This window comes from Trachinotus anak, unplaced genomic scaffold, assembly GCF_046630095.1.
Source record: "Trachinotus anak isolate AG129_WGS33_773 ecotype Australia unplaced genomic scaffold, CSIRO_AGI_Tana_v1 ptg000008l, whole genome shotgun sequence".
Lineage (NCBI taxonomy): Eukaryota > Metazoa > Chordata > Actinopteri > Carangiformes > Carangidae > Trachinotus > Trachinotus anak.
The window spans coordinates 632,818-754,713 of record NW_027273859.1 but is presented as its reverse complement, the minus strand read 5'-3'; the positions used below and the strand labels follow the sequence as shown (position 1 = coordinate 754,713).

General features: G+C 43.6%; 3 protein-coding genes across 6 annotated transcripts; 1 reads left to right on the top strand and 2 right to left on the bottom strand.

The window, feature by feature from the left end:
* Window positions 1-222: 222 nt before the first annotated feature.
* fam189a2 (family with sequence similarity 189 member A2) lies at window positions 223-15,757 on the top strand. 2 transcript variants are annotated; one of them, XM_071481744.1, is made up of 11 exons: window positions 224-677; window positions 5,048-5,104; window positions 5,917-6,027; window positions 8,011-8,130; window positions 10,488-10,595; window positions 10,847-10,980; window positions 11,421-11,556; window positions 13,016-13,088; window positions 13,581-13,736; window positions 14,200-14,540; window positions 14,806-15,757. In XM_071481744.1, exons 1-11 carry the CDS (start codon window positions 399-401, stop codon window positions 15,121-15,123), a joined length of 1,833 nt encoding a protein of 610 aa, XP_071337845.1. In that variant the 5' UTR covers window positions 224-398; the 3' UTR covers window positions 15,124-15,757. The 2 variants fall into 2 exon arrangements, with proteins under 2 accessions (XP_071337846.1, XP_071337845.1); XM_071481745.1 differs by lacking the exon at window positions 8,011-8,130 and having other exon boundaries at window positions 223-677.
* Window positions 15,758-16,302: 545 nt separating this feature from the next.
* On the bottom strand, window positions 16,303-57,837 carry apba1a (amyloid beta (A4) precursor protein-binding, family A, member 1a). Of its 3 annotated transcripts, none has more exons than XM_071481739.1 (14): window positions 55,799-57,837; window positions 40,757-40,835; window positions 32,459-34,082; window positions 27,604-27,702; window positions 27,484-27,523; window positions 26,024-26,169; window positions 24,669-24,704; window positions 22,750-22,836; window positions 22,249-22,434; window positions 21,986-22,165; window positions 21,530-21,742; window positions 20,927-21,046; window positions 20,703-20,843; window positions 16,303-19,425 (listed from the first exon to the last, which is right to left on the bottom strand). In XM_071481739.1, the coding sequence occupies exons 3-14, from the start codon at window positions 33,977-33,979 to the stop codon at window positions 19,354-19,356; spliced, it is 2,841 nt and encodes a 946-aa protein (XP_071337840.1). In that variant the 5' UTR covers window positions 33,980-34,082; window positions 40,757-40,835; window positions 55,799-57,837; the 3' UTR covers window positions 16,303-19,353. The 3 variants fall into 3 exon arrangements, with proteins under 3 accessions (XP_071337840.1, XP_071337843.1, XP_071337841.1); XM_071481742.1 differs by having other exon boundaries at window positions 24,669-24,701; XM_071481740.1 differs by lacking the exon at window positions 55,799-57,837 and having other exon boundaries at window positions 40,757-42,325.
* Window positions 57,838-57,980: 143 nt separating this feature from the next.
* On the bottom strand, window positions 57,981-70,190 carry ptar1 (protein prenyltransferase alpha subunit repeat containing 1). Its single transcript, XM_071481743.1, has 7 exons — window positions 69,964-70,190; window positions 68,578-68,747; window positions 67,274-67,340; window positions 64,121-64,225; window positions 62,297-62,543; window positions 60,349-60,701; window positions 57,981-60,076 (listed from the first exon to the last, which is right to left on the bottom strand). The coding sequence occupies exons 1-7, from the start codon at window positions 70,047-70,049 to the stop codon at window positions 59,698-59,700; spliced, it is 1,407 nt and encodes a 468-aa protein (XP_071337844.1). The 5' UTR covers window positions 70,050-70,190; the 3' UTR covers window positions 57,981-59,697.
* Window positions 70,191-121,896: the final 51,706 nt, after the last annotated feature.

Sequence of the window (121,896 nt, the reverse complement as noted above, 5' to 3'; positions counted from 1 at the left end):
CTAGGATATGGTGTGTTTGTGCGTGTGTGTATGTGCTCGTGTGTGTGGCACAAGGACTCATTATGAAACATGGCAGCAGATGTATTCAGTATATGTGCATGAAAGTGGTCTGAATAAGGTTTCATGTCTACATGTGAATCCAGGGTCTGAAGAAGACCCCCCCCCCCCCCGTTTACATGTCACACATGGCCGTTCTGCCCCTCCCCCGCCCTCACTTTTCTCAACCCTGTGCCAAACTATGTGAAAGTCAACCCCAGCAGCCCCGTGTTATTTTAGACCGAACACCATGACGGTACCGAGAAGCCCCGCTGAACTCGGCGAGGATCCACCCGTCAGTCCGCCGCTGTAGTTCCGTTAAACGGCCTCCGTTTTCCGCGCTGCCTGTCGATCCACCACAGATGTCGCTCCCGGTGGTGTTGCCGGGGTCTTGCTGTCCGGTTACTGGGGGTTCGCAGCTCACAGAGCCGTCGTACAGAAACCGACCCCGTGGCTTGTCTGCTTCTTCACGGCTCGCCAGCGGCGGCTCTCGGCTGCTGCTGCCCGGGCGGCCGCTGCTTTCGCTGGGCTTGTTGCAACTGCTGCTCGGCGGCTCCATGGTGGCGCTGTCCTTTGGAGCTCTGTCCCTCAGTAGTTCACCTGCCATCCGGAACTCGTGTCCCTTCTGGGCGGGCTCCTCGGTAAGTATACCGTCACGTCACCGTTCAGTCCTGGTGGGAGCGGGAAACAGACCATACAGTGGGTTAAACACATCAATGTTTACCATTTAAACGGAAATGACGTTAGACATCAGATGAGCGGCTGTATTGTTTTTAACATTGTCTCTGCAGAGACACGAGATAATCCCAGTCCAGTGAACTGGACTGATACAGGTCCCAAGAAACCCCGTCAAACCAGGTTTTGGTCTTGATGATCTGTGCAGGTCTAATACAGTCCTGCTGGGTTTTGACATGTGCAGACTCAGACCTGAATCAGATGTGAAGGAAAATTGCAGGTTTTATTTGCTGGTTCTGTCCCCCAGGACAGCAGCATAGGGACAGTCAGACTGTAGGAAGCAAACTGAGGAGGAGACTGGTGATCACTGTGAATCACAGTGATGGAATGGACCTGGAGTCCATCTCCCACCCAGTATCAGCTGGAGCCCCACACCTTCTGTGACCCTCAGTTAAGACTCCCAGTTTGATCTGGAAGTTACTCATGAAGACCTGAGACTGGATCTGAGACTAGACCAGACTGACCCTGTGCTCAACATACCTGTCATGTACCAACCCCCCATGTGAGGATTCACAGCTGTACTGGACTTTTCCAAAACTATGACCAGTATAACTTGAGTATTATAAATCAATTTTTATGGATTAACACATGATAAACTTCCTCCAGATGTGTTTTAAACTTTGTAAAATCATCTGCTATAGTTCATATTTAGTTGAACATTTTTTCATAAAAACTGGTCTGCAGCTCATCTACTCTGACATCCTGATGAGAAACCTGCATCAGGCCTGTGTAGTTCTCATCTACACTTCAGTTAGTGTAATTAGCATTTTTTATTTGTTTGTGTTGTTTGTTAGCTTGTAACTGGCAGTGGCTGACACATTGTTAGTGGTTGTGCTAATGCTAACTCTGGCTCTCTGTACTGACGAGGTTTCAGGTGTTTTAAGCCCCCCTCATCCCCACAAGTTGACAGATTGGTTCCTTAGGTTCTATGACGTGTGAATCCCTGCTGTCTGAATCTATTTTTATGAGACTGTCATTGGTTCACTGCAGTTCAAGGTGGAAACACTCAGTCATGGTATTGACTGATTATTTCACTCATCATATGTCTTTATTATATTAAAAAATCATGTGGACGTTAACAATGTGAAACACCTGATCTTCATCAGAGGCTTTGTCATGAAAGTTCAGGTGGGGCTAGGCTAACTTCCTCCTAGTACCTCCAGTCTTTGTGCAAAGCTAAGCTACTCAAACAGAGGTGAAACAGCAAACAAAGCTCATCTCCCTAAATGTTGGACTGTTCCTTTAACTGGCTGGATGTTGTAATGTCATCCCTCACAGACATATTGATCACCAGTCCACTACTGAGTGGTTCTGGTTGTCCCCTGGTCCTCAAGCCTGAGGGGACTCCCTCTGTCTGTCCTCTGCAGCTCTGGAGCAGTCTGCCTGTCAGAGTGATGTGTGCTGGGCATGAGCTGAACACAGCAGTAGGTGGACTCTATACCAGACCAACCACACTGAGAGCCAGCAGCAGAGGGGGGGGTGGACATCTTTAGGGGTGGAGGCCAAAGAGATTTAATGGTGTAGTAACAGTAGAAGAAGAAGGTACTAGATCAAGAAATTGAGTTTCTGAGACATGAAATTCTATAAAAACAAATGAATTAATTAATGTTAGTGTAATTAACAATCAGATAAGTGTAAAATATGACAGGTGTCATTGAGACTGTCCTGTAAAAACGAGCCCATAGGTCGTCTGTCAGCAGGTTATCATGACATATAGTTAGGTTTTGTTGCTAGGCAACATCTAGTGGCCGTTGTAATGATGACAGGAGCAAAGGGAAAAGTGCGGTGACGTAGTTTATAGAGCAACAAAGTCCACATCAGGAGGAGGTTGGGGTGGATGGATGGGTCAGCATAACACAGGAATATGAAACAGGAGAGCGGTGTTCAATTCTAATGTGAAAGTACCAGTTTATGTTGTTTCTATTATCCATGACCGTTCGTTGTTATTATTGTAACCATGACAACAAAGATCGTCTAATGTTGAGGAAGTACTTATTTTAACCCAAACCACCATCTTTTCCTGAACCTATCTTTGTAACCATGGCGACGAAGATATTGTAGCTACGCAGCGTACCTACCTTCATCACCATGGTTACTATACTTGGTACCGTTGCTGTATTTATTGTTGTAACCATGACAACCAAGGTCCAGAACACCGCTGGATGCTTTGTGTAAGAGGGTTGTTGGTTGTTCGGGTTGGAGGACTGGTTGGAGTACTTGTTGTATTAGCAGAGTCGACTGTTACCACCTGTGCAGCTCCACTGAACACTGCCCTCTTTGTTAGCTCCTTGTAGCTAGAGAATCTGCTGTTCAGAGAAACATCTGTATGAGCCTCAGTCCTCCACCTGCTGATCATCACACTGAGTCAGTCAGAGCAGCTGGTGGAGACCAAACAGAGCTAAACAGAGAGGAACACTGGACTGAGACAGATAAGGGGACACAGACACCTCAACACATGACTCATCATGATGACCTGTAGCTGCTGTATGTGTGATTTTAATTTGATTTATTCATCTTTTGGTTATTTTTTCAGTGATCATCTATATGGTGTCAGATATTAGTGATGTCTTCTCACTGCAGCCTCGACCCTGTAGTTGTTCGTCTTTAATATAATTTACAAAGAAGCAGAAAATATCTGGAAACACTATTATTAATAACTCTAATTTATTATAAAGTGATAGATGATTAATCTATCAGCTCCTCAGTCAGCTGATTGTCAGGGTCAGCTCCAGTATTAACAGAGGTCATTGTCGGTTCACAGCTGGTGTCTGGAGGTTTTCCTTCACTTAGCTCAGTGTGTGGAGACACAGAGGCGATCCAAATCTGTTCAATCAGCCTCTGTCAGCTCTTCCTAAAACAGTTTCAACAGGAATTAAATGATCGAAAACTGTATTTTTACATTTGTCAGATCAACATTCACATAAAGCTTTGATTCTACAGTTTTCATTCTCCTACCTACACAGACTCAGGAGAGAAAAATAGAAAATTAGAAACTGGAAGTGATTTATTTCTGTTCAGTCCTAGAGGGCGGGATCTGAGCACCTGGGTTACCTTGCATCTGATTGGCCAGTGTGGTGGCCTGTCTTTAGGGTCCATTCTCTGATTAACAAGAATATTATCCTCCATGAATTAAAACCTGGTGGATCAGCTGTAAAATGAAGAAGTGACTTAGTGCATTAGTTAGGGTTAGATTTGTATCCTGAAGTCGTTTAACCCTCAGTTGCAAAGGTGTGTTTTAAACACATACCTACACACCTTAAATAAAGCAGAGTAAACCAGATTTTCTGTATTAAAATTATTATTAACAATAACAACCACAATATATTTATGTTTATTTCTTACTATTTAACACACAACTGTAACCTCCATGCTGTTCTGGTCTAGTGCATGTGCTGACTGCTAGCTGGGAGTTGACCTGGGCCAGGTAACCACTGATGGGGAAGGAAGCAGTTTACTAAAAAAACAAACAAATAGAGAAAAATAAATGAAAACTAGTCTGCCCCAAGGGCAATACCCACTTCTGTTTGCCCTACCAGCTCACTTGCCAGTGGGGACTAGACAAAAAACCCTAAACCAAACAAAACAGTTTCACAGCCAGAGCAGCTAATGGACCTCTGATGCTCTGCAGGGAAAAAAGATTTAAAAAATCTTAAAAACATTTTATTTCACAAAATATCAAAACACATGCCAATTAATATGAAACCTCCATATCTAAACTTGAAAATCCCTTGTATGTCAATCTGAGGTGTGCATTTGCCTCAATCCACCAGCCTGACACAACCTCACAACCCTGGTGCCCCTCCACTCCCTCTACTGCCAACATGCTACACTTTAAAACAAATAAACTATCAGCCTGAATGTACACAGACCATCTGTTTGTATAGTTCTGTGTAGTTATGTGTTTTTACACAGCGTTGCTCCATCCATCTACCCATCCACCCATTATCTATACCCCCATGTCCCAGCTGACACAGGGTGAGGGTGGGGTACATCCTGGACAGGTCTCCAGTTTATCACAGGGCTGATATTTAGAGACAAACAACCACACATAGTCAAATTCACACCTACAGGCAGTTTAGAGTCTCAGTTAACCTGACGTGCATGTCTTTGGACTATGGGAAGAAGCCGGAGAACCTGGAGGGAACCCACACAGACACAGGGAGAACATGCAAGCTCCACACAGAACTCAGAACCTTCCTGCTGTGAGGCGCCGGTGCTAATGGCTGGACCACCATGTTGCACCTGATGAACATTACTTTTCTCATTGTGTTTGCAGGTCATCCTGTCAGGCATCGTCGGCCTCACAACATGGAGAAGACCCATGCTGCTTCTGGTAAGGAACATGGTCCTGGTTCTTCCCCTAGACCAGTGACCACAATATTGCACTCCTTCAGGTGGAGGTCCTTCAGGTAGAGGTCTTTAGAGGTAGAGGTAGATGTATTTCGGGTGAAAGGGTCGTTCAGGTAGAAGTCCACCAGGTAGAGGCCTTCAGGTAGAGGTCTTCAGGTAGATGTGCTGAGGTCATTAGGTGAAATGAATTGTTGTCTCTCAGACTGTTGTCTCTCAGACCCAGACAGAAAGACAGATATGGTCTAGACCATACATGTCTCTATAAAACTGGTCTGTTTCTGTCCATCTGATGTTTAGTTGTTGGACAACAGGAAATGTCCTTTGTGGTTCATAAAGACCTCGTGTCAGTGAGATCCACACTGACTAATACTAATGAAAGCCTCTCTCTGCTCAGGTTGACATTTTGTTCACTCTGAAGCTTTTCTGCTCAGCTCAGTTGTAAAGAGTGGTTATCTGAGTGACTGGAGCAGCAAACGAGTCTGTCCATCTTCCTCTGACCTCTGACCTCTGATATCAACACAGTGCTGCTGCTCACTGATGCTTCTGTTGTTGATCAGCAGCTTCACAAACAATCAGACCACCAGTCATGAAACTCCTCACCTGGATCATTGGATACCTGCAGTGTGTGTCAGTGTTTGGACCACGGGGGGGGGGGGGGGGGGGGGGTCTCTGTCTCTGTTTGATGACACCATGTTTATTAAACCTGTTTACACAGAGTTTCACAGACAGTAATAATCCATCTCCCCTTCCTTCTCTCACCCCCACTCCTCCAACCCCACCCCCCTCCCCCTCCAGGTCAATGTGTTTGTTCTGCTGTCTGTGGTGTGTGTGCTCCTCAATCTGGCTGGATTCATCCTATGCTGTCAGGGAGCCCAGCTGGTTTCCGGTGTGACCAGCTGCCAACTGGTGAGGCTGCTTCCTGTCTGTTTGTGATCCTCTGTCATGGTGTCTCTGCTTCCTCTGTGGACAGCATCACGCTCACTTATGTCATGTAGTCCATGATGAACCAGCTTACTGTGATGACATCACAAATACACCAGAGGAGAACAGGAAGTGATGAAGAAGATCTTAAGAAGAACTTAAATCATGAGAAACATGTCAGCATCGTCACAATAATACATCACTGTGTGTGTGTGTGTGTGTGTGTGTGTGTGTGTGTGTGTGTGCGTGTGTCAAATGAAGTCAACTAAAAATGAATCAATAATCATTAAGAAGGAGGTCACTGCAGGTCAGATCTGAGGACAGAGACCTGCTTTAATACAGACTGTATGTAATGAATCAGCAGTTATTAGTGGTTGATTTTATTATTATATTGTAACATATACAGACAGGTTTAAAAACAACACACACACAGAATGAAGGTTTAACTTTACTTCAGTGTGAAAACCAAAGACTGTAAATAAAGATGGCCATAGCCTCTGTGTGAAAGTGAGCTGCTCCACCGTCACCATATTTGCAGTGCCTGACGGTGCCCCATGAGGTGTTTCATTGTCGACTCATCCTATCAACGTCTAGTGTCACCAGCAGCTTACTGTTTCTGTGTCCAGCTGTTGTGTCTCCAGTTTGTGTCACTGTGTCGTGCCCTGTTGACAGAGACTGCAGCTTCAGACAGAGAGAGGAGCAGTGTTTGATCACTGATGATAATCATGGATCTCTGATCAGTGATCAGCTATAATCAAAGTGAGAGACAGTTGACTCAGTTTCTACTGTTCTCAGTTGTTACTGCAGCTCTATAATACACATGCTCAGGTGTTCCTCCTCAGTGAGGCAGCAGGTGATCACCTGATCACCTCAGTCATCATGTAATGATGATGAGTCAGATTGTGATGAAGGAGAGCTGTCAGACATCTTTACTCACTTTGTATGTTTACACTTCATCATCTTACTCATATTAGTCTCTTCCTCTGTCTCCTCTTCCTCTGTTGTAAAGAAATCCTCTTCAGTCAGAGGAGCAGGACATTCTGTCTGATGACAGTCACTGGAGACCGTTAAATAAAAACAGGATTCAGAAGAGAGAAGTGTAGTTATTTATGTGATCACTCATTTCACATTAACACAACTTAGTCTGTGTGTGTGTGCGTGTGTGTGTGTCTGTGTCTGTGTGTCTTCACTCTGGGCCTTGACCAGGAAAATGATCTCCTGTGTGACCTTTGACCTTTGTCTCTGTCCTGTGTGTGAACCTGTGAAGAGGTTTCACCAACAACAAGAGATGAGGTTACCAAGTCATATTAATAGAGCTAGCTGTGTGGTGGTGGTTGGGGGGTGGGGGTTCACTGTGGGGTCCACTGATGTCTGAGGGTTAGGACTGGGTTTTAGGTTCAGGTTAGAATCAAGTTTAGATTTAGATTAGGGTGGGGGTCTGGAGAAACCACCACTGTTCACACAGTTAATGAAACACAAATATAATTAATATCAGAGTATCTGAAGGCTCTGATCCTGGACCCAGTATGGGAGCTGGTTACACAGGAGAGGAGCATGATAGCTGAAGGCTCTGCCCCTCATAGGAACCACAAGTAGACCTGTGAGAGCAGCGTGTTCTGTTAGGATGAAAGGGAACTATCAGCTATTTAAGATTCAATGGTGTTTGACCATTAATCTCTCTGTAGGTGAGGAGGAGGATTTTATAGGAGGTGATGAAGCTGACACAGGAGAGATGTGATCTCTTCTCCTAGTTCAGGACTGAAGCTGCAGTGTTTTGGATCAGTTGGAGCCTTTTCACTGAGTTACTGGGAAACCCTGATAATAAAGAGTTACAGTAGTCCAGTCTTGAGGTGTCACATGCATGACCAGGTTTTTCAAAAATGACCCCCAATGACTTTGACACTGGAGGCTAGGGTGATGTCATCAAGAGTCAGTATTTTATCAGATCATGTGGTCTCCCCTCCTCAGAGTGAGGATGGAGATGTGTGTCACTGCTGCTCCCTCTCCCCCACCTCCACCTGTCCTGAGGAAAAGCTGCTGGAGCTCCACCCCGCCCACTCCTGCAGCACCATGAGGATCCTGCTGAAGGTGAAGTTACACAAGTACAGAAATAACAATGCATTGTGTTGTGAAGAGGAGAAGAACCGTGTGTGTGTGTGTGTGTGTGTGTGGGATGGGGGGGCAGCCTGGTGTAAACACAGATGCTCACTCAGATTCATGTATCATCAAAGATCCTCGATACAGAAAATGACTCATCACAGACAGCTTCAATAGTATGATTTTGCCACTCATTTTTTTATCTGCGTCAGTCTAATAACACTCTCTGTTTTCCCTTCAAAAACAGTCACAGAATAATAGCGGTTATGGTGTTATTAAGTAAAGAAATATAACATTTATTTCAGTTAAAATGTTTAATTCATGATTTCATATAAGTCCCTTTAAACTTCTGTTGTAGGAAAGCATCGTCTGCAGCAGTGAAACCAGATCAGAACCACAGAGAGAACAGATCTGTGTTGAGATTTCTCAGTGTGTGTGTCTGAGACAGAGACAGGTCTGAATAAAGTTAATTTTCTCCTGATCTGTCATCTGAAAAATGACATTTTAGAGTAAGAATGTTCTGAAGATCTGTGGCTTTGAAAAATGGATCCAGTATTTATTTCAATTACTGTAGGGAGAATAAATCATAGTCTGTGAGCAGATTCACTTCTCCATTGAAATGAACAGACTCAGACCTGGCACAGTTACAGGAAATAATTGAAAGTGAACCATCTCCATTCTCCACTGTCTCTGGTTTCAGTCACATTTACCTTTGTCGTTCTTCACCTCGTTAAATGTAGTTGATCCAGACTCAGATGTGTGTCACTGCTACTCAGTGACATGTTGTTTTGTTGTCGTGTTGTTATGTTGTGTGCTCTGAGTGTTTGTGAACTGTTCTTCTCATACACACACACACACACACACACACACACACACACACACACGTCTCTTCTCAGCACTAAGTCTAACACACTTTTCCACCAACACACCAACAACTCTGTTTGTCCTACACTGTCATTACACTCACTGTTCACTACACTGTCATTACACTGTTGTTACACTGTTCCTACACCGTCATTGCTCTGTTCACTACACTATCACCACACTACACTGTCACTACACTGTTCACTACACTGTTGTTACACTGTCCCTACACTGTCACTACACTGTTCACTACACTGTTGTTACCATGTCAGTGTTCACTTCCTGTCACCAAGACCGGAAACCTGAGGCTGCGGTGGACACAGATACACTGGACAGGTGAAGACCAGGGCCAGATGCATAAATCTGTAGATTCATGACTAAAATGATTTGAATGCACTAAACCAGAAACATTCACACACAGTCTCTGGTCAGGATTATTAAATTGCGCTGCGTTCATATGATTGTATTTTATTAATCTCACTCATTGAGAAGTTGGACTCACGTGCACAAGCCTCATTTCCACTCCCATATTTCACCATAAATGGATGAAGACTCTCCCTTAATCCATCAGTCTGCAGATAACAACACTGACTGAGCCACAAGTTGTCAAACACAGAAAAGAGCAACAGCAAAGACACACAACTGGACTGTTGGTGGATCACAAACAGGAGCTGATCAGTGAACTTTAGATCAATAACTGTAAAGTCCTGTTTGATTAAGTGAATATTAAAATAGAAACAGTTAATACAATGACTCATAGTAAATAATGAAGATATGATGTTACACAATGAGAACACAAACTCAATTATTTTGTTCATCAAAGTTTAAATCTGATAATGATGATAATGACTGAAGCTCAGTGAAGTTGTTCAGTTTGATGTTAAATTCTATACCATCAGATCAGAGGAATGATCGGGTGATCACATAATCAGAAGAGTGATGAGGCGTGACAGTCTCACCATGTTTGTAAATACCCATCCATGTGTAGGAAATAATGTATGTATGTTTTTTGTGTGTTCATTCTGTTTGTGTGTTTTTGTGTACCAGATGGTAGGGTCAGAGTCTGGATCCATGGACCAACCTGTCCAGGCTGGTGGAGGTGGTGTGATGGTGTGGGGATGTTTTCTGGACTCACTTTGGGCCTTAAAACCAGTCAGTCCTGGGCTGAATGTCTCTGTCTGTCTGAGTCTTGTTCTGACTATGTTCATCCCTTCATGGCCACAGTTCACCATCTTCTAACGGCTACTTCCTGCAGGATATCACAGAATGTCTTAAATATCACAGGATGTCACAAACTGGTTTCTTTAACATGACAGTGAGTCCAGTTCAATCTCAGACCTGGATCCAGAGTCTCAGAGGAAAGTTTCAACATCTGTATCCAGGACCCGAAGACCTGAGGAACTACCCGGTGTCAGAGTGGTTTTCCTAATAAAGTTAGGTTAGCTCACTCCTGACTGATATGATGTTTGTCTTCTTCTCTGCAGAAAGTGCTGTTTGCTCTGTGTGCTCTGAACGCTCTGACCACAGCTGTATGTCTGATGGCAGCTGCTCTGAGGTACCTGCAGATCTTCTCCACCAGAGCTCCCTGCATGGTATGAACCTCATGTGACACCAGGAGCTTTCTGAGGTCACTCACAACAACAGGCCAATAAGATCACTAGAATAAGACAGTAGGAAACAACAAAGCAGAGGAGCTAGCTTAGAATAAGTCTGGAACACTTAAGATATGAGCAACTGTTAAAACCAGAGTCATTTTGTAGCTTAGTGACATCAGTTCCTGTGTGTTCATCCATTCACCATACTAGGATGGTGTGTGATGTCATGTGTCCCCGCTGTCTGACAGGACGAGCCCAGGGCCACAGTGGAGGAAAGGGAGGAGCCTGCTCAGGTCCCAGATCCAGATGAGTTTGTGGCCCCAGCCCCTCCCCCCTCCTACTTCTCCACTTTCTACTCATGTACACCACGTCTGGCATGCCGGTAACACACACAGACACACACACACACACACACACACACACACACACACACACACACATACATACATACACACACAGTGTCAATGCTTCTCACTCGTTTTCTGTCCACCACAACAGTCCAGAGCCCTGATTTATTCTACTACGCAAAACAGTGTGTGTGTGTGTGTGTGTGTCAGGCACTCATGTATCATCAATGTATCACTCAGATATCAGCTGACTTCATGATGCTGCTCTGAGGGACCAGAGCATTGCAGTACCTGGTCTGGTTTCTCCTGGCTCCAGAGCTGTGTCTGTGTCCAGGTCAACGTGTGTGAAGTGATGGGGGGACAGAATTTTATTATGTGGCCCCTGGACTGTTGACCCTCACAGACAGTTGTGTTGCTATGTGTGTCTGTCTCAGTGCTCCATGATGACTCAGTGTGTGTTTCACCTGTGTATCAGGACGCTCGGGGACAGTGTGATCCCTCTTCCTCATATCTATGGGGCTCGGATCAAAGGGGTGGAGGTCTTCTGTCCACTGGATCCCCCTCCTCCATATGAGGCTGTTGCTGGAAGCTCCACCCACACAGTCACACAGGTAAACTCATGTCATTGCCTGCAACACTGCAGGAAGCTCCGCCCACGCAGTCACACAGGTAAACTCACATCATCACCTGTAGTTAAATTTTTCTGAACAGATGGGTGGAGTGTGATCAAAGTGTTGATTTGAACAGATGCAGGCTGATGATGAGTCAGTACCATGCAGATGTGTTGTTACACCATGTGTCAGGTATGAGGTAGTTTCTGTTCCTCCATGTCAAAGCTTCACCTGTTCAGGTGCGTCTCATTCTTAAAACAGTGATGTCTCAGCAGCACCTCAAGGGAATCTGTTTAGATCTGAAACAAATATTCGTCTAGACTCAAGGGTCAGCTGATTAGGTCAAAGGTCAAGGTCACTGTGACCTCACAAAACAGGTTTCAGGCCATAACTCACAATTTAACTTGTTTGTGATGACATGTTATGTCCAAAAGGTCAAAGGTCAACTTAACTGTGACATCCTCATGTTCTGCAGAAACACCTGTGGTCATTATTCAACACTGTGGCTGTATCTGAAATCACTCACTGCTATAGAAGTATAGTCCACTATACAGTGAGTTCACAATTCTGTAGTGCTGCCCGAATGTAAAGTGAGGATTATTATACCCTATATAGTGACTCAGAGTATCCCACAATGCATCATGAAAAGTAGTGTAAAACCAATGGTCACCAACCAAGCAATATATACCATCATGCATTGCGCTCACGGTGAAAGACTGAAAAAGGATGAAAATTACCGAGGTAGAGTCTGAAAGTGTTTTTCAGTTTTACTGATGAGCTCAGTGTATTGTTCTCTACAGAGAACTGTTTGGAAGGGAGGAGGGAATGAGTGACTTCAGACGCAACCTGAGACTCAGGAAGCAGACGGTGACCATGTTTCCTGTTTTAGGAGGAAACAACAGGAGGAAGTTACTGAGGAAATGATGGGCAACAACAGAACATAATAATACAGAACAACACAAAATGATAATATACAACAACACCAAATAATAATACAAAGCAACCCAACATAATAATACAGAACAACACCACATAATAACAAACAACAACACAACATAATAATACACGACAACACAACATAATAACAAACAACAACACAACATAATAATACACAACATAATAACAAACAACAACACAACATAATACAAAACAACACAACATGACAAACAACAACACCACATAATACACAAATGAATAATATAAAACAACACGACATAATAATAAACAAAACAACATAGTAACACAAACAACACAACATAATAACAAACAACAACACAACATAGTAATACACAATAGCACAACATAATAATAGGTGACTTTAGGTGACATATTTACAGCAGCTCACTGTAGATATTCTACAGGTCCAGCTGCTGAATGTGAAGAGATGATTAATGTTGTCACCACAGTGATGTGTGTGAGTGTGTGTGTGTGTGTGTGTGTGTGTGTGTGTTTATTTCAGGAGACAGATACTCCTCTGACTGAGCTGAATGTGAACGCCACCACCACTCCACCTCCACCCACCTGTGGTCCAGGTGGGTCACACACAACTGACTGATCAGGAAGCATGAATCTCAGAGCCTCTGTGCTGCCAGTCAAGTGATTGGCCATCACCTCATCAACAGCCAATCACAGAACAGTAAACAGTGTAGAGAGAGGCAGGTGTGTCTGTGACTCTTCATATCATGATGTTTTGTATTTGATGGGTCACTTCAGGTCAGTGACCTCACAGGTCTTTGACATCATGACAGAACAGCTGTGTTGTCTTTGATTGGACGTTTGCCTCAGTCTGTGTTTTGTGTGTCACAGTGTGATGATGTGTCAGTAAGTCTGGTCCACTAGGACTCTGTCCTCGTCACGTACAGGACACTGATTCCAGCTGTCACGTGACCCCGCCCCCTTTATGTGTGTGTCTGAGACACACTGGGAGTGTGTATGTGTATTTATGTGTGTATCTGTAGTGAAGACAAACCTTCAAACCTCTGTATCTAACTGGCAAACCTGTCCTGCTGTATGTGTCTCATCAGACCTGAGTCCACAAACAGTGTTGCAGTCACCAAGTGTGGTTCAGCAGGTGAAGTCCCACCTCCATCCTCCTCTTCCTCCAGGACTGCCCACTTGGAGAAAAGCAAGAATCCGTCACTCCAGCAGTGACCCGGTGCTGATGGACCTTGGTGCTAAAGGTTAGCTCCTGATGAGCCATGTAAAATTCAGGACCTGGTACTTCAGTTTGAAATCAGAACAGTTCAGACCAGTTCAGACCACAGTTAACGTGATCCAGTGAGTGTTGACTGACAGACGTCATCAGCTCATCTCAGGTGTGTAGCGTGTAGCCAGTTCAGGTGTGTAGCGTGTGTGTGTGTGTGTGTGTGTGTGTGTGTGTGTGTGTGTGTGTGTGTGTGTGCGCGTGTGTGTGTGTCTGTCTCCTCTACAACCACTGACACAAACAGAGGCTGAAATGTGTCCAGGTGTGTGTGTGGTTTATTAAGCAGCCTGGTGTCATGTGATTACAGTTATCACCATGATGAACTTCACATCTTCACTCTTCACTCTTCACTTCCCATCAAATGTCTTCATGGTAATGTATATGACCCCCAACCCCCACCCCTTTCACCCCCCACCCCCCCACCCCTGTGTATCCTGCAGGGTGGAGCAGCAGCGATGCCCCCCGTGCTCCTCCTCCTCAGACAACAGACTCCTCCACACAAACCTCCCAGCCCACATTGGCTGCCCACGCCCAGGGTCAGGTCACGCTACGATGGTGCAACAATGATAGTAGACCCCCCCGCCGGCACCGACCCTCCTCCATGGTGGACTACCAGAGCTACAGACACACACAGCAGCTGGTCAGGAAGATTCTTGAACAGCCGGCCACGCAGGGCCTGGCCCCTGAGGTCCAGGAGCTGATGGACAGCATTAGAAATGTCCTGCAGTCAGATGAGGAGCACATGGAGGAGGCTGTACGCTGTGCCAGTTACATCGAACAGGTAGGAGAACCCTGACAGGTAAATCAACACCTGACAGAGGAGGATCAGGACTCGTAGATCAGACTGTTTTAGGTTTACATTAGAACCTGATGAAAGAGGATCAGGACTGATGGATCAGACTGTTCTGGGTTTACATTAGAACCTAATGGAGGAGGATCAGGATTGATGGACCAGACTGTTCTAGGTTTACGTTAGAACCTGATGAAGGAGGATCAGGACCGAACATAACTCTATCCTGAACAATTAAGTTTCTGTCTCCGTCCAGGTGTTCACTGACTCAGAGATGGGTCCCAGTCAACCTCAACCACCCCAGCAGCAGCGGCCAGCTGCCAGTTCCTCCCAGACTTTCCCCCGCCCCCCCAGGAGAAGGTGTGGGGTGCTGCACCTGCAGAGCTGCGGAGACCTCAGCTCATTCACCTCTGAAGCACATGAGTCTCTGGAGCATCCAAGAAATAACAGAGAGGTGGTGTCAAGGGCGGTGTCGAGGGCAGGTTCAAGGGCGGGGTCGAGGACAGGGTCCCGTCTGGACCGTCCTGATCGTCCTCACAGTCTGATTGGAGTATTCAGAGAGACAGTGCTCTGACGGAGAACAGCTGGATGCTGCCTCACCTGTCACCAAATGAACTGATCTGGGACACTGAATGCATTATCCAGGTCTAATACTCAGAGATTTCTACTCTGCTCAGACATCAGGTGACCACCTGCAGGTGTCTCTGCTATTTAATACTTAGATCCACTGAACTTTCACATTTACACTTTATGTTATGAGTCTATCATTTCTTAATTATTTACAAGTTATTGGGGAAGAAATAAAATCATTGATTGATTTATTGATTATTGGAAACTTTCATAAACTGACCATCTGTCAGGTAATGAGAATGAAAATGTGTCAGATGAACAAAGTCTGAATTTTACCCATAATTAATTTTTAAAATGTTTCCAGGAGGTAACTCACTGGAATGATTTGAAAATAGTGTTCCCAGGTTTGTCTGTTGTCAATAAAGTTGGGTTGATAACTGGATAGAAGTAAAACAGATCACAGATCTGATTAACCAGAGTGAGTGAGGAGCAGAGCTGATGCTGATGTTAAAGAGGTGGAGCCGGTGGAGTGTTGCCACTCTCTGATCATGTGCAGTGATTCTAATGAGCTGTCATGTCTGGAGCTGCATGTTCAATCAACATGGTTTAATTATCATTAATAAATAATCATCACTTGATCTGATCGGAGTGCTCAGTCAGTCGTGTGTGTGTGAGTATGTGTGGTGATGGTTGTTTCTGTTTGTGACATCATGAATATTAATTACCACAGTAGTATATAATAGTTATAACGACACTCACCGCTGCAGCCATAGTAACCAAACACCATCAATGCCTGAACCACGGCTGCTGTTCATTTCCTGCAGACGGGAGGAGACTGAAGGTGAGGTCACGTTTACAGCTCAGAAAATGTTTTGGAGGCAACATGAATTTCTGTTTCATTAATAGTTTGAATCTGTTTCATTTCTGTGTCAGTGATGTGTGTTTTCTGTGATTGTGTGAATCATGAGACAGCTGGTTCATTAAAGAGTCAGCTGTGAGGGCTGGTGACTCACCTGAGTGAGGTTAGTTGGACTGACTCAGTGTTTAACAGGTGAGGGATGAAAAGCAGGAGACATCACTTAGCTGTCACACACACGTTACATTTGATAATCAGACTCAGATTAATGTCAGGAAACAGACACAGACTCCCATCAGCCCTCTGGGTGCAGTGACGACATGTTGCTGTAGGTTGAAGTCTTTTATTGTTGTAAATACTGTTACAAACATTGTGTGCTACAGGAAGAAGAAGCTCCATCAGCAAGAACATCACACAAAAGCAAATGAACACAACATCGGTGCTGCTGCAGCGTTTCTATGTTACACTTACATTCACAATGAGTCACCTCAGACTCCAGCCTCAGCTGCTCGGTGCCATGGTTACCCTCACTGTGTCTGTCTCTGCCTCCACTCCCTTACACACCTGGAGTAACCTTGTGCTCTAGCTGTTACCACTCACCTGAAATTACCTGTGTTGCATTGCTCTCTACTGACTGAGGAACCCAACACACAACCATCATTAGAAGTATAGACCTTTACATAGTTTCTATATAGTTCATCTATCTGTGTAGTTATATAACCAGCTGGTTTCAGATTCAACATGGAGTACATTGCTTGTAATCTCTCTCTCTCTCACTCACACACACACACACACACACACCAGAGGAAAGAACAGAAAAGCATCATGTTAATGTCCAGTCTCTCTGTTCCTCCTCTGAGTCCAGTAGTAAGGCAAGATGAGCTTCATGATGACAAGAGACGTTTGGACTCAGCTTGAGGCGGGGGGGAGGGGATGTGTGACAGCTGATGTGATGGGTGCTGAGTGACCTGGGGGTGGGGGGTGGGGGTGATGGGATAAATGCTTAAATGCTTCCAAAGTTCTTCAGAGAGTTTCTATCATAAGTTTCACTTTAACCACAGCCTGCTGACTTGACTTTAACAGATGTGCACAGCTCGAAATGTACACAGCTCCAGATGTGCACAGCTCTAGATGTGTTCTGTAGCAGAAGTTCACCCCTGTTCAGACTGGTTAGGTTTCACTGGGAGGACGTTGACCTACAGTCTGTACCGACTGTTAGTGTAAACTCTGAAATCATCTGTCACCATGGTAACAGAGTCAAGCTGTAGCTGATGGCCCAGAGGACATGAAGACAGTTGATATGCTACATTTAGATCCAGCTCCAGGACACAGCAGAGTCAGTTGCAGTAAAAACATTTTAATCTCTTTTAAATTTGATTTATCATCTTCAGCTTAGTCGTGAACTTTGACCCTAAATGTTCTCAATTGTGATTATAACTGAGTCACATGTGCACTGCTTTCTGCCAATGCCAATGAAAATCAAGCTTTTAATCAAGTATCATGCAAGGCATTGTGGGTGAGCAGGGAGACCTGGACCACAGACTGAGACTGATAAACTGGTTAAACTGGTTGAATAGCTGCTTCCTTTTGTTTCAAACTATTTCACCAAGTTTCAGCTGTAAAGGCGGGAAAATCCTCCTCACTGTGATCTCAGCACAGAGAACCTGTAGAGGAACCTCCACTCTTAGGAGGGCAGTGTTCTCCAGGAGAGCCCCAGATGTTCCTGATGGATGAGAACCAGCCTGTAGAACTGAACCCAGTTCAGAGGCTGAGGACACATTTCATTTATAAACAGCAGGAAAAACTACAGCAACAGAGAAGGGTCAAACTTCATTACACCACTAAAACCGGTTCAAATGAACCTGTTTGGATCAGGTACAGTCCCCTACTGATCGAGTCTGAATCAGGTACAGTCCTCTGCTGACCAAGTCCGGATTAGGTACAGTGGTCTACTGAGCAAGTCTGGATCAGGTACAGTCCCCTACAGGTACAGTCCTCTACTGACTGAGTCTGGACCAGGTACTCTGCCGATCGAGTCTGGATCAGGTACAGTCTTTTACGATGAAGGTCTTTGGTGACCTTCACTTTATTAATGTGAAATTAATTTTGTTCATGACTTCAAAGGTTTGATAAAGGGTCAAAGGTCTGATTGAAATCAGCTGATCTTAAACTTTGTTTGATGTAAATCCTCAGACAGGGTCCAGGTTCATGTCTGGTACTCTGGTTTTCTGATCAGCTGTTTCTTCTCTGCTACTTCTCCCAATGACTCCAGTTTTACATTAAAAGCCTCCTCTCTTCTCTGGACTTTTAATGTGAAACATGTTACTGACAATACCTGATAAAACCACAGAAGAAGAAACCAGAGATGTATCTGTGTTAGAAAGATGATGAGCAGCACACTGGAGACTGTGACCTGACTGTGCTGATGGATTACAGCTGGTCTGGAATGTATCAGTCCCAGGTGTCTCCTGACAGTCCACAGTAGCTTGGTGTTGTATTTACTAAGAGCAGTGCTCTTAGTAAATACAAAGTGCTCTTACACACGCCTACATTACACACACTGATGAATACGATACAGATAAATCTTCTGTATAGAAAACAGATTCCAAAGTCTTGGGTTCACACACAGACTGAAGTATTGATCAGTATTGACTCTTGTGTGGGTCATCAGGTTAACAGGGTCCCATGTCAGTTTGGTCTGTGTGTGGACACTAGGGCTGGGTGTTACCACTGATTTACTGAATCAATTACATTTCGATTCACAAGGTCCTCATGTGATCTGATATCGATTCAGTCAGAGATATTTTCAGTTACACCTGTTTCATCCTCAGATCCTCAGAGAACATGTTCCTAAAACCTGCGGCATATTAAGATTATTAATGTTTACAAATGGACCCAAAGCATCCACAGGATAAAAGATACACAATAGGAAAGATCTCTGGATTTTATGAATCGATATCAGATTATTCAAATAAAGATTGATCTGAATCAGAGAATCATTTTTTTTCAACCCAGCCTTGGTGAACACTGATGAACGAGGGTCTGTGGGGGTGACTGTGCAGGTGTAGACTGAAGAGCCTCCGGGTGTAGACTGAAGATCCTCCAGGTGTAGACTTCCCTCACTAACTGTAACTTCAGCCAAACTAAAAAGCTCTGAAGTTTGAAGTTGTCACTTGAAGACGAGTCTGAGCAACAGGTCAGTCCCACCAACAGTTCACTGTGGCTTGTCAGCTGTGTGTAAGAGGTCTGATGGGGTCTGATGAGGTCTGATGGGGTCTGAAAGGGTTAGATGGGTCTGATGGGGTCTGATAGGTGTGATGGGTCTGATGGGGTGTAACAGCAGGAAGTCTAAGGAAGTGGGGTCAAGGCTTGGTCTTGTTAGATGTAGACAGGCTGTTCCTGGGCGGTCAGCAGGCGATACATGGCAGCAGGCATTGTTTTCATGTGGATCTGACGTGACGAACAGAACAAACCATTTTATTCGTATTCACAGTGATTCAAATGTTATTAACACAGATATCTCAGTAACTGGGACCAGTATCAGCACAGGTCTGATACTGTGATACTGACCACACCTCTAAAGGTCTACTAGCAGCATCAGGACTTTCATGCTAATCTGGTCATCACATTTTAAAGAATAAAGGCTGGTGAGGTTTTAGATTTGATTATAGTCAACAAAACAACAGTTACTAAGGCTCTCATTACTTCCCTTACCTGTCTGCAGATCTCCAATCGGAGCCCACTGGCCCCTACTGAAGATCTTTTAAAACACCTAACATATATATTTTGTAGTTTCATTTATTACAAAGGTTCAGGTTCTTAACGGTCTGACATTCTACTCTTTTCCTGTGTTTCTTTTGAAGTTTTGATACATCAGAAGATAAATTTGTAGTTTTAAGAACTAAAAACCATCTGAATCTAGTTTCATATCTCTGATGGTCAGCAACAACAGGTCACTGAGCCAATCAGAAGAGAGGCTCAGAGGCTCAGAGCTGATTATCAATCAATGTGTGACTCATGAAACAACAGGAACAATCAGTAGAAGATTAAAAACGGAAAAGGTCGAGAGATTGGGCACAGCAAAAAGTGACCTTGGGGTGGATGGCTAAAGAAATTGTTTGTTAATATTTGTTTAAGTGTATGCTCACTGTGTTTTATAATCATCAATATTTCCAAATAAAAAAACTGAGAAACCAAATCTTGCAAGGTTGGACGGGGTCCAGGTGGGCGTGGCTTGGGGCATGGCTGAAGGCAGTGACTGCTTTGTTGTGACATCACAAAGTTCCAGAAGTCCTGACAGCTGGCTTTAAGGCTCAATTTCTGAATACAGGCTGTGTACAGGCTCTGTGGACTGAGGCTTTGATACTTTCACAGTATTAATACAGAACCTAGACCTGCTTTATAATCAAAAATACATGGACATGTATAAATGTTTGTGTTTACAGGTCTATATAAAGATCCCTCAGTTTCCTCCCTCTGTAACTGAGGTGTCTGGTGACTGGATTTGTGGACATGGGTCTCAGTACTGACCTGGGTCTCTGCTATGGGTCTGAGGCTATTTTCAAGGCTGCAGTGTGGAGCTGCTCTCTGGGTACGGAGGCAGCTTCAGGTGTCATGTAGCTGCTGTTTATAACCAGCAGCAGTGCAGAGGGAGGGGTCAGCAGCTGAACTGAGTCAGTCTCTGCTAATAGCTGCAGTGACTGCATGTGACGACTGTGATCACTCACCTCTCCCACTGCATTGGACAGGATGTGAACTATTTTCTCATGGGGCGTGGCCACCACGCTCTGGCTGTTGATCTCAATGATGCGGTGACCCACTCTGATCCCCCCTCGCTCAGCGATGCCCCCACGCATAAGGCTACAGATCTGTTGAGGAGCAGACCAGTTCTTTTACATGACAAACACTTGAACTGTCATTTAACATAGGACAAAACCAGGTTGATACCCACAATGCCATTCTGGACACTGAAGCCCAGCTGGTAGCGGAGGTCCGGCCGTCTGATGAGAACAGTGGTGACTGGGGGACATCTGACAATGTTCAGCTTGATCCTGGACTGGTTCTTCAGACCCTGTGTAAAGGACAGCACATGGTAAGATCCTGGATCATGACTGGTTTCCCTCACAGCTGGACACAGATGTTTGTGTCTATTGTCTGAAGTTGTTGTGTCTTATTCATCTGGCTACACACTGTTCAAAACTCTGCTTCCACCCTTCAACCACGACCAAGCGATGAGGTCACATTACACCTATTTTAACTTCCTGTGTGGGTGCCAGTCAGCACCCCCCAGAGGAGATCCAGACCATACCAGTCCTCCTTTTTTCTCAGGAAGCTGTCTGAGCTGCAGCCATGATAAGAGCTGAGGGAAGGAGCTTCAATCTATTTTATTTCCTTCAGCAGACGAAACACAAGACCATCCTTTACAAAGGAAAGGGGAAAATGCCATCCCAGAATTTCTTGCTGCAGCAACCATTGTAGTTTAACTTAACAGACTTCCACAATATTAATGTAGAACCTAGACCTGCTTCATAACCAGAAACACATGGACATGTACCTTGATGATGCTCTGGCAGGTGGACAGCGGCAGGCCCACCAAACTGGTCCCATTGATTGACATGATCTGGTCTCCGATGTTCAGTCTGCCAGACCTCTCAGCCGGCCCGGCATGCATCATATTGGCGATGATGACGGTGGGCAGGATGGAGCCCCACCCACTCTCCACAATGACCACGCCCAGAATCTCACCTTTACCTTTTTCAATGAACACCTGAGATCACAGCAGCAGAGTGACATCACTGTGTGTATAACAACATCAGTGTCTGTTACAACGTCACTTTGTGTTACAACATCACTGTGTGTGTTACAACATCACAGTGTGTTACAACAACACTGTGTGTGTTACATCACTCTTACAACATCACTGTGTGTTACAACAACACTGTGTATTACAACAACACTGTGTTACAACATCACTGTGTGTGTTACATCACTGTGTGAGAGTGAGACTCACGTCCTTGCAGTTCTCAGACTTGGAGAAGTGGATCAGGTCGTCGTTGTACATGTCCTGGGTGTTGAGCAGGTCACTGTACTCCTTCTGGCTCAGGTCCTCAGGGTTGATGCCGTTGGCCCGTAAGAACTCCTGGTATGCCACACTGAAGGCCTGACCGATGGATTGAGCGATCAGCTGGGCCTGGAGGACAAAGTCCTTTTGAGACTCTACCTTGTGTGCTTTTAAACTGATGATCAAAGTGAGATCACGTCATTGAGACTCACGTCCTCGGACTCAAACACGTGGCAGATCATCTTGTACTGTCGTTTGCTGTCTTGAGTCGGGTCTGAGGCCTCCACACTCTCCTGGGAGTCGGGTCGAGGCATCCTGCGCCGCGCCATCAGAACCACAATGTTACCGATGTCAGCGATATAGGAGATGGTCCTCAGAGGGTGGTCCATCATAGTGTCCTGCTCAGAGAACCAGAATCAGAACCATGACATCATCTAAATCTGAGGAGAGAAGCTGAACGACTAAACATAAACTTTATTTAACACAGACAATATGAACAGCTCAAACAGGTTAATCCTGGAAGTGTCACTATCCCTGAACTGAGGAGTCCAGACTCCCTGGGTCTTTGTCCCTGAGAAAACCTGCATCTGTCTCAGAGACCGGACAAGAACAAGCTGGGGATCATCTGAAGCTCTAACACGATCACACTCATGTTCATTTGTGATGTGTTTTTTCTGCTAAACTGCTGTCTTTGTGTGTGTGTGTCACAGTACCTGGGAGTCAGCATTGAGCACTTTGATTCTCTGGGTGGAGATGAAGAGATCCACCTCTGTCATGGGCTGAGGTTCACCCTCAGGGGCCTACACACACACACACACACACACACACACACACACACACGCACACACACACACACACACACACACACACACACACACACACACAGTCACATGACTGATGACATCATCAGTAATATATCAGTAATATATTGTTAAATATTAATATGGTTCATGTGGGGGGGGGGGTACATACAGGGATGAGTCTCAACGATTAACACAGTCTTTGGATGTTCAATCATCCAGAATACATCATATTTTATGAGATAACTACCAAAGCTAATTATAAATAACATCTGTTTCATGTGATGTTAGTGGAGTGTTGTAGGAAGACATCCCACCACAGTCATCAGAGTTTTCATTTACATCTGCTTGTTATTGTTATTGTCTTGGTGGTTTTTTGTTTTTTGTTTTATTATTTTTTGGGGCTTTTTATGCCTTTATTATAGCTTAGTGGAGACTGACAGGAAAGGGGGTAGAGAGAGGGGAATAACATGCAGGAAGTTGGACCGGTTGGGAGTCGAACCGGTGACTGCCCTGCTAAGAGTATCTTGCGCTCAACATGGTACGCGCCCTAACCACTCGACTACCGGGCCGCCCCGTCTTGGTGGTTTTTAATTGATATGAATCATCTTGAGATCAGGGACAAAAACAGGCTTAGATTTTTTTAAAATTGATTGATTATGTTCAAAACCTCTTTGTTAAATGAGGGTTTTGCCTTTTTAACCAACTGCTGGATCAACACTGTCAGACACAGAAATGTATCTAAAATTATTTTGAAAACCAATCACAGATATTTTGACTCTTGTCAGTTTCTTTATTCTCTTCATTTTACACATTTTCAAATGAATCACATCACTTTTTAACAGTTAGATGAGTCAGTGTTTAATGTCTGCAGTTCAGGTTATTTAGATTAACTAACTTTGTATTTAACCTTCTCAATGAACAGCATTAAAATTACACATTAATGCAGCTGGTTCATATAAATGATCTTCAAAGAAACAAACCATATATTCTATTAAAAAAACAACATACAGCCTGTCTGACGATGCCAGGAAATTATTTCAATCAGATGACGACTGAACTCTCACAGATACTGTAATGTTGACAGATATGATGATTTTAAGATATGAAGAAATTATTGTGTAATACAGGCATTTACATCAAGGGAGCAGAAACACTTTAAACATCAGGCAGTAGACAACACATGGTTGTAAAGTCAAGGTAAACATTCTGCTTATCAGTGAAAATCCTTCTAATGCCAGGTGTAACATTTGGGAGGATCTAAACTGTGACTCTGTGATGCACCTGAGGTCTTTGTCCCTGGTTTTCACTGGAATTCAACATCTGGCCCATGAAGGTGAAAAAAATTCAGCTCTCAACATCTGGATGTTGTGGGTCAATAGTTCAGGCTTTAATGACCTGATGTGTGTTTGCTCCCATCACTAGCTGTTCAGAACTACCAGTTCGACCAAACCAGTTTTAATCATGGAGGAACAACAACAACAAACATCAGCTGCAACACAACAGAGCGGCTCACACACACACACACACACACACACACACACACACACACACACACACACACACACACACACAAAGAGCCAACAATGTGGAAAAACACCACAGAATCCAAAGATAAAGTTGTTTGGATTTTTCAAACTAGGACCCAGATATGATGAAATCTGGGCTGGACATGCTCTGATCACAGTGGCAGGATGTCAAAAAATCTCCAGATATGATCCGGATTCTTGCAAGAACCTAAAAAGGATTCTCCAGATTCTTGGGGTTTTGGTGCAGTGGAAGCAGAGTGAAGACAGTGAGGATGAGGAGAAGAAGAATAAGTGGTACTGCACCTTTTTCCTGTTCTGGGCTAATTTCTGGGCCGTCTGCTGACAAGGAACAAAGCAGACAGGAGAGTGATGGGTTAGAGACTGGATCACGTGGATACACTGACTGTTTGTGTGGTTGTGTGTCTGTTTATGTGTCATGAACATCTCTACACGTCGTGAACATCTCTACACACTGAACCTGGATCTTCCCTGGTCTGGCACTGAAAGTTGTTCTAGGACTAAAACCAATCTGACAGTGACTAATGAAGCTTCCAACACTGTATTTCTCATAACGACTGTTCCCAGGACGACTGTTCCCAGGACGACTGTTCCCATGACAATTGCTCACTTTGCCAAGCAGAGTCTCTGATGATGCTGTAGCTCAGACACTGACCCACAGGTCAAAGTCACAGTGCAGAACACAAACACACTTTTGGGTCTAAGCTTCATGTGTCCAACAACATAAACTACACACTGAGTTATCCAGGTTATAAATGCTAAATAATTTACGCTAAATACTAATTAATAAATAGTTTAAATCTCAAGTTCACCAGAAGAAACTGGTCTAAATAAAGACAGGTGGTCTGATCATGTCCTCCTCTTTGACCCTGGTCTGATAGTCCAGCTGCTCGCCAGATGTGTAACACTAACAGAACATCTGCATCATCCCTCCTCCACCAGCAGGTGTCTCTGTTATTTCAAGCTCCAGAACAAACTGACTCTCAGCAGGTTCTGTAGAGAACCATGACACAGTCCAGCTCCTCTGTACCCTCGGTGTGAACACAGGCAGACACACACAGTCAATATGGCTGACATTGTCACATAATCAGATGTTGGTCACATGATCAGACGTTGTCACATGTTCACTTTGTTCCAGGTAAATTAACACTGTTCTGCTCAGAATTTCTTCGACCAGGTTATTTTACTGTTTAATGATCAACGTTAAAAATAATTTGAAAGTATTTTGGTTTGTCTATAAAACTAAATCTGGATCTTAATCAAACAGGAAATGATGAAGACATGTTGTAATTTTCTGACTGTCACAGTTTGACATGTTAGACAGAGATAAAATTCAAAATGAAAAGAAACATTTTTAACATTTCAGATTCTGATCCAGATTTAGATTTAGATTTCTGGTGTCAGATTCAGATTCAGATTCAAATCCAGATTTCCATGAGCAGACAGGTTGTAGCAGAAGCTGAGGTTGACTATACCAGTTACTCTCCTCCAGTAACCAGTCAAAGTCTCTGTTCACCAGCAGTGAGCCTCCTGGTACCAGTTCAGAACCAGACTGTGTTTGTAGAAATACATGTGTGGTCTGCTAACAAAACACCAGTGTCTGAGTCTGTGTGTGTCTGTGTTTGTCTGTGTGTAGTCACCTTGATGCGGCTCACAGCCTCCTGAGCCTGCATCATGCGGATGTTCTTGGACGGGGTTTTGTCCGACAGCAGCTGGGTGGAGCCCAGGTAGTTGGCTGCGAAGATGATGCCGTCGATCAGGTCCTCGGGGTCACAGGGACCTGGGACTGGAGGAGGACAGAACGTCAGTCTCAGTCCTCCTCCTGTGGGATAAATATTTCATCTCCATGTTGTTGTGATCAGTCTGATCACCTGTGCTCCTAATCACAGGTGAGGCAAGTGTAAACCTCAGTTACTGCTGATGTCTCATAGACACTACACAGTAACACAAGCACTGACTGTCTCACAACGTTGTGCTGTTAACAGTGGTCATGATGCATTTGTTGGTCCAATCATGAACATTGTTGTGTCTCTAGTTTAACAGTCCTCAGTTTGATTATCTTATATAAAATCTGGCCCGAATGGCCTCCTCAGGCCCTTCATGCACCTCAGGCCCCTCAGGTCTCCTAAGGTTTCTCAGGTCCCCTAAGGTCTCCTTATGAGAGTGGTAAATCCCTGGTCATGGACCTGCTGTTCTCCTTCTGTCCACCAGATGACTTTTTCCCTATTCCACTTCCTCACCTGTTATCTGCTTGTAATCAGCTGTGTTTCCCCGCCCACCTACATACCTGTGTCAGCCTGACATACAGAGCCTCAGTCTCTGCCTCAGTGGACACAGAGCTGCTGTTGGTCGATTAAGATATTTACATAAGCCTTGATGTTATTTTTCCTTTTTACCTTCAGCGAGATATTCATCCTGATTTTCTCTCATCATCATCATCATCATCATCATCTTCATTTTTTTTCTTCATCTTTAGAAGTTCTTCTTACATCATTCAGCTTCTTGTCGTGCAGTGATGTTTTTTATTCTAATGGTTTACCACTTGAATATATAAATAAATAAATAATGTTCTACATATTCCACCTTAAGGACACATCCACTGTTTAAAACTCAGTGTGCAGCAAAATATATTTGTCCTTTTATTTGTGTATATTTGTCTATTGTGGTATAACCTTTCCTGTTATGCGTTACTTGTTCAGGGACTACAGATGTAAATCAGCATTTTTGTGATAACCCAGCGTGTTTACATCATGTGTTTTGTTCTGACGTTCATTAACATGCATTGTTCCTGTCAAATAAACAGATAATTCAGTAGATAGAATTTGAAAGATTCCCCTCCTGCAGAGCCTCAGCTCAGTCTCTGTCAGCAGCTGATCTCTGCTTCCTCTCAGATCACTTACCTGCTCTTCTTATTTTAACCTGGAGTTCAGCTGAATTCCTTCACCTCAGTTTGACGTCCAAGTTTTTCCAGATGATGACTGACCCTGTCTGTGTCACAGCCGCCATGTTGGTGAGCACAGTACCAGCATGCATCGTTGCTTCAGCCCCCCCCCCCCCCCACCGGTCTGAGGATGTCTGTACTTGAGGATGAAGAACTCACCTTCTACATACGTGGGGAAGGAGGCGAGGCTTCTCCTGGACTGAGAACAGAGACAGAGAGAGGACATCAAACATCAGCAAGTCGTACCAACACTGAGAATCCACTGAACAGTGAACACACCTCTTTACAGGAGGGAGAGGACTCGAAGCTGTCGTCCTGCAGCAGGTGTCTGTTGGAGGACTCTGCTCCTGGAGGAGAGGGTGAACCTGAACCAGGAGACTACAGGGACAGAACAAGATCAGTAAAATCCTCAACTCAGAACCAAGAACACTTTTAAACCATGTTACCAGATGAGAGAAGCAACTTTATCCTGCAGCATCCAGTTAAAGCAAAATCCTATTGATTGTATTTTAATTTACAGACATCTAGAACCAACTGGCAACAGATTTGAAAGATTTATCATCTATAATAATGTTGGACCAGGTCCTCATGCTCTGAGATTTTAATACTCATGTTGACAACCCCACAGGTAATGCTGCCTCTGCATTTCTTAACCTCACTGACTCATGACATGTATCAGGCTCTACACACAGGCAGACACACACACACCTTGTTTTTACTCATGGTATTGATATTGTTCTTACAGAGCTGTATGTCAGTGACCACAAATGTATTATCAGGGTTTGGCCCAAAGTATTCTAAACATGATACTGTTTTACCTGTGTTAAACACATTGAACCTGGACTCCTCCTTACCAGAAAACAGGCCTATTTCTAAACTACCTTTCTTCTCCAAAATTTTAGAGAAGACTGTTGAAAGCAACATGTCCAGAGACTGAGTGTTTGATCATTTCCAGTGTGTACTTCACTCAAACAGCTCTTCTGCAGTCTCACATGACATTTTAATGGCTGCAGATGCAGCTGATTTCAGGTTTGGTTTTACTGGATCTTAGGGCAGCTCTGACTCTGTCGACCACCATGTTTGAATCCACAGGTTGAGCCATCAGGTGGTTGTTTCAGGAACTGCACTGACAGGTCCTGCCCCCTTGACCCATGGTGTCCCTCAGGGATCGGTCTTAGGACCCATTTTATTTTCCACATACATGCTGCCACGAGGACAAATCATCAGAGCTTTTACTCTCATCTCCTACATTTATATGCTGATGACATTCAGTTGTATTTTTCATTCAAACCTTTTGAGCTGCACAAACTCTCCACTGTTTAAATCAAGAACTGCAGATTAACCTGAAGTCTTCATTATTGCTTCTGATAATGTCCAATCAGAAACCAACCTCAGTGACCTCCTCCCAGTCTGTGAAGTCTTGGTATTATCTTTGACCACTCCATGAGTTTAGATCTACACATTAGGACTAAGTCTCAGAAATATAACCAACCTTAGATTTGTGGTGTCTAAGATTTAAATGATGTTAATCCAGGTTTTTATCTTATCACCACTGGATCACTGTAACGCTTTCACTTGTCTGAACTCATCTTCTCTACAAACTGTCCAAAATGCTGCTGCCAGACTTTAACACACTCAAACAGAGGGTTACATTTACCACCTGTTTTAACTTCTTGTTGATTTCAGTACATAATACATACAATACAACACATAATACAGCACAGAGCTCCTCCACCCCCACACAACGAGTCCAGCTCTTAGGTCCTCCACCCTGGTTATTCTAAACAAACCATGAACCTGCTGAAAGCTCCCAGGTCTGGGATTAACATTGACATTATAATCTGTAAATCAGTTATTAAATGTTAATACAGATCATCAATGTTTTATGGATGAATCAAAATAAAGTGATCTGATATTTGTACAATCTGAAAACACTGATACAGATAAACCAACTGTGGACACAAGAGCATGAGACCATGGACTCATTAAAACCTATTAATTAATCTGTTAATAATCCATCCAGCTCATACATCATGCCTGTCTAATAACAGGCATGTTATTGCATGCTATTGTTTTTCATTCATCCAATAAAGTGAAGACAGCTTCATCAGCTGCTTGTTTCTGCTTCTTTTTATTTATGTGATTAAACCTCAATGATTTTTTAACTGTAAAGTTAAAATAGCTCCACCAGCTACAGTATTAAAATACTTCTTACAAGTTAATACATCTATAAAAATAATGCAGTAGTATACTATACATCGTACTAAGAACCATTGTATTATAAAAATACTTACTAATACAACTAAAACTTAATTTTGATATTTTATGTAACCTGTGCAGATTTGTATTTAAATATATATTATACAGATAATTAAATTTAATAGATAATTAAATCTGTATAAATCTAAAACACAGAAATGAAACACAAGACACCACCTCTCTGTTTCTGATGTGAACCACATCACATCATTTAAACATTCACATATCATACACCTGTAAAACACCTGTCCACACCTCATCTGGCTCCTGCTGCTCAGTCTGCTGCGTCCGCCTGGCTTCTTCCCCCTCAAGCTTCTCCACCTGATACATCCAAAAGTTTTCCATCGTGAACCTCAACCAGAGCCAAGATGGTCTCAGAGCCCAAGTGAACTGGTCTCAGAGCCCAAGTGAACTGGTCTCAGAGCCCACTTGTATACTCAAATACACCAGAAGACCAAGAGTCCACTGCTCAGATGACACTGAAGTATCAGGATTCACCATGGAAACAACAGTCTGTCTGTCTCTCTGTCTGTCTCTCTGTCCATTGTCGACAGATCGATGTAAACAGGAAGTCTGAAGTTCAGCAGGTGATATTAAATGCTCTCAGGTATGTTCTGATGTCGACAGGAAACCAGAGCCTGTCTTTCTGTTATTGGATCCTCACTGAATTATTTAACCTGTCTTACCTTCACCTTTCTCTGTCTAACCCTTACTGAATAAATCATTGGGAGGGGGGAGGGGGGAGGGGGAGTGACAAGAGGAGGGGGGGGGGGGGGGGGGGGGGGGATGTTTGCAGGAGTAGACAGGACAGTTCAGTTTAACATATTCAGAGAGGAGTGATCTCATCACTCACACCGTGTTTGACAGACTTAGAACAGCAAACCTGGTTCAGACACACACACACACACGTCTCTGATAAACAGAAATGTAAAAACAACAGTTTGTGGTTTTAGCAGTTTTGTTCTATAGCTGTGTATCACTGCTTCTCTTTATGCTAAGCTAAGCTAGGCTAAACTAAGCTAAGCTAAGGTAAGCTAAGTACATCCTGACTCCTGCTCTGAACACACACATTTCATCTCACTCCTTTCAGAGAAGAGGGTAGCAACATCTCCACAAGTGACAAACACTGGTGTGTGTGTGTGTGTGTGGTTTCCTGTTACAGCCTCCTCCTCTCTGTGAGTTTACAGATGCTGAGCTCCACACCGTATGTGTATTTTACCTTTGTGAATACAGTGTTAGCACTAGCATGGTTAATGGCCAAGAGGAGAAGAAGAGAAAAATGAAGCCAATTTTACAGCAAAAATAAACATGTTTACAGCCTGGTACAATAACGGTTTTGGTCTCTATAGCTGATTTCCTCCTTTTATAGAACTCACCTGTTTACATTTTATTAAGGACTAAAGTTATGGAGAATTGAGGGTGTGGCCTCTTTGAGTGATAGTTAGCTAGCCACTCAGTGTATAGCTGCTTGCTGTCTGCTGTTGTGAGCTCAGCTGATGCAGTCAGTTGACCTTTGTGTGTTTGTGGTGTTGGTTCTTCAGATAATTTGATTTGTTGTTGACTGACTAACAGAACATGAGGACATCTTAGCATTTTAGTGCTAAGTGAAATTCTAGAATTATTTTTTGTTAGCACTAATTGACAGATATCAGTATCTGTGCTCACCATACCTGCCTTTTTAGCTCAGCTAGCTAGCTAATTAACCAGCAAGTGAATTACCCTTAGGTTAGCCTTCGAACAAGATGTCCAGATGCTCAGCTATGCAAACAATGCTAACGATAGCATAGTTATTAAACCATCATGCACATAAATCTCAGCTCATTTTTGGATTAGCTTGGAGTTAGGGGCGGAGTCAGGCACTACCAAGATGGCAATGGTGGAGCAGCTCACTCTGAGCTTCAGACACCTGGAATGTCACAGCGGCTCCACCCATCTTTATTTACAGTCTATGATTACGGCACACTGTGTGTGCACTCTATATGAAGTGCTGTATACCCAAAACATGTACTGCACTAAATAACAAACTACATTCATTAATGTCACAATATTCTTTAAGTTTCTCAGTTTTGGAAAACAGCAGCTTTAAAGTGGTGAAGTCCTGATGAACACACTGGACTCTCTGTCATCACTCATGTTGTAGCCAACTAGATAATACAGGTGTGTAGTATTTTTATATTCTGTCAATCGACTTTTTGATCATGCACTGCATGAACAAACTCAGATAGCAAAATAAATCCGGCCCATGCTTGGGCCACATGTTTGTGTTTTCTTCTGGCCCAGTATGTGCACAGTTCCATGGCCTGAGTCTGGCTCATATGCAGCATGATTGTCAGATGCCACCCCCACATCTGGACCAATTCTGGCACACACACAGAAAATCCAGCTGTCAGCCAATACCACAGGATAACAACCAGAAGCTGCCCAGATGTGGAAGTAAATGGGCCAGACCTGGGCCGAGGAGCCAGGCATATGTTGGGCCAGAAATTACATTTTGCTATTTGGGAAGGCACATACCACTACTACACCAGGTCAGACCCTGAGGTCTGGCTCACAGTCCAGTTTATCCTAAAGGTGTTGGATGGGGTTGAGGTCAGGACTCTGTGCAGTGCCCAATGTTGGAAGCACAGAAAATTGTCTAAAATATGACTGATTTCCCTCCACTGGAACTACAGTAAGGGGTCTAGTCTAAACCAGGGCAGCAGAGAGCAAACACTCTCAAAGGTGTCAAACCACTGTGAGTCCACGAGAGGTCAGGCAGAGAAGAAAGACCTGACCCTCAGCAAAGAAAACCAGGATATTCATACGCAACAGCAGCTGTTAACATATTAGTTCTTTTGGCAGGTTGATCAATTATGTTCAGAGTTGCTGTACTTACGTCGCCCCCCAGTGATGGCTGGAGGTCACATTCGGCAGTGGGGCTCAGATCCTGCCTCATTACCCAAATGGGCTCCTTGGGCTCATCAGGTGTGTAGGGAGATCTCACTGTCCTGGTCTTCACCTCCTCTATGGCCTCCTTGATGTCCTTGATGGCCAGAGATATGGCGTCCCTCTTCTCCTGGCTGTTCCTCACTGCTACAGGCTCCTCTGGACTTGCAGCCTGTTTTCTGGCTGGTTTCCCTTGCTTGGCACCTTTGTGGTGTTTAACGGAGTCGGTCTGGGACTTTTCTTCTTCCTGTGGTAGCTCATTTTCTTCATCTATGGTGTCTTCTGCAGTATGATGAAGACTTTGAGAGCTCAGGCTTTCTTTGACCTCAGCCACAATGCTGTCGATGTCCTCCTCCTGCTCACAGCTGTCGGCGCGAGGGTATGGGGCAAACTCAGCCTCCTTCTCTGGGCTGTCTGACTCGCCGTCTGACCGTTCGTCATAGTGGCGCAGGCGGGAGCCCACCGCCTCCTGCTGATGGTAGTTCCCACCTCCCACTTGGCCCTCCAACAGCCGAAACCCGTCCCTCTTCTCCTGGAGAGACTCCGGGTCCTCAGCCCCGTCTGTGGCGGATGAGACTGTCATGGGAGCATCACAGATTTCTTCGTAAACATGCTCAGGCAGTGAGTAAATGTCATATGGCTCAGAATAGGCTTCATCCGCAAGTCCAGGATCTAAACTCTCCGAGCTCTGACCAACCAAGACATTGGCCCCTCCCCCGCAGTGACTGAAGGGCTGGGTGTAGACGTAGTTGGAGTAGCCAGCGCTCAGTATCCTCTCTACTTCATTGTGTCTCTGAATATCAGGCAGGGGTTGGGGCTGAGGAGAATAGTTAGGATGCGGATGGAGATGTTGCTGCTCAGCCTCAGCACTCTCAGTGTACCCCTCCGCCTCGGGCCGTAGCTGGACTCCATAGTTCCCTGCCTCATCCTCTGTGTCTGGCAGCCCCTCAGGCTCCAGGGACATCATAACCAGGCTGTCATCCCCCTCAGCCCGGTCAGTGTGGGTGTGGAAACCACTCTCTGTGCTCGCTGAGCGGGCCAGCACCGAGTCGTCCCTCTCCCGTTCATCCTCCTGGGTCCTCTCTGCGTGGTGCTGCTTCTCCTCTTGCTGTGCTAAGATCTGTGCCCGCTCTGCCTCCCTCTGCTGCCTCTGTCTGTGCCTCTGCTGCTGGGCTCTGATACGGGCCTCGCTGTCCCCCTGTCTGCGGTAACGTGTAACTGCGGGTCGAGGAATGGGCTGGGGCAGCTGGGGCTGTGCAGACTGAGCTCCATATCGCAGCTCCATGTCTTGCTCCTCCTGTGGCCGACGCTGTTGTGGCACCCTGGCTCTGCCACTCTGGCTCTGTCTGTACTGGTTTTCCTGGTTGCTGTGTTTACGGGACCGGCTGTTGTGGTTGTTGTGACGATGGTGAGGAGGGGCATCAGTTTCCTCCATCGCCTCTTGGCCGAGCTCCATCTCCTGGGGATTCATGGCTGTCTGGCTCAGGTTGGTTCAGTGGTGTCAGAGAAAGGTTTTAGTCCATCATCAGCAGGCACCTCCGTAAGGTTAAAAGCCAAAGGCTGTGAGGAGTAGACTGAAAGTGAGGACAGAGAGGGAGAATATGAGAGAAGTTCACTGGTCACCAGAACCTGACAGTTATTTGTGCACTCTTGTGAAACAGGTGGTGCTGGAAGTTTAGTGACACTCACAGAGATAAACAGGTGAGTTTACGCTCTGAAGAACATGCAGGTACTACTGAGCCACAACAGCAGTCAAAGCCCAGTTGTTAACCACTAACACAGTTTGTTCAAGAGACGTGTTGTATTATTGACTTGTGCAGATTCGAGCCTCTTTTGAGTTTTGTAGAGCAGTTTGTGCTCATAGCAGAGTTAAAGTGGGCAGATACAGGGCTAAGATAGCTTACTGTGGTTTGGACTCAGTCTCTGCTCCCTTAAAGAGATGGTTCAGGTTATTGGATGTGGGGTTGTGTGATGTTTGTATGGTGGTCTTTCCCCCTGCTCTCTCTCTCTCATCCCAACCAGTTATGGCAGATTGCCACCCACCCTGAGTCCGGTTCTACTTGAGGTTTCTGCTTCTTATAAGGAAGTTTATCCTTTGCTACTATTGCCAAGTGCTGCTGATAGAGTACACTCCAGCTGCTCATGGTGGGAATTGTTGGGTCTGTAATCAGTGTCTTCTGTTGTGATTTAGCGCTATATAAATAAGATTGACTTGAGGTTCTTATCTGTTGTCATTGTGTTACCTGCAGTAGATTCAGTCTGTAGAAGTAGCAGGAGCTAAGTTATGAGCTGCTGTGGACAGGATCAGCTGTTAAAAGGAATCTTAGCTTCACTATATTGTTGTGAATGTTTTCACCTCTATCTGCTGTCAAACAGATGATCTGTGGAGTAATACAGTGCACACTGTAGGTGTGCATGTGCATTGTTCAGCAGTTGAGAAAGTGTAGCTCCAAAGTAAAGGTCTGTGTAACGGCAGATAAAGTGCTGAAAATATTCACAATAAAGTGAACACTTCAACTGATATTTTTCCTGTGGGTATTTTTAAAGAGGCTAAAACAGGTTCTGACCCTGCCCACAGCAGCTCATCACTCAGCTCCTGCTGCTGAACTGGATCTACTGCAGGTAACACACTGACTGTAGATCAGTATTTCCATCATTCTTCATGGTAACAGGTGTGAATGCTTTCCAGACCAGAGAGACTGTGTGACTGTGTTGTCCTCATTGTTAAACCAGGCTGTGATGGACAGTGTGTGTGTGTACTGATCAGGTATAACACATAACACGTGGACAGACAGACGGTCTGATAGACAACACCCCGCCTCTTAAAGGTCAGTACCATCAAGTTCACTGCTGAATTAATTTTACACTGACATTTCATTGTTTTAAAATGCTGCTGTTATCAGAGCTGATGTCTCCAAGAGGATCAATCCCAACCACACATATCAAAGGATTATCAGTTTTTTATGTTTTTATAGTTACAGTTTGTCTGTAGATATGGATAAAGTCCAGCAGGTTAAAACACTGTACGTGGAGGTCACAGTGAAGGTGAGTGCACCTGAAATGTCTCTAATGACCCCTCATTGCACAGGGAAACTGTGTGTGCACAGCTACAGTGAGCACAGCAGGAAGTGAGTCTGTACACAACATACAGTTTGTGTATCACTGTAAAAAAACTCTGATGAACCTGTTTACAGATCTCACATATTAACCTGCTTAGTCCAGTGTTAACAGGAAAATGAAACACAACACAATCATCCTTTAACTGAAATTCAACTGTAATATTAAAGAGTGACTCTGACCTTTATAAGACCTTTAACTGAGCTGCAGAGAACATTATTATTATACTTATGGTAGGTTGACTGACACAGCTACAGGTCTGGGAGCTCTGCTGTGTGTAACCCTTGATCTGGGGGTTACACACACACACACACACACACACACACACACACAGTTTGTTTATCCTTAAAATATAAGAAGCAACATGTGGAAGTACAGATGTGTCTTATCCTGGGTGGACACAGACGACTGAGGTGACATTTCTGTTGTCTGAGGCAGTGACTGACATTTTTAATAATGTATTAAACTAGGAGGTGAACAGGTGGTGTGGGGGCACAGAGACCAGAAGTTAGATTCATGGTGGTGGTTCCTTTGGCTTGAACTGCAGCATATGTGACATCTGTGCTGATGTCATCACAGTCACATGACTGCTCATCACTCAACATTGAGCCAATGACATGTAGCGTAGTGAGCTGCCATCACTGCTGTCAGAGGAAACATCAGCACATCCGCTGAAGCTCCATTCACTGAACTCGTAGTTCATTACAGACTCTGGAGCTGATTCAATTCTCAGCTCAATGATCCCCAAACAGGATTTCCTTTCTCTCTCTGTGTTCTCATTCACCACAGTGAGACCACTGAATCACTCTGTTCATTACTCCTCCCTGGGACAGAGGAAGGAAGAAAACACTGAAGAAGACTGGAGACAAGAGACTTGTCTTCACAGACTGTGTCCCCACAAGAGCAGCAGTAACAGAAATGAGGACATTTGTGCAGAGCCAGTATAAAGATTCTGCTGGCGCAGGGTAAAATCTCTGTCATTCTGCTGCTCATTACACTGGCAGAGAGGCTAGGACACTCAGTTACAGTGTGAGAAAAGTCAGTTTATATTTAGGCCAAATGTGACTCCTCATGGGATACACAGCACAGACAGAGCTAGCCAGTCTTCAAAATAAAAGCACACCAATAGTCTAAAAGCCTGTGTAGCAGCCCCTTGTGGTCACAACATTCTTCAAATTCCACACAGTGAATGAGCTGAACAGAGCATACCAGTGTTGTCACTGTCAGATACAGACCAAAACGATAGACACCCTTCTACTCACTGTTAATGTTAATTCACACTAAATACAGCATCAGGAGCTGAAACACAGGTGGTTGTTTAAATGTAATAACCATTAATTAAGCTTGAAAAAGGTTAAAATTACAGTAAGCTACAGCAAGTTTCTAACTTTTTATTCGCAATATAAAATGTCATATATAATCTAATGTTAGCAAACACTGGTGCTCAGTCATGAGCAGTGAGACAATGGTAGTTGTTGTAGAGATCCATGTTGACATCAATACAGAGTTACTGGGATGTTACCAGGTGACACTAGACGGAAACCAGTTGACACTAGACTGAAACTAGGGCTAGACTGAAACGACTATTTTAATAGTCCACTAGTCACTGACTATTGAAACGAATAGTCGACTAATTGGATAATTATTAATTTATTCTTAAATTTAGCATGAAGTTGCTTTGATTATGTGGCAAATGATAATAAACACAAGAAAGATGGGTACTTCAATGAAAAATGCTCTTTTATTCAACTTTGCTGCTGATTCATACAAAAAGTAAATAAAAAGTCCTATCTAAATTACTAATTAATAAATTAATTATTAAATTAAATAAATTAATTATTACCGAGGCGAGTCAGACTCCGTTTCCTTCAACTGGTCTGCTTTGCAAACCTTGCAAGTCATCTTTTTATCCGCCGTATCCAGGCTACAATGCTCCCAAACTTGAGAAGGTTTGGTACGCGTAGCTGATGTGTTGGACGCCGCCATTTCTGTGTACGTTACCGCGACTCTCGGCAGAGATAGTAATTAAGTGGATGCCTCACTCTGTTGGAAAAAAACACGTCTGGCGACAATAGTTTTTCTATTATCGATTTTTGTCGACAACGTCGACGAATCGTTGCAGCCCTAACTGAAATCAGCGAATACTAGACTGAAACCAGCTGACATGTGGTTTATAGTGATGTGTTTTGGTTCTCTTGAATTTTTCTGTGTAAACCAAGAGGAACAAGTTCAAAAACTCATCAAAAGAATCAGACCAGAGCAAACGAAACGACCTAAATCTTTCTGTATGTTTCCAATAAAATAAACCTTTTTTAAAACCTACCTCTACACATCAGTCAGACCACAGTGTCACTGCTCAGACACTGAACACACACATTTCTGCACTGATTGAGTCTGTTCATAATTATTTGTATCTTCATTTATAATGTCCCTGTTTAATAATCCTGAACAGCCCAAATGTTTTACATGAAAAAGGGAATGACATTCAAATATGTCTCATCACAGTGTAGTTTCTCGCCATTATTACTGAGAGACATCGGACTGTAGAGGTGAACACACACACTAACACAGGTAAACTCTCAGGGACATGACAGGAAACAGAAGCACGTGAATAAAGACAGACAGAAAGGAGGGATCAGGTGTGGAGGTGGGTGGGGAAATTAACAGGGCAACAGGTGAGTGAGTGGAACAGGGACATCCTGTGGGCAGAAGGGGAATGAAAGGTCTGAAGAGGCAGGAAACAGGGACTGAGGAGAACGTTGGGGTAGATCATGACTCCGATACCTGAGGAACATCTCTACTGAATCAATTAACAAAACAACCATGAACACATGGTTGTTTTGTTAACACAGAGCATTTTATGATTACTATGATCAATCACAACTCTAATCTAATGTGGCTCAAATCCAAACTAGCCGATGATCTCAAAAGCTACCAGACACTCTTATCCTCCTTCTCAACCAGCGTTTCTGCTGCAAAGACTGCTTTTTACAATGACAAAGTCAACAGTGTCACTGACATCCGGAAACTTTTCTCCACCTTCAAATCACTACTCAACCCTCCGCCTCCTCCTCCTCCTACCTGCCTTACTGCCAATACATTTGCATCATTCTTTACAGGCAAAGTGGCAGCAATCAGCAGCCAATTCTCAGTCCAGCCTGCTCTCCACCCAACTCCTAGCACTGTAACATGTAGCAGTCCTACTACATGTCTCTCTCAGCTGGGTGGCACTGAATCAGCTTCTGCACTTTCGCAACCAAGCACAGTTGCTAGCACCTCCTTTTCTGGCTTTACACCCCTCTCTGAGAGTATGGTATCCAAACTGTTGACATGTAGCCATCCTACTACATGCTCGTTGGACCCTATACCAACAAACCTCCTCCAAACCATTAGCCCAACCATCACGCCAGCTATCACACGTGATAAATGAATCACTGACCTCCGGCACTTTTCCCACTGCATTCAAAGCAGCTCGGGTAACACCTCTACTCAAGAAACCCTCTCTCAACCCTGCTGAGGTAGAGAATTATCGCCCTGTCTTGCTTCTTCCATTTCTATCAAAAACTATTGAACGGGCAGCGGCTAAACAACTCTCAGAATTCCTCCTACGGAACAATCTTCTTGATCCAAATCAATCTGGTTTCAAGAGCAGTCATTCAACTGAAACTGCCCTGTTGTCTGTGACGGAAGCCTTAAAAGAAGCAAGAGCAGCTGCAAAGTCCTCTGTCCTCATTCTACTTGACTTATCAGCTGCCTTTGACGCAGTTAACCATCGCATCCTCCTCTCTACTCTCTCTAACATGGGCATCTCTGGCTTGGCTCTTTCCTGGTTTGAATTCTACCTGACAGGGCGCTCATTCAGCATATCCTGGCTTGGACAGTCGTCCACCTCGCATCACCTCACCACAGGGGTCCCCCAGGGCTCAGTGCTGGGGCCCCTACTATTTGCTATCTACACCACCTCCCTGGGTCCGATCATTCGCTCACATGGTTTTTCCTATCACTGCTACGCAGATGACACTCAGCTGTATCTGTCATTTCCTCCAGATGACCCCTCGATCTCTGCACGGGTCTCTGATTGCCTCTCAGACATCGCCACATGGATGAAGGCACATCGCCTCCAGCTGAATCTTTCAAAAACTGAACTGCTGGTTCTCCCAGCTAAACCTACAAGACACCATGACATCAACATCAAAACTGATTCCCTATGGCTCGCCCCCACCAAGGTGGTGAGAAACTTAGGGGTTATGATTGATGACCAACTAACCTTTTCCAATCATGTCGCCTCAGTTGCCCGGTCATGCCGCTATGCACTTTACAACATCAGAAAAATCAGACCTTACCTAACTCAACATACTACTCAACTCCTGACACAAGCTGTGGTCATCTCAAAACTAGACTACTGTAATGCCCTCCTGACGGGTCTCCCAACCCACACAGTGCAACCACTTCGGATGGTCCAGAACGCGGCGGCGCGCCTGGTCTACAACCAACCCAAAAGGTCACATGTCACCCCGCTGCTCATCGAGCTCCACTGGCTACCTGTTGCAGCCTGCATTAAGTTCAAATCTCTAATGCTTGCCTACAAAGTTGTCTCTGGTACTGCACCTACCTACTTGAACGCCCTGGTACAGGCATATGCTTCCTCACGACCGTTGCGCTCCTCTAACGAACGACGCCTGGCTCTGCCACCCATTCGTTCAAGGCAATCCAAACTCTTCTCTCACGTTGTCCCCCGTTGGTGGAACGCACTACCACTTCCTACCAGAGCAGGGGCGTCCCTCTCTACCTTTAAAAGACTCCTGAAGACTCAGCTCTTCAGAGAGCACCTTCTCTCCTAGCACTACATGACAAATCTACACTTAAAGAATCGTCACTAGCACTTATTGCTGCGCTAACACTTCTTATCGCACTTAACCTTGATTGTTCCCCTTTCTGTAAGTCGCTTTGGATAAAAGCGTCTGCTAAATGACTAAATGTAAATGTAAATGTAAATGTAATCTAAACCCAACATCTCTGGTTTCAAGCTGCAGGGATGTTTGATGATGGGTCAGATCAGCTGATCAGATCAGTGTGACAAGTCTCACACACTCAGACATGAAGCTTCATATTCATCAGAACAGGTACCCACCTTCTGTTCCAGGTAAGAGGTGACAGGTAAAAGCCTGTGGCTTGATCTCCAGAGTCTCTCATGTGTTTCTCTCACATCCCTGAACAGAGAGAAGAGAAGAGTCAAGTTCATATAGTGATCTGTTAAATCTAAGATTTGGTTCATAGGTATCAGAGCTCAGCATCACAGTCTGGGGGGAGGAGGAGGAGGAGGAGAGAGGAGGAGGGTTCATCACTCTCGAGTTGTTTTCTCTCCACTGATGCAGAATAACAGGGAACTGTATTCCACACACACACACACACACACACACACACACACACTGTAACCCAGATTTCCTCTGCTCTGAGACAGAGCTGGTCTCTGAATCTTGCTGCTCACACTCTGACATCAGACAGTCTTTAATGTCTAAAACTATCATTTTAATGCAACTGCCCAGAAATCATGTTAACCTGTGTAAACTCTGGACCTCGCTTTTAACAGAAGCTGCTCTGTTCTCTGCCTTCATTTCATCTTTTAATCACTTTAATTGCACTTTAATCAGGTAGCAAAATAAATACGGCCCATACTTGGGCCATGTGCTTATTTTCCTCTGGCCCAGTTTACACCTGGTTCCACAGCTTGGCCCATATTCAACATCATTGTCAGATGCTACTGCCACATCTGGACCTATCTTGCAGTTGTCAGGATAACAGCTGGAATCTGCCCACATGTGGATGTATAGCAGTGTCAGTGTATTGACCATGAGCTGTAGGTTACATGATGCATTACAGCCCAGGCTAAATTCTCTTCATATGTTTAAATGAGACATGAACAGATGAATCAGTCCATCATGGACAGGCTGACATCAATAAAACTGATCCTGAACAACACCTAATGACCACAGCAACATCACTGATGAGTCCCAGGATCACTTATTGATAAAGAGGGAAATGACTCTTTTTGAGGTTAATGAGGTTAGAGGCCTTTGTTTCCATTGAGCTGACATGATCTTCAGAAGAGTCTGTGATCCTGGTGCAGCAGCAGACCAGGACCAGGACCAGGACAGAGGAGGCGTCAACTCAGCCACCACCAACCAAACCAACCTCCAGAGGACCCACTGCCACTATCAGTGGCGGTGACTATAGCGAAGGCCTCCTGCCTTCACTATAGTCCTCGCTATAGTCCTCTATATCTTATACTGTGATCCTCTATATCTTATACTGTGATGTTGTGATGTTGTGATGCTGTAATGTGGTGATGTGATGTGACATTGTGATGTTGTGATGTCATACTGTGATTTTGTGTGTAAATGTGACGTTGTGATGTTGTGCTGTGATGCTGTGATGTGATGTTGTGATGCTGTGATGTGATGTTGTGACATGATGTTGTGACGTTGTGATGTTGTGATGCTTTGATGTGGTGATGTTTATTATTATTGATAACACCATTGCCTATACAGCTGATCTCTCTCTTTTCTCCCTAGCCAGCCTTCAAAATAAAAGCACACCAATAGTCTAAAAGCCCGTGTAGCAGCCCCTTGTGGTCACAACGTTCTTCAAATTCCACACAGTGAATGAGCTGAACAGAGCATACCAGTGTTGTCACTGTCAGATACAGACCAAAACGATAGACACCCTTCTACTCACTGTTAATGTTAATTCACACTAAATACAGCATCAGGAGCTGAAACACAGGTGGTTGTTTAAATGTAATAACCATTAATTAAGCTTGAAAAAGGTTAAAATTACAGTAAGCTACAGCAAGTTTCTAACTTTTTATTCGCAATATAAAATGTCACATATGATCTAATGTTAGCAAACACTGGTGCTCAGTCATGAGCAGTGAGACAATGGTAGTTGTTGTAGAGATCCATGTTGACATCAATACAGAGTTACTGGGATGTTACCAGGTGACACTAGACGGAAACCAGTTGACACTAGACTGAAACCAGCTAATACTAGACTGAAACCAGCTGACATGTGGTTTATAGTGATGTGTTTTGGTTCTCTTGAATTTTTCTGTGTGAACCAAGAAGAACAAGTTCAAAAACTCATCAACAGAATCAGACCAGAGCAAACAAAACGACCTAAATCTTTCTGTATGTTTCAAATAAAATAAACTTTTTTTAAAACCTACCTCTACACATCAGTCAGACCACAGTGTCACTGCTCAGACACTGAACACACACACTCTTTCCTCCCCTTTTTTTCTCCTCCTAAACCCAACCGGTCGAGGCAGACGGCCGCCCACCCTGAGCCCGGTTCTGTTAGAGGTTTCTTCCTGTTAAAAGGGAGTTTTTCCTCCCCCCTGTCGTCAAGAGCTTGCTCTTTGTGGGAACTGTTGGGTCTTGACCTTACCCTGTAAAGTGCCTTGAGATAATATATATTATGATTTGGCGCTATACAAATAAAATTGAATTGAATTGAATTGAATTGAATTCATGTTCTGATGTGGTGATGTTCTGATGTGATGTTGTTATGCTGTGAGGTTGTGATGTTGTGATGTGATGTTGTGATGCTGTGATGTTGTGACGTGATATTGTGATGTTGTGATGTGATGTTGTGACGTGATGTTGTGTTGTGATGCTGTGATGTGATGTTGTGACGTGATGCTTTGATGTGATGTTGTGACATTGTGATGTGATGCTGAGACACTTTAATATTGTGATGCTGTGATGTGGCATGATGTGAAGTTGTGACATGATGTGACTTTGTGATGTTGTGACGTGATGTGACATTGTGATGCTGTGATGTAATGTTGTGACATTGTGATGGGATGTTGTGATGCTGTGATGTTGAGATGTGATGTGACGTTGTTATGCTGTAAGGTTGTGATGTTGTGACATGATGTTGTGATGTGACATTGTGACGTGATGTTGACTTGTCTTAAATGAATGTCTTTAATTTAATTTAATGTGGAGAGAAAAAAACAGTTGCTGACCTGATGCTTCTTCACCTTTTAAAGCTTTGTCAATTCATTAATTCATATTCAGGTAAGATGACACAGAACATGTCTTAAGTTTGAAACTGATAGAAGAACATGATTCAAACGGATAAGAAGAAAAGTGACAGTGTGTGTTGTTGTTTTCAGCTCTGTCAATGATGGAGACAAAACCCTCTGGCTGTTTGTGTGTGGATGAAACTGACCAGAGACCATGTTCTGTTGGTGATGACCAGACAGAGCCAGGCTGTTTCCCCCTGCCTCCAGTCTTAATGCTAAGCTAGGCTAACTCCAAATCCAGCTCTGTACTTAACATAGAGTCAAAGCAAACAACCAAACAACAGTGCTTTCAGTATCTTGCCCAAGAACAAATTCAAACTGGAGGGGCCGGGAATTGAACCACCACACTTCCAATCAGAGGACGAGCCACTCTACCTCCTGCAACTCTTTAACTCAGAGACAGAACGGAGATGAGGTTCAACTTCAACCATGACGCTGCATAAAGGAGGACCTGTCACATGACTGAGTCACAGATACTGCAGTGACGTCAGCATCATCAGCTGACTGTGAAGCCCGCTGAGGAAAGGTCGAAGGTCATCAAACAACCAGGAGTCAGTGGATGGCTGGAGAGAGATCAGGGAACACATTCACATCCATCTACCCACCTGTCACAGGACCACCTGTGATCCTGTGACTGGTTCCATCCTTAGATTGGGGGAATGTCACAGGTTGAGTGTTCACCTGTGGTGGAGACCCTGGACTGGACTGGATCAGTACAGTCTATGTCCCAGAGACCAGTACAGTCCTCATCAGAGTGGTCTCAACTGTCACTGGACTGTGACTGAGCTCAGTACTACAGGACTCAGCATGATCCTGATCCAGAATCACACTCCTGGTTCAGGACAACAGTTAGTTCTAAGCTGCAGTAAGAATGCGCGTGTGCACACGCACACGCACACACACACACACACAGAGCAGACATCCTGACCTACATTCAATTCCGCTTCTCTTCAGTGTGTTTCTGTGTCTGTAGCTGATCCAACAAAGTGAATCATTGATGATTAAATAATTAGAAACTGACACTGACTGATGATTGATGACTGATGATTGATGATCTGATGTTGATGGTGTGTGTGTGTGTCTGCAGTCAGTTCACTTGGAAACAGGACTGAACTCATACAGCACTTCACTGTACAACACACATTCACTCACACACTGATACATCTGTGTGTGAGAGAACATGCAGACTGGAGGAGCCGTGAATCAAACCACCAACCTCCTGATTAGTGGACGACCTGCTCCACCTGTTGAGCACATCACAAAGGTTTACACGGGGTTGGACAAGCTCAGTGAAAGTGTGTTTCACTGAGCTTGTCCAATCAGGTCAAAGACGCTGTCCTCTCAGTGTCTCCATGTCTCTGTGTCTCAGTGTCTACATGTCTCAGTGTCTGGAGCAGCGTTTGCCTCTGGCTGCTCAGGGAGGCAGAAATGTTCCTCACAGAGTGGATGCAGCCTGGAACATTTCCTTGTGTCCTTTATTTAATCTGAGTGTGTATTTGTGGAGGAGGCCGCTCAGTGACACACACAGCAGGTCACAGAGGTCTCCTCTTCCAACACAATGTCCACTGTCCATCACTTTGGTCTGAGCTGACTGCAGGCTGCTCAGACACAGACACACACAGGCTAAAGCTAAGGCTAAAGCTAAAGCTAGTGGACAGAGGTGGAGCTGTCAAACAAAGAGCCCACAAACTGCAGCACTAATGGTGTCACTTTTTAAATCAGAGTTTCCTGTTGTTGTCAGAGCTGATTAAACACACAGTCAGCAGCATTGTTTTATTACGTCAGGATTTTCATTTTATTATAAACTATACTATATTATAAACAAAAATGTGAACAGAGTTTATCATGGAGGATAACAGAACAGTGAGGTTTTTTTTTAACTGCAGACGCAAACCAAACATTTCCTGTTGTTACAGTTTCACATTAAAAGCTTATGGTGGAAAACAGGAAATACATTTATTTGTTATCAAAGCGTCATCAGTGTGTGATGAAGACAGTCCAGTCAACTGATCAGTTTTAAACCTCAAACCTGTCATAAAGGTAAATCCTTTCACCTTGATGTGTGTTGCACTCCAGCCAGTGAAGCTCAGCTGCTCCTAACCATTCAGAGCAGAGGTCAGCACACTGGACTTTCTGGAGGTTCTAGAGGCCAGTGGGGCCCTTGGCAGAAAAAATCTCAAATCTCCATCACTACAATGTAATAAATAATCTGACACTAATGACACTAAAAATGTATCAACTCTAAACTTTTTATTTGAAATGTTAACATTAAAAGGATTTTCAAAATATTTAAATAAAGAACAATTAAAACCTAAATAAGTAAATAACGTCAGTGATGTAAATATGATAAATAAGTAAATATCTCACATTATCAGACCAGAGATCATCAACACATGAAACCTCTTTCAGGTTTCTACAGACTCATGTTGGTCACTGACTGAATTTCTCTCTGTCAAAACTCCTCAGATACTTTTCTTTATTAAAGCAGCTGGAGACACATCTGTTGACTCTGCACAGACCTGATCCCCTCTCTTGGTGTGGATCTGGACTGACAGGACAGAATAGCAGCAAGTTCAGTCAACCAATCAGCAGCCTGACAGAGAATGAGCTGTGAATGAATGTACCTAACAACCAATCACTGAACCCAATGTTTTTCTTATATTAATATTTATCTTTTTTCAGAGTACAACAAAGGAGTGAGAGAAACCATGCCAAAGGATAAGAGCTGGGCTAGGTAGTGATTTTAGCCTAGTGGCTGCACTGGGTATTATAGCCTCCAGCACTTGTCATGTGACACACACTGGCCTGAAAAGCATTTTACTACACACATTGGAGAAAAGCAGCTAAGTTGATTAAATTATTTCATCCCATCACTGTGAGCAGGGGCCCAACAGGAAGTCAGCACACCCTCACATGCTCCCTCCTGGCCCAGCTGGAGGAGAGCGCTGGTGAGCATGCTCTGTAGGCCCAGTGTCCAGCAGTGTAAGAGGGCTCAGAAGAGCAGCCAGCATGTGTCCAGCACGGCTAGTGATACCAATTCAAACAACACAGGTACTGATGAACTTAAACAATGTGTCATAATACAGTTTACAAATGTAATTCAGCTCTATGAACACTTTATTATCAGCAGACAGTGAAAAAAGAGATTCAGTACAGCGATGTAAACATGAAACCCAAGGTAACACACTAATGTTGGACCTTTTTCTGTGCTGTGACATCTTTCAGAGCATGAACATTGCAAACACACCTGTCACCTGTCCAGCACACTGCTGTTACACCAGAAACACCAGAGAGTGTGCTGCAGCCCCGAGATTAGTTTTAAAAACACAGTCACTGACCGAAGCCTCTCACACAGAGGCTCCGACACTGACAGGAGCACCAACCATCCATGTGACCAGTCTGACCGGCAGCCGACCACTCACTGTTTGTGTATGTGTTCTCTAACTGCTTGTGATTACAGTGCTCCCTGCAGTTGTGTTTCCTCTCAGGCAGCATAAAAGTCAATCACCTTTTAGTGGGTTTTCCCACGTTTAAAAAAACCCCACTTACATCTGTTATTTTGGTGTAAAGGGTATAAATCAGTTTTTTCACTCTACACTGATCTGTTTTGAGTTGTCCTGCCTTATGAAGTGGTAAATACATTGGTTTTTCTTAGCATTTAAAAGTGACCCCTGTCTGAGGCTCTGTTGTAGCAGACAGGGCTTCAGTTAGTTTGGGAGGCTGCTGGGGATGGATGGTAGGAGGAGCTTTTACTGAAGAAGCTCAGAGCAGCTCAATCAAAAATGGAGGAAATGAACTAGTCCACTTTAAACTCTGAGTTCTGGTGAGGTGTGAACCTGCACAGCCCTGCTCTGGTTCCTGACCTGTGTGGTGATGATGATGTACAGCAGGTTTACTTCACTTACCACTGGCAGGCTCATCTGTGTTGTGAGCAGGATGTGGTGCTGTTGGTAACCTTCTTACTGGGACCTGCTGAAAGCAGACGGCCTTTATCCCACAGGAACGCTGCTGCTTGTCTATCCAGGAATACGGGCAGGTGATGAAGTCAGGTTTGACATTAGGGATATATGGTGATGAGAGCCTGTTCAGTTAGAGTCCACTAGCTTAGCTAATGGTCCAGTAATCACAGTGCAGACTATGAGGTTGATCTCCTGGTTTGTAACAATGAGACTGTCTCCCCTTCCTAAATACGTCAGTTACAGAGATCACCTGACCCCTAACCCCCTGAGACAATCATAACTGTCTCTCCACAGTGTATGAAAGCGACCAAAGGTCTACTTAAATTAGAACTGATCTTGTTCCAAATGATACTTCATCCTCTGGTAGCACTAAGGACTGTCCTGTTGCTGAAGGCTTCAGTCCCAACAAGACCCTCAAATGGGGTTTTAATGAACATAAGCTCACTGCCACAGCCTTCCTGATACATGACTTGATTCTTGAGCATAGTGTGGATATGATTAGTTTATGTGCAAAATGGCTTAAACACTTCCTGTAACATGAACCTGACCATACTGATGTCCATGATGCTCAGGCTACTGAAGAGGTAGGGTATAGTCCAAAGCTGTACGTCTGTTTTCAAGATGACCAACAGACTTTATTTCATTCAACAGTGTTGAGGCTCTTGTTTTAAAACCATCTCCATCAGTTATGAATTGCTCTGTCCAGGACAACAGAGTCAAACCTTTCCACCTTGTTGTTCTCTTTTCATTCCAATACAGAGCTCTTCAAAAATAAACTTCCAGGGCCTCTTACTCCTCTGAAACTGCACAGTGGAAAATTATCCTCTGCTTACTATGGTTTCAGATTCCACCCTGATCTTGACCTTTGGCTTTTGACACCACAGATCATTGTCAACTCCTGCATCTCTGGCCTAGCCCTCACCTGGTTAAAGTCTTACTTTTCTGACCACAGCGTGTTTCCTATGTTTTTTCAGTTGTAAATATGGAGTAGCCCAGGGCTCTGTTGTTTGCCTTCTCTCTTTGGATTTCACCTCTTGGCTTAACTATTCAAAGGAGTAACTGCTGCCTGTAGAGGCAGATGACTGTTCTCAAATTGACTTGGGCAAGTTAAATGATGTCTGTATCTCACCCCATATACCTAAGGTAGCTCTAGTCCACTCATCCATTGTAGTTTCTTTCACTAAAACATCACTGCCTTTAATTTGGTAAGCCCAGTCCGTAACCAGATTTGGGGAGCTGTAGTATTTTAAGTTTATTGTCTCTTTCCCTGTCAGATGAATCTTAATATTAATTTCTCCAACAGACTAAATGTAGTTCTTGGGATCTTGACATGAAACATGAAGCAAGACAAGCCATGAAGTCCAGTGAACTCTCTGCAGACCTCTGTGATAAGGTATGAAACCAGTTCTACAGCTCTGAGTGTTCCCAGGAGAACAGTGGGAACATTAACTGTGAAGTGGAAGAAGTCTAGAACCAGGACTCTTCTAAAACTGGTGTCCAGACAAACTGAGTCGTCGGACTAAGACTATGGTAAGAGAGGTGACCAAGAACCCAACCGTCACTGTAACAGAGCTTCAGAAGTCCCTGCTGAGATAGCTCGGACTGTAAAGAACGGGTTAATTCTTCTTTTACTTTAGTTTTATCTTCTGAAAAAGTTTAAACAAAAGTCAGTTCCAAATAAAGTGAAGGGGTTGTTGAGGTTTTCCCGGCTGTTCCTCCTCTCTTACTCTGGCTTCACAGGTTTTACAAGCAGCAGCTTTGCATCCTGTTCACTCACAGTGAAGAGCTTCCATGTTGTGTGTGTGTGTAGCTGTGTCTGCAGTGTTGTGTACTGATCAGCCAGTTATTGATCACACTGAACTTTGGTCTTTTCCAATCATCAGCTGATCAATCAATGTATCTCTACTAAGATATCAATACACTTCAGACCTGCAGCAGAGAGCAGACGCCTCAGGGATCTGTTCGTCTGATAAGCTACTGCTCACTTAAATATGCTCTTAAATATATGTAAAGTTTTTTGAGTTCAGTGTTGGGACAGTTGCCATAAAAAGTAACCTCAGGGTGACTGGGTTGGCTTGTGTGAAGAACATAGGTTATCTGTTGATGAGCAGGCAAAGATTCATCACAGAGCAAACACAAAACCTCTTAACTCACATCCTCTCCCTTCGCTCTAAGGCAGACAGTGATGTGTTGGGGGGGCAACTCCTGGAGCCCTGGGCCTTTCACTGCTCTTCATCCATCACCTCACATTTGGGAGCAGGAGCAGTGGCTGAGGTTGTGTCACAGTTTGTGTTACCTTAAACACAGTGCCTCCCTGGTGGTGTGTTCTCCGTTTGTCTTGAGTGTGTATCACTAGTTCACCACAGCATGAAAGCTTCATACTGGAAGGACCTGCAAGTGTACTAATGAACAGCCTGACAACATCCTCATGTGATGTTGTGTTGTGTGCCTGTTTCAGTGCAGTCTGGATCAGACTGATGCTGTGTCAACAGTTGGGGCATCAAAATAACTATTGTCCCTCAGATCGGCAGAAACTGTAACGAAATGAGCTGCATACACATGAGAAAACTGTCTCAGATAAAGGCCAGGAGAAACTTCCAGTCAGTGTGAGAAGTGGACTCTGATCAACAGTGTCTCTGCCACCTCTCTCAGGAGGCAGTCAGCTGCTTCAGGGACCCAGACATCTGTCTCCCTGGACAAAATAATTCCAGTCTTTCCTCAACATAACATGTTAATGTTGAGTTAATCCTCTGTTCATGTCATGTGGGAAACATGGAAGCCACAGAAAAAGTTCCCATAGTTAGGACGAGGGATTTTCCTAACAATTTATTTCCCCGTTGATTAAATGGAATTTTGTGTGCTTGATTGTGGTCAATCCGACTGTGAGACATCGTCCTTTGTCAGAAAGAAAGCTAAGAGGAGATCTTAGCTCGGCTGCAAACACTACATTACAGATCTGTTATATTATTATGACAAGTGTAAAAATATTTTTGGTTCATTGTGAAAGTGTGGTGGGAACGGATGCCATGGTGTAGAAATTTTCCCAACAGGTGATAAACTCATGAGAACACCAGGGTTACACATTACACCACGTATTTGACAAGAAAAGCGTCGGCTGGAAATCAGATGTCAGTGTTAACTTAGTGTTACCTCAGTCTTATCTCAGTGTTACCTTAGTGTTACCTATAACTGTGAGAGAGAGAATGTGTGTGTGTGTGTTTGTGTGTGTATGACTGAGTAACCATGGCTTGATCACGTTATATGGGTTAGTATGATGGACAGATTGATAGAATTATACTATAATAGATGGATAGGAATATAATATATGAATAGGAAATTAAATACTTTCTATATATGCATATGCAAATACAACAATAAAAGCAATCATAACTGTATAATAATTCAGTGTGTTCAACATGTTCTGTCTGGCCAAGTATCAGTTGCACTTACTATGGACCACGTTTTTTTTTTTTGTTTGTTTGTTTTTTGTAGAGGAATGAAATAAAACTATGTGTCCGAAAATATTATATCATCAGTAAAAATATCCATCAATGCCTCCTGGCTGCTGTGTTCATCATTAGTGCCTGCATACTATGTTTTGACAACATGAGACAGTTAACTGTTGATAGTGCTAGCCTTCCATATAAAGCTTTATAATATAAAGTTACTGTTGTAGAAACTTGAATAACAACATACCCTAATTTCTATTCATTAAGATAGGAATTTAAAAATGTTTCCAGAACGTTGTGACAGTATTATATGTATATAGCATTAATGGCAGTAATTTGCTGCACTTATGCTTTTTCGTGTTAGTTATATATTTGAATTCTTTACTTTCTTTAATCTCTTGCTAGTTTGCGGAAACAAGAACAATTTCTTCAGCTGAGAATTTAGTTTTGGATTTTATGCCAATACTATGACTCAAAACAATATCATTGTCTCTGATCAATGAAGGAAATAGTTTATATTGTTATAACTAAGATACATAATAAGATCCATCTGTCTGTTTTCTAGTCACTTAACCTGATTAAATCCATGGTGGGAAAAGGGCAAGCAGAACAGCCCAGATAAGTTCTTCCTAGATTCCCAGATGCTCCCGGACCACCTGGGAGAGTTGAGTGTGTGTGTAATGTAAGTTCCCCAGCAACTTCAGCCTTGTGTGTACATTAAAAATAATTGAGGGCTGAAAATAAACAAATCAGTTCTTGTGATCTTTTTTGTAGTTATTATTAATGGTCCACATACACAAAAAGGTGTACTATAAGTATATTATAGTAAGTACTATAATAACAATAATCATGATATATCAGATTAATGAAAGTAAAAGTCATACGTTCCCAATTCGAGATGAGGACAGAGTGAGCAGGGGATCGAACCACCAACCTTCTGGCTCTATCTCTTCAGCTACAGCTACCCAATGTTTGCATGAGGGGTTGTTCCATGAGTGGGCGCAGCGTGACTGCGATTGCCCCGATCACGCCACGCCCCCTGGTCTGCATGCCGGAGCCGGACCTTATTGGTTATGTCAGTGTTACCTTGTTGTTAACTTGTTGTTACCTCAGTGTTACCTTAGCGTTGCCTCAGTGTTACCTCAGCGTTATCTCAGCGTTACCTCTGTGTTAACTTGGTGTTATCTCAGTGTTATCTCGATGTTATCTCAGTGTTAATGCAGACAACACCTACAGAGAGCCTGAGGATCATACTTTTTTAGATGTAAGTATTGTGTTTCAGCTCATTTCAACAGCAACAACCCTAAGTTTTTGTGAAAGAAGTTATGTCAAGGTTGCTAGGCAACAGCAACTGTGTTGTAAGGGCAGGCAAGCAAAAACGGCCTGGTCTATGGAGACCAGATCAGTTACTCTATGATGCCTACGAAGGGCCACACCTCCTGAATTGGGTCACAGCTTAAGCTCACTGTGCCTTGAAACAGCCTTGAAAATTCCAGCAAATGATGACATGATAGATAGATAGATAGATAGATAGACAGATGTGTTGATAGGTGTTGAACAGTCTGGTGACAGTGAACAGAGGATTTCCTGAACCTCACAGTCCTGCAGCAGAGAAATGAGACGTTGGCTCCTGCTGTAGCTGCTTCTCTTCACTGAAGGATGTTGTGGAGAGGGTGGTTGGTGTTGTCCAACATGGCTGCATCTTACAGAGCATGTGTCTGTCTACAACAGTCTTGAGTGAGTCCAGACTCCTCCAGTCACAGACTTTAGAACCAGCTAGTTCTAAAGACTCAGCTACTTGTGTTCTGGTCTGACCTGCTGCTGCCCCAACAGACCACTACTGTGAAGCACGGGGTGGGGGTCATCATGTTGCTGTGGGGTTTTGGAGTGACTGGTGCACTTTGTAAAACAGATGGCTTCTGTTAAACTACAGTTAAAGCTTAGTCATAAATTAGTCCAAATTGACAACTCAGTCAGGATACTGGAGTGACGACACAGTCAGGGTACTAGAGTGACATCACAGCCAAAGTACTGCAGTGACATCACAGTCAGGGTGACCATCACAAAGACCTGACCTCAATCCAACTGAAAATCTGTCCTCAGAACTTAAAAGGTTTGTGTGAGTGAGGAGGTCTACACGCCTGACTCAGTTAGACCAGATCTGTCTGGAGGACTGAACCAAGATAACGAACCTGACTGTGAGCAGCTTGTGGAGGTCCCTGATACATTTGATCAAGTTTAACCATTTAAAGTGAAAACTACCAAACACTGACCGAGTGTCTGTGAACACAGCAGGGATGAGATGGAAGAAATAAAAGCTGAGATAAATCTTTCTCCCTACTTTTATTCTGACATCTCATCTAAACTGAAGCAGTGTTCCTGACCTACCTGAGATGGGTGATGTTTATCAGGATTAAATATCAGGAATTCTGACTTCAACTGCACTAAAACAGAGAATGTGATGATTGTAAAATCTATGCAGATTTTCTGGTGTACTCTCTGCACAGGGCTGTTTGTGCTGCTGTGGCATCCACACCCCTTAAATTCATAACACCTACTGGCACACAATCACTGACTAATTATACTCACAGCATGACAATCAGTAGACTGGTAAACACACAGTGTTTGAAGGATCAGCGTCAGCATCAGAGGTGGAAATTTTGTTTTGTTTGAATTATTTTTATAAAAGCATTAATAGAACAAGCTTTATTAAGTTCAACTCACAATGAAACCTGTCAATGACATTTCAGTGTGACACTGAGACGTGATTGACACCGCTGAGTGGAATCCATCACTTCATTATTTACACCTGAGCTTTTCCTGCTGTGTCATGTCTGAGAGGGTCCATCAGTGCTGAGCTCCAGAGGCCACACTGAGACCAGGTTTAACACCACAGTAAGAGACAACAGTAAGAGATCTGCTTTGCATCACGTGCTGTGTTCTCCGCTCAGACACATTCAGAATGTTTGGCTTCATGATGAGAGTTCAGCTTTAATTTGACTCATTATCAGCTCAACAATTAATCAAAATATCATTGAAATCACAAGAGCTGCAGTTTTTTGATGTATGTCAAATGTGTCACATCATCAGACCATAAATGAAGCCTCAGTCTGCAAATCAGATTCTCCAGATGTGAGGGAACATGAACAGGTAACGACTCAACAACAATCACATCATCATCGTTTTTATGCTTTCTTCAGTTCTTCAGATTAAATAAGACTGTTCACGCTGAAATGGAATGATTTCCTTGACATTGTTCAGATCTGCTCATTCAGGATCTGTCCACAAAGGAGAGCTGGAAACAGCCAATCAGAGCTCTTCTTTTTAAACATGAAGAAGTGAGGTCAGTGATATCTCAGAGCAGACAGTCACACTGAGACACACAACACAACACAAACTGAACAACAACACAGCAGATTGTGTTGTGTTGTTCAAAACATGAACCAAACTGACGGTGTGTCTGCGTTCACACACTTCAATTAGTGCTCACATGTTCTTCACACACAGTGTAGCGTTGTGTTGTCTCAAATCAAACACTGTTGTTGTGCTCTCACAGGAATTGATGATTGCTACATTTTCTAGCGACTCTCCACTGACAAATATGGCCGCTGCCTGTTTAACTCACGTGACTTAAAAATGAATGTGTCAATTTACTGAGTGTGGCCTGTTTGAGCAGGCATGGAAGTTACGCCACCATTGATGCCGACCACATGCCCTCTCTCAGCCGCAATTTTCATCAGTTTGAAAACACAATGGCCCCTCCCCTTCTGCTGCGCAGCCAAGATGGCGACCGTTGAGGGTCCAGGATTTCACACTCATCTTCTTGACTGTAGAGTGAACCATGTAAGTTCCTCTGGAGCGCTGCATGTTGTCGTCACACACATAATCTGAACTCAAAATAACAAGTGTGAGTGTGGACGAGGAGACAGATGATCAGTTGATTACCTGCATGCAGTAAACACTTAACACCACTAACAACAGGAACTTACACTGCAGCAGCTTTATTTTCCACCTCACTCCCCGCCAGCTGCTGTCAATCAAACACAGACATGCCCCTCTACCTGCAGCATTTTCCCAACACACGCTGATTCCCCCTGTTAACAATACATTTAAATAAAAAAGACTCTCATGTATGGAATCAGACTTTACATTAGGATCATTCAGTGTAATCTCCACTGTGGTCCCATCAGGACTTGATGGACCAGGTTTCTGAGGTGCTGCAGCCCAGACAGATTGCACAACCAAAACTGTCCTGCACCATCTCTGTCTACAACAACAGGCCACACAGACACACAACGTGTGTCTACGTTTAGCTTCTGCATCACAGGAGGTGATGGAGCCGAGCTGAACTCCACCAGGCCGGACTGAGGACTGGATTGTGTTCAGCCCTGCCAGGACTCTGCACCTGCCAAAGCAGGGCCTCAGTGAGCTGTTTCATTCATGTCAGCCCGGTGGGCGGTCGCGCTTCAGCCCGGTAAAAAGCCCGGTACAAACAGCCAGCGCTGCGTCCCCGTCCCCTCCGTATCCCGGTTTGATATTTCCTCTGAGCGCGCCGTTAACTGTCCCTTTAGCCACTCCTCAAACCGTCAACACACAGAGCGGCGACAACTCAGCGTCCCCGACAACACGGCCGCCTCCGAGCTGTCGCATCTGAGCCGAACGACGGGAAAACTCACCTGCTTTCAGCGGGGATGTAGCTGCAGGTTGGAGGTCCGCTCCGCCGCCGCCGCCGCCTCACGTTCCTCCATCTTCCCTGTAGCCGCTACCGTCTGCCTGTGTGTGTGTGTGTGTGTGTGTGTGTGTGTTCGCCTGCCTCCCAGCCCCTCCCTCTCGTCACATCATCACACAAAAACAGCCTGTCCACTGTCTGACTGTTTCTTTAATGTGTCAGGACGAAATATAAAGGGGAAAAAAACTGTTTACATCGTTTACAAGTGCAACCAGAAACAACTGTTACACATTTAAATGTCAAGAGAATATTGTGTTTTCAATAAACTTTACAGGACTTTAATTTTTTTAAGGAAAAAAATTCTGTATGTATGCTGTAAACGATGCCACTGCCACTAGATGTTGCGCCCCCCTCCCGTTTTACCAACAATCTAACCATTAGCCTACCTAGCATTGCTGTGATATGCTCCATAGCAATCCTGACAGTTAGCCAGCTAACGATAGCAACATTAGGTGAACACATTCATTATATTAGTAAAAGCTGTTTGCTAACATTATCATGCTACTGTAGCTGTCACTAATGAAAACAGACATTGACATTATGAAGCATCAAGTTACTGACAAATGGAGGAGAAGAAAACCAGTTCTGAGTCCAGCTGGAGCCTTTAGCAGCTCGTAGTGAAGACAGACCAGGACTGGCTCCACGGTCGGACTGCGAAAGAGATTTAGCCTTGGACTGATCCACTGGGACCATCTGCACAAACGACACTGATGGGGCAAGTAACAACACTGATGGAGTCTCTACCTTAAAAAAACTTTATGGATGTTTTGACGGTTCACCTGCCGACCAGGATATGCCTGTGCTAGGGTGACCATTTCCATAACACCAAAAAGGAGGACATTATCAGAATCAGAATCAGTTTTATTGCCAAGTATGTTTTCACATACAAGGAATTTTTTCTGGTGATTGGTGCAATTGATCAGCAACAGTGGGGCTCTCTAGCCTTGTTGATGAGGCTAATAGCAGATGGGAAGAAGCTATTTTTGTGGCGAGAGGTTTTGGTCCTGAAGGACCACAGCCTCCTGCCAGAGGGGAGTGTCACAAAGAGTTTGTGTCCAGGGTGGGACATTTTTTATGCGGCATATCAATAAATTACTATGGTGTACATAGGACTCTGGTATACTCTCATTTATGGTACAATTGTGAGTGGTTTAAAGATGATGTTGGTGTCGCTGAATAGGCTACACAAACAGACAGGGCATTGAAAATCCGGACTGTCCGGCCTAAAGCCGGACGCCTGGTCACCCTAGCCTATGCTAATCAGTCCAGTCCTCCTGTGCTTTGATCTCATCACTTTTTTTGGCTGAGCCTTTTCTGATGAAAACATGGTTTCTTCTTCAGTGGAGGAAATTCTGAAGGTCACTTTCACCTGAACTCTGCTACTGCATTGTACTCACCTGTGGGCAGAGCCTGTGTTTATAAACCAGGGGAGTAATACACACACTAACATGCACACACTGTCAGACCCACAACACACACAGGGAGGGTGTGACTTAATTCTCAGGACGCCATGACTACATCTTTACATAGACAACAGTTGTTTCCTGCTGTTATTGTTCAAAATCTCTTCATCACCATCATCATCTAGAACTTAAAGAATCAAAATGTTGAGAAATGTTCACATAAATCCAGTGATAAAATAATTTCAATTTCAAAATGTCAAATACATAAATAATGACTGAAAAAGAGCAGATGACCTCAAAGAGACTTCACTACATTTTACCACAGGAACATGTTTAAAATGTTTTAAATGTCTCATGGATGTTAGGAGGGATTGTTGGGGCCTGAAGAGGTCAAGATCTAAAGGACCAAGTCCGGATAGAAGTGCAGGCCTGCTGAACGTCCTGGATTGCAGAGGAGCTGACATAGGAACGGTGGCCAGGTCCTGCAGCCACAGGAAAGTTACAATGAAGAGAGAGTGGTCTCGACAGCAGGACCATGATCCAGAGCATGAGCAACTCACCAAGAACAGGGAGTCTGATAACTGACAGAGGGGGGTCACTGAGTCCTGACTTAGTGAGGAACAGGCCACAAGTCCTGTTTATTTATCTTCACATTTTTAAGCTTATGAAATAAAAAGTGACACTGGTTTAATAAGTACCAGAGGACAGACTCAGACACACACAGAACAGGTGAAAACAAGCCTTTATTCCAGCTGAGCGTTATTCTCTTGTTAAGCAGATGACAAACACTGAGTGAAGATAAAATATTTTACCTCTATAAATAAACAGAGAGTGAATGAGAAGCACAGGATTATTGGTGCAGGAGTGAATAGACGTGAGATCACAGGAGCTACATTATTCTTTTTAAAAGCTTGTAGAACCATTAAAAAACGTTTCTGCATAGATAGACATTTGTATTCAAAGTTTGTGTTCTAGTTTGTGAGGATGTTAAAATTCCCCAGCAGTTATGATATGCACCCATTCTCCATGAACACACCTGCACGAGTCATGGCTCAGAATACTAGTTTATATCAGATTATATATGATCATGTACAGAGATCTTACAGGAGCTAAGAACAACATGGAGATGCTCATGTGAAGCTCTTGGTGCATGATGGAAGATCAGCTGTTCAGGCTCCAAACAAGTCCAGATGCAGCCTGACATCTGTCTTCTTAATAATATATTAATAAATAATATAGTAACCATGGCGACACTGATGAAACGTGTCATGTATTTGTTCATTTGTGACTAAACAACTAGTAACAACAACCCAAAACAAAAACTAAAAGATGGATCCTGTTAGATTTTACCTGAACACAGGTTACTTCAGGTGTGTCAGACGCAGAGTACCATTCTTCCTTTCTCAGTACAGAGACAGTGTGGGGGGTGGGGGGGCTATCATCTGCAGATACCGTGGGTACAACAAACACATGAAGGAGATTTTGACGTTTGTAATGTTTCTGTCATTTGTCCTTCTGTCAACGAGATTAACAACAAACTCACTAATATTGTTGTTAGATCAGAAAATAATGACAGACTGTATCATCAAACAGTCCTGTGTGCTGTACGGTTTCACCTGTAGCACACCTGTAACAAAGTTGTAGTGATGGCAGCATGTAGCACCAGAGGACGTCACATCTGTCCCACTGAACATCTGTCATCAGCAGGTTAAACACCTGCTCGTTCTCCCTCTTTGTGACGATGTTTGGATTTTCTGTTACAAGCTACAGTAACTCACACATGGCTACATGACCCAGGGAGTGACATGGGTAATAAAGGTTACTGCCTTCAGGATGGAAATCTGAGGAACCTTGAGTCCAGCTCTAACTAACTGAAATTCAAATAAAATATTAAACATGATTCATGACATTCATGAATAATTAAAAAACGCAACTAATTAATGTGCATTTTCATCACATACTTTTATCACTTAATTTAGCTATATTACCAACAATTACCTTTTTTTAAAAGACATTTCTTATGATTAAATTTTTCCTGCTCTCACCTGAGAAATACAAACTGTGACCATGAAAATATTATGATGAGCTAAAACTACATAATCATCAATTTGAGTTTATTTTAATTATGGCACAATTTATAGGATATTCTATTGTATAATATTCTTACTTATAATATTGATCTTATTGGCCTTCCGTATAAGTGACTGACAGGTGTGACCTTCCTCCTCCTGAGGCAGCTTCACTCGGGTGAAGTAAAACAAGCAACAGAGTGTGTGTGTTTGTATAGATTTCCATTCTGAAGGGGCTCAGAGGATCCAGATGTTTGAGGAAGAACATCCCTTCCTCCTTCTCCAGGACCATCAGTAACAGTGAGCTGTATGGTGAGCTGATCCTGCGTCTGTGTCTAAAGGCAACTTCAATGTAAAGACAGGGCGGGGCTAACTCAAGGCTGCTGACCAATGACAGTGTCTAACCACTTCCTGTACGCCAGGGCAAAGCGTCTCTGCTCAGGGTTAGAGCACCTGTCCAGGATCCCGCTCACAAAGCTGTGCTCAGAGGGCAGGGTGGGGGGGGGCGGCAGGGGGGCGCCTCTCTTAAGTCGCTTGCTGTCTCGTGGGTCTGGTAGCAATGCCCTGTCCACCTCCATAGGTTCACTACCACACCTCTGTCCGTTCTTGCCCCGCCCCACACAGCTCTGAACCCCGCCCTCTGGCAGATCGGTGTCACTGTCGCTGAGGTGGACCAACTGGCTACCACCATTACTGTTGCAGTGGTGCTGGTGGCCCCTCCTCCAGTGGTGCCACAAGTAAAGCACATGTCGCCTGGGGGGTGGGACAACACAGCTGATATGAAATATTTAAGACTAAATATTTCACCTGTTTAAATAAAGTTGATTTTATAAAACATGAAATGAACTGATGTAAAGTGAAAACAGGTTGAAACATTTATTAAGTTTTTATCATCAAACCTAACATAGAAGATGATCATGTGACATCTGACTGGTAGAAAGGATGAATGAAACCAGTCCAGTCCCTGTGCTGGACTTACTGGTCTCAGTTACATTACATCAGCTAACAGTCTGTACATCACTCACCTGTGACTCCAGAGGGTCTCGTGTCCAGGGAAGGACTGGATCAGGTCTGAGCACAGCTCCACCTCCTGGTGGAAAAGCTGCAGGACCGAGGTGCAGCTGAGATGCCTCTCCTCCTCCTCCCCTGTTGCCTCTGCTCCTGACAGCTCCCCATTAGCCTGGGTGGGGCTGTGGTGGGGGGGGCTGCTGGGGTCTGAGCTGGATCGGTGCTGCGGGGAGCAGGTGGTGGGACCTGGAGTCTGGCAGAGCTCAGTGATCAGCTCCTTGAGCAGGAACTGACGGTAGTGGAAGCCACTGTGGTCGGACACATGCATGGACACCCAGAGACGCATGGAGGAGAGCTCATCATGGAACACCTGGAGAGACACATGGAAGGAACTGAGGTGAAGTACAGCGCCTGATGGGGAGGTTAGAACCAGGTCAGGACATACCAGGACAGAGGGATGAGGATTTTCAGCTTCTGGACTCAATGCTGTAAAAAGTCAATAACAAACAGGAGAAATCAGCAGCTGCTCTGAGGTACCGTGAGCTGAAGAGAGAGACAGAGCAGCAGTTCAGTCAGGTATCTGTGACTCAGGTGAGTTATTGCTCCTACTCTTCCTGCTCCTCCAGCTTCCTGCTGCAATGACTTCACCTTTGATTTTAATTGTGATTTTGCTTGTTGAAGTTTCCTCTGAACCAGGTGTGTGTGTGTGTGTGTGTGTGTGTGTGTGTGTGTGTGTGTGTGTGTGTGTGATGTAAAATACTGGACAAACAAAGATTCATATGTTTGTCACACAACATTAAATTAAACAGCAGTTTAGTGAACTGATCTTTATTATCATTATATGTGTGTGTGAATCTTGGTGACCAGAAAATACTGTTCAGTTAACACTTGAATAAAGATATTTTGATTACCTAACCATTTGACCAGGATCAATAAAACGCTGAGTCATCACTCTGTATGACAACTGTAAATTTCGGCCATCAGGAACGTGTTCTAGATCATCTGCATGTGGAACAGTTTCAGGAACAGTCAGTTTAACTTGAGAATACACACTGACCAGCTTCTCAAAATGTCCTCACTCTGTTAGTAAAATACTTTTTTTGGTCCTTACTATGTAGCAAGTACAAGTACACACACACACACACACACACACACACACACACACACACACACACGTACTTCTATCTTTGTGAGGACACTCATTGACATAATGCATTCCCTAGCCATCACAACTGAGTGCCTAACCCTAACCCTGATCCTAACCTTAACCTAAACCTAATTCTAACCATAACTCTAAAACCAAGTCTTAATCCTCAAAATGTGATTTTAAGGTGTCTCAAAAAGTGAGAACCGGCCAAAATGTCCTCACTTTCCCAAAATGTCCTCACTCTGTTAGTAAAATACTTTTTTTGGTCCTTACTATGAAGCAAGTACACACACACACACACACAAACACACACAGTGTCAGATGGTTCAGAAACTAAATCATAGGTGTTTCAACCAGGACAGGTATATGGGGCGTCATTATCACCATGCGATGGAAAGGAAGTGACAGTGAAGTGTTAAAATTCCACCTCACCCCCACTGCCTTTGAGTGTATGCTGCATTTCCAGTGTCACACAGGTGAGTGTGGACAGGTGAGTATGGACAGGTGAGAGTCACACAGGTGAGTGTTGAACCTCTTACAGCAGGTTACCCACAGCATTGCAGATGTCAGTTGTTTGACTGATGAGAAACAGGCTGTCAGGCTGTAGGGGGTGAGGCTAGTTACCTGTGCAGGTGTACACACACTGAACTCTACAGTTCAAACTGTTTACTGGAACACGTCAGTGTTCTGATGATCTGTGCATCCTGATTGGACAGCAATACACTGGTGATATTTTAATGAATATGACAATAAATTAAAATAAATCATTAACAGCAGCTCCTCTTTGTCGTCGTCGTCCTCCTCCCCCTCCCTTCTACCTTGACGTTGCCCTTGGCCATGTGCTGCAGGACCCAGATGCGGTGGGACCAGGCGTTGTAGTTGCTGGGATAGCGGCAGGCGGCATCGGAGCACACCTTCATCTCCTGGTGCAGCATCCTTGCCAAATGGTTGCTGAGCTGCTGGCTCCTCCCTTCATCAGCCTCCTCCACCTCACCCTGCTGCTGCTGCTTCCTGCTGCGGCCCACAGCTGAGGCCTGACGCAGGATCTGCTGCAGCACCCAGCGTCTGCAGGGAGACATCAGCTGAGTCAGATCACCTGGTGTCCAGGTACAGCAGTTACTGCTGTCAATCATTCACACATTACCATTTAATTACCGTTAACAATGTTAAAAAAAATGTTAATCCACCATACGGAGAAGGATGAGGAGGAGGTGCAGTATCAGTTTTTTGTAATACCATGTTTCATCACCAGGTGTCTCTTACTGTTTAATGAGATGGAGTTAAAGGTGTTTACTCACCAATTCTGATAATATGCATTAAGTGTTGAAAAGGCCACAGAGTAGCTGTCTGCAAGCTGTTAATCAACTGTTTATCAGCTGTCGGACAGCTGTTTATCTGGGTGTGAGGAGTGAGCACTGCTGTAGCTGACTGAAGTTTCAAGTCTCTTATTTATAACTGTTATGAGTGAATGGTGAAAGCTACAGATTCACTCAGCAGCAGAGTGGTAGACCCCTGCTGAAAGTGTGTGTGTGTTCGAGCCTCCTGGTGGTGACAGTGGAGGACACATGAAGATCATTGTTTGAGGTGTGGGGGGGTCTGTGTCATGTCATACTGCTGTTTCCTCTGGTTTCTCGCCTTTGCCCCATGATCAACAAAAAAAAGTCTGAACTCAACCAGCTGATGGTTTCACTGTGGATACGATCTAAAGCAGAGATTAATGAAAACCATCAAATCTTCACCTTTAAAGACTCCTCCTCCCCCTCCTCCCCCTCCCCTCTGTAACTCATTCCGTCCAGTCATCATCTCAGATTGGATAAACTTTCCATTTCACTGATTTCTGTAAACAAGAGTTCAAAGGTTTAGATGATAAATATCTTTATTCTTTATTCAAAGTCAATGAAATTTACTAAAGTAACTGTTGTTGTGAATACATACAATAAAAATGTATGATGCACAGACATGTTCAGTAAAGGAATCTTAAATGACAAATAAATATATGAACTGACACACACACTCACGCATGCATGCACGCATGCGCGCATGCATGCATGCACGCGCGCACACCAACACACAGAGGGGGGTGTGAGCTTGTCAGGCATTTGCATGTGGCATGTGTCACAGGCCCTGTTCAGACCTGTTCAGACCTGTTCTGGTGTGAATGCACCCAGGACATTCATTTAGCAGTGTGAACATGAATGTGTCCTGGTCACACTGAAGGACTGCCTCCTCTACTGACGTCTTCTGACACTGGCTGATTAGTCCCAACACAGTTTCATCATGACCTGAAAATATTTGACTGTTTCTAATGGATAAAACTTTATTTCACTGTAGAGCTGTGGAACGGAGCAGTTTCTCTGTCTCTCTCTTGATGTGGGTGATGTAGTCATAGGCAGGTTCTGGCAGATCTGTGGCCTCAGTTCATAATGATGAAGGTTTGTTGTGTTTGGGAACAGAGAAGCAGACCTGAGGTTCAGCATTTCCAGGGGCACCAGGTTCTCAGCCTTTTGTAATTGGTTCTAATTTGGAACAGAGTTCCAGTTCCCAACTAACTCCAACACTGCTGTCAAGCATAGGATCTGTTATCAAATTGATGTAGTAGAGTTCTAGTATTAAACCCCCCCCCCCCAGCAGCCAAGTCTTACCGGTGTATCCACGTCTCTGGGCTCTTGGGGAACTTGGTGAGGGCCAGCTTGCCCAGGTATAGGTCCTTCTCTGGGTTCAGAACTCCACACTGCAGCAGCTCCTTCCTGCAACAACAACCACCCACACATTAGGCTGCCGTCACACCAACATGGGGGGTGGGGGGTGTAGATCTCAATTAATCTGCATCCTCACTAACACATGGTTTGTAATAGTATGGACTCTAGGCCATCTGTAGGTAAACAGCAGAGGAATCCACCACCGAGGTGAGCTCTGTGTGATTCGCTGATGCAGCACATTGATGGATGATGTCACGGACGACATCGCATTTCTTTCAACAAAACTTTTTTGAAACACAACATAGTTTTCTGTGTGACCTGCAGTGACACAGCACATCAGCTTTGAGTCTATTGTCGTCTTTAGTGTAAAGATGTCCTCTTGTTGTACAGTCCCTGACAAAAGTCTTGTCGCTTGGGTACAAGTTCAGAATCAGAATCAGAATCAGTTTTATTGCCAAGTATGTTTCCACATACAAGGAATTTGTTTTGGTGATTGGTGCAGTTGGAGGTTCTTGGAGGTTCTTGTAAACAACAGGTTTACACAGTTTTAGTTTCTGCCCGTATGTGGGAATCAGGTGGACCATGACATGGTCAGAGTGGCCCAGTGCAGCCCGGGGGACGGCGTGATAAGCACCACTGATTGTGGTGTAACAGTGGTCCAGAGTGTTCCCCTCTCTGGTCGGGCAATTAACAAACTGTCTGTATTTGGGTGGTTCGTGGCTGAGGTTACCTTTGTTAAAGTCACCAAGGACAATAACTAAGGAGTCTGGGTTGGTCCGCTCCACACACAGTATCTGCTGTGGCCTGTGGTGGGATGTAAACACCGACCAGGATAAATGAAGTGAACTCACGGGGGGAGTAGAAGGGCCTGCAGTTTATGATGGAAGTTTCCAGGTCAGGAGAACAGTGCTGGAGGATCAGTGTCGATCCGCTCTGAAGAGTTGGAGGCCGGCCAGCTCCAGCGCAGAGTCCGGAATCGATCCACACAGCCACGTCTCCGTGAAGCACAGAACGGAAGATGAAGAAAAGTCTCTGTTCCTCTGCACCAGTAGCTGAAGTACATCCAGCTTGTTGGGCAGTGAACGCACCTTGGAGAGAAAGATACCTGGGAGTGGTGTGCAAAATCCGCGCCGGCGGAGACGTGCAAGCGCACCGGCACGTTTTCCTCTCCTCCGGCGTTTCACTGCGAGAGTAACGGTCAGTGCACCTCTGACCAAAATGTCCAATAATTCCACAGGTGAGTCGAGAAAGGTGGAAAAAATCTTCTGGAATTGTTTCTCTGATGTTAATGAGCTCTTCTCTGGTGAAAGAGCTCCGGAACCCAAGGCAGAAAACTGAATTTACAAAGAAAATAAGGCAAAAAAGTGCGCACCAACACACCGAGGCAGCCATCCGCGGCGCCATGGCAACTGGAACAACTGGAAGTTGACCTTAAGTGCCCCTCAAATATATGTCTAATCCATTTTTTTTTTTTTTTACAAGAAATGGCTAATTTCAATCCCAACAGCTTTTGAAATAATGTTTTGGTGCCAAACAAAACTGCTGAAAAGCATTCTAACGTTCACAGCTTGGTAAAGCCCACTAAGTCAGTTTTTGCAAAGACAAAAGTCTTGTCACCTTGTCATATGATGCACCCAATCCTAGATTACAGCCTCACCTGTGATCAATAATTGATCAATCAATTAGTGGGTGGGTATAAAAAGAACCCCAGCAAACCAGACCTTCACATCAACTGCAACTTGACCTCTGACAACATGCCTAAGATTCACCATGAGACCAAAGTGTTGATTATCAAGAGGCTGAAGACCAGATCCACTGCTGAGGTGGCTGACAACTTCAATGTGTCTCAGCGTCAAGTACAAAGAATAAGAAAAAGATTTGAGGAGATTGGAGATGTTTTTGACAAGCTCAGGTCCAGCAGACCCCGCAAGACAACTGCTCGAGAGGACCGTTTGTTGGCTCGAAAATCCAAGTCCCCGTGTCAACCAGAACAGTTTACAGAATTCTGTCTCGAAATGGCCTCCATGGTCGAATCGGTGCCCAGAAACCAGCACTAAACAAAAGGCAAATTAAAAAAACGTGTGGCATTTGCCAAGGCCCACAGCCTGCTAAAAGGATGGACGCTGGAAAAGTGGCAGAAGGTGGATTTCTCAGATGAATCTTTGGCTGAATTACATCACAGCCACCGTAAATATTGCAGCAGACCTACTGGAGCCCGCATGGATCCGAGATTCACCCAGAAAACAGTTAAGTTTGGTGGCGGAAAAATCATGGTCTGGGGTTACATCCAGTATGGGGGTGTGCAAGAGATTTGCAGGGTGGAAGGCAATATCAATAGCCTAAAATATCAAGAAGTATTAGCTACCTCTTACATTCCCAACCATAAAAGGGGTCAAATTTTGCAGCAGGATGGTGCTCCATCGCATACTTCCATCTCTACATCAAAGTTCCTCAAGGTGAAGAAGATCAAGGTGCTCCAGGACTGGCCAGCCCAGTCACCAGACATGAACATCATTGAGCATGTCTGGGGTAGAATGAAAGAGGAAGCATGGAAGACGAAACCAAAGAATCTTGATGAACTCTGGGAGGCATGTAAGACTGCTTTCTTTGCTATTCCTGATGACTTCATCAATAAATTGTATGAATCATTGTCGAACCCCATAGATGCAGTCCTTCAAACTCATGGAAGTCATACAAGATATTAAATATGGATCTCACAGCACCACTACTTAATTCACTGATGTTATGCAACATATTTTTGTATTTGAAGTAAATTATTTGTTCAATTTTCACATTACTCTCTGTAGGTGACAAAACTTTTGTCTTGCCAAAACCTGACCTTTCTGTGTTCATTAAATGATCAATCTTTCTTCAGTGAAGCAAATTTATTTTAGTATATTAAACATAATTTGGGAGGGTTTTAGCTTTCATATGAGCCATTTCTAAAACCAATGGATTAATTAAAAGTCAGGTTATAACCTGTTTTTTCTACAAAATGGTTAAGTGACAAGACTTTTGTCAGGGACTGTACACAGTTGATAATAGAACAAACGTGTGATTGCATAGTTGTGTAGCTGTCTAGTTGTGTATCTGTACCTGACATTCCAGGCAGTGGTGAAGTCTGGGTTCAGCAGCAGCAGCGTGCAGGTGATGTCCACTAGAGCTGAGGACACACAACCAGGATCTGTCAGCGCCTCTCATTTTCTACTCATTACACCACACTGACTTAGTTATTGGCAGGGCCTTGGCTAATGATCTGAGTCACTGGCACAGCAGTCTCAGGTCCAGACTCAGACCATGGACTCATGTCTCTGAAGCACATGACACCCCAGGCTGTGTGCCCCCCCTCCTTCTCCCCGTGACCCCACCTCCCACCACAACCCCTTCCTCTCTCTTTCTTTCTCGCCTCCTGTTTTTCTCTGCAGGTTCTTCTGCCTTTAGAGCTGTAGAGTCTGGGTCTGCAACTGCAAACCACCCACTGTCCCCATGATCCTGCTCAACACCTGCTACTACATTTAGTAAATTATTAGGGTTGTCAAATGATTAATTTCTTTCTTAATTGCAATTAATCGCATGTTTTATCACATGATTCTATTATTTTACATTTCAGAACTGTTTCCTCTTGCTTGACAACACATAACCGTCAGTCTGTCTGAACTAGAAGCTAACGTTAGCATGTCTGACGTGTAATTATGAGGATGTCTGATAATTCATCTGTAGACGAGCTCTGGGTAAGTTATATTTTTATTTTCCAACTCATTTGATCTTCACCAAGGACAATTCAGGCACTGGATTTTAACACTTCAGGTCTCCCGACACGCCCCTTTATGCAGACCGGATCCGTCCCCCTTTTGCTCCCATAGACATGACTTGCCATGAGGTATCTTGCTCCACCATGTAAAATCTTTGTAGGAAGTGTCAGCTTGACAACAAGTAAGCGTGTGTCAAAGAATCAAAATAGTAGCAGCCAAAGATTCTAGAACACAGCACTCTAGAATCTTTGGTAACAGCACCGGTGACAGTGTAAAATAAAGAAGCTTTGGCAGCACGCGATTTACACGATTATTAAAAAAAAACTTGTTATGCTCAGTCACTCATCGAGATTAACGCAATAATGCTGACAGCCCTATTACTAATACTAATTTTTACTATTATTAACTATCATTAATACTACGCTTATATCAGTAGCAGTATTATAGTTACTATTACATTACATTACTCAACTTCTGTTGTGATTTGGTGCTTTATACTGTAAATAAAACTGACTTGACTAAAGACTAAAACTGATCCCAGTACACTCTCGGGTATGAAACATTTCACAATAAATACACTATGTCCGAAGTAAACAACACATCTATCATCTGACTGTAACCAGGCAGACATTGACGGGGTTCAGTTACCTTCCCTGTCCAGCCAGTGTTTGCGCTGACGGTACAGCAGCAGTTTGTTGTGGACGTATGGCAGCAGGAACTTGACACACCAGCTCTCCACACCCAGCTTGTTCTCCACCAAAACGATGGGACTGCGGTTGTAGCGGGCCTCTGGACATGGGATCACGCCAATTTCATCACTGAGGGAGGAGAGAAAGGAGGAGGAGGAGGCATGAGGAGGTTTTCACCTGCTATCTATGAACATGAAGAATCACTGACGTCACATCATGTGGCTTCAAATCACATTCTGAGGTCAGCGCAACGATTCATGGAGGACCTGAGACACAGTCAGTCACAGTCCAGCTTGGTCTTCTTGTGCTTTGTTTGTTTGTTTTGTTCTTAGCATCTGTTCACACTGTGATTAACAGCTTCATGTCATGTGATGTCACACTGAAATGAGTCAAGTAAAATGTTGGTCACAAATGAATCTGTGTCAGACTGTGTGATTAATTTGATGGCTTATCAAGAGGTTGTGATGAATGAATCAACATCTGTCAGTCAGAACAGCTCTGACTGTGGCACTGACACTGATTTTTAGTTAATTTAACACACTGTTGTGAATCTGTATGAGAAAAGTCACAGTGTTATCCCCTCCATGTACCTGTGGTCAGGTGTGATGAAGATGTGCAGGTCACACTGAGCAATCTAGGTCCCTCACATCAATGTTGTGAGGGACCTAGATCTAAATGAGCTGTTCAGGTCCACAGCTGATCGACAACCAGAGGGTTCAGCCTGTCCCCTTTCATTAGGACAGTCCAGCATCACTGACCCATGAGGGTCCACAGCCTCTAAAAAACAGACTAACTGAGCCCTGGTCTGAGTTTCTGGTCCTGGTCTCCACAGCTCACATTCCTGCTTCACTAGTTATTAGCTGGTGTCATTAGCTAACCCTGACAGGTGTACTTTTCTTAAAGAGACCGACGGAGCACAGGTAAAAAGTTAGAAGACTACTTACTTAGACTTATTATTAGTTAGAAGACTAATTAACGACTAAATGACTTGATCTCGCCGTTAATGAGCTAACAACACCGGCCCAGGACTCTCAGCCGACGTACTACGTCAAAGGTTACCGAGCTAACTGCACCAACGGCCGCGTTAGCTGCATTTGTTACCGGGCTCATAGGAAACAGTTTTCGCGAGAATGTTCCGAACTAACCTGTTATCAATCAATTTAACGGAACAGACAAACAGTGGACCTCAAAGAACTGTCAACTTGCTGTGGACCTATCTGATTCCAGGTGATAGTCCGAGCCCACACAGCAGTGGGTGAAACTGGACGTGACACCGGACACTTTCCCTGGACGTGACCGCCACCGCTGTGGTCTGTCTGGGTTCCTCTCAGTCAGCTTTACTTACATGTTGGGGTTTCTCTTGAAGGCATTAGTGATATCTTTGACTACTCTCTGGACCAGGACGTCCACCTCCTCCTCCAACTCCGCCATTTTTAGAGCAGCCAGTGACGTCACATAGACTTTCTTCCTCTTCTAATGGATTTCCGGTAGGCTGTAGACTAAAAAGCGTAATGTTGCCCTCCAGAGACAAGGACATTTGTCATATACTTTTAAATACGGAGAGTGAAAAAAATGTAAAGATTAGTCCACCAATATGTTCAAATTCCGTTTCAGATAAAAAAAATAGATTTGACCCGGTCTGACGACTTCCTGAATAACTGTTTCCTTTTTGGAATTTGGAATACAACATGTGGGGCTGTCTCCAAATTTCTACACTGACATGATCCCTCTGGATATTTGCCTATGACTTTAAATAACTGTCTAAATCACAAAGCCCCAGTCTCGAGTTAGAACAACATAATCTCTTCTCCCAGCGTTTATTCACATCCTCTTTCTTTTATCAGAAGACAAATAATGTCAACCCCTTCGCTCTTCTCCACACTCTTTCAGATCTGGAATTAATGACATACCTTTGGCAATAAACTTGTCATCATCCCAATTTGGGGCATATATATTTACCAGAACCACAGGCTTGTGGTAGAGAAGCCCTGAAACCATCATGAATCGTCCTTGTGGATCTGAGATAACAGTGGTTGCATTAAACTGAATTTTTTTGTGAATCAATATGGCTGTTCCACATGTTTTAGAATTAAGATTGGAGTGGAACACATTCCCCACCCATCCTTTTTTAAGTCTGACTTGATCTTTAACCAGCAGGTGAGTTTCTTGGAGAAATGCAACATCACATTTTAAGTACTTAAGATGATTAAATATCCTGGCTCTTTTAACAGGCCTATTTAAACCCTTCACATTCCAACTAATAAATCGTATAGCAGCCATCCTCGCATCAATACCATTCACCATGTTTAACTAAAGAAAATAAAATGAAAAGAGAGAAAGTAAGTAATAAAAAGGTAAAGCAATGCTCATGTTAAAGTGCACAGTTTGGTTCATTTCTACTCTTACGTGAATAAAGGCGAGTATATGTTGCAAAAATATGGTGGTGTCCCTTTCCCTAACCTTGTCAAAAAACAAAAACAAAACCAGAACTAAGCCTATACTTGTTGCTCTCTTTGAGGCAAGCTGCAGGCTAAACCCTATTTCAAAAAACTTCTGGTAGCACATTTTCTCAACACTTCTGCCCAGGAAGGCTCCCAGTTCCTGTGATACAATATATTAAAACCTCTCAACACCAAGATAGAAACAAAAAAACAAAAAAAATGAGATGGTTGAGCAGCACAATTACTATCAAGCAAGTAGGTACACACATATGAGAACATAACCTCAATATTCAAGGGTAACAAATTAGGAAGAATTTAAGATATAACTCAGCATAATATTGATTAGTCCGGCAGTAACATCATTGAATGTCCATACCTCGGATCCGTGGACCGCAGGTTGATATCGTATGCTGAAAAGGTGAACTTACACATCGTCAGGCTCAGGTGATTAATCATCGCCAGGCTGTACAGTTCAAACCACGGCTCATCTTATTCTTTGCCGGACCTCCGGTCGAAAAACTTCTGGGCTTCATCAGGCGAGTCGAAAGTGAACACGTCGTCTCCATGCATCACTGGTAGCCGGGCCGGGTAGAGCAGGCGGAACCTGATGTTCTTCTGATACAAGGCTTGCTTGATGCCGTTAAACGCGGCTCTCTTTTTGGCGAGTGTTGTGCTGACATCCTGATAGACCCTTATAGTGGCACCTCGGTATTTGAGCTCGAGATTCCTGGCCCAGCGCAGTGCAGCTTCTTTCTGTTGGAATCTGGAGAAGCAGACCAGGAACGTGCGGGGGGATGATCTCTGGCTGGCTCTGGAGGTCAGGGTACGGTGGGCTCTCTCCAGTTCAGGCGGTGTAGAAAAAACTTTGGGGCCCATCGTTTCCATCAAAACATCTGACATGAACTTTAGGGGGTCTTTGCCATCTTCACTCCCTTCAATATACGGAGATTAGATCTCTGTGAGCAGTTCTCGAGGTCATCGCACCGATCCAGCAGCGACTGGTTCTGGCTCAGGAGCGTCTTGATGGTGGACTCCGCTACTGTTAGCCGTTCAAAGTTATCACCTGCTACAGATTCTACGGAGGCAAGACGTCTCTGGAATGAGGTCACTGCTGTCTGTAGCGAGTCCAGTGAATCTTGTATTGGTCTAATGGCCTCTTGAATCAGGGTGGAAACATCCTCCTTGAGTGAGGTTCTCTGTTTAGCAAATTCAGCAGACAGTTGGTCCATACCCACCACCGCAGCTGCAGGTTTTTCAGGTGTCGCAGGAGCTTTTGCTGTTGTCGGAGTATTGCTAGCTGCAAAAGTTGCTAGCTTGCCTGCAGCACGTGTGGCCGGAGTTTGTACGTTAACTGATTTCGCGTGTTTAGGCATGCTCATTTCTACGGAGTTAGTTAAACTGACTTAAACAGATAAAATTATGTTGAAATCCGTACAGAAAACTCGTTATAGAAGGGGGTTAATAAAAAGTGAACCAGGAGCCTTTGCTTATGCATCCTCTCCCTACATGTCACAACCGGAAGTCCAAATTCTCAATCCTGAACAAGCAGCACAAACCCTCCTGGAGCAGGTCAGGATGGGCCCTTGATGTCCATTTCTTCAGAATCAACAGGGCAGCCGCGGAATCTGAGCAGATGACACTTTTGGCCCTCTCGTATCCACCACATAGCCCATAAAATTACCAGTAGTTCAGTTGAAAAAACAGATTACATTACATTATAAGATGTTCAGATGCTCTGCCACATACATCCCAAACCCAGTTTCCCAGAGGCTAGATCCTTAGGGCCTTCAAAAATCTGCATATAGTCTTTCTGTAATTGGTTTATATATTTGTAGACATGACTACAAAAAAGATTCACATTACTTGTCTGATCAAGCAAAGATAAATGTACCTCTGGTTCAGGGAGAAACCAGAAAGGAAGGGGGACCTGACAGACCCAATGACACTATCTTCCTCAAGTCCAATATTTACTGCAAACTGTTTTATGGAGTCAAAGAAATTAGACTTTTATCCCTTACATATGAAATCCCAGTAATCCCAGAAACGACATTTTGCCGCTGAACCATATTTAATGCCATTTAATTTAACCCACTAATGAAGCATTAGTTTGTTTCTCCTGGTTGCTAAAGGGGAACAGATGTTGTTCTAAAAGCTCCAAAACAGAACCTAAGGGCCTTTTCCTGGACCTGATCCAGTTTGCTAAGAGTCTTAGCAGCTGATCCAAACACAACACAACCATAGTCTAATGAAGATCTTATCATGGCTTGATAAATCATAAGCAGGGTGTCCCTCTCAGCCCCACAATCACTTCTGGCTAAACTACAAAGGGGGTTATTTACTTTCTCACAAATTATTTTCTCTACATCAGTTTTCCATGTTAACCTTTCATCCATCCACACACCCAGAAGTTTGAAGACCTTGACTCTTTCTAAGGGACATTCATACATAGGAGGATTTAAAGCAGGGATTTTCCTCTTGAACAAAGATCATTCATGTAGTTGAAAATGTGTAAATCCTCAATCCCCACTGATCTGCCCACTGAACAACCTGATCCAGGGATTTTTGGGTCTGTTGGAACAAATGATCAATATTTTCCCTCTCTTCCAGATGGTGCCATCATCTGCAAACAAAGACTTTGAAAGCTGTAATTTATCATTATATTAAAGAGGACTGGGTTTATCACTGAGCCTTGAGGACAACCATTTCCAATATCAATAGTTTTAGAAAAAACTTTCACCTGGATTGATTATTGGGAAAATCCTTCATGCAGTGAAACATTCTGCCACTAATACCTGCATCATGTAGTTTGATAAGCACTCCCTCCCTCCACAATGAGTCATATGCTTTTTCAATATCCAAGAAAAACCCTGGGACAGCTTCCTCAGTGACGATAGCTTTCCTAATGTCTTGATCTAATACTGCAATAGAATCCAGGGTGCTTCTTCCAACTCTGAAACCATTTCGGTAATTGACGATATCACTGTCTTCAAGGAAATATACCAGTCTGTTTGTTACCATAATTTCAATTACCTTGCACAGAACAGATGACAGATGGTTTCAAAACTGCAATCACTACTGCATGTTTCCATTTTGTTGGTAACTTACCAGCCTCCCAGATACAGTTAGAAAGGACAAGGATTTCTTCTAACACCATATTATTTAAATGTTTCAGAAGTTCAAGCCCTCCTCTCCAAACAACTTGGAATCCTGAACATCCTGGAAGATTTTAACACACATATCAGCTTTTTCTTTACAATTTAGAGCCTCAACACAGCCATCATTCAGACCTGGCACTGATGTCTTAACTACATTTTATGACTTCTTGACTATATCTGCTGCATCGGGTATCTAGACCATGTTCCCACAAAGGGATCTCCAACATTTCCTTTTTGTATCCTTAATAATTTTTCTTGCTAATGCTCTACATCGTTTGCATTCAAAATCATTTTCCTGAATGGTGTTCTTACGAAACATTGACGTTCTCTTCCACACTGCCTTGTCACAATCCTTATTCTATCATGGAACAATAAAACAACCTTTGGGGAACTCTGTGAAAGGGATTGTCTCTGAAGCCACCTTCAAGATCACAACAATTAAAGAATCACTGTACTCATCAACTGATCCAGCACTGTTAACTTCCTCTAGACCGACTGCTGTACCTTCCTCAAATTTATCATGTTCAGCTTGGGCAAAATCAAATTTTTTAACTCTGTCCCCAGAATCAAAAACTAGGGACCTTCCAAACTGGCTCAGCACAGGAAAATGATCACTGCCCACTGAGTCTGTTCCTAACACATTCCTTACCCTGAGTCTTGCTAAGGCTGGAGAAGCAAGTGTCAAAACAGTACATTTCAAATCCAGTTGGTCTGATGTCATTCATAGCTACTAGATTTCAACTGTCTAAGAGTTCCTCAGTCACAGAACCATTATCTGACTTCAGCACAAGGGGTTGTGGGCAGTAAAATCACCTACCCAGATGACAGGAGAGCTAACCTTACTTGCTATATCCTCAAGCTCAGATAGACTTAGAGGCTTACATGGATTATAGAAATTGACAAAATTTATTTTACCATGACTCCATACTTCAACTATTAAGCATTCAAAAGATCGTTCACACTCACAAATATTATACTGAATTCCTGTTGTGACAAATGTAGCACACCCACCATCTGGCCTATCAGGTCTGTCTTTACAAAGACGTACATATCCTGGAATCACAAAACCAAGATTAGGTTTTAACTATGCCAGTCAGCTTTAATTTGGCAATTTCAAATTAATTTCTTAAATTCCTGTCCATTGGTGTGAGGGACTGAGCTGGAGGGGCAACAAGAAGTCGCAAGTTTATTTTCAAAATCAGGATTCTCATAATGTCATGCAAAGACTGAGGGTCAAAATCCTTAAAACCCAGAAACCTGACCGCTACTTCTGACACAAACTTGATTATATCAGGTCTTGATTTATTTTTCTGAGAACCATACATCACATCAACTATAAATGCAAGAAGGGATTCCTCATTGACCACAACTACTTCTTGATTATCTATGGGAGATGAGGGCAGAGGAGACACCAAGGACCCAACCACTGATGACCTTCCAAAGATGATAATTTGATTGTCTCGTTGAGTAAGAATTTATGTAGGAATTATTGATTAATGATGTATTGATCATTACATAAATTATTACAGAAATAGTGTTGAAAACATTCTGGTAAATTTCTGTTCTGTAATCTCACTTCGTAAATAAAAATACGCATTTACCTGCAGGGCTGGGAAATTAGTTTTAAATCAATAATCATAATAAGTTGAGTATTTTTCCAATATTGATTAGTATCTGCATATAACAATTGAGATAATAAATAATAATCAAAAGTTTTAATTCAGTGAACTTTGTTTCCAGTCAGAAACCTTCATATGTTTAAAACAAATTATTATAATTTGAAACCTGAAATCTGAAACCATGTGATAAAACGTTAAGCCCAGTGCACAGACAAGACTGACAGGACTGTCAAAACCACCTCAGTCTCAGACTGGATTCAAACAAATCCATGTCAGGAGTGAGACTCAGACTGATTGACCATCAAGAGTCCTGGTCCAGGACTAAGCTTGAACCACCTCACAGTGGTTCTTCATCCTGTTGTTTCAGAGTTAAATATAATCAACTGCAGCTGACCAAATCCAGGACCTGTTCAGACTCTAAGGATCCATATTCCCTGTAGGTCTTTAAGACCTGAGCAGATGTTTTCTAGAGCTCAAACCAAAATGTCATTAATAAATATGTTGGTGGTGAAATGAGTGCAGACTCCACTTACAGTCAGACTGAACTGACAACAGATTGATGAACAGCAGACAGAGTTTTAGTTCTCACAGGTTTTGTCTCTGGAATCTTTAATCTCCCTGTTGTTGACCTTGTAGAGACAAACACAACCATAACAGTTATAGAGTGAGAGAAGAATGATCAGGTTTAGTCTGAGTTAGTTTCATTAAACCCAACACTCTCACCCAGCTGAGTATTAACTGATCCCGTATCAATAAGTCTGATCAGTAGGTTGATCAGTGAACTTTGGGATCAACCAGAGATTTACAGTCTCACTTTTAAGCAGGTTACCATGGTAGTAATATCATCACCATGATAACCACCAGGGTGTCATGTTTTACACCACCATCACCTGGTCCTCCTCTCACTCATTGTCAGACTGTTATATTATCACAGACACATGACTGACTCACAGAGACTGTAGCTGTCTTATTGAATTAACCCTCCTGATTTCACATATCTTGTTTTTATGGTAAACTCTGCAGATCCAGTCATAATTTTAATGATCTACACACCACCTCATCTTCATCTAACGAATCATTAGGACACTGATAGGTTCAGACCTGACTGACAGATAATGAATACAGTGTATGGTCTGACACATTTGTGGCGACCCCTATTGTTGTATGATGGTATTGTACACCTCTGGTCATCAGTGCTTCCTGGTGACACCTGGGCCCAGTGTTCAGAGTGTGCAGAAGCCATGGAATGAGTCTTGACTACTTTTTGTTATAAATCCATGCTCTTTTGTCCATTCAGAATTAAATGAGGTCTTGCGTTTTGGCATGATGCTAACTTTCTGTCAATGTCATGACGTAGCAGCACATGGACCCTTGTTTACTTTTTTAACCAATGATAAGCAGATATTTATCTGACACCGCTCTTAGCCAATCATTTGTTAGACCAGATATGTTACTGCGTTGGATGCATTTTTTACAGCCTATGATTGGATATTGTGCTGCAGCCCGCCCAGCAAAGATGAAAAAACTCCGCTCTTCAAGCCTAGTGCCTCAAAAAGGAGGACAAATACGCGTCCGGCGCAGGACAGGGCATTGAAAATCCGGACTGTCCGGCCTAAAGCCGGACGCCTGGTCACCCTAGGCTGAATGTCGCCAATTTAGCCCTGGGGATCAGGTTTTGGCCCTTACTCCAGTAGTTGGTTCTCTGTTTCAAGCAAAATTCACAGGTCCATATACTGTGGAGTGGCAAGTGTCAGAGCAAAATTATTTTATTGCCACTCCAAAGCAGAGAAAATCTTCTCGCCATGTCACGTGAATTTGTTAAAGCCATACTATTCATGTACTAGTGATGCTAAAATAACACATTCTAAAATGCAGTGTGTGAATGTCAGTCCTGCACTCACAATTATTTCTGCTCCTCCAGGTCCATTGGTTTCTGCTGTTGGGAGGGAGGAAGGCATGGATGTCGGCACGCCTGACAATGCAGTTGTTTGCGGTAGGCTCAAGAACTCTGAGACGCTGCTTAATTTGGGCAATTTGTTAATGTATTTGCAGGAATCTCAGGCTATGGAATTGGCTGAATTAATTAGGGGCTATCCAGTTTTGTTCGGTGATATGCCGACACGCACACACCTCATAAAACATGAAATTGACATTGGAGATAGTATGCCAGTCAGACAACAGTTTTATAGGTGTGCGCCATACAAGCGTAAAATCATGGAGGATGAAGTGAACTACATGTTAAAGAACAATATTGCAGTTCCATCGACCTCCAGTTGGGCATCGCCTTGCCTGTTGGTGGATAAATCTCCTCTATTCTGTACAGATTACCGTAAAGTTAACATGGTTAAGCCAGATTCCTATCCATTACCACGCATGGAAGACTGGATTGACCAGGTTGGTGCAGCCAAATTTGTTAGCAAATTTGACCTGTTGAAAGGTTACTGGCAAGTGCCGTTGTCAGCCCGTGCGCGGGAAGTTTCTGCGTTCATAACACCTACTGGTTTGTATGAATACACAGTGATGCGGTGTCCAAATCAACGGTTAATGCGATGGACTTTATTCCTTCAGGCTCAGAGCCTGGATATTAGGCACATTAAAGGCACAGATAATGTTATAGCAGATGCTCTCTCTAGGGCTCCTGTGGCACTGACAGTCTGTTGTTTGTGTTAACTCTTCCTATCTGCTGTTCCTGTCCCCCTCTTAAAATGCTTCTTTGCAGGTACCTGGTTGCAGAGGTTGGTGTGGGGCAGAGTGGGAAGATTGAAGTCTCCAAATGGTTTGTCATGATTTATTTTCAGTGATCCCGTAGGGACCCTGTCTTAAGTGGGGTGGGGGTGAGGAGGGGGCAATCCTATTGTTGTGTGATGATATTGTACACCTCTGGTCATCAGTGCTTCCTGGTGACACCTGGGCCCATTGTTCACCAGCATATAAAAGGCACTCCCTGTTACTCATGTCCTTCTCTCTCCGGTGGTGTTGGGAGCTGCTTTAGGTGTTCTGTTATCCGTTTGTTTGTTTTATTTTGTTAGGAATCATACTTTTACTGCTTTGATTCTCTAATAAATATTCTTGTTTGACGTTAACATGGTGTGTCTCCCTTCTTGTCATGGCTGTGAGAGCCAGGCTGTGACACATTTTTATAAATAAAAGAAAATTCATCCACTGACAAAAAGCTCTGAAGTAAGAGTTCTTCATAGACAAGTAGAGGAGTCAAAAGAACAATCTTAATCTTTAAAGTGATAGTTATGGTCATGTGACATGTGGTTGTGTGAGGTGGTCATGTGACGTACGGTTGTCTTTTAAAAGACGACATCTGTTTAATGTTCACTTCATTCAGAATATTTTCAGAGCTTTATCTTCCTGTCAAAACAAAATGAAGTGCGACACAATACAGTAAGTACTCTAGGTGCACTTGTGCGTAGGAATATGATAGTTCAGAGGTTGAGAAAATGTAAAACCAAAGGAAAGTGCTGTTTTGACAGGAAGATAAAGCTATGAAAATATTCTACATGTTGGATTGTTTCTGTTCTCGACTTTTAAAAGTATCTAAAACACATTTTTCCCGCTGACCCTCAACACAGCAGCTCATCACTCTGTTAGTGTGTTTGTTCTTGTTGCTTCTCTAAACTGATCTCAATCTACTGCAGGTAACACACTGACTGTACATGACCACTGCACAACCACAGTCACATGACCACAACTGTCACTTCAAGTGTAGTGGAGGAAAGGTCAGATGGCAATAAAAGTACTTTGCTACTGTTCACTCCTGCTGTTTACAGATGAGACACAACAGTTAAAACAACTAACACTGAAATTATGTATATAAATTAGATTCAACTGTAAATTAAACACAAGATCTACAACAGTGAACTGACCCCAGACTCTCCAGTCTACAGTCTGGACTATCCAGAAAACCACACAGACCCTTCACTCCTGAATCCTGCAGGTTGTTGTAGCTCAGGTCCAGGTATCTCAGATGGGAGGGGTTGGACTTCAGAGCTGAGACCAGAGAAGAACAGCTGATCTTTGACAAACTGCAGTTCCACAACCTGAATAAAAAATACATGGAGATAAAATAATTGATAATCAGTCAGCTTTGTCCTGATCAATGATCTTTTGTCTAAACTGGTGTCAAGTCTTCTGTGCTGTTTGAACAGGGATGTATTAATGCAGCACAACTCCCCCCTATTCTTGTTATGTCCCATGAACTGTAGCTGGAGTCAGACCTTAGTGCAATGTTGTTGGTGTGTCAGTAGATGACCTCAATGTGTGGACCCTGATAAATGATCACCAGCTGACACCAGCTCCATCTACACAAACTCATGTTGTGAACCCAAACATAAAAACATCAGAAGTTTTTTTTCAGATTCTCCTCAAAGTTTCATAAGATACAAAATATTTCATTTTCATTTTATATCTCATTTTTAATATTTCAGTGTTCGCATCTTAGAGTGTCATCAAAAAGCTGGAAAACAAATACTAAATTTATTTGTTATTGTCTGATAGGTGAAGAACAGATTGTTTATTTACTGTATTTATGTATTTTATTATAATTTATTTACTCAATGTATGAAGAGGAATTAAAGCTCAACAATCCAGTGTTTTACAGGTTCAGGGTGAATTATCCAGTATAGGTTTTTACTGTTATATGAAGGTTTTAAATGTGCACCTCAACATTGTTCTGCCTCAGTCACTGGACTAAACCACTGAAGAAGAAAACTGAATTTATCACGAGGACACTCGGAGTGGATCAGATTAGTTTCGAGGATCTTCTGTGTACACATTAGATTCAACTGTAAATGAAACATTAAATCTACAACAATAACAGTCAGTGAACTGACCCCAGAGTCTCCAGTACACATTCTGGACTCTCCAGAAAACCACACAGATCCTTCAGTCCTGAATCCTGCAGCTTGTTTCCACTCAGGTTCAAGTGTCTCAGGTGGGAGGGGTTGGACTTCAGAGCTAAGGCCAGAGAAGAACAGCTGATCTCTGACATACTGCAGTCCTTCAATCTGAATAAAACATGGAGATGAAAATAATTTATGATCCAATCAGATGTTCAGGTTTTAAATCTTAAGTGTATGAGTGGATTTAAACAGTCTGACATACACTTAAATAAGGAAGATTAAGTCTTAGTTAGAAGGTGTTTGAGGTCTGACCCATGAGTATTGAATACTCCTGTAATAGTGCAGTGATAAATACTGAGTACTCCTGTAATAATGTAGTGATAAATACTGAGTACTGCTGTAATTATGTGGTAATAAATACTGATTATTATATTATTATCTGGATCTGAACCAAACTGAATAAACTAACAGATCCTAACACTATAAATAAACTCAGATTTTTCACACCAACATTCAAACATTATTTCCTGATGAAACAGATGAACATGATGAAAAATGAAGGAATTTCATGGTGAGGGGCACCAGAAGGAGGGGCCCTGATGCCCTGAAAACAATTTACCTTACGACCACCATGACCTTTGTGCACATGCTACTGTCAACATCTGGAGGCTGCTTTAAAAGCGTCATTGCAGCAGTCCATAGAGCTTGGACTGGCTGTGTGGATATACTCTATTGTTGACTTCTAACTAGTTAACTCTCTGCTGTGGTCACTAGCATCACTGCTCTCTCTCTCTCTCTCTGTCTGTCTTTCCCCCTCTCTCTTTCTTTTACAACAGATCTCACACAGAGATGATAAATCAGTGTAATTAGCTTGTTTAGTTTCAAAACACGTCTCTATGTGTATAATGCTGCAATATCATAACTGATCCCAGAAAAGCTGCTGTCCTCTCTACTTGAAGCTCCAGTCTCTGTCAACAGGACATGGTCACACCCATGAAAATGCGAAAACCCGTAGTAAGCAAGCCTACTGCATTGTGTTATTTATTTTCATGGAAATGTCAAACATTTTATTACATATGACTGGGGAATTTATATTCATTTAAAATGTTCAATAAACCAATTTCATTTAATTAAAAGTTGAAACAGACTTCTAGAAAGATTGCAGAGAGAGCAGGCACGTAGTTAATTAGCTCACCCAAGTTGGTTAAAAAAAAAGCCAATATAAGTATAACTTGACAGAAAAACTGAGGTATGAGTGGGGTAAACAAATGAAGAAGCTGGAAAAGCAACAAAAAGCAAGATAAAGTTGAAGAACAACACAAAATGGAAGAAATCTCCGAACACAAGGTTAGCGAAAGCGAAGAAGATGCATCCGAGAAAATGGATCGACAAGACCACACCAAGACACTACAAGTTGGGCTAGCCACTATTAGCAAATACATCAAAGAACTTAAACAAGAATTAAGATACAAACTAACCACCTTCAAAGATGAACTGAAAGGAGAGATTAAGGAAGAAATCACTTATTTGCAACAAGAAATAGACAACAAGCTCACAGCGAACAATAATGAACTACAAACAGAGAAAAACAGAATACGCAGGTCTGAAGCCCAAATACGCATTGCTGAATTGGAAGAGTGATAGATGGAGGTGAATGACACACTGCTGGAGATGTGGGAGCAGACTCAATGGATGTGGGGACAGATAACCAACCTCGAAGGGAGATCAAGGAGAAATAATATACAAATCTTTGGCCTAATAGGAAGGGAGCTCCATTATCAAATACCTGGGACAACTCCTAAAAACTGAACTTGAGCTAGATGAAGAAACTGATCTCCAGATCCAAGGAGCTCACAGAGCCCTCACTCAAAAACAGCTACTCCCAGATCAATTGTGATAAACTTCCTACAATTTGAAATGAGAGAAATTATTCTGAAGAAAGCATGACAAAAGAAGTTACAGGCAGGGGCTAAACAACTCTTCTTTGACCATGATTACCCTGCCAAGATAGTCCAGAAAGGAAAGTCATACGCAGGCCTTAAAAAAATACTGAAGGAAAAAGGAATACGCTTTCAAACACTGCGTGTGGAAATACTGATACACTGGAACAACAGAGTGAAGACGTATGAAAGTGCCAGGGAAGCAGCAGGAGACATGAAGGAAAGAGGCTACAGGGTGGACATATCTGGCAGGGACACCAATCCTTCAGGTGGGGGGAGGATATGAGGAATGGTGGGGTGACAGCAAAAGGGGTGGCAGAGAGTAAAAGGGAAACAACGGTGACGATAAACAGCGCATTGAGCGAGAGAAAAACTAATAGATTACCAATGAAGTTCTTAAGAGTGTTGCTTAACGAAGGAGGTACCACTGTAGATAAAGGGAGGGAACTAAGTGGAGAAGGGAAGACTAGAGGATTTAAATGAACAGACAACATGAAAAAAATGTGTGAGTACTAAAAGAAACTCCACATATTAGACTGAAGTGACAAAGACACAGGTGAACTGATCCACAGAGAGTAGGGATGTGTGATACCACTGACCACTGATTCTGAACCCATACCAAGTAATATCCAAGCTGGTATCACCAATACTGATACTTTGTACAAATAAGGTAGGCTATAACCATTTCAAATATGACATCAGACTACTCTTTCATATTCTTTAATGATAAAGTAAAATATATTCAGTGCACAATTTATCACTTTCAAAAGATCAAAAGAAGATGTCCTACAGACCAAGAAACTTAGAGGTTGCATGTTCATTGATACTTCAGCATCTGAATCAGGCTCCCTTGAAAATGCTTAATATCTGTGGCAAGCATGCGCTCCTGTTAGCATCGTTAGCACAGCTGAGCGTCTGGGCATCTTGCTTAAAGGCTAACCCAAGACGAATTAATTTTCTGGCTAATTTCCAAGTTAAGAATCTAAGTAAGAAGCCATATATGGTGAGCGCAGTCACTGAATTTCTAACACCTCAAAAAGCAGAAGCACAGACTTCCTCACATTCTGTTAATCAATTTACCGCAAGCCATATTAATTGTTTGATCCTCCCAAAGGCACCAACACCACAAATACAGCCAAGAGGTCACGTTCAATAACTCTGAGGTGATATTGTGTCCTGTGATCACATCTCAGGTGTTTGACAAGGTTTGTGGTGTTGCCACAGCACCTCACAATCTTCACACACACATCACAAACTGGTTCGTTGTTGTTCTCAGAACTTGAGAAGTTAAACACACGTTCGGCCATCATCAATGTCAATACTCTGTTCAGTGGCTCATGTATTTATAGAGCTGTAGTTCATATGACTATGACAGGTGGAAGGAGAAGTAGGTCGTATAAACCAGGTATTATTTAGACTAGATCCCGGTGATAGCTTTGTTATATCCTACTGTGTCCCTGCTGATGATAAAATACACATTTACGCCAAATTATTGAGTTATGGTATCGATCTTTTAATGTGAGAATTGATCCTAGAACAGAAACATTTGGAATCTGAGGTATCAATATTTCAGTATTGATCCACACACCACTAACAGAGAGAAGTTTACACAAAGCAATAAGAACTGACTGAGTGAGTTCAAGGTATTTAAGTTGGACATGTCTAGACACTGTGAAACCACACAAGCTGTGTGTAGTTTTAGGTCTAGAGGGGCCCTCAGTAGAGATGAGGATTTCCCCTATACCCACCAAAGGGGATCTGGGGAAGAAGGAACAATTACCCCATATCTGGAAGTTTGAGTTGTATCAGGTTTGTGTTGCGCTGTTAAAATGTTCATGATTGTTAAGTTTGAGGGCCACTAAATTGCTAGCAATGTGAATATGTAGACAACAAGTAATTAACAATATTCATAAAATTAGAGAATGCCACACTAATGAATTAACAGATATACCAGAATATTGAGGAAATCTTTAGGAGACATTATGAGGAACTATATACATAACCCACAGCCTCAGATGAAGAAGAAATGAGAACATTAGATTAAATTACAATTTAGATTCACTGGATTTACCATCAATTTGCAAATTACAAAATGATAGATTAATGGTTGATATTACAGTGGAGGAAGTGAAAGATGCAATAAATACATTTAAGAGTAATAAATCTGATGTGATGGATACTCACAAAATAATAATAAAATACCACCATCATGGACCGAAGCTGTAATCTCAGTCATTCCAAAACCAGGAAGAAATAAGGAGCAATGTGGGAACTATAGGCCAATGTCAATATTAAATGTAGATTACAAGGTTCATACAACAATTATCTCTAAACAACTAACTAGCATTATAACAGAGCTAATAGAAGATGATCAAACAGGATTATAATGTTAGAAGAACCCTGCATGTAGTAGATCAAATATAAAGGACAAAACAAATTACCATATTAGTAAGCACTGATGCAGAAAAAGAATCTGATCAGCTGAATTGGAAATTTTTATAAAAAGTGCTAGAGTGATTCAGATTTTTTTTGGGGGGGGCTTTTTGTCCCTTTATTATTTGACAGGACAGTGGAGTCTGACAGGAAAGGGGGTAGAGAGAGGAGAATGACATGCTGGAAAGAGTCAGGCCAATTGGGAGTTGAACCGACGACTGCTTACTATGAGCATCTTGTGCTCACGTGGATCAGATTTAATAGCAAATCTGCACAATGTATTAAGACAATATACCAACATCCCACTGCCAAAATTAAAATAAATGGGAATCTGACAGATAAATTTAGTTTACAGAGGTCAAATAGGCAAGGCTGCTGCTTATCACCCACTCTATTTTCTTTATAGAGCCTTTAGCACAGGCGGCCCGCCAAAGTTCAGAAATGAAGGGAGTTATGGTAAATGACATGGAGCATAAAATAGGACTCTTCGCAGATGATGTTATAGCCTATCTTGAACAACCAAATAAATCACTTCCTGCATTCATAAAAATACTGGAAGCACATGGACAGCTTTCAGGATACAAAATTAATATTACAAAAACACAGGTACTAACACTTAACTAAGCACCACCAAAAGAGATCCAGAATTCAAACAATCATGATTGGAACCTAAAGAATATTAAATATCTGGGGGTTACTCTCACCAAAGGACTAACAAAAACTATAGAAAGCAAAGTATAACAAGATAAACCAAAAGATACAAAAAGATATAGAAATATCTACCCTCCCACTAGATTTTAATTCAAGAATAGAAACTGTTTAAATCAATGTGTTACCTAGGCTTCTTTATTTATTCCAGTCTCTACCAATTGAGGTCCCCCAAACACAATTTATTACATGGGACTGGATGATATCAAAGTTTATTAGGGTTGCAAGAAACGTTGAGTTCAAAACTCTTCAGCTACCAAAACTAAATAATTATTTTTATGCTGCCCAGTTAAGATATATTGTGTGTTGGTGTGATCCAGTTTATACAGCGAAATGTAAAGAGATGGAAAAAGAATTTGGAGAATACCCAATTCAGAATATAATTGGAGATAAAGATCCATACAAGAAAATTCTTAAGATGAGGAGAGATGGGAATCTGCTTAAATGTGCCAGTAACTTTAAACCAGCTGGACATGATAAAGGATTCAAACTGTGGGCAACCAAAGGAATAACAGCATGGTGCACTTTAGAGAAGGGAGGGGAACTAGAGAGTTTCCAAACCACAAAAGACAAATATGGTTTGCACAAACACAAACTTTATAAGTACCTGCATCTAAGGGACTACTTGTCACAGTCACTGGAGCCGACAAAGGAGAACCCAGAAGCACGACAAAGAGACAGACGAGTAGCAGGGGATGATCACTTTACTAGTACCAGAAAACAGGCAAAGTCAAAACCAGGAGATCAGATTTAGGCAAACAAATCCGACAGGGAGCAGGCAGGTAATCGTAATCCGAGAAAACAGGCAAAACTGGGTCAGAACAGGAAGGCAGTACTAAGAAAACGCTGGAAAGCTTGGCAACAAAGAACACAAGACAATCTGGCAGGGGACAAATGAAAATGGACTGGTATATATACACAGAGGGACTAATGAGCAAATGGACTGCAGGTGAGGAGGAGATGGGCGGGGAAAACCAGGTGAGGGAAATGAGTAGATTGTAAGGCCGGGACGGAAGGCAGGGTCTGAAATGACAGGAGAGTTAGTGACATGGAACCAAAATAAAAACAAACTAAAGAGTTAGTGTAGCTATGTTACAGAACCCCCCCCTCTAGGGACGGCTCCTGCCGTCCCACCCGGTTGATCAGGATGAGCCTGGTGGAAGTCCGTGATAAGAGCTGGATCCAGGATGCTGCGAGCAGGGACCCACGAGCGTTCCTCAGGGCCGTAACCCTCCCAGTCAACCAGGTACTGCACTCCTCTGCCACGTCGCCGGGATTTGATGAGCCGACTGACAGTGTATGCCGGTGCCCCATCAATGAGCCGGGGGGGAGGTGGGGGTTTGGAGGGGGGAAGAAGTGGGCTCTCATTAACAGGTTTGACCTTGGAAACATGGAATGTGGGGTTAATCCTCATGGATGATGGTAGACGGAGACGGACAGCCACAGGATTGATTATTTTAGAGATCGGGAACGGGCCCACAAAACGGGGAGCCAACTTCTTGGAGTCCACTCGGAGAGGAAGATCCCGTGTTGACAGCCAGACACGTTGTCCTGGGGTGTACCGGGGTGCAGGATTGCGATGTCGATTGGCTGATCGTTGGTAACGGTCGGAAGAGCGCAGCAGTGTGGAGCGGGCCTGCATCCAAGTGCGCCGACACCGTCGGATGAATGCCATGATTAAGAGGGACGGCCGGGGGCATTCGTATTGTGCCGCTAGAGGTGGTAGGCCGGTGACAAAGTCCAAAGAAACGTGAGACCAGGGACGGCGAGGGACTGGCAGAGGATGAAGGAGACCGGATGGAGCTTGATGAGAGATCTTATATTGAGAGCAGATATGGCAAGCAGCAACAAACTCCCTGGTGTCCCTTTCCATGGAAAGCCACCAGAAGCGCTGTCGAAGAAGGGCCAAAGTGCGTCTCACCCCAGGATGGCAAGCCAGACGAGAAGAGTGCCCCCACTGGAGAACTTCCGAACGGAGACTGTCTGGAACAAACAATCGGTTCTCTGGACAAGCACTAGGAACAGGGTGTTCAGTGTGGGAGCGTTTCACCCTCTCCTCCACTTCCCAGGTTACCGCCCCGATGACGCATGCAGAGGAGAGAATACCTTCAGGCTGGGATGGGGAATCTTCTGACTGGAACTGACGGGACAGGGCATCAGGCTTGACGTTCTTGGAACCCGGTCTGTACGAGAGAGAGAAGTCAAAACGGTTAAAGAAGAGAGCCCACCTAGCTTGACGAGAGTTAAGTCTCTTGGCTGATCGGATGTACTCAAGGTTTTTGTGGTCAGTCCAAACCACAAATGGTTGCTCCGCCCCCTCCAACCAGTGTCTCCATTCCTCCAGTGCAAGCTTGACCGCCAACAGCTCCCGGTTCCCAATGTCATAATTCTTCTCCGCTGGGGCCAGTTTCCGGGAGAAGAAAGCACATGGGTGAACCTTTTGGTCCTCAGCCGACCGCTGAGAAAGAACAGCCCCGACACCAGTGTCCGAGGCATCCACCTCCACTATAAACTGGCGAGCAGGGTCTGGAAAGATGAGAATAGGAGCAGAGGTGAAGCGTGACTTCAACTCACCAAAAGCCGCTTCAGCCACGGAGGACCACCGGAAGGGCTCAGTGAGGGAAGTGAGAGCGGTGAGGGGAGCTGCCACTGAACTGTAGTTACGAATGAACCTACGATAGAAGTTGGCAAATCCCAGGAAGCGTTGAAGCTCCTTGCGTGTGGATGGAGTTGGCCAGTCAGTGACTGCCTTGATCTTGGCCGGGTCCATCCGGATGTTGCCAGCGTTGATGATGAAACCCAGGAAGGATACCTCTGAGGTGTGAAATTCACACTTCTCTGCCTTGACAAAGAGCTGGTTCTCCAAGAGCCTCTGGAGGACTTGACGTACATGCACCACATGCTCCTCCCTGGACTTAGAGAAAATGAGAATATCATCCAAGTACACAAAAACAGATATGTTGAGCAGATCCCGCAGAACATCATTGACTAATCCCTGGAAGACTGCAGGAGCGTTAGTGAGCCCAAATGGCATTACCAAATACTCATAATGACCACTAGGAGTATTAAAGGCGGTCTTCCACTCATCGCCCTCCCTGATTCTCACCAAATGATAAGCGTTGTGGAGGTCAAGTTTAGAGAAAATGGTAGCCCCTTGTAGTAGTTCAAAAGCAGAGGAGATTAATGGAAGAGGGTACCTGTTTTTTACAGTAATGTCATTAAGCCTCCTGAAGTCAATGCAAGGTCGTAGGGTCTTGTCCTTTTTTTCCACAAAGAAAAACCCTGCTCCAGCAGGAGACGATGATGGTCGTATGATCCCTGCCGTCAGGGAGTCATTGATGTATTTCTCCATAGTCTTTGTCTCAGGAACTGATAAGGAGAAGAGTCGCCCCCTAGGGGGAGATGTACCTGGGAGGAGGTCAATGGCACAATCATAAGGGCGATGCGGTGGCAAAGAGGTGGCCCGGGCCTTGTTGAAAACCTCCTTCAAATCCAGGTAATCAATAGGAACTCCTGACAGGTCTGGAAACTCAGAGGGGACAGTCAAACCAGAGGCAGTTGACAGGGCAGACTTCAAACAGACAGCATGACAATGAGTACTCCACTGTAGTATAGTTCCAGAAGACCAGTCAATGTGTGGGTTATGTCTCCTAAGCCAAGGAAACCCCAAAATGACAGGTTGTTGAGGAGCGTTGATCAGGTGAAAAGAAAGAGTCTCCGTGTGATTACCTGAAATGGTCATTTGAAGGGGAGTAGATCGATGTGTAACCCGGAAGAGGAGACGACCATCCAAGGCTGAGGCGTCGATAGGTTTCTCCAGATCCACACGACCAAGACCCAGCTGGGAGGCAAGAGTCATGTCCAACAGGCTTTCATCCGCGCCAGAGTCAATGAGAGCTGGAACAGTCTGATAATTCCCAGAAGAGAGCAGCTTGACCTGAACCAAAGGCCGAGAGGGCATTTTAGAGTTCACAAACCGGCTCACCAGCGCCCTCGGGATGACTGGTGAGCCATGTCTTTTACTGGACACAAAGAGGCGAAATGGCCATCCTGACCACAGTACAGACACCTGTTCTCCCTTAAGCGGCGCTGTCGTTCTGCAGTGGACAGCCGTGTCCTGCCCAGCTGCATAGGCTCAGGAGCGTCACCAGGAACATTAGTGCGCTGCTCAGAAGGACGCCCCGGAGTGCCAGGGGAAGCAGCAGACCGGACTCTCTCCCTGTGCCGCTCCCGCAGACGACTGTCTATACGGATAGACAGAGACACAAGTGCGTCCAAATCAGCAGGAAGATCGCGGGCCGCCAGCTCATCTTTGATGTCATCCGAGAGGCCGTTGTAGAAGGCATCGAAGAGCGAAGCAGCGTTCCAGTTACTCTCAGCTGCTACCGTACGGAACTCAATAGAGTAATCGGATACAGACCTTCCCTCCTGCACCAGGTTAAACAAACCCCGAGCGACCTCTCTTCCGGGTGTGACATGGTCGAAAACTTTCCGCAGCTCATCGGAGAACAGCTTGACAGATGAGCAAATGGCCGATTTCTTCTCCCACTCTGCGGTTCCCCAGTCTCTAGCTCTGCCGGCAAGCAGAGAGACAATATACGCCACACGAGACCTTTCAGTGGGGAAGGCGGAAGGCTGGAGTTCAAAAGGCAAGGGAACACTGCACCAGGAACGGCCTGCAGCTACCCGGAGCACCGGAATAACGTTCCGGAGGAGGCAAACGAGCATCCGATATAGGAGTCGTCTGGACAGGAGGGCTGACAGGCGATGCAGGGTCCGGACCATGACCTGACAGCGAGAGCCTTTGGAGAAGTTCTTGAATGGTGCTCATGCCCCTATCGTGACGAGCCGCCATCTCCTGCAAACCGCCTGAAATGGAGGTAAGCTGTTCATCGTGGCGCTGAAGAGCGCTGGCCTGTGCTCTCAGCTCATTACAGAGGGAGTCAGTGTCGGCTGGGTTCATGGTGGCCAGATTGTTCTGTCACAGTCACTGGAGCCGACAAAGGAGAACCCAGAAGCACGACAAAGAGACAGACGAGTAGCAGGGGATGATCACTTTACTAGTACCAGAAAACAGGCAAAGTCAAAACCAGGAGATCAGATTTAGGCGAACAAATCCGACAGGGAGCAGGCCGGTAATCGTAATCCGAGAAAACAGGCAGAGTCAAAACCAGGAGATCAGATTTAGGTAAACAAATCCGACAGGGAGCAGGCAGGTAATCGTAATCCGAGAAAACAGGCAAAACTGGGTCAGAACAGGAAGGCAGTACTAAGAAAACGCTGGAAAGCTTGGCAACAAAGAACACAAGACAATCTGGCAGGGGACAAATGAAAATGGACTGGTATATATACACAGAGGGACTAATGAGCAAATGGACTGCAGGTGAGGAGGAGATGGGCGGGGAAAACCAGGTGAGGGAAATGAGTAGATTGTAAGGCCGGGACGGAAGGCAGGGTCTGAAATGACAGGAGAGTTAGTGACATGGAACCAAAATAAAAACAAACTAAAGAGTTAGTGTAGCTATGTTACACTACTATAAGAATGAAATCAAAAGAGACCCCTCCATAGAAATGAATGGTGTGATCCAAATTACAATCAATTCATGTAAAGAAATTAAAATTAGAATTATATCTGCAATTTATCTGAATTGGAAATATGACAGATACATGTAATACTAAATATATTAAAGAAAAATAATAATCAGAATCCAACATAAAAATCCCAGATGAAGACTGGCAAAACGTGGAAAATATATCAAACATCCACCAATTCACGGATATGGAGGGAATTCTCTTAGAAAAATTTGATCTGTTTTTTTTTTATCACGCCAAAGGTGAAGAGTGAATATATGAACAAAAATCTGCGATGCTGGAGAGAGTGTGGAGTTTCCCGGGCAGATCACTTGCATATGTTCTAGAAATGTCACAAAATTGTAATACTCTGAAAAATGGTGTATGATTGTTACAGTAGATACTAGGATATGATATTTCTATGAATGCACTGCATTCATAGGACAGAGATAGTAGAGGCAATGTATATAATGGAGAAAATGACGCATCGTCTGAGATTGCAAGAAGCACAACATGAAAAAATGAAAAATGGCAGAAATGGACAACATTTAGGACCCATTAACACTGACAAAGACTATGATATGGACGGCTGAATAAACAGATGAAACTGAGAAAACCGATGCAATACTAAAAATACAGCTCCCAAACTAAATATTTCTGAACCATCATCCAAATCATCTCTCATACTAGTACAAGAGGACAAACAACTGGAATTAAAAAACTATTGAGGACTACAGACTTTATTCACATCCCAATATATCCCATCCTTCTGGATTAAAGTTAGAGGAGAATACCCAGAAATTTTGCAGCTATTGCTGATCATTTCTCCTAACAACCTAAAACACCCGAGGATGGATTTAGAGCCTTTAACCTGTGTATGTTCCCAGTTGGTGGTGTTATCAGGAGACACAGCGTCTCTGTCCATAGCTGTGCTGATGACACAGGACCAACTGATGCTCTGTGTACATGTCTGTTAGAAATCACTGCCTGATTTCAGTGATGCTCACATTACATCCAGCAGACTTGACGACTTAACAATTAGTTACAACTGATTCAGAATCTGCTACCCAAGTGTTGACCAGGAACAGAAGGAAGGAACATATCACACCTGATTTAAAGTCCAGACTTTAGTTGTCTGTCAGTTCCTGTGTTCATTTTAAAATTCTTCCCCTCTCACTAATTTTATGTGTCGTTATTTTATCCAGTTAGAATTTCTTTGCATTTACTTATGTTTAATTGATTGATTGTGTCACTACAACTTTCACATCATATTAACATTAACAGTCAGGGAACTGACCCCAGAGTCTCCAGTCCACATTCTGGTCTCTGAAGAAAAACACACGGATCCTTCAGTCCTGAATTCTGCAGGTTGTTGTTGAAGCTCAGGGCCAGGTGTCTCAAGAGGGTAGGGGAGGGGCTGGACTTCAGAGCTGAGGCCAGAGAAGAACAGCTGATCTCTTACAAACTGCAGCGAAACAACCTGAATAAAGAATAAAACATGGAGATTAAATCTTCATGTTCCGTTTTTTTGCTCAGGAGAGTTATGTAATTACATTCAATTCAATTCAATTTCTACTTTACAGGGTAAGTGTGTGTGTGTGTGTGTGTGGGGGGGGGGGGGGTAATAATGGTGTTATCAATAATAATGATAGAAAACTGTGGTAGATAGTAATGATGAATAGTTGTAGATCTGGATCCCACTCTTCCAAAAACAGAGATACCTGCAGAATGAGGACAGAGAGAGAGAGAGAGAGAGAGAGAGAAGAAGCACATACTACGGGAGAGAAAAAAAAAACAAAGTTAATGGCATAAAATAATCGAGAGAGAGAGAGACAGGGAGAGAGAGAGAGAGAGCCCAATGCATCATGGGAATCCCCCAGCAGTCTATCTCTGTAGCAGCATGACTAAGGGATGGTTCAGGACATACCTGAGCCAGCCCTAACTATAAGCTTTATCAAAGAGGACAGTTTTAAGCCTGATCTTAAAGCTAGAAAGTGTGTTTGCCTCCTGGACCCAGCCTGGGAGCTGGTTCCACAGGAGAGGAGCCTGATGTCCTGGTCAAAAATGACACCAAGGTTTCTGACTGTAACACTGGAGGCCAAGGTGATGTCATGCAGAGTCAGTATATTATCACGTAATGTATCTCTGAGGTGTCTGGGGCCAAGTGCAATAACTTCAGTTTAGTCTGATTTTAAGAGTAAAAAATTAGTGGTCTGCAAGTTTTTATGTCCTTAAGACACACCTGACATTTGGCCACCTGGTTAGTCTCACGTGGCTTCATGGATAAGTACAGCCGGGTGTCATCTGCATAACAATGAAAATGTATCTGGTGCTTCCTAATAATGTTTCCTAGAGGAATCATATATAGAGTGAAAAGTATTGGTCCTACCACAGAACCTTGTGGAACTCCATGGCTGACTTTGTTATGCATAGAAGAGTCATTATTAACATGAAAAAACTGGAATCTGACAAATATGACTTAAACCAGCTTAGTGTGGTTCCTTTAATGCCGACCATATGCTCTAGTCTCTGTAATAGAATCTTATGATCGATGGTGTCAAATGCAGCACTAAGATCTAGTAGGACAAGTATAGAGACAAGTCCATTGTCTGAGGCTATGAGGAGATCATTGGTGACCTTAAACAGATCTGTTTCTGTGATGGATCTAAAACCCGACTGAAAATCTTCAAACAAACATGAGATTCCTGTGCAAATAACAGGAACAGCCATGTTGGAACAGGGTCTAGAAGACAAGTCGATGGTTTAGATGAAGAAATTGGAGAAAGTGAGCTCAGAGAGATTTACAGAGGAGAAGCAGTCTAAATATAAACCAGTGGACTCTAAGGCTGCTGAACTGGACAGTACATCTGAGTCAGCTGTGGGGAGGAGATGGTGAATTTTCTCTCTAACAGAGACAATTTTATTTGTAAAGAAACTCATAAAGTCATTACTACTGAGGGCTAAGGAAAAGATGGTTCAACAGAGCTATGGCTGTCTGTCAGCCGGGCTACAGTACTGAAAAGAAACCTGGGATTATTCTTGTTTTCTTCTATTAATGGTGAATAATAACAGGTTCTGGCTTTAGGTAGACTTTTTTATTATGCTAATAGGCTGTCTTTCCAAGCCTTTAGAAATTCCTCAAGGTTAGTAGAACACCACTTCCTTTCTAGCTTCCTTGAACTTTGCTTTAAAGCTTGTGTTTCTGAGCTAGCCTCCTTTGACTTACTACCTTCTTTCCTAGAGGGGCCACAGTATCCAGTGTTGCACACAGTGAGGCTACAGTACTGTCAACAAGATCATCAACTTGTGCGGATGAGAAGTTAAGAGAGCTGTTCCCTACTGCATTGATACATGGCAGTGGGCTAAATACCAATGGGAATCTTTCTTTAAATTTGCTAATGGTATTGTCAGAGAGACACCTGCTGTAATGGACTTTTTTTCCCAAATGCTGTGTCTTCCATGACTGAAAACTCAAATGTTAATAGAAAATGGTCAGATAAAAGAACCAGATCAAGGGTGTGGTTAAAAGAGTGGGGGCTGTTGATTCATTCAGACTAACATATTCATCCTGCTGCAGCCAGGTTTCAGTCAGACAGAGCAGATCTACATGATGATCAGTTATCAGATCATTGACTAGTAGAGATTTAGATGAGAGTGATCTGATATTTAATAATCAACATTTAATTTTCCTGTTATTTGGTTCTGGAATAGTGGTTTTCAACTCCTCCTCTGTTTACTTTCGATTTATTACATTTAAATTTAGGTGGTCGGGGGGCAGACACAATTTTTAGGGGGTGAATGGCAGGCGACTGCTCTAAGAGAGGCCCAGACAAGTGTGTAAAACTGCAACTCTGCCTCCTGGTCTCAACTCTGGATTGTCATGGCTTTGGCTTTCTAATAAACTCAGTTGGATTCCTAGATATGAGAGCAGCTCCATCTAGCGTGGGATGTATGCCATCTCATCTAATCAGACCAGGTCTTCCCCAGAAAGTCTGCCAGTTATCAACAAAGCCCATATCGTTGGCTGGACACAACCTCGAAAACCAGCAGCTGTACACAAATTAAATACACAAACATTTTATACCACTGCCCCAGCATGAAAACATCAAAACAAACAAACAAAAAAATAAAAATAAAAATCTAAAATCAATCAGATATGTCTCAATCAATCTCTACTCTAAAATGAGTAGTGACTTTGTCCTTTTGTTATTGTGGATCATCATCCAAATGTGCACAACATTCATACACTTGTTAATGTCAGCACTCATAACACACTGCTGACCTCGGTGCAGTTGTTCTGTCCTTGATGCATGTGCTGTGCCCGTATTGACAGGCTAAACACCTCGCTCTCATCAAGACTCTGGATACAGTTTTGCCAGGTTTATTGACAGAAGCAAAGGGTGAAAGTAAAAAGGAATACAGACAAAACAATCAAAAACATGTATATTACATCTCCACAGATGTGTAAACTACCAAATGAAATATCGCCCGCATTTGCATAAAATTCACAAATGAATCTCTTGTGCCAAAAATCTCACACCTGTACATTAAACATACTTCTCAAACAATTACACTTCATACTGGTACACCATCTCAACCAAAAAAATAGCATGGCTAATGAAAACAGTATGCTAGAGAGAAATGCAAAATGGAAGGAATTCCTAATGAGCAAATAGCGTATATTTTACCACATGAATGACAATACACGGACTTCTGAAGTTGAGATGTTAGTGTATGTTCTGTTGATTGAGAGGTTAGACAGTGCTCTCAGTGACTCTTTCCAAAGAACCCATGAATCCTCCATCCCTTGGGGCAGTGGGGTGTCCCAGTCACCATTATCTGCAGTGAGCTCTCTGGGGATGGATTTTGCCATGGATTGTGACGGGTTGATGGTGGATAAGACACCACGTTGAGTGAAAAGTTTTGCCTCATCAGACACGTTAAAAGTGAAACAGTCTTTCTTGAGGTCCCAAAGGAGACCTAGACTACGTTGCATGGGCAATATGTCTGCTTCAGTCTTTGAGATCTTTTGCATGATTTTGGGATGGGAAGGCTCCTCCATGTTGTTGGGGGATGTCATTGCACTCAATAAGACTGGGCAGGGGGATGTGAACTGTCCCATCTAGAGACTCTACTACGTAACCAGTGGCTCTCCTACCCACTATTTATTTAAGGCCTGCACATGTTCTTAGTGAGTAGGGAGAACTAGTGCCATGTTCAATTAACATCTTGGACTAAAGCGGACTAAAGACCAGTTACTCTGTTCGTCATGAATTGCATACATCCTGACCGCCTGGTCTGGGTGACCTGCTGGGTACACCTTCACAAGGCAGATTTTAGAGCATGACCTGCCAGTAAGGTTACCACCACAAACTTGAGTGCATTTTGAAGTGATTTCACCTGGCAGGGTAGCATCCTTCTCCCCGCCATGCTCTGCAGCAGGGTCAATTTCTTTGCTCCAGAGGAAAAGGCAAAGAAAGAGGTCGAGGAGCATGGTAAACAAACGCCAGGCACTTTTCAGAAAGGGAAATGGAAAAAAGGGCTAGAAAAGAAAGATAAGTGGCGCACTCGAGTTCATAATATGGCCATGGCTTGTGCGGCAGTGTATTCTGAGGCATGGAGAAAATGACACACAAGAGTGAAAAAATGCAACACACGTCTAAATCAGCAGCAGAACTGTCACCACCAACAGGCCCACAGTTGTATCCTGATTTAAATGCATTATTACCACCTTATCAGATGCCAGTAGTCAAGGTAGAGGGAGTTTTGCAGACAGAAGAAATAAGCCAGGAGGAGAAAGACAAACTGCTGGAGGAAGTGATAAGGGAGGAGATAGCGCAGGCTAAGAGGCGAGTAGCAGAGACTAGCCAGCTAACTGAAAATATGGAGAGAGATCATGTAGCACTCATGGACCTGTCAGGTGCAGGGGCAGCACATCATTCTAACAGTGAAGTATCATCACACCACATCCCCTTTCCCAACACCATCACATCAACACCATATGCACAACCATTATCTACACTTGTAGAGAGATTCCAAAATGAAGCACAAGAGGGGCACAGGCAGGCGGGGTCATGTAAGGCTGATTTGGGGAAAAACATTCAGATTTTAAAGCAGCAGCTTTTAGACACCCAACAGGACCTACTTCAGTTTTCAAAGCAACAGGACAGACCGAGAAACGATCCAGCTAACAAACAGGATATGAACCATAGTGATGGGGAATCCGACAACGATGAACGAGGGCTAAATGATGCAGAATTAGAACGCATCTACAGAGAGGCGATAAGCAGAGATGAGAGACAGAATAATCACTCTCTCGGTCAGTGGGCGTGTTGAGGTGCCAGCGGGTATTTTACAGCCTCCAGATAGATCACGCTCTCCGTATCCTTTATGCAGCGGAGTAACCACCAAGGGAAATTTTCCATTAATAGATCGTGGGCCAGATAAAGGGCAGGTTTATCAGCCCTTCTCACTCACTGATATGAACTGCATAGTGGAGAAAATGCCACCCCCAACAGAGGGAGGAGGCCCATGGATGGCAAAGTTTTGTCAGCTGACCATGGGCCACCAATTGGCTATGGGGGATTGGAGAGCTCTGCTGGGCAGACAGGTTGGTGAATGGGAAGTGAGACAAGTAGAGGCGATGACTAAGCTAGGGGGAGAAGCCGATGCAGCGCCGTTTTTCGCAACATGCCACTGTTATAGGCGAAGCAATGTGTGTAAAATATCCAGTTCCACACGGGGCAGTGCACTCACTAGTGTTCTCAATGCAGGAGGGAGAGGATGTTCCAGCTTTTCTGATTAATTAATGATGCAAAACACAGTGGACAAACACCGCTGGAGAGCATCCAGGTTCTAGCGAGCTGCAGAAGTCACTGTTTAGGAAAGCTCCAGCTTGAGGCTGCCAGAAAACTTGTGAATGATTAAAAGAAAGCCTCAAAACAAATGGTGCAACAGCCTCAACCACAGTCGCCCACCCATCCTGACCTGTATCCAGAGCCAAGGTGGGTGCCTAGACCACCTAGACATCCTAGAAATCACACAGGGGGCACTGCAGGGGTCTTTTGGGGCAGAGGCAGGGGAGGTAGCGGTGACCGAGGGTTTGACCATGCGCTATATCACTGCCCCGTTGGCACATGGAGCACAAAGGGAACCAGTGACATCATCAGCCTTGTGAAAGCCCCTCCCAGAGGTTAAAAATACCTGGGTCTCCACACCAGATAGTTGGACCAGTCCCAGCCTGGTCAGGTGCGAGAAAAAGAACTGATGAAGCCTCTTGGATGAGAGGTGAAACGTCTTCCTAGACAAATAATCAAGTCCAGTTGCTTTCGATTCAAAACTCCTTTGAGATACTATGACCTGGACAAATGAGAATATTCACAGGCAGAACAGTTCGTGGTTACACCATTTGGGAACATGACTTTGAGCCCATCCGGACTACACAACACAGAAGTTCTACATTTTATCAAGAGATCTCTACCCATGAGGTTAACAGGGCATGATGCTGCCTGAACATACTGATGATGAAACACCTGTCCGGCCACCGCCATGTGGAGAGGTTTCGTGAGTGGCAAAGCTTCTGGTCTACCCGAGAACCCAACAACCTGGACACTGTTAGAAGAAAGTCTAGATTTGGACAGTTCATTAATGATGGTTGAATATCTTGCTCCTGTATCCACAAGGAAAAGCAGTTCTTTGTTATCTACCATCATAGGCATGTAGGGGTCTGCCAATCCTACATGCTCCTGAGCTCTCGGGCCCCGTCAATACTCATACTCTCCAGAGATCATGGGGTATTGACCCCTTAGTGGTGCAGTCCCTGAGTTTGGTGCTTGATGCATGTGCTGTCCCTGTTGCTGAGGTGCTGTACCGCGATTGGGAGGCTGCCATGGCCTTGCCCCTGGCTGATATGCGTGTGGGCAGGTTTGAAATACACAGGGATACAGTGTTTGTTGAAGATCCTCCTGAGTTTTTCTGATACTCCAGACACATATGGGATGACTATGTTGTTTCAAACCAAACAAGAGAAACAACATAGTCATCCCATATGTGTCTGGGGTATCAGAAAAACTCAGGAGGATCTTCAACAAACACCGTATCCCTGTGTATTTCAAACCCAGCAACACACTCAGACAGAGACTGGTACACCCCAAGGACAGAACACCACACACCTGAAAAAGCAATCTGGTGTATGCAGTCCAATGCAATGAGGAATGCAAAGACCTCTACATTGGAGAAACAAAACAACCACTGCATAAACGCATGGCCCAACACAGGAGAGCTAACTCCTCAGGCTTGGACTCTGCTGTCCACTTACATCTCAAGGAGAAAGCCCACTCCTTTGAGGACAGCAATGTTCACATCCTGGACAGAGAGGACTGATGGTTCGAAAGAGGAGTGAAAGAAGCCATCTATGTGTTCACAAGTGGCATGTGACTCCAACGACTGTCGTTATAATACAATAGGGCTCTAACGAAGTCGAAACCAACTCTCCACCAAGACAGTCACTCTAACGACTGTCGTTGGCACATGGAGCACAAAGGGAACCAGTGACATCATCAGCCTTGTGAAAGCCCCTCACAGAGGTTAAAAATACCTGGGTCTCCACACCAGATAGTTGGACCAGTCCCAACCTGGTCAGGTGCAAGAAAGAACTGATGAACCCTTTTGGATGAGAGGTGAAACGTCTTCCTAGACAAATAACCAAGTCCAGTTGCTTTCAATTCAAAACTCTTTTGAGATACTATGACCTGGACAAATGAGAATATTCACAGGCATATCTAGGAACACCCTTTCATGTTGTCATACCGGAGTTCCTTGAGCAGCTAAAGCTTGGCGAAGCACATCTGAATCTGCATGTTGGCCAGATTGTTCTGCTATATTTTGGCTTAATTGCTGTTTTGGATCCCAGGGCAGGTAGCTGCAGGTAGCAGCACTGGAGCAGGCATAGACTGAGGCACAAAGGCCACGTTCAGACTGCAGGCAAGTCTGATTCAAATCAGATTCCTACTCAAATCCGATTTTTAGGGCTGACTGTCCACACTGTTTTTAGCAAGTGTCCAAATCGGATATGGCTCTGTTCAGATTGTGCTACATTATTGACTGATCTGACAGGTTGCTGTAGTAACGGAGCGTCTGACGTCATATAATTGCGACAGCGACAACAACAACAACAAACATGATGGAGGCAGGTCACCTCAGTATACTGGCCTTATCACTGTCCAGTAGAGGTGCAGAACATCTCAGACGCACTAGGCCAGGGGTGCCCAATACATCGATCACGGCATTAAAAGAAGTAGATTCTACTTCTTTCGATCTACATTTTTTCCTCAACTTCATTGGGAGTTCCGTGCGATCTACCTGCACTCCTCTTGTGATCGATCAGTAGATTGCGATCAACGTATTGGGCACCCCTGCACTAGACATTTGCAACGCCACAGGAGGCTGGTAGGATTATACACAACAATGCTTCGTGCTGCACTCACTGCCGGAGTTTCTGTGCAGTGACGAGTGTGGTGCCACCTGAAGAGCTGGGTCTGGTGTTGCGTAGAGTGACGTTACAGACAGTCAAAACCGATCTGAGTGTTTGGAGCTGTTCAGACTGAGGCGCATCTGTCCAAATGCGATCTGAAACTACCTCCCGAAGGTGGTTTCGATTTGGTTTCCAAAAATTGGATTTCATGTGATTTGTGACTGTTCGGACTTCAAAAGAGCCATCCAGTTCCAGTGCCAGTGGATGGGCTAAAAATTGGATTTTGTCTGAACGTGGCCAAAGAGACACAGGTAAGTTTTTAACTCAAGAAATGTGAAGGAGCTGTTTTGGTTTTACACTGGAGAGCAGAGTGGTCTGGAGTGTTACCAAACTTAAGCGGAACAATCTGGTGACAGGTGAGAGGAGAGCTGGCACTGGCACTCATCAAGAGTAATGAGATCCAGGTGAGCAAGGTGCCAGTGTTGCACCAAGCCCCTCCTGAGAAGCACAAACACAAACACACACACACACACACACACACAGACAAGGGGGAGGAGACACTAGGAAGGACAAACGCAAGAAACACCAAAATCCGATTTTTAGCCCATCCAGATTGGAACTGGAGACCTAGAGCAGCTCCCAACACCACCGGAGATGCCTACAAAGAGAGGGGGAGAGAGAGAGACATGAGTAACAGGAAGTGCCTTTTATAGGCTGGTGAACACTGGGCCCAGGTGTCACCAGGAAGCACAAACAACCAGAGGTGTACAATACCATCACCGACCATAGGGGTCGCCACAGTAAGTTGAACTCTTCATCATTGGCTGTTGCCCGTTATCTGACTCCATTTGACCTCCTTCACTTGTGCCTGGGAACAGCTGATTTTTCCTGTGTGAAACAGAGAAAAGAAGACAGAGACAGACACAACACTCCCGCCTCCTCAAGGCTGTCTCACATCTATCAGTTAACCGTGCCCTTGCACACTTCTGTCCTCGTCTTTACCTATGTAGTCTATCCGTGACATGTCTGCCCCGCATCTGGAGAACAACCCCTTCACACATCCTTGACTTCACTATCTGTAACACCCTGTTCCCTGTTGAGACTTCAGCAACTCCCCAACATATAGTTATCGAAAGCAAGCATCCTACCCCAACATGTTTCTCATAACCTTGCAATACTCACACACACAATGCTATTATATAAAAATATTCTTCAGTTCCCCCTTTTAAATCTTACATTTGCTCATCACGATAGATCATTACCTCTCCTTCTTCACCTGCTAGCAGAGGCATCTGGTACGGAGGAGGAGCTTGTTTCTCCTCGATGGTAGTAGTGATGAGACGTACACAGAGAGAACGAATACATGGAATACAGCAACATCCACATAAAATAAGCATTCCCGTGACTGCTACTAGAGAAGAAATCACTGACACCACCAGATTGCGCCATTTACCAAACCATGATTCAAGCATATCAGTGAATGGGTTGTCAATACCTGTGTGAGTTGCCATCTCCTCATTGAGGGCACGCAGAGCAGTCAATGCTCTGGTGATGGAACCATCTGGAGCAGTGTTGTTGGGGATAACTGTGCAACATTGATCTCCGAACATGTGACATACACCCTCTTTTTCAGCTAACAACATGTCCAGCGCGATCCGGTTTTGGACTGTCATCAGAGAGTTTGCAGCCTCTTGCCCAGACAATCCTACTATGGCATCCCCAGTATGATTACCCAACCTTTGCATATTGTAATAGATGTAATTTATGCGATCAACATTTTTATTAATTGTGCACCACCAACACAAGGTAGACTCAAACCCTGCAGCAACCTGATTCACCAGTTTGTGTTCGTCAGGGACTCCTCTGGGAACTCCTATGGAATCAATATAGGTTGGTGAGTCTTTCATTGGATCAAAGGTACCATCAGTATCTCTCTTACGTCTACCACTTAATGTGCCTTGGCTAATCTTTCTTCCTACCACCTCTAATAGTACTGCTAGTCTCACTAGAGTGCATACTCCTGACCACTGACTAGGCAAGGTGTTGTACAGAGTGTTACCTCCACAGTACAAGAACAAATCAGCTCTAGCCCACACCAGAGTGCTAGCGTTGGTCCATGAGGTCACGTCTACCGTGTCCTGACACCAGTCCTCTAGGACTTCTCCCATATTAACTACACTAGTTCTAGCTAAGCAGGTGTAGTTACCTGGTCTTGGAGTGAACACTGGAGGGATGGTGTTATTCTTAGCAGGTGGAAAAATAGCACTGAGAACAGAGCAATTAGCTGGGTGCGCTGTCATATGTAGAGCAAGTGTAGCAGGAAGCAGTCATTGGCCCAGTGACGTCACTTAGGAGGTGGCCCCAGCCAATTGCGGTGGGTGAATGCCGCATAAAAGGCGGGCATAGAACACCTGTCTGTCGTGTGCTTGCCGGAGGCTAGGCTCCGTCATTTCCTGGCGTCGGTCACTTCCGCCCCTCTGGTATCAGGTGAGCTGTTGGCCGTGGCTGCACTTCTCTCCACGTTGTCCCATCCAGTGCTAATTTGAGTTATTTTGGTTATAGAGGCTCGCTTGGGTGTTGCTGCTGGCTGCATGCTGCTCACCGTTGCTCACTGCTTCTTACCGCTCTGTACGTTGCTCGCTGCCACTAGGTGAGCGTTCTGTCTCAGTGTCCTCCCCTGTGGCGTTGCACCTGTAGCGACCTGTGTTTGTTTACAGGTTGCTCGTGTATAGTGCCGACCCTCCGCTCCATGCCGTGTGGGCCGGGACTGCCTGACCGGGTAAGGATGTCCATGTAGCGGCTCAGCGCCGGCTAATCTACTGCTGAACCACTGCTGCTTTGTCTCGCTGGAGTTTCCTGGCGGTCAGACACCGCTTGCTGCAGACTGACTGTTGCCTATTACTACTTTGCTGGTTGCCTGAGCACCCATTGTCGCCACGGCCGACTCAGCCCCTGCTCGCCTTGCCTGGCTTTGACTGTTTGGTTGGCTGGGTGTCTCTGGTGTTGCCCGTTGTTGCCTGAGCGTACCTGTGGCTCGGCAACGCTGTCGCTTTTTGTTCTTCCAGCCATTTCTTAAAGTGTGTGTGTGTGTGTGTGTGTGTGGGAGAGGGAACAGTGTGGGAATTTACTTTAATATTGTTTTCTGTCATCTTGTGTGTTTGTTTAATTGTTGGTTGTTATATGTTCTTTATTATTATTTCTTATTTTCTTTCATAACCCCTAGATTTGATTAGTTGATAGATTCTAAGCTTATTTGTGGTTATTTCTTTTGGGGTATTGTGGGTTGTAATTAATTTGTGATCTTGTATACTTTGAGTAAGCAAATTGGTTTGCTATTGTGTCTAATTATTATAGATTTTGTACATTTAAGTTAGTTATTCTTTTTGCGATTAGTTATTATTTTTGGTTTTCTTCCGTTCCTAAACTGTCTCTCTCTGGTCCCCCCCCCTTCAGGTGCTGAGCCTACGGTGGTGGATTGGTGTCCGGTGGTGGTGCCCCTCTTTTGTGCCGTGTCTCCACTGGTTTGAGTTTTTCACTTTATTCTTATTTTGTTGCACGTGTGGTGTTCCTGGTATCCCCTTTTTGTTGACCCATCCGTCACTGGTAGGCCTCAGCCCTGATTGGCCTCCCTTTTAACTTCCCCAGTAAATGATTTCGTTTAAACCAGAGTTTTAAACCAATTGATTGTGACTAATAAAATCAGATTTTGTACTTTTGAACTGCCGCCTCTGCCTCACTTTGTTAGTGGACCTGAGTGCCTCCTCGTGAGTTAGTTCACTAAAGTCCCTGAGTGAAATTCCCAGGGTGGCGTTGTCTGGCAACCATTATTTAATTAACACTATAACATTTAAACTAACTAATCCACCTCCTCGCACCGCCACACAAGCATACAATGAAAACCAGTTGGATCTTTTTCTGGGAACAGAGGCGCAGGTACCATTGAGAGAATGGGTCTAGCTGCTGCGCAGGCTAGACAGTCAGTCATACCCTTTTCAGTGGCACTAGCAGTTACCCAATCGAGCCACAAGTTTTTGTCAGCATATCCAGTTGAAATAATTTAGCCAGATCCAATTTCAATACGCTTTGCGCCTCCTTTTGCACTTGGGTATCAACTTTGGTTCTGGCTGGAGTAGTGGTTGTGGTCATAGTAGACACTTTTTTCACAGGTTTGAGGAAATTAATTTTAATCAAACCCATTGCGTCTCTGCCAGATTGCTCTACTCCTAATACTAGAAATAATGCGTCTCCAGGACAATGATGCTTAATCTGTGTGTTTCTTGTTGGGTCCTCCATCATGCCTTGGAGAGTAAGAATTATGGGATTCAATCCGTCCCCACTAGTGCCAGTGGTCCAGGCCAACCCTAACTGGCTCCTGACGCACACCATGCCTGTTGAACAGGGGCTCGGATTCCACCATACTCCTGAATAAGCCACAACATGATCCCACGTCTGACACCATCGGTAATGATTAGTATGTACACATACGTAAAGATCGTAGTCCCTCCATTTCCCATCAACCCCTTGACAGTCAATAACACGGCACAAATCAAACTGCCATCCTGTGCTACTCTCTCTGGTATAATTCAACTCCATACCTCCATATTGCTTCAAACACGAATCAGTTGTCTTACCATTCTTGTTAGCCAGAGATCTCTTTGTGCGATTGGTGGGTTTTTGTGATGCTAGGCTTACCTGTGCCTGGTGTCTGTGATCTCCCTCTGTTAGAGCAGTCTTTTCCCAAATCAAAACTGGTACAACAATCAAAAGAGAAATCACACAGAAAACAACAAGCCTATGCCATCTGTTAGATGGAGGCGTCATGGCTGGCACAAATTTCGTTCTGTTATTTTTCAAACAAGATAATATGAAAAAACACTTTCTACTTCAGGACTGAATCTTAACCTCTGTACCTGAGATAAAACCTTTCTTCAGAGAGCACTTAAAACCTTCACAGCCTATTCACTGGAGTTCATACAAACACCTCAGAGTATATAAAAACACTTTTAAGCAAAATATGCAACTGGCAATAAGCTGGATATATGAATGTTTTTTTTTTTTTTTTTTTTAAGGTCACAGAGTCTAATCCTTGGTTTCTTCTGGATCTGTCTGCTGTGTGTCTTTTAATGACTGTCTGATGTTTTCCAGGGATCTCCCTGGGGGTTCAGCTGGAGTACACCTACTCCAATGAAACCACGTCTCCCCTTTACCTTGGAGTCTGACAGCATGTGATGTTCTTTCCACCACCTTGTAGGGTCCCGTCCACCTTGGCTCCGACCACTTCCTTTTGATGACTTTCAGGAGGACCCACTCAGTCACTGGTGGAGGAGTGTCCTTGCCTTCCTCTTGCTCACCATGAATCTGGATGGGGAAAGCTGAGACAATAGCCGTTAGTTGTTCATAGTAAGGTTTATATCTTACTGGGCTTGAATTCCCCACTATCAGGATGGGCAGGTAGGAACTTATGGTTCCAGCAGGTAACTCATTCTGTAAGATCGGTTAGGGGAATGAACTGTCCATGTGTGGTGAAAATTCCATCACCAGGCACATGGCCTTCAATTTTAGAGACGGTACCAGAACCACTAACTATTGTATGCCAATCTTATGCACTATCGTGGTTGTTGTATCAGCAACAATCAGCAAAGGATATGTTGATGGCTTTGTCGGTGCATCTGTTTAGACCTAGATTTAATTGTTCTTGGTTAAGGGAGTTACCATATGTGAATCTACTGGATCAGTATGAAAATATGATAACAGCAGTTCCTGATGCAATGGAGGTGAAATCTGTGAGGGCTACAGACTGTTTTTGTTCAAACGATACCCATAATGGGCCTGGGATGTTTATGGGAATATCAGACTGTAACAAGTATATGATGATTTTGGGTAAGCGTAAACATAAGGATATTGATGACTTGTATGAAGTGACCTTTTATGTACCCCATCTTAAACAGAGTAGAACTTTGATGGTGCAGAACCAAATTTTGCCTGGAAACGTAACTATAGGGAATTTCAAGGATATTTGGTGGGTTTGTGGCGATAAGGCATACATATTTCTACCGTATGGGTAGACAGGATGTTGTTATATGGCAACGCTGAAACTCCCATATGAGGTTTTCGCTGTCCAGAAGGGAAAAGTGCCTGATGAGGTCCAATCTAATGCTATTTCTGGAAGTTGTCACGGCCCACAAAGTGGCAGGCAAGAACCCAATAGCACGACACAGAACAGTTCAGGTGAAGGAATGGTGTTTAATAATAAGCCGAGGTCAAACCAGGTAGTCAATCCACGTAACAAACAAATCCAGTAGGAGCAGGCAAAAGGGAAGGTCCAAAGTCCAAAAGGTAGGTCAAAACACGAACAGACAGGATCAGGATCAGAATCAGAATCAGAATCAGAATCAGAATCAGAATCAGAATCAGAATCAGAATCACAGGATGCTGGAGAGCTAGGTAAACACACTAGACAATCTGGCAAAGAACTGAGGGAAATGGACCGGTACATATACTAAGGGCTGATTAGCTGATGAGGAGCAGGTGAGTGAGGGGGCGGGGCAGGCCAGGTGAATGAAATCAGCAGGTAATGCAGAGCAGGAGGGAGTGGCAGAGTCTGAAATCACAAGAGAGTTAGTGTGGCATAACAGGAAACAGACAAATGAAAAACTAAAGCCTGGCTGAAGTTGTGACAGAAGTAGAAAGAAAAGGGAACTGGCACAATTTCATAATCTGGAGTCTTACCATTGGAGGATAAGTCTAGGAGAGAAGTGGGGTATAGGATTATTTCCATGGTATGGTGTGACATTTTTGGCAGATCACATTGATAATATTACTTACACCCTACAGGGTTTTGCAAATGAGACTATAAGAGGGTTTGAATACTTGTCAAATACTCAAAGGAGTCACAGACTGACGTTGCTGAAACATGACATGGCTCTTGACTATATTATATAGTGTCATAGATGCATTGAAGCGTATAAGGGATGCGTTTGGCTCATCGGAAGGAGCTGGATGGTCTGTGAATGCTTGGTTGCAGGAGAAATTAGGACCGTTTGGAGCAGTGGTGGTTCAGATTTTGGTAGCAGCTCTTCTGTCATTGTGTGTGATGTTTTGTTTCTGTACGCTACTGTTGACCTCTGCGAAGGCTATGATATTGAGATGGGTTGGAGTGGTGATGCCTGGAGATCAAGTTCAGATGCCATTACTACATAGGACTGACACAGACGATGACGAGGAAGTGGTGATAGAAGGCGAACTGGTAGAGCAATATCCATTTTGAATATCTAATCCTATTATAGTCTTAACATTTATTTCTGTTATTATTTGGTTATTTAGTAGTTTATTACTATAAGAGTAATATGATCAAAGGGGGGAAATGGAAAGTGTGAATTTCACATCTACATATAAGGTGTTAATCTACATTTGATGTTTCAATTTGCATCTGTTGTTTTTGCAAAGATACTGTTTGGTGTTTTCTTTTCTTTCCTCCTAGAACGATATTGGGGGAAAGACCACTGTGAGGGTGGTTGGTTGTTCAGAGACCCCTACATTCTGAAAGGATTCAGACATTCAAATATGGACAATAAAAATGGACTGGAGGACCCTGAACAAGGACATTGTGATAAAATGTCCAGATTTCAAACACCATCGACACTACACTGAGAGTCGACGCTGCTGAGGAGCTGTGGTGTGATGCATTTTTCTGTCTTCTCTTACATATATTTTTATAGTATTGGATTTTGTTCTATTGTATTGTAATCTGTGATATTGATAGAGGACATTTATATGGTAGTAATAATCTTAGTAAGACATACTAGTTTGGTTTAGTTTTTGAGTTTTCTTTTATTGCATGAGTAATACTTACGTTTTCTAACATTTTCTTTGTTTTAATTGTTTGGAGAATGATGTTTTCTGCTATTGGGTAAATACACTGGGATCTCAGATGTTTTCTTTTTTTTGGGGTGTTTAGGGATTTTGGTGCTAGGCAGGGAAAGGTCCACTGGAAGGTGCGATGGGTCGACCAGCCTGAATTTGGACATTGTTTTGATTTTATTTTCTGAGGTTTCCATATGTATTTGCTTAAGTCATATCCCTATACAAATTGTTAAAATTCCTTCTTTTTAATTGGTCTGGAGTACTATATGTGGTCGCCTAAGGCAGAGGGGCCGTGAGAGAATTTTCCTGTCTAGATTGATGGAAATTTTAGGAAAGATAGCTGCCTGACAGGTTTTCGCTCTCACACTCCATAAAGTTGCTATATTGCTAAGGTTATGCTGTAGGAAGCATGTGTAGAAGGAACTGTTATTTTTGTCACAACTGTAAACATGTATGTGTTGTATTTTTCGAGACTCTGGGTAGTCTCGAAGGGTGGAAATATGTAGTGTCCGAAGTTCCATATGCTATGTGACTTCCTGGGTTTTGTATGTTGTAGTGTCTTAATTTCCATATGTTATGTGACTTCCTGGGTCTGGTACATTCAATTAGGGGCCCTAGGTCAAAAGGACATGGGAGATGAGTGTTTCTTTGTCTTAGGAAATGAGGTCCATTTAGATATGGCCCATAGATCTTGTCTCAGCTTCATGACAAAAACCAACCTATATAAGTGGGTAGTTAGAGCTGTTGTGCAGAGGAAATTCAGATTGGCTTGGACTCCTCTCTCAGACAATCTATGGTGCTTGATTTGATGCTGGACTTCTTTGTAGTGAACCTGTTTATATACAAGCAAGACGGTGTCAGCGGAGTTTCCTTCATCACCTTCACATCATCGCTATTTAAGAAACAACAGATGTCATCATGAATGTAGCTGAACTGACATAAGCCACAATGCTGTGTGTTGTTAAAACTGTCAATGCATGTCCCATTACTATGTGTGCTGTTTTTTGTAGTAGTTTAGCTACTCCTGCTGCATGTCTTGTGCATGGTGGATGTCTTGCCTCTGTTGGATCTAGAGTTACACTAGCATACACCAGTACCTGTCTACCTCCCCCTTTTTTCTGAAAAAGCACTCTGTTCGCAGAATGTGCTTTTACAGAAACATCAAGGAAGAATGGGTCTGTGTAATCGGGAACAGCGAGATCAGCAGCTTGAGACATGTCTTGTTTGAGGCTAATGAACGCTTGTTCTGCTGCAACTGTCAAATTTAGAGTTGTGAGTTGTTTATTGTGAGAGTTGCCATAGCAGTATAAGGATTGGGCACGGGGACCGTCGGCATCGCCATGATCAGATTAATGCGTCGCAAATCATGAGCCATGCGGTATTTGCCTGTGTGTTGCTTCTCCACAGGAAGAATTGGAGTGTTCCACGGTGAGGAAGAGGGTTCAAGAACACTGGCTTGTAACAGTCCTTCAATGGTGTCCTGTATGCCTAGATCAGCTTCAGGCTTATGTTTATATTGAGGTTGCCAAATGGGTGTGTTGTCAGATAAGTCAAATGTGATTGGATCAATGTGTGAGCAAAAACCTACATCTGTGGGTCCTTGGGACCACAGGGAGTCAGGTAATGTGCTAAGCATCGCACTAGCATCTTCATGGTCAGTTTTTTCTCTGCCATGGAACCTCTCAATTTGCGTGTGTTCCAGGATCACTACATCACGTGTTGCATGTTTTATTTTATATGCAGATTGTGAAGGGGAATACTGAAGGCCAGAAATGAGTTGGCATCCAATCTGTGACGCCAAACCAACCTTTTAGTCATGGGACCCAAATCTTTAGCTTGATGATTAGCATGAACCATTAAGGTGATATGAGGTATGGCTTCTGCAGCCATCTCATACCATACACTTTGTTCTGGTGTCAGATCAACGACTGCAGCCACACCCTCTGGACCTGCCAAAATACACGGAGAAGTAATTTGCCAATTCTTCCCTTCAATCTCATCATAAAATGCATGTTGGTACGTTTCATTACCTTCTCTATCATAGAACAGAGTGACATGATAAGGATCAATGGGGGAAGCATAGGGATGCAAAGCCTGCAACCAAGGTCACCACTGCGTGAACAATGTTACCACACCATTATGTTTCACATCCTCAGGTTCCAACAAACCCGAATAGATGTCGGCCCACAGAGTTGGCATTGTAAATTGGAGATAGGTGGTGTCTGAGGCCTCCTCCCCTACTTTCACATAGATGGCTTCTTTCACTCCTCTTTCGAACCACCTGTCCTCTCTGCTGTCCACTTACATCTTAAGGAGAAAGCCCACGCCTTTGAGGACAGCAATGTTCACATCCTGGACAGAGAGGTGGTTCGAAAGAGGAGTGAAAGAAGCCATCTATGTGAAGTAGAGAAACCATCCCTCAACAGGGGAGGAGGCCTCAGACACCACCTATCTTCAATTTACAATGCTGCCCTTTCATCCCTTCCCAGGAGATTCAACAATTTAACCTCTAAGAAAAACAACTGTTCACAAGTGGCATGAGACTCCAACGACTGTCGTTATAACACAATAGGGCTCTAACGAAGTCGAAACCAACTTTCCACCAAGACAGTCACTCTAACGACTGTCGTTGGCACATGGAGCACAAAGGGAACCAGTGACATCATCAGCCTTGTGAAAGCCCCTCCCAGAGGTTAAAAATACCTGGCTCTCCACACCAGATAGTTGGACCAGTCCCAGCCTGGTCAGGTGCGAGAAAGAACTGATGAAGCCTCTTGGATGAGAGGTGAAACGTCTTCCTAGACAAATAACCAAGTCCAGTTGCTTTCGATTCAAAACTCCTTTGTGTTCCTAGATATAATTGAAAACCTAAAGACCCTCAGCACCAGTGTGTAACCCTAGAGAATTAGTGAGGGTATCTATATATTCTGAATCTTGTAGAAATGTTATGTTTATTATTAAGAGTTAATAAGTGAAATTTATTTGATGCTAATTCAACTAAGAGCAGGTAAATTATGTTTCTGATAGTATGTGAAGTAAACAGAGTGTGAGCTCCGCCCCCTTGTGTTCGCTGCAAGGCAGCTACAGAGATCAGAGAGGAAAAAAAAAAAAAGAAAAAAACTCCCGTTCCTCCATGTTGGGACACGTGGATGCATTCCTTCAGTAGGATTTTGTTAAGGGAAACCGTGCAAACGAACTGTCAAATGAACGTTATTCTGTTGGAGTACTCTTTTGGATTTATTGGGACTCTTCTTGGTGAGTTAATTCATTGTTGAATGAAAAAATGTTAAGCTAAACTCACAACAATAAAATGCTAATGGATACCACTGTTAGCTGTGCGTTTGTTACCTGTGTAGTTGTAAAAGTTGGATTTTCTACTGGCTAGCTGCCTGTAACATTGTATGTAAAGATAACAGTTTATATGTACGATATGAGAGTGTGTGTGCGGTTGTGCACCGAGCATAGCTGTGTTTACTGTGCAATGAATGCACAAGGGTCTTATTTTCTGTAGTTGCTCCGTGGCGCCATGCGACCGTCATTTTGAGGCTTCAGGAGAGCCCTGTTTCTTATTCACTTTGGTAAGAAACGATCTTTATCAATGATTTTGAATTGTTTTGTGATTGTTTGTGTACACTGTAAAAAGGTGATTAATGAAATTTGTTAATATGCATTAAGAAAGGATAAGAAAGTTGAATGAAGATCTTTGAATGTTACTCTGACTGTGTTATACAGGTCAGGTTTTTTTGATGTCTGATTCAACACCGATCCAGTCCAAAGATGGCGAGCCACCCCACCAGGATCCACTGTGATGACAACTGATACCAGAAGAATTTGAAACTCTTTGGCCGGACGGTGAACTGATTCTGCTTGAGTGGTAGGACAGATTTGCGCTTAATTGCTCCTTTGCACATCCTGCAAGGAGAGAGACCTTACAACTGGACCTGAAAACTTAAAGGTGTGGACTTACACCATAGAGACTGAATCAAATCCCCCGGGGGTGTGTTTTGTTTATTATTTTCAGTGTGTTGGGCCCATTGTTTTTTTTTATGATGTTGTCTATGTTCTTTTATTGAATATAAGTGATTAGCCAGGTTAAAGGTGACAGGTTGTGCTGCACTTGTGGTAATCTAAATATGTGTCAATTACACCAAACCTTTTGAGTGTGTGTCATTAGTCATCTACCTTGCTCTAGTAGTTGAATCTTAGCAATTGGTCCAGTATTCAATTAAATATTAAAACCTGTATCCCAACCATTGAGAAGGGTGTTACAAGTGTCACACAGCTCAGCATACAAATGGATCAAGTGTCTGCCTGCCTGTCTCCCACATCCACTCCAGCTGCTGCCACTCCACCTCAAGGGCCACTCCTGCTTTCCCCTCCTGTGAGCCACACATATCCACACCAGAGCGATACAGCAGTGGGGGCTTGTGGACGGTTTCTTCTCCAATATTCTTTAGTGTTTGAGCAACAACACTCCACTTATTCCTCAGATTAAGCCTTCTTAGTGAATCTCCTCTCAGACAGAGCTGTTCAGTAGGCTACTGCCTTGTAGGAGTGAGATTAAGAGTCAACTTTACCTATCTTAGACTATCCTGTTAGAGGAAAAGAAGCAGCTAGCTGTTTGCTATCCTTCCACCAGGGTTCTCAATTGGTAGCAGAATACTCCATCGAGTTCAGAATCCCAGCAGCTGAGAGTGGCTGGCATGATTTAACTCCAGGGGTTTTTTGTTCCCCCCAGTGCTCTAAACAACCCACACTAAATGGTACGTGCGACGTGCTGCGGTAAGCGTATTGTGTCACTTCCGGTTGTTGTTGGTGTTGTTGTTTGTTGCTGCTCTTCCTGAACTCAGCTGATCCTAGTTGTATTTTTGTATACAACCGCTAATTATCTGTTGTACTGTCGAACTTCTGTTCGATCACTCTTAGCTCTCTCCTTCTCTTCGTGAGATTCTCATTAAAACACAGCTGTTTACACGCTAGCTCTGTTAGCTACTTTAGCTTAGCAGTTAGCGATGGCTTCTGTCTCTCCCTCTCCCTCTCCTGCTCTCTCTTGCTCAGCCTGCTTCATGTTTAGTTACGGTTAGTTATGGAGGCAAGGCTCAATGATTTGGAATCTCGGCTCCGCACCATGGAAACCACATCTTTAGCCTCTCCAGTTAGCCAGCCCCCAGTAGCTGGTGCGGACCGACCCAGTGTAGCTCCTTCTGTAGCTCCTTCTCTCCCCCCAGCAGCTCCCGAGCAGCCGGGAGGTCAGGGCGGCTGGGTGACTGTTGGTAACAAGAAGAGGCTTAGTCCTAAACAAAAGCTCACGGCTCACCACCAACCTGTTCACGTTTCTAACAGGTTCTCCCCACTCAGCGACACACCCGCTGGGAAACAAACTCTGGTCATTGGTGACTCTATTCTGAGAAACGTGAAGTTAGCGACACCAGCGGCCATAGTCAAATGCGTTCCTGGGGCCAGAGCGGGCGACATTGAATCAAATCTGAAGCTGCTGGCGAAGGATAAACGTAAATACAGTACGATTGTAATTCACGTCAGCACTAATGACACCCGATTACGCCAATCGGAGATCACTAGGATTAATGTGGAGTCGGTGTGTACTTATGCTAAAACAATGTCGGACTCCGTAGTTTTCTCTGGGCCCCTACCCAACCTGACCAGCGATGACATGTACAGCCGCTTGTCATCGTTCAACCGCTGGTTATCGAGGTGGTGTTCCGCTAACAATGTGGACTTTGTTGATAACTGGCAGACTTTCTGGGGAAGACCTGGTCTGATTAGACGAGACGGCATACATCCCACGCTGGATGGAGCTGCGCTCTTATCTAGAAACCTCACTGTGTTTATTAGAAAGCCAAAGCCATGACAAACCAGAGTTGAGACCATGAGGCAGAGTCGCAGTCCTACACTCTTCTCTGCGCCTCTTAGAGCAGTCGCTGCCATTCACCCCCTAAAAACTGTGTCTGTCCCCCGACCACCTACATTTAAATGTAATAAATCAAAAGTGAACAGAGGAGGAGTTAGACATGAAAACCTAATAAAAATTAACACAACTGTTATTCCAGAACCAAATAACAGGAAAATTAAATGTGGCTTATTGAATATCAGATCACTCTCATCTAAATCTCTACTAGTCAGTGATCTGATAACTGATCATCATGTAGATCTGCTCTGTCTGACTGAAACCTGGCTGCAGCAGGATGAATATGTATATGAATCAACACCCCCCATTCATGTTAATGTTCATATCCCTCGAAGCACAGGCCGAGGAGGAGGGGTGGCAGCCATCTATCACTCCAATTTACTAATAAATCCTAAGCCTAAAGTTAATCATAATTCATTTGAAAGCCTTATTCTTAGTCTGTCACACCCAAACTGGAAAGCACAAAAACCAGTCCTACTAGTTACTGTATATCGTCCACCTGCCCCTTACTCTGAGTTCTTATCTGAGTTCTCAGACTTTTTATCTGAGTTAGTTCTTAGCACAGATAAAGTTATCATGGTGGGTGATTTTAACATTCACGTAGATGTTGAAAGTTACAGCCTGAGTATTGCATTTAATTCATTATTAGACTCAATTGGCTTCTCTCAGCATGTTAATGAACCCACTCACTCTTTTAACCATACCCTTGATCTGGTTCTGACTTATGGGACTGACATTGAATATCTAACAATTTCTCCCAGAAACCCTCTTTTATCTGACCATTTTCTGTTAACATTTGAGTTTTCAGTCATGGACTACACAGCATCTGGGGAAAAAATCTATTACAGCAGGTGTCTGTCTGACAATACCGTTAGCAAATTTAAAGAAAGGATCCCATCAGTACTTAGCCCACTGCCATGTATCAATGCAGTAGGGAACAGCCCTCTTACCTTCAATTCAATTCAATTCAATTTTTATTTGTATAGCGCCAAATCATAATATACATTATCTCAAGGCACTTTACAGGGTAAGGTCAAGACCTTACTTTGTTACAGAGAAAAACCCAACAGTTCCCACAACGAGCAAGCGCTTGGCGACAGGGGGGAGGAAAAACTCCCTTTTAACAGGAAGAAACCTCCAACAGAACCGGGCTCAGGGTGGGCGGCCGTCTGCCTCGACCGGTTGGGTTTAGGAGAAGATAGAAAGAGGGGGAGGGGGAGGAGAGGGGAGAGAAGAGAGAGAGAGAGAGAGAGAGACCAGGAACAGCTGTGTAGGTAATGGTGTTATCAATAATAATGATGACAGGTAACAGTGGTTAATAGTAAAGATGAGTAGTGGTGGATCTGGATCCTGCTGCTCCCGAGGCAGAGATACCTGCAGAATGAGGACAGAGAGAGGGAGAGAGAGGAGAAGCACAAACTACGGGAGAGAAAAGGAAACAAAGTTAATGGCATGAGGTCATCGAGAGAGAGAGGGGGAGAGAGACAGAAATAGGGAGAGAGCGCCCAGTGAATCATGGGAATCCCCCAGCAGTCTAGCTCTATAGCAGCATAACTAAGGGATGGGTCAGGACATACCCGAGCCAGCCCTAACTATAAGCTTTACTAAACAAGACAGTTTTAAGCCTGATCTTAAAGGTAGAGAGGGTGTCTGCCTCCCGAACCCACACTGGGAGCTGGTTCCACAGGAGAGGAGCCTGATAGCTGAAGGCTCTGCCCCCCATTCTACTCTTACAAACTCTGGGAACCACAAGTTGACCTGCATTTAGAGAGCGAAGTGTCCTATTGGGAAAATAGGGAACTATAAGCTCTCCAAGGTACGATGGTGCCTGACCATTAATGGCTTTGTAGGTGAGGAGGAGGATTTTAAATTCGATTCTGGATTTTACAGGGAGCCAATGCAGAGAGGCTAACACAGGAGAGATGTGATCTCGTTTCCTAGTTCCTGTCAGTACTCGTGCTGCCGCATTCTGGATCAATTGGAGGCTTTTTACTGAATTTTTGGGACATCCTGACAATAAAGAGTTACAGTAGTCCAGTCTTGAGGTAACAAATGCATGAACTAGTTTTTCAGCATCCTTTAGACATAGAATGGGTCTGATTTTAGCAATATTGCGCAGGTGGAAGAAGGCTGTCCTAGAGACTTGCTTTATATGTGAAGTAAAGGACAAGTCCTGGTCAAAAATGACACCAAGGTTTCTGACTGTAGCACTGGAGGCCAAGGTGATGTCATCCAGAGTCAGTATATTATCACATAGTGTATCTCTGAGGTGTTTTGGGCCAATTACAATAACTTCAGTTTTGTCTGAATTTAAGAGTAAGAAATTACTGGTCATCCAGATTTTTATGTCCTTAAGACAGACCTGAAGCTTGGCTACCTGGTTAGTCTCACCTGGCTTCATGGATAAGTACAGCTGGGTGTCATCTGCGTAACAATGAAAATTCATCTGGTGCCTCCTAATAATGTTTCCCAGAGGAAGCATATATAGACTGAAGAGCATTGGTCCTAGCACAGAACCTTGTGGAACTCCATGACTGACTTTAGTTATGATAGAGGAGTCATTATTAACATGAACAAACTGGAGTCTATCTGACAGATATGACTTAAACCAGCTTAGTGCGGTTCCTTTGATGCCGACCATATGTTCTAGTCTCTGTAATAAAATCTTATGATCGATGGTGTCAAATGCGGCACTAAGATCTAGTAGGACAAGTACAGAGACAAGTCCATTGTCTGAAGCTATGAGGAGATCATTGGTAACCTTAACCAGAGCAGTTTCTGTGCTATGATGGACTCTAAAACCTGACTGAAAATCTTCAAACAAACCATTCCTGTGCAAATAATCACATAACTGGTTTGCAACGACCTTCTCAAGGATTTTGGAAATAAAGGGGAGGTTGGATATAGGTCTATAATTGGCTAAAACATGAGGATCAAGAGTAGGCTTTTTAAGTAGAGGTTTAATTACTGCAACTTTAAAAGCCTGCGGTACATAACCAGTTGATAAAGATAAGTTAATCAGACTTAATATAGAGGTGTCAAGTAAAGAAAAAACCTCTTTGAACAACCTTGTTGGAACGGGGTCAAGAAGACAAGTTGATGGTTTAGATAAAGAAACTGTTGAAGTGAGCTCAGGGAGATGTACAGGAGAGAAATAGTCAAAATATAAGCCAGTTACAGTGGACTCTGAGGCTGCTGAACTGGACAGTACATCTGAGCCAGCTGTGGGGAGGAGATGGTGAATTTTTTCTCTAACAGAGACAATTTTATCTGTAAAGAAGCTCATGAAGTCATTACAACTGAGGGCTAAAGGTATAGATGGGTCAACAGAGCTGTGGCTGTCTGTCAGCCTGGCTACAGTGCTGAACAGAAACCTGGGATTGTTCTTGTTTTCTTCTATCAATGATGAATAATAGGATGTTCTGGCTTTACGGAGGCTTTTTTTATACGCCAATAGGCTGTCTTTCCAAGCCTTTAGAGATTCTTCCAGGTTAGTAGAACGCCACTTCCTTTCTAGCTTCCTTGAATTTTGCTTTAAAGCTCGTGTTTCTGAGTTGTACCATGGAGCTAGCCTTCTCTGACTCACTACCTTCCTCCTCAGAGGGGCCACAGTATCTAGAGTTGCACGCAGTGAGGCTACAGTACTATCAACAAAATCATCAACCTGTGTGGATGTGAAGCTAGACCCCGTTCCAACTAGGCTGCTCAAAGAAGTTTTTCCTTTAATCGACAACTCTATATTAAGTCTGATTAACTTATCTTTATCAACTGGTTATGTACCGCAGGCTTTTCAAGTTGCAGTAATTAAACCTCTACTTAAAAAGCCTACTCTTGATCCTGATGTTTTAGCCAATTATAGACCTATATCCAACCTCCCCTTTATTTCCAAAATCCTTGAGGAGGTTGTTGCAAACCAGTTAAGTGATTTAGAGTTCATCATAGCACAGAAATAGCTCTGGTTAAGGTTACCAATGATCTCCTCATAGCCTCAGACAATGGACTTGTCTCTATACTTGTCCTACTAGATCTTACTGCTGCATTTGACACCATCGATCATAAGATTTTATTACAGAGACTCGAACATATGGTCGGCATTAAAGGAACCGCACTAAGCTGGTTCAAGTCATATTTGTCAGATAGACTCCAATTTGTTCATGTTAATAATGACTTTATATGTTTCACCGCGGGAGAGTGGGAAACGTCCTTTCGATTCCTTTGTATGTCTTAACATGTGAAGAAATTGACAATAAAGCTACTTTGACTTTGACTTTGACTATCATCACAAAAGTCAGTCATGGAGTTCCACAAGGTTCGGTGCTAGGACCAATACTCTTCAGTCTATATATGCTTCCTCTAGGAAACATTATTAGGAGGCACCAGATAAATTTCCATTGTTACGCAGATGACACCCAGCTGTACTTATCCATGAAGCCAGGTGAGACTAACCAGGTAGCCAAGCTTCAGGTGTGTCTTAAGGACATAAAAACCTGGATGACCAGTAATTTCTTACTCTTAAATTCAGACAAAACTGAAGTTATTGTAATTGGCCCAAAACACCTCAGAGATACACTATGTGATAATATACTGACTCTGGATGACATCACCTTGGCCTCCAGTGCTACAGTCAGAAACCTTGGTGTCATTTTTGACCAGGACTTGTCCTTTACTTCACATATAAAGCAAGTCTCTAGGACAGCCTTCTTCCACCTGCGCAATATTGCTAAAATCAGACCCATTCTGTGTCTAAAGGATGCTGAAAAACTAGTTCATGCATTTGTTACCTCAAGACTGCACTACTGTAACTCTTTATTGTCAGGATGTCCCAAAAATTCAGTAAAAAATCTCCAATTGATCCAAAATGCGGCAGCACGAGTACTGACAGGAACTAGGAAACGAGATCACATCTCTCCTGTGTTAGCCTCTCTGCATTGGCTCCCTGTAAAATCCAGGATAGAATTTAAAATCCTCCTCCTCACCTACAAAGCCATTCATGGTCAGGCACCATCGTACCTTGCAGTGCTTATAGTTCCCTATTTTCCCAATAGGACACTTCGCTCTCTAAATGCAGGTCTACTTGTGGTTCCCAGAGTTTGTAAGAGTAGAATGGGGGGCAGAGCCTTCAGCTATCAGGCTCCTCTCCGGTGGAACCAGCTCTCAGTGTGGGTTCGGGAGGCAGACCCCCTCTCTACCTTTAAGATCAGGCTTAAAACTGTCCTGTTTAGTAAAGCTTATAGTTAGGGCTGGCTCGGGTATGTCCTGACCCATCCCTTAGTTATGCTGCTATAGAGCTAGACTGCTGGGGGATTCCCATGATTCACTGGGCGCTCTCTCTCTATTTCTGTCTCTCTCTCTCTCTCTCTCTTGATGACTTCATGCCATTAACTTTGTATTTTTTTTCTCTCCCGTAGTTTGTGCTTCTCCTCTCTCTCCCTCTCTCTGTCCTCATTCTGCAGGTATCTCTGCCTCTGGAGCAGCAGGATCCAGATCCACCACTACTCATCTTTACTATTAACCACTGTTACCTGTCATTATTATTGATAACACCATTACCTACACAGCTGTTCCTGGTCTCTCTCTCTCTCGCTTCTCTCCTCTCTCCTCCCCCCACCCCCTCTTTTTATCTTCTCCTAAACCCAACCGGTTGAGGCAGACGGCCGCCCACCCTGAGCCCAGTTCTGTTGGAGGTTTCTTCCTGTTAAAAGGGAGTTTTTCCTCCCCCCTGTCCCCCTTGCTCGTTGTGGGAACTGTTGGGTTTTTTCTCTGTAACAATGTAAGGTCTTGACCTTACCCTGTAAAGTGCCTTGAGATAATGTATATTATGATTTGGCGCTATACAAATAAAATTGAATTGAATTGAATTGAATTGAATTGAATTGTTATAATTTAATTTGTCGTTGTCTGTGATTATTGTGGGTATATTTGTGATAACAGCTGGATTCAGGACAGTCAGTGCTCGAATTTACCCTTCGTTTAACCTTCTGAGACTGTATTTTGAGCTATCAATTTGGTCATTGGTCTCTATATATATAGTGGTGATTATCACTGATAGTCATTAATATTACACGCCAATAACCAAATTGTCCCTACTTGTGTACAACCCTACTCATATCCAATCTGATCTGCACACAGTAGAAACCGGGTTTTACCTCGTGTCTGAGGGTCCAGGTTCAGGACTGAAAGTCTGGAGGATGTCGTTTGGACCGGTAACTCTTCTTAGACAAATGACAATGGAGAACCTGCTCTTTCCTGATCTTCATCCAAATCACTCTTCTCCCTTCTCAAATCTGAGAGGTGAACCTGTGACACTGGACACACACACACACACACACACACACACACACACACACACACACTTGTACTTCGATCTTTGTGAGGACACTCATTGACATAATGCATTCCCTAGCCCCTTACCCTAACCTTAACCATCACAACTGAGTGCCTAACCCAAACCCAAACCCTAATCTTAACCTAAACCTGATTCTAACCATAACTCTAAAACCAAGTCTTAACCCTCAAAATGTGATTTTAAGGTGTCTCAAAAAGTGAGGACCGGCCAAAATGTCCTCATTTTCCCAATATGTCCTCACTTTATTAGTAAAATACTTTTTTTGGTCCTTACTATGTAGCAAGTACAAGTACATTATTATTATTAATGTTTATAATGTGGGGGCTACATGTGTATGACAGACATTAAACTTTCCTCTGTTCCCATATTAAAATCTCTCTCTACCTCCAACTGCACAGATCTGCAGAACACGGTGGGTCAGCCATATTTTTTCCTCACTGGGAGAAGCAGCCTTCCTGATATGATGCTGGAATCAGATGTTCACTTTTACTGTTAATAAGACGTGTCATATAAAAGTACACATCAGGTCACCTGGGACAGGTTAAAACATTACTATTTGCTGCCGGTTACCAATAAATTATGTGAGTAACATCTTTTTAATCTTAAGTCTTTCATCACTGCAGCACTTCTTTTAAAATGGTGTCCTACATTTCTTACCTGTCCATTTTATGTGATCTTGCTTTTATTGTTTTTAAATTCTATTTTAATGTCATCTTAATTTTCTATTTTTAATGTATTTCAATGCCTCTGTAAAACACTGAATTGCCTTGTGTTTGAATGGTGTTACATAAATAAACTTGTTTTTCTATGGAGGAAGAGGGTGTCACAGTTGAAAGACGCGATGTCTGTGGATCAGATACAAACCAGTGGAGAGTGAAATTAAGTCACTGTTCTTTTTTTTCTACTTTTTTGTTTTCTTCAGTTTTTCTATGTAGTAGTTTCTATGGTCATTTT

Excerpts from the sequence above, each read along its gene's own strand:
- fam189a2 (XM_071481744.1), top strand. The coding sequence starts at position 399 with ATGTCGCTCCCGGTGGTGTTGCCGGGGTCTTGCTGTCCGGTTACTGGG. Across the intron at positions 678-5,047 it reads CCTTCTGGGCGGGCTCCTCG|GTCATCCTGTCAGGCATCGT; the intron begins GTAAGTATACCG and ends TTGTGTTTGCAG. Across the intron at positions 10,596-10,846 it reads CCACCAGAGCTCCCTGCATG|GACGAGCCCAGGGCCACAGT; the intron begins GTATGAACCTCA and ends GCTGTCTGACAG.
- apba1a (XM_071481739.1), bottom strand. The coding sequence starts at position 33,979 with ATGAATCCCCAGGAGATGGAGCTCGGCCAAGAGGCGATGGAGGAAACT. Across the intron at positions 24,705-26,023 it reads AGGCTGTGAGCCGCATCAAG|CAGACGGCCCAGAAATTAGC; the intron begins GTGACTACACAC and ends GTTCCTTGTCAG. Across the intron at positions 20,844-20,926 it reads TCAGTGTCCAGAATGGCATT|ATCTGTAGCCTTATGCGTGG; the intron begins GTGGGTATCAAC and ends GCTCCTCAACAG.
- ptar1 (XM_071481743.1), bottom strand. The coding sequence starts at position 70,049 with ATGGCGGAGTTGGAGGAGGAGGTGGACGTCCTGGTCCAGAGAGTAGTC. Across the intron at positions 67,341-68,577 it reads ACACTGGCTGGACAGGGAAG|CTCTAGTGGACATCACCTGC; the intron begins GTAACTGAACCC and ends GTGTGTCCTCAG. Across the intron at positions 60,077-60,348 it reads GAGACCCTCTGGAGTCACAG|GCGACATGTGCTTTACTTGT; the intron begins GTGAGTGATGTA and ends CCCACCCCCCAG.